General features: G+C 40.0%; 6 protein-coding genes across 11 annotated transcripts; all 6 read left to right on the top strand.

Moving 5' to 3' along the window:
- Positions 1–32369: 32369 nt before the first annotated feature.
- mgp (matrix Gla protein) lies at positions 32370–35250 on the top strand. Its single transcript, XM_086055845.1, has 5 exons — positions 32370–32497; positions 33743–33853; positions 33940–33969; positions 34504–34606; positions 34752–35250. The coding sequence occupies exons 2-5, from the start codon at positions 33763–33765 to the stop codon at positions 34909–34911; spliced, it is 384 nt and encodes a 127-aa protein (XP_085911971.1). The 5' UTR covers positions 32370–32497; positions 33743–33762; the 3' UTR covers positions 34912–35250.
- Positions 35251–36366: 1116 nt separating this feature from the next.
- Positions 36367–37888, top strand: bglap (bone gamma-carboxyglutamate (gla) protein). The gene is made up of 4 exons (XM_086056114.1): positions 36367–36564; positions 36810–37094; positions 37361–37442; positions 37564–37888. The coding sequence occupies exons 1-4, from the start codon at positions 36507–36509 to the stop codon at positions 37664–37666; spliced, it is 528 nt and encodes a 175-aa protein (XP_085912240.1). The 5' UTR covers positions 36367–36506; the 3' UTR covers positions 37667–37888.
- Positions 37889–39753: 1865 nt separating this feature from the next.
- Positions 39754–46051, top strand: wbp11 (WW domain binding protein 11). Its single transcript, XM_086056645.1, has 12 exons — positions 39754–39954; positions 40368–40453; positions 40557–40588; positions 40674–40767; positions 40890–41086; positions 41223–41356; positions 41782–41942; positions 42060–42248; positions 42541–42666; positions 42767–43039; positions 43319–43501; positions 44913–46051. The coding sequence occupies exons 2-12, from the start codon at positions 40390–40392 to the stop codon at positions 45557–45559; spliced, it is 2100 nt and encodes a 699-aa protein (XP_085912771.1). The 5' UTR covers positions 39754–39954; positions 40368–40389; the 3' UTR covers positions 45560–46051.
- Positions 46052–46815: 764 nt separating this feature from the next.
- Positions 46816–52399, top strand: ddx47 (DEAD (Asp-Glu-Ala-Asp) box polypeptide 47). Its single transcript, XM_086055710.1, has 12 exons — positions 46816–47011; positions 47203–47296; positions 48149–48337; positions 48416–48487; positions 49115–49233; positions 49337–49408; positions 49486–49602; positions 49712–49858; positions 50586–50723; positions 50801–50871; positions 51031–51160; positions 52039–52399. Exons 1-12 carry the CDS (start codon positions 46877–46879, stop codon positions 52204–52206), a joined length of 1452 nt encoding a protein of 483 aa, XP_085911836.1. The 5' UTR covers positions 46816–46876; the 3' UTR covers positions 52207–52399.
- A 2050-nt stretch (positions 52400–54449) lies between these two features.
- Positions 54450–107572, top strand: LOC147134916 (myosin-10). Of its 4 annotated transcripts, none has more exons than XM_086054721.1 (42): positions 54450–54631; positions 55768–56145; positions 62612–62768; positions 82931–82958; positions 87866–87968; positions 88268–88297; positions 90998–91090; positions 91395–91458; positions 91748–91846; positions 92906–93049; positions 93171–93266; positions 93733–93851; positions 93988–94140; positions 94227–94400; positions 94481–94654; positions 95648–95762; positions 97005–97198; positions 97595–97716; positions 97868–97937; positions 98021–98181; positions 98283–98391; positions 98523–98654; positions 98727–98933; positions 99381–99518; positions 99651–99774; positions 99862–100033; positions 101076–101288; positions 101354–101498; positions 101601–101807; positions 102146–102250; positions 102347–102499; positions 102581–102829; positions 102966–103178; positions 103263–103475; positions 103565–103726; positions 103803–103931; positions 104029–104117; positions 104797–104920; positions 104996–105204; positions 105285–105393; positions 105533–105705; positions 106968–107572. In XM_086054721.1, the coding sequence occupies exons 2-42, from the start codon at positions 55801–55803 to the stop codon at positions 107119–107121; spliced, it is 5970 nt and encodes a 1989-aa protein (XP_085910847.1). In that variant the 5' UTR covers positions 54450–54631; positions 55768–55800; the 3' UTR covers positions 107122–107572. The 4 variants fall into 4 exon arrangements, with proteins under 4 accessions (XP_085910847.1, XP_085910845.1, XP_085910844.1 ...); XM_086054719.1 differs by lacking the exon at positions 54450–54631 and adding an exon at positions 54654–54713; XM_086054718.1 differs by lacking the exon at positions 54450–54631 and adding an exon at positions 54658–54724.
- Positions 107573–109038: 1466 nt separating this feature from the next.
- On the top strand, positions 109039–112839 carry LOC147134915 (serotonin N-acetyltransferase-like). 3 transcript variants are annotated; one of them, XM_086056350.1, is made up of 4 exons: positions 109039–109144; positions 109798–110018; positions 111401–111555; positions 112281–112839. In XM_086056350.1, exons 2-4 carry the CDS (start codon positions 109865–109867, stop codon positions 112647–112649), a joined length of 678 nt encoding a protein of 225 aa, XP_085912476.1. In that variant the 5' UTR covers positions 109039–109144; positions 109798–109864; the 3' UTR covers positions 112650–112839. The 3 variants fall into 3 exon arrangements, with proteins under 3 accessions (XP_085912476.1, XP_085912477.1, XP_085912478.1); XM_086056351.1 differs by having other exon boundaries at positions 109055–109144; positions 109776–110018; XM_086056352.1 differs by having other exon boundaries at positions 109056–109144; positions 109755–110018.
- The last annotated feature ends 5759 nt before the right edge of the window (positions 112840–118598 follow it).

The raw sequence follows: 118598 nt of genomic DNA, 5'->3' as shown, positions 1-118598 counted from the left end.
AATGCTGTACACGTATGTGGCGATGAGAGGATAGCAAAAATGGAAGTTCGCATTTTATTAATCAATTGTCAACTCTTAATTTTACATTTTGGTTTTGTCATCTCTGCTTTTGTCATTGACAAAGGCAGTTTTGACCCTGCGGGGCTTGGTCTCAAAGGTCATATCTGTGACATGTGACATGTGTGCTTGTTAATCAGTAACCCCTTTTATATTTTCGGCCATTTTTCTGCCCTTTTCCAAGCTCTGTAATCATATATATGTATCGTTTCTTCACCCACCTGGGCGGTATCTCCTTCGGGATTGCGACATCTATCACCACTGCTGTTTTCTGATGTTTATCCACCACCACGATGTCAGGCTGGTTGGCTATATGTTTGTTCTGAACCGCCTTTGGAGATGTCTGCCATCTCGATTCTGGGATCTCAAATCCATATTTGGTACAGATGTTCCGGTACAATATTCTTGCTACTTGGTTATGCCGCTCCATGACCCGTTTGAAGACACATTTCTATTCTCTGGCCTTTGATCCGACTTTGGACTGACAAAATTTTCATCTGTTTTCCGGTGTCTATTGTATATAGTGTTTTGCGTTAAGTTATTGATTTCACTTGTTGTATTATGGCTATTTTGTTGTTGTATGTAAAGTGCTTTGTTGCAGCTGTAGCTGTTGTGAAATGCGCTATTTAAATAAAATTGCATTGTATTGTACTGTATAAATCTAATTAAAATACACAGATGTCACTCATAAAAGGAGCAACAAAATCAATAGGAATAAAAGTAATGATAAATAAATAAACCTCTCAATACTGTATATGTTGACAATTCATCTTTTTATATAAAAAATCTGAAGGCACATTACGTCAATACAAACATATGCAGTGTTGACGCCTCTATTGTAGGTCGATGGGTCAATCTTCAAGTGCAGCCACACAAACCCGCTAATTCTTTTAATTAGATTAAAAGGGGGGGGGGGGGGGACGCTGGGAACAGGAAAACAACACTATGACGTTAAGGCTGATGAGCATTAAGGCACGTTTGCCTCTCTTGAAAGGTCACGGGTTTGAGTGGCCTTCCTGTGCGACGTTTGCACGTTTTTTGGACTCTGGACTGGCTTCCTCCTACATTCTAAAAGCATGCATGTTAGGTTTATTGAAAATTCTAAATCAGAAGTATCAAACTTATTTCCGATGTGGGCCATATTGCAGCCACAGTTGCCCTCAGTGGGCCACTTCTTACTGTCAAACCATCACTAGGGGTGTAACAGGGTACCTTGGTTTTATGTTCAAAATTTGGCTCATATTCAGTGTTAGAATAATTGTACTTAAGTTATCCCATATTTACTCTTAGTGGTGTTGGACAGCATTTATTCATCAGGATAAACTTGTTTGTTAAGGTAGTCTGTGAGAAAATTAGAGCAGGCCTCGGGAAACAGCTACTGATAGGAAATTGTACCTTTAACTAAACTCTAAATTACTTTATTGTAGTAGTTTGTTTTGAAAATTTGCGTTTGTTATTTTCCAAGCATTTCAATCTCTGATTTATGATTCCCAGTTGTTGGAGCAAATGTCAATGTAACAAGAAAAAACCCACCCTTTTTCGTAAATAAAAGAGGCGGCGGACAGAGTGTGTGCAGAGCGGTCGGAGATTTGTGACCGTGCATGTCTCTCTCGTTCTCCCTCTCTTGTCTTCTTTCCTTGTGTAGTGTTTTTTTTTTTAATGTTTTAGGTCATCTAGAACCTGACAATCAGTAAGGTAAGGGAAGAAAATTACAAAACATTTGATTGAGTTATTGATTGATTGAATGGTACAAAAAACGAAGAAATTAAAAAACTACACTACATTACACTGGTCGGAATAGGAGTAGGAATAAGCTGAAACTTATTGAAATCCTTTACCAAACATCATATAGAACTGCTTATCTTTTAGAACATATTCAGAATGAATGATATGAAAACAATACAAACTGCCAGAAATCATTGGAAAATTCTCAAGTTAAAAAAAAGTCATCAAGTACAATAAAATAAAAAGAAGATATGTAATAATGTATATCATCTTAAATATGTCCCTTTTTTAGGAAAGTGCAACATCAATAGTCTATCTTCTTTTTCGGAAATGTGCGATTCAGACACGTGCAACACTAACAATTTGATCAGCCTCAATCATGAAGCTAACAAAACACCAATGGCATTAGTTCATGTTCTTTTAATTCAAAAGAGTTGACAGGTTTTTGACATACTGCCAAAAAGCATATTGCTAGCCATAGCATCTGCTAGCCAGACATTGCGCTGCACTGTTTGTTTTTTTCAGATTAGATGTTTTTCTTCTATACCCTATCAACTGTTTTCGTACAGACTCTGAAAACTGTACATATACTGTTACACGGTTACACCACCAATAATTTGGGGCTGCAACCCTTCTGACTAAGGTCGCCGTGCATACGCCTGCGTAGGTGTTATTTAAATAGGTGTCTTAAATCTGACAGCAGCTTGCACTGAAGTGTGTCGCACGTGTCACAGTCTGCTCATTTCCCAACAAGTACAGTATGTTCATTCAGGAAACTTCTGAATACTGGTGTGTGTGTGAATGTGTGTGCGTGGGTGTGAGTGTAAGCAAACATTTTATCTGTGGTATGCACCGTGGTTTCTGCTGCCCCCTTAAAAAGCCCAATGCGACCATGCCTGCCTTTTAATGGCATGCGAACACATTTTTGGTGCGCATTTTCGGTTCAGACGAGTGCGAACCGAAGTGAACGGCCATCTCAAATGCTGAGCTCTCATTTTATGGCACGCAAATATTTTGAAATTACTAACCTTTTTCGACAAGAAAGTCTTGGGTATTGCCACAAAACAACATTCGACCACAAGCACACATAATCTCGCAGTATTTATAGAATGATGGACTCTCAAACAGGCATCGCAGATTTATATTTCCCTTTATATGATATCAAGCTTATGATTATGTACGTATCTGCCGCCACTAATGATTCAGAACAACGTGTGAGCGATGCTGCAGAGTTACGTCATCTTTCTCTCCGCCCGCTTGAAACGTGCTTTGACAAACAAGAAGGTGGTCTTTGAGCCATCTGGAGCAAAGAGCTCAGACTGTCTGCCCTGAGCTAATAACTAAGAAGTATTGCTCCTGACACTTTCAGGGTTCATTCAGCATTTAAACATTGCCTGGCCTCCATTCAACATTCGCTGTTGCCATCTAGATGCTGACCTGTGACTTGAACTCACAACGAGAAGCAGTAGACATGCACAATCTCATATGATCCAATGTACTCTAAGAACCGAATCAACAAATTTTGCCTGAACACCAAAAACAAGCAACATACCATCAAACCTTAAACACAACTGAACAACTACATGTCAGGATACAAACAAAACATTAGGGTAGCTAAAATGGGTGAAAACAAACTTTATACTTATCATCACATACTCTGATGATGACGTTTATTCAAACTGGGCCACATGGCAGAAAACAATCAGAATGAAATCACTTGAAACATGTAGCATCCACTTTGTTAGTTTTGATTCCTTTTTTTTTTTCGAAAATGCTTTCTTTTACTTTAGTTGTTCTTCAGTATTTGTTTTATTTTAATTTTTTTTATATATATGGAGTATTTGCTAAGTGCACGATACGGTCACTTAGTATTGTGAAATAAAGAAAAGTAAACTAAAATTCAAAAACAACTGACCTTCCTTCGTCTGTAGCTACAGCAATACCAAAATAAATACATTTCAAATCAAAATGAACACCGAAAGCTCACGCAAGATGTTAATAGACAAAGACAAAAACAAAGGACATTTTTTCTATAATTATGGTCAGTTTTGTAAACGTAAGACTTTCAGTTTTCTTTTTTAATTTTTTTATTTTTTTATTTCATTCCGTTAATGAAAATGTTTCTTCAATTTTTGTTATTTTTGTTATTTTTTATTAACTAAAATAAGCTTGGTCGACTGGTTAGAGCACGTCCGCCTCACAGTTCAGAGTTTGCATGTTTGCATGTTCTCCCCGTGCCTGCGTGGGTTTTCTCCGGGTCCTCCGGTTTCCTCCCACATTCCAAAAACATGCATGGTAAGCTGATTGGACACTCTAAATTGCCCCTAGGTGTGATTGTGAGTGCGGATGTTTGTCTCTGTGTGCCCTGCGATTGGCTGGCAACCAATTCAGGGTGTCCCCCGCCTACTGTCCGAAGACAGCTGGGATAGGCTCCAGCACGCCCGCGACCCTTTTGAGGATAAGCGGATGGATGGATGGATGGATGGATGGATGAATAAAATAAGCTTGATTGCATCATGGGAAAACTTGCATAGACATTCAGATATGAACTGACTTAATGAGATCCAATTCATCATGGGAAGTCCGACAAACAAAGGTATATATAAATCATACATCTGTATTTTTATTATTGTGCTTGTACTTCACATTGCTCTTGTATTGGCTTTCGTTGTAATATGCAAGTGTACCTAATTTAAAAAAAAAAAAAAAAGTTGAATATCATAGTAAGTATCACATCGACCTTTCATATTACCACAGTACCAGGACCCTTTGTCTATTCTTATCTGTAATATTCCATGTTGTTCCCATTCCACACGTTAATATATTATTCATACACAGACCTTTGTTGTCTTTCCTTTCGCATATAAACTAGATATTAAAGTGACAACAAAATCCTTGCCTGGGGTCGTCACATAAAGCATTTGAATGTGTTCAGCTCATACACAGACCTCTGCTCACCTGTTGGGCTTTAAATTATTGAAATGCAACTAATGGGTTTTCTCATTGACAGCAAACAAATTCTGCTTTTGTTATCTGCTATGCGCCTGTACACTTAAAAGTGCACAATCTACTAACATTTCAGCTTGAAGCCGATAAGCGGTTTGGATAATGCACGAATGGACATTCAGTCATTACGTGTTTGTAAAGACTGTTTTTATTTGGACTCATCACATCAAATTCCAAATTTGCCAATATTCAGTTGATAAGGAAACATTCATTTCAGGATATCTGCGTCAGTACAGCACATTCATTTGCTGTGTGCTCCTTGCTGGAGTCACAACACCTTCTGTGTCAAATCACTTAATAAGATTTCTTTGACATTGTTACTGCTCAATTAGGTTTACTTTTGAAAGTGCTTCCAGGGATGTTGTGTTCTTTACTTTGTGTGTCAGGGTTATGTAAGAGTTTAAGAAGCCTGGCTGATAAACGAATTAAATGCCGGGATAGCCCCGAATCTTATTGCGAAGGCTTAGACCGCTTGTCGTCATGAGTCACTCGCCAAACATTTTCCAGAACTGTTAAACCCTCTCTTTGTCCTTTGTTGAGCTCGGAGTGCCTTTTTACCACCATGTGGCAAAACTAGCATTCCATTAATGGTTAAGATCCTCATATACAGTAGATACAGTGGATTAAGTAAATAAAGTAAAATCAGTACAATATTGCTTCGCGTGCAATTCATTACAAAGAGAACCAATACATTTTGTCTTTAAGATTAGTTCCTTTTGCATGGGAGTGAAAAATCCATGTTAGGTTATATGTTGCGTTTGCTGTGTATTATTAAATGCTATATTGTATTTTATTATACCTCTGCAAACTCATCCTTCTTCTCCTTAGTGAGTCTCAATAAATTATTACTGTGTGCAAATTCTAAGGTTTTGTTAAAGCCACACTAAAAACAGTTGGGTTAAAAATAGCACCATTTTTGGGGTCAAAAATGGATCGATCCACAAATTGGGTCAATTTCACCCATATTCTTGCATTGTTTTGCACAAAACAGCCCAATTTTGGGGGTTGTTTTGTACAAAACTATCCACTTTTTTGATTGTTTTTACAGAAAACAACCCAAAAAATGGGTCAAATTGACCCAAGTCATGGATCGGTCCATTTTCGAACCAAAATTGTGTTATTTTTAACCCAACTGTTTTTAGAGTGCACACTGTTAATTGGAGGAACTATCTTAGGTCGAAGTCTTAACTGCATCCAAGTGGAAAAATAAAATGAGAAATTTTCTCCAGGTCTGTTGGTCCTTTACTTTGCTGAGTTGGATTCTAAGCGAGGGTGTGAATATTTTTTTCTTAAATGCATATGTCATCCGCTGTTTGAATATATTCATGAACGGCTGCATTCATTACTGTGTTTCAGAGTACACAGGTTAGAAATCTTCTCGACTCTAGCATCCAGATGAAAAAGTCCAAATTAAAGATAAGGCAATGAAATATACCACAAGTGAACATAAAATAATTAAAATGTTCTGTGCAGTATATCCTTAGAAGACGCGTTGGCCTTTTAATTGTTGGTTGCTTCATCCACTCTTGAAATAGATGGTGGTTGTCACTAGGACGCTGTACTGTAGTCACGTTTTTACCAAGTGATGCGGATGGGTTTGGTTGCATGGGCGCCATAAATAGTGTGCCGTCATAGCAGCAGGAAAGCGTGTCAATCGCCGAAGAATTAAAAAAAAAAAAGGAAAACAAAAGAATTTTTTTAAATCCTGCCTGCCATCCGCTTCAGCATCTTAAAAAGCAGCTTTTGTTTTCCTACTATCCGGTTGCATCCTCAAGTAGCACAAAAAGTATTCAGTGTTATTTTTCAGCCAAACCAACTTGTAAGAGAGAAACTGAAAAGAACAAATAGCTTCATTAAAGACAAACAAACAAAAAGCTCATCAGGATGGCTGTGCTGCTAGTGCAAACTGCACGCAATTTTGCCAGTCATTTCTGTTTTGGTCATGATGTTCAGGCAGGAGCATCTATAATGTGTGGCACATTCAAATAAGTCACCTCCAATTGCACGATAATATTTAAAGGGAAAATCAACACAAACATAGTGTTTTCCAATCACTGCTCAGCTTCAGAAAACAGGTCAGCCGTGATTGGTCTTTACCTGATCCCTGAGCAGTTGTGATGTCATTTTCAGTCGCCAAAAGTGACAAAATGGCCTCCTTCAGAGATGGCTAAAAACGGGTGGATTAACTCTTGTTCCACAAATGCAATATTTATCAGAATGCCTTGTTTCAACTAGTGGGCCACCATAGAACATATTATTGAAAAAAAAAAATGTTTGGGTTGACTTCAACTTTAACAGGACGCTTTACTTTATTACACAACACTTAGTGCCTTTTTTTAAAATCTTGCACTCAACAAACCATCCATCTACAGTATTAAAAAAAACTAAAACTAATGCTAAAAGTAATAAAGCCCAACTTAAAATAAAGCATTTTTGAAAAATAAAAACTAACTGAATTTAAAAATGAAAAGTCAAAATGAGATAAGAATGAACCATGTTGAAAAATCCCAAACCATTTGAATCCTGATTTGTACAAATTGAGAGCTCCCGTGAAAAAGATGCCACTTCCAAATAAATGGTTGCATTTGAGTAAATACAGTCAACAGTGGTTTAGGGAAATAGGGTCAGAATTTCAAAAGTACAGCAAAATAAAACGAATACGTGTTTTTGTGCGGCTTTGAGTGTCATCCCTTACAGTTAATAGCTCAGTGAGGTTATATATTGTTGTACAGAAATATCAGCAAAAGCTTTATGGTGTAAAAAATCCTCCTCCATGATTTTAAACTCATAAATCCATCTGAAACACATTAGAGTTCCGTACAGGGTGCCAACAGCAATAGCTGTGCTGTACTCAAAGTGTGTTCTGAGACAACTGAAAAATAAAAAGCCGCTGACCTGATATGAACTTCACACTTGAGCCAGCAGCTCTAGTGATGCAGAGGGAACAAGCCTAGACTGTTAAAAAGTGAAATGTGTTTGAAGAGTGTTCAGATGGTAGTGTGTCTGAACTGTAATCTGGGTTTTGGCTCCCATTAGAATTAAGGAAGAACGGCGCTTATTAGATTGGAGTGGCGAGCGTTCTCATCTCAGAGGGGGAGACTAATTGGATACTCCTAAATCAGGGAGCATGACGCAGTCATGACAAAAAGCAGCGCTGCGGAGGAGGAAGATGCTTAAACTGGCATGAAAGCAATGGAAACACACTTTAGTGCAATTAGTGGAGACGTGGTGATGACATAACAAACAAGCCACAACATAATGACCAATTGCACAAAATAACCAATTTCCAATGTATGAGCCGCATCACATAATCTGCCTTTATTGAGATATGATGCTGAACAATATGTTTGTTATTGTGGTTGTGGTGCTTCATTCTGAGTTTATTAAAAAAAAAAATCATGCTCGCAGTAAACACTGAATTAAAGCAAAAAATTACAAAGGGTGAAACTACATGAAAAGAAAAGCAGTAATTAAAAATAGAAGTATTCATCCAATGACAGTGATATTCTACATTTACTGTATACACACCTCAATGGCTTAAAATAATAATAATAATAATAATAATAATAATAATAATGTGATATAAGTCTAGTCTATTCAATAATTATAGTCGTTTTATGCCAAAGGTCGGAAATCTTGACATATCTGTAAATACAACCATAATTGTGAAGTCTTTGCAGCCTGAAGTCTAGAGCCCATGGACATAATCAAATTCTGGGGTTCCACCCTGTAGATGTTTTGCCAGTGTGCACTAAATAAAACGGAATGGCTTGAAATCAAGCCACTAACTTGGCCATGGAAGATTATTCCATTTCTTCTTTCTTGCAAATGGTCGATGTAAAATGGCTCCATGGAACCTCTTAAAGGGAAGTAAACCCCAAAATTTACTTTACAATAATATGTTCATTTAGCTGTTATGCTGCACACAAAAGGAATAAGCTGCCAACAGAAGTGAAGTCAGCCCCGAGTGTAAATGCTTTCAAAGACAGGTTAAACACTTCGCTTCCCCCCCCGCATACCTTGATTAAGGCTGTCTAAACAATTTTTAAAAGTTTTTTCTTTTGTATATTTTAGAAACCCAATTGTATTTCTTTACTTTTAAATATTTTTAAAGTTTTCTGTTAATGTCTTTAAATGTTGTAAGGTACTTTTGTTTTCTCTGCTTTGCTTTTGAATGTTGTTAACTGTTGTGTCTGTAAATGCTTGTCGTTTTTTTCTCCACCTCGCCTAATTCCTGTAGTGAGATGAATTCTGAGACTCGGCACTGTTCTTTTGCTTTTTATTGATTTATGCATTTTAGTTTATTTGCCTAAGAAGCCTCACAAGTCGAAACCGGATATTCTGTTTAATATTGTGTTTGCAGAATACAAATTGAGCAACAAAATCCACCTGTTTTTAACCATCTCTGGTGGCGGCCATTTTGTCACTTTTCTGTCGCCTGAAAATGACATCACACTTGCTCAGAGCTCAGGTAACAACCAATCACGGCCCAGCTTCAGAAAACAGGTGAGCTGTGATTGGTCATTACCTGAGCCCTGAGCATCTGTGATGTCATTTTCAGTGGACAGCAAGTGACAAAATGGCCGACTGAGATGGATAAAAATAGGTGTATTTTTCTTCTTAACTGATACTCTACAAATGCAATTGTAATCAGAATGCTGTCTTTACACTAGTGGGGGCGCATACAACATATTGTCAAGAACATTTTGGGGTTGACTTCCCCTTTTAATCGAAAGTCTACACATAGTGATGTATAGAGCAGATGTGGACATTGTACAAAATTTTGTTGTTCCATCATTCGTCATCCATCAGCAGCCAGGGTACATCATTTGTCAGTTTAAAAGGTGTCCCGTCATTCGTCATTTGTCAGCAAAACGGGCATCCATCACTGACGGACTGATGGACCGACCCGTCAGTCAGTCAGACAGAATCCCACCTCTAGTATTCAGTAATGTCAAAATCCTAGAACCCGTCGTTCACCCATCTCTTTTTGACTGTACCCGTACATACTGAAGTGATTTACAAAAGCAGGAAACAGGATGTGATTGTTTCAGTATGGGGGCATGACAGTGACCTAGGGGTAAGCACATCTGCCTCATAGGTCTGCAGTTCTGGGTTCAAATCTCTGTTCATGGGTTAGGTTTGTAACTCAGTTTACTTTTGTATCATGCTTTTGTTACATGGAGTAAATAAAAATAGTTTGGCCTTTTATTAAATCAGAACAATAGAGAATTTTAAGAAATCAACTCTTTTTATAAAGTGCAATTACTGAAGTCCCAACAACTTTAAGGGGCCGGGCCTAGTGAGTGACATCTCTTTTATTTTCGTGTGTTTGACTGTTTCCACCTTTCGATAAATTGTGACTCAGCTTTTTTTTCAGTCAAAAAACTGGTAAATCTACACTCTAAAAACAATTGGGTTAAAAATAATACAATTTGGAGTAAAAACCACTAATCCACTAATTGGGTCAATTTGACCTACCTTCTTGCGTTTTTTTTTTTTTTTACCAAACTGGGCTGTTTTCTGCAAAAACAACCCAGAAATTTGGGTCAAATTGACTCAAGTTGTGGATAGGTCCATTTTTGACCCATAATTGTGTTGTTATTATTAACGCAACTGTTTTTAGATTAGCAGCCGAAGGGGAAAAGAAAAATGGGAGCAGTGCAGATAAAGAATGGATTAATGGTGCATGGAGGCAGTATAGAAAGAAACAGGGGATTAAAGAGAGAGAGGGAGTCGAGTTAGAAGGGAGAAGTGAGCAAGCAAAAGGTTATTCAGTGTGACAAGTGCTCGGAGGCTTTGCAAAGCAAACCACAGTCCCACTGAGGAAACTTGCTGATCTGGGGATGACTTTGAGCTTTCTTTTTGTAGTCTAACTCAAGATTCACGCTGCCTCTTTCCTTCTGCTGTTTTCAGCGCATCAATGCAGCAGCAGTATTTGTTTTGGTGTTTGGCGTGTGTGCGTGAGAGTTCCCATTAGTAGTAATGTACTCATTACTACTTAACAGAATCCCCAAGCAGCCAATAAAGCCCCAGAAGCCAATGATTGCTCATCTAATGTTGTGAGTAGTGGGGATAAACACCATATGCAGTATTTTGCAGTAGAGTGCACCACACAGCACGACACGGCAGGAGCTCATTTGTGAGGACTTTTGAACTGCAGGGCCACGGTTCACGTCCTGCTGCAGACAAATATGCAAAATGTTATAACTGTTATAACATCCTCCCCTATCATAAATAAAACTGAAACTTTAACACTGAAATATATGCAGCACTTGTCTTCTCCTTTTACTGCAAACTATCTCTAATGCTACCGGCTATCATGTTAAACCAAATTTACAGAAAATCTAACATTGTCTTTTTATGATGAATTTGCCCTTTCTAGCTACTGAAAAATAAGTCAGTGAGAACACACGCGGCCAAACGTTTTTCTTAGTCAAAGAAAACACTAAACACCAGGCAGTGAGACCCGATTTATTGCGGGTATTTACTTTGTATGTTCCAGACCCCAGTGAAAATCTGCAATATAGACAGTCCATATAAAAAACGAATAGTTTTACCTGCCGCACACAGTTTAACGTAAGTATACTTTAATGCCTCTTTTGCTGTCAAGAAATGGAAGACTATCATATAACACCGTTTTAAAGCAACACCATGTAAGTATTCGACCTTAATAAAATAGTTGCATTACTCTTCTGATGAAACATTGACTTACAACTGGTTGAATGGTACCTTTGTCATGGCCTGAGGGGGTCTGTATCGCCTTTACTGACGCTAGGCAACTTTGAGGAAGGAAACCACAAACCCTGCCACACCAAAAAAACTACAAATGTGCTGACTGCTTTACACCATATGTCACTTCCTCTCTTTCCTCAAACGTTACAAAGACAAAACATCATTACATGTATTGTTCGGACACAATTAGATTCACTACATCATCGCCATTCATTTTAAACACAGCCACTGGAAACAGAAATGCAATTCAGTCCAACATCAGGCGAGCGAGAACTCAGGATTACACGACAGTATACTATGCCGCTGGCGCTCATGGGAAATGTGGTTGCCTTCACTCCAAACACTACCTCTTTTGTCCACATGGCAACTGCCATAATTATCCATCATCCATTATCGATACCGCTTATCCTCACAAGGGTCGCGGGGCGTGCTGGAGCCTATCCCAGCAGTCTTCGGGCAGTAGGCGGGGGACATTCCGAATCGGTTGCCGGCCAATCGCAGGGCACACAGAGACAAACAATCACAATCACACCTAGGGGCAATTTAGAGAGTCCAATCAACTTACCAAGCATATATTTGGAATGTGGGAGGAAACCGGAGTACCCGGAGAAAACCCACGCAGGCACGGGGAGAACATGCAAACTTCACACAGGGAGGCCGGAGCCGGGATCGAACCCACGACCTCTGAACTGTGAGGCGGACGTGCTAACCAGTCGACCACCGTGCCGCCCCTGCCATAATCAATGAAAACCAAAGGTTACACAGTGTTGCTTTAAGAAACAAAGAAGACTCGATCATTCGTAAAGTTCTCCACAAGAGCTAGAGCGCGCTTGCTTTGAGCTGCTTTTCACTTCCCTTTTATATTAACTGTAAATCAGACACAAAAAAAGCAAAATGCAATCAAATATTGTTTATTCAAACACCATTGTCTGGGATAAGAAGTACTGGATGTCATTGTTTTACTGTTGGGCTGGGCTTTTCATCTTGGTAACTGCGGAAAAAGGCTCAGTTCTGTTAGTGTTGAACTGCGGAAACGCACAGTTCCATTATTGTGTTTTACTCTAAGTTGAATTTTAGTGATTAAAGCAGTTTTTTCAAAACATGGACAGACATACATGGATTACTAACAAACTGGATAAATTACAGCATAAGACATGACTCACAGCAAACTGCATTAACAACCATACAATTTTGTCCGATGAAAGTCTGCTAGCTAATGTGGCGAGCCATGAGCTTTGAATTTACGGTAATTATAATCCTTCAAACAACTGCTACTTTAACACAATTACTATTAAATTGGCCAAACGTGGAACTATATTGCACTGAAGGGACGATATCCAATTTGAACGACAAAAACAACTTGGCACAACATGGTACTGATGGCGAGCATCTCTAAATTGAGATTTTCCTGCGTAGCTACTGTAAAAACGCTTAAAAAATGGCCGCTTAAAATCAGTCATATAACATTTGTGCAAATGAAGAATTGCTATATAGTGGGGGCTCACTATGATCTTTGGTAATAATTACGTCAATCGTAATGTTACTATATTAATAGTAGTTGTGTGATGTTTATTTACCTGTTGGCCATCAATTTTTGTGGTGTTGTTTGTTCTGTGTTGTGTCACCCTGCCTGTTTTCCACAAGTGATATGCTCGTTTCGAGTGCGCTGCTGTTGCTCAATGAAAGAGCCTCTTTCATAAGCTAGCTTGAAGCGCACCGACTTTTCCTTTTGCGACTCAGTGGCGCCACAATATATATGCGGCCATGGCACTCCCAGTCACTTTCTACCGATAACAAAGCTACTTTTAGCTCCTCCCCTAAATGCAAAGATCTCCTAACAAGGTGTCCTACTTCCTTGACATTGATAACCTCTCACTTAAATGTTTATTAGCAATGGAACTTGATTTTGGGGGTGGAGGAGTGCACATGTTGTGCCATAGAAATGCTTCCCTGTGCGGCCACACATATCGCACACGCCACAAACCACCTCAAATGCCCGTTTTGTGTGACTTTAGAAACATCGTTCCTGCAAAATTTGCTGAAATTCTGAATTGTCCAATTGGGGCCACTAACTTTAGAGGTTCCGCTGTATCTTTTCTACACAAGGTAGTGAGGATAGCAGGTCATGCCAGGATTTTTGGAAAGAAAAAGAGTCAAGGTACTAGCTGTGTGCACGTGGCACCAAGCTGCAATTTCACTCGTCCCACTCCCATGCTGTAATTTAAAGCAACACAGCAGCCACGCAGGTTGTTGTGAGAGGGTGAGGGAAAAAAAAGAGGAAGATTGGAGAAAAAGAAAGATACCATAAAACCTAAAGAAAGAGGGGGAAGAAGTGCGGGAAAGACAGAAGAGACACGGCAGCTGTCTTGAAGAGAAATGGGAATTCGATCTTTACAAGTCAGGAGAGAAAAGCCCAATGGAAGATGAGGTAATAGCACTTTCCACTCCTCCCCACTTTGCCCTGTCAGAGCAAATATCTCATTACTAGTCACGGCTGGCAGATCTCAGGCAGTCAGCGAGAGGTCAGGAAAGCTCCAGAGAGAAACACAAGTGAGAGTCTCAACCACACACACAGCGCAGAGAGTGGAGAAAAGACTCTCCAAAAAGCATCCATGAAGAGCTTGCTTTTGTGGAGATTGGTGGAATGTTCAACGGTGACATTTATGTACTCAGTGTTTTATAGTGTAAAAAAATGACTGTAAATGTATATTTTTTGGTTTTCTCTATGCTGAAAGGAAGAAATGGAGGATTTTATTTGACAAGGATTAAAAAAATTCATTTGTGACATGATACAATTAATATACAGTAGTGCCCTGAGATTACAGCTGAAAGGTTTTTAAAAATCTAATTTAACATTAACATTAACAATGTTGACCTCAACATTGTGTGTTTAGGGCTGTCAAATGATGAAACATTTTAATCGAGTTAACCATGCTTGAAATTTTTTTTTAATCATAATTAAATTAATTAATTAAAATTTAATCTATCTCCAAAATATGCCATATTTTTCTATATATATATATATATATATATATATATATATATATATATATATATTTATATATATAAATGTTATATGTATGTATGTATGTATACAATTTACAGTCTTCAGTCGTCAGCGACTCCCGACAGGAAGGCCATTGCAGAGATTCAAATGAAACGTGAGCAGAGGTTCCAAATCCAAGTCCAGAAAGTAAAAACCCTGCCACAGTTTCACTTTAGCCACAGATGCTTCTTCTAAATCGGCAGGCAAAAGAGCTGCCCTTGAAAGACCTCCAATTCAATGTGTATTTCTTTGGTAGCACCAGCAGGGGGCAGATTAGCGTCACTTTATTGTGGCCTTGTAAATGCACGCTTTCCTAGTCCAGTTTCTAAGTCCAAGTCTGTGGCGGTGGGGGCGAAAGAGGACACATCAGTGGGGTTCCACGCTGCCATGCACTTGATGACACTTGAGCATTGTGCAAACATTGTGCCGCAGGCAGCTTGGAATATAGTAGGTGGTTTTGGGGGCCGATGGTGTGGACTTCAACTTGTCTGCGCCACTTTATATGAGCTTTGAATTCGCAGAAGTCGGCTTTACTGGTAAAACACGAGCCAACTACATAATATGCAGGTTTGTGCACAACGTATGTGTGCTGCGATAGCAATTTAAAAGGCAACAAACAAAAATTATATGAGGAAAGAAAAATTATGCAATAGATCCTTGTGATTTCTCCCAGCCAGTGACTGAAAACAGCTAACGATAATTATGGAGAAGTTATTATGAAATACTGTACTCTATACGTTGTCTATCCATCCATTTTCCCCAGAGCTTGTGCTCATTGGGTTTGCAGGTGCGCTTGAGCCTTTCCTAACTGATGTTGGTCAAAAGGCTGGGTACACCCTAGACCTCTCACCAGCCAATCGCAGGGCACATAAGGATCAACCGTTCAACACACATTCACCCCTATGGAAGATTTGGAGTCTTCAGTTCACGGGGAACCTGGTTCACACGGCAGGATAATCGGCCCGATTTCAGCCCCGAATCTCCCGTCCTGACAATGGTACGGCGGGGCCGACTCCAAAGATAATCTTATCAGATCATCCTTCCGTGTGTGGTGTGCTCAGCCTGATCTCGGCCGCTCTGAAGGATGCCCTACCTCAAATGGGTGATATTCAACATTTTGGATTTTTTGGGGCCCGACTTCGCGCTGTGTGCTGTGCCCCGAGGACAAAGCCGCACACAGCCGGTTTACAGTGACGTACAGCCAATCAGAAAGTGAGGTGCGGGGCGGCGAAGAAGCGCGGTGGGAATCCAAAATGAAAACATGGCGCAACAGAGACCAACGTCTTTTCTTTTTGTGTCACTCTTTGTTTTCACTAAAGTTAATTCGCAAAATAGCACCACCGTCAAGCCACGACCTGAGACCCCCGCTGCCTCTTCATCCGCCATGTTTGTTCACTCCAAAGTCTCGTTTAATCTCTAGTGGTTTTGTGAGATTTTCCGTCTGACATGAGAATATTTTTGAATGAATATGGTTTGTGTGTGACGTGTTAATTTTGCCGTGTTGCTGCACACCACACATCCAAAACTGTAATGATTATTTCTAGTCACATGTGGGGCCTCTCAGAGTCTGGACAATTTTAAAATCCTGTCATATGAACCATGCAGGCTTAACATGCATCATGTATGTTTTTGGAAACTGGGAGTAAGCCTACACAAGCACGAGAGAACATGCAAATGCCACACAGCCAAAGGGCTACTGCTGTTTCTATTGTATTTGTAGTGCTCTGAAAATAACTCATGCAAATATTTCTTTACTCAACCCTGGACCAGGTGACGCCGAATTTACTCATCGCTACTTGTATTTTTCAATCCAAATCAAATATCCAGGCACACAATCAAATTCAGTGGCCTGGTCCCTGTAGTGTAAATCACTTTATTTTAGTTCAAATGCTCAGTTTAGACTGGTTTAGAACAAGAAAAGCCATCTAAAACCCCCGCACCTCTCCACACTCCCAAAACCACTCATTTTATTCATAGCTGTCTGGTATGCATGGTTGAGGGTTAGCTGGCATTTTGCAAGCGGCGGTTTGGGTAAGTCCTCAGCACATGAACGGGCGGTTCTTTTAAGAGTGGTAAAGCGAGCGTGCGTTAGGTTATGTGCGCAGAGGATTAAAAGCATTGTCAGGTGTCGGGCCCCGTGTCGCCGAATGCCTGCGTGTCATCGGTCAGCTGCAGACGGCGTGCAGGTTGACAGCTCTGCCTGTTGTGTTAGTGGCCAGCAGGCTTGTGATTACGCCGACCGCTTGTGACAACCACAAAGGGAGAGAGACAGGCCGAGGGAGGAAAAAAAACAACTTAAAACGATAGTTAAGAGGAAAGCAATAGACTTAATGATCCCGATCGAGAACAAGTCATCAAAATGCGAGTGACAACTTGAAATTTGAGCGGCAGAGGACAAACTGTATCGTAAGACCAGAATTACAAGTTGAGTTTGGCTTATGTTGCTTCAAATGCGGTCCTTTTACACTCAAACATACGACTATATTCCTTATCTGGCTGTGCACAGTCAGCTCAAACTCCCACTGTAGGTTTAAGTTTAGATTACCAAAAGCATGTAAAGTGGAGTCCAAGATGTTGGATAATGAGCAGTAATGCATAGCCAAGACAAAAAGAGTGCAGCAACTGCATCGTTTTGTTTGCAGATTTGGGATAAGCAAACAATAAGATTATAGAAAGATGGGGGGGGGGGGGTGAACGAAGCAGTAAATGACCAACTGTCAGTGTGCCTGTGTTCCCTGCTGTGATAGGGAAGTCCTCCAAAGTGGATTGCAAAGCACAGCCGATATTCATAGTGTAACACGCCTCAGTATAACATAAAACGCAGCCGCATGCAACGGACAACGCTTGGGATTATGAAGGAACGTACAAGAAAAAAATATTGAAACACAACTTTCATCCATTAATTGATAAACGCAAATCCAAACAGCTCATTTTTGGTGAATTCAGTAAAGAAATCTGGTTTGCAGGTTAAAGCTATTGATTTTTATTTGTGGTATTCTAGATGAATAAAAATAAGGAATTAAGAGGCTTATTTGGAAGAAATTCAATCTCTTGAACTACAGTCTCTTGAAGTAAGCCTTTCTCTTAATTTAAAACAGAAGTTATATCAAAAGTTTTCTTAGCGATAACAAGTTTTACAGTATGTGCCCCCACTAGTCGAAACACTGTATTCTAATTAATAATCCATTAGTCACTAATCTCGCCACATCCTGCAACTGCAATTCACATTTTGAATTTTGAAAAGCAGTTGCCGACTCTCGGTGAAATCTTGTGGCAAAACCACACACACTGTGCGAGTTCCATTCCCTCAGTGTGCGGTGGCCCTAACACTAATCTCACCGATGGAATGTTCCACACACTTAACCACATGCAATGCAATTGAAAGTTATTGTGTTTTCCGCTCACTTTCCAAGCTATTGTAGCAGTGAGTTAACATAAAATCAAGGGCGCAGAAGTGTTTGTGAAGATAAAGAATATATACCTGTGAGTATGGCTATTTTATCTGTTTACATGTGTTGCTCCACCATTTGTGTTCAAATATCCTTTGCTTAAAGCATTATAACCCTGCGACATAGATGCTATGCATTAGTATTCATTATGGCATTTCCCATCATGGGCCCTATTTTGGTAGTTTACGACAATAAAAAACTTGAAGCTTCTTTTTCACAAATTGTTCCCTAGTTCTATCTGCCAAGCTGCTGCATCAGAAAAACCTCCTTGGGTCCTCCAGTCAATGTTGTAAGACTTTTTTTAAAAACCTTTAAATGTGTCATGCATAAAAAGTACCTGATGGTGTAAAGGTACACTCACGTGTCGTCCGCCTGTCGCCCAAAATCTGCTGGGATAGGCTCACTGGTGGAGCTGGGGGGGCGGGGGATGGGGGGGGGCATACAGGCCCCCCCAACTTATGCTTGTACCGCCCAAGTGCAAGACCAGATAATTGTCTTTTGGGAATTTTCAGATTTTTTTTTTCCCAGGAATTTCTTTCCACATTTCTCCCCGTCCCCCGTAGGGAACATAATAATGAATTTTTAACAATGTTTTTGGAAGAATTATTGGGGTTTGTAAAAATATTCGTGCGATCCCCCTGAGATATCCTTGTCCCCCCCAAGGAAAAAATCCTAGCTCCGCCAGTGGGTAGGCTCCAGCTCCCTGTGATAAGCGGTATAGAGAATGGATGGATGGATGTTACACAGATAATTGTTTCTCAATTGAATACATGCCAACTATAGCTCTTGTCGCCATGACGATTCGGGCCAAATCTATTTGTTAACCCATGACTCCAAGAGACTAAGCACGCACATAATTATCATAGATTGTATTTTCACCCGAGAAGGCCATAATTCATTACCAAGCCATAAATGACACTTTACGCTGAATTTATGTAGCGGATCCGTGCATGTGGCGCATGCAGCGGACATATCACCAAACACAAATGCCACCAATCGCCTTTAGCGCCGTCGTTCACTTTGCCCCTCTGTGTGCACGCTACGGCAGCCTCGTCTCGCCCTCCCTCTCTGTGGTTCCTTGAATGACCTCAGCTCATCACCACCTCCATCTCTACTCTATGACCATTTTTTTTAAAACTCAAAATTATGGATCCATCAACTACCCGTACATTTGTTCAGCTTGGTGTGCACCCTGGACTGATCATCTTCAATCAGAGGGTGCTTGTGCTTGCTGCATAAAAGTCAGCTACTGGACTACCAATGGCCCTCTAACAACCATTTGTTTACTAATTGTGTAATAGGCCCAAAAATATTGCGCCCCCTTCCCTAGTGGCACCTCTGCCGCAGTCTGTAGCAGTTTGCTTTGCTTATGAATGCTATCTGATGTTGTGCTTTGTGAATGTTTGCAAGTGTGTGTAACATTCCGGACCGGGTAATGTGGGTGCTGCTCGCGTATTCTGCAGCTCACTTTGTTAGAGTTGGCTGCGCAGAAGAGAAGCGAGGCACCAAGGTAAATAGGACGTACCACCAAAAAAAAAAAAGAAAAGAAAAGAAAACTTGGATGGTACTGTTATGAGAACTAGAAGCTGAGTTATGCAGCAACAGGACAGCAAACATTCTCACATACATGCATGCATGTCCCGCCGCCCATGTTGTCTTCAAAAGGGTCACGGGTGAGCTGGAGCCGATCCATGCCGACTTCACCAAGATGCGGTGTACACCCTGGGCTGGTCACCGGCCAATTGCTGGCCTGCACATGCATGCACAATAAAATGTACTTTAGTAAATAACCCTAGTCAACTGTAAATTTTAATAAGAGATGGCTTTATATGTTCCTAAATGTATTTCTGACACTGTTTTCAAAGATGTATTTTTTTTTTCCATCAAGTTTTTCAGACTTTCATCTGTTTTTAAGTTTGACCCATAAAAGTGCAATACAGATTTTACCATGCGCTGTAATTTACTGGTATAATTTGTCCCCAAAAAATCCACCTGTTGCTGAATGTAACCCTTAATCCTTAAATATTACCAAATGTGTTACTTTATTACATATTCAATTATTGTTATGTTATGTTATTATTATTACTATGAAAACCTGATGTGCTAAAAAAAAATTCAATCGGCGCAAACAATTCAGCTAGAAAAGTTTAATTGCAGCACTGACTAAAAAAAATACAGTAGACGTGTTGACTTATACAAAAATATGTAAATTTTTTTTGTTGTCTTTATTTCTGCACTCCATGTGACAAAGAAATATTGCTGGGAAAAAAATATTGCATTGCGATGTATCGTGATACTTTTTATACCGATACCAAGTATCGATACATTGATGAAGTATTGATACTTTCGATACCTTATGTTATGTTTTGCATGTTCTATAAGATGCTTTTGGAACATTTCAGTTCCATAAAGTTGATCTTTGTGAATTGAGTTTTATTTATCAGGAACAGTTGCTAGAACAGTTTATGCACTTTTCAATTGTGACACTTGAATAAATGTCAAATGGCGCTTAAGTTAAAACTTTGAAAACACATGCCTCAGTTTTTTTGTTAAATATATATTTTTATAATATTTAAGTATGGATATAATAATACGTGATTTCCTGATTCGTTAAATGAAATTTATTTTGAACGTGCAGTCATAAATACACCAAAGTAACAAAAACAAAACAAAAATCTACAACATAAACAACCCAAATTGAAACATGTACTGTCAGTTTGAAAATAAGTAGTCAAACTTATTTAGATCCAACCCATTCACCTTTACCTAAGACAAACTCAAAACATAAAATTGTAGACCAGAATGCATATACTGTACCCCCTCATACCCAATTGTTGTACACACTGTACGTCTATCCCCGCTTCCTAACATATCCTTAAACATATTTTTGAATACATTCTTTTCAAGTGGTTTAAGATTGCTTTAATAGTATCTCAGTCATACTGTTTCACACCACAAATTGACAAACAAAACCTTTTTGTGATTGTGTTTAATATTTTTAAATTGTGTTGACCCCTTAAATGATGATCATATCACCTGAATACAAAACTTGTTCGAGTGAGTGTGGATGTCAGCGCTAACGTTAGCGTCAACAATTCTAACATAGGCAATGATGGTTTGTCTCAGTAAATGGCTAAAAGGGGAGAGAAATAGACTTTCAGCATAATGAGGTTAGCAGGTGACCCTGAAATGTTGATCAAATTCTATCTTTCCTACGCTATAATAGGGATTGTTGATCATAATACTGCATAGGATAGACTGAGGTCGGACGAGCAACTTTTTCTTTTTCCTCACCATTTTAGATGTTAAACAATGTTCTTTGTGTTAAACTCTCGGTCTGTTTACTTTTGTCTAAGGATATTTTGGGGTTTCCGCTGTCCTGGAATGTCCTCGGAAGTAAAACAAAAACAAATATGTTTTCGAAACATAGAAAGTGTTTGAGTATGCAAAAAGTCAGCTATAGCCAACTTGAATTTATGAATTTAAAGCCCTGTGTGTATTTTCAAAATGCAGCTTGAAATCCTATTGTTTTGCACTTTCTGGGAAATAAACTTTTTGATACAATTTATGACTGAGGTTTGTTGCATTTGGCGCCTATTTGTCCACCAAAAAATATTGGAATAAAAAAAAAAAAAACATCTTATTTTATTTAATATTTGTATTCATTTAAATTGGTATTAACTGAATTAGTTCATTGTAAAGCTTCTAATTGTTTTTTTTGTTTTGTTTTTTTATTGAGCTCCACCATAGAATGTGTAAATTCACACACATGCAGTAGGTTTCGCTGCATTTTTGTGTAATGTGTCCTCAAATAACTTTGATTACTGACACGTTGAACGCATGTTAAATGGCCTGGGTAAGAGCTTCAAATTAAGAATGTCAAAGCAAAGTGTTGAAAGAACAATCTAGTGGTTGTGGCGTTGTGGATTCGTGCACAAGGAAGTCAATAATAAACAACACTCACTTCCAAGTCACACAATGGGAAAATTTTGGGGTTATATGTTGTACATCCATCTGGATCCCACACACTCAATCTTGTGAAACCTCACTAAAGAATAACCCCACATTCATCCTTATGCTATTCTTTGGTCTGAGTGCGATCTATTTCCTAACTGGGATTATATGTTTTTATGTGATGGCCTATTTCTGCAACAGGTTGGCTGCAGGAGTTTGTTTACAAGGCTGGAAGCGACAGGGAAGCATCCAAGCAGCTGCCTCTTCTTTCCCCACCAGCACTCTAGTTGACAATTTGAGAGATTTGTGACTACGAGGTGTTAGACAACCTCAGTACGCATCTTTGGCAATGTCAAGTGGAACACAAAGTCTGCAAATTGGGATGGTGATCGTGGTGTTGTGGAGCATAAATATTTTAAATCATTTGTGACAATACAGGGTCCTCCTTGTTTTCCCACGTAAAATAGCATAACTTAAATACGATGGATGAGTAAATACTGTAGATCACATTATCAATTCAGTCGTATGGGAAGATTTATCTTGGGAACCATTCAAACAATAGACCATTACGCCCCATTTTAGAGGCGCATAAATTCCCCCATGAGCAAGCTCTTGGCAATATTAGTGATGAAAAACTCCCTTTTTCAAATAGAAAGCTGCTTTGAGCAAGGCCAAACTCACACATCTGTCTTAGTTAATTGGCTTCAATTTCAGGAGGAGTCATTGAGTCAACACACATTATGAAAACTAATGCCTGACGTCTCAATGAAGCCTGCAGCTCAAGACTGTTAATAAATGATGTGAAATCATGTCTGAATACTGAGAGAAATAAGAAATGAATGTAGCGCTAGCTAATACAGCACACAAATGCCAGTATTCCCTCGAGGCTGTGCGTAATATATTGACGATCTCAGAGCAATCAGATTGGGTGCTGAGGAAGTGTGTTGAGGTGATGCCCTGGCACATTATTGCTCTGTGTCCACAATCATGGCTGGTCTGGTTTGGTGTGTAGGTATCATAACAATAGCTATGGCTGCTACATAAATACAGAGTGGTTAAAAATTACCTTCCAATTTTGAAATATAAAGTGTAGCGTGATGTGATAACAGCGCAGTACTGTGTAATTTGCCAATATACTTAATGAAGAATCGAATTATTAAAAGCTACAGTGCTTTGGGATGACAATTTCTGAAAAGAAACAGAATTGAAATATCTCTTGTTTTTGACGGCAGGAATGGCTAGTCTAGAGCAATGATTCCCAGCATTTCATGAGCCAAGGGCATCCATTTTATGTTGGTAAAATCTCACGTGACACCGCCAAACACAAATGTCACAAAACGTATCAATACTGATGATTTTATCTCACTTTACTCACAAATATACCTAGTCAGCATGATACGTAGGCCTATTTAGTTAAACACAAAATTGATATACTCTCCCGAACTTATTCTGTATGAATGGCAACAGGTTTATTGTCCCTTCTGCCATCTAACGGAACAGCATTTAAAGGGGAAGTCAACCCAAACATATTTTTTTCAAGAATATGTTCTATGCAAGCCCACTAGTTGAAACAAGGCATTCTGATAAATATTGCATTTGTAGAATAAGAGTTAATCCACCCATTTTTTGCCATCTCTGGTGCGGCCATTTTGTCACTTCTGTCAACTGAAAATGACATCACAACTGCTTTGTGTTTTTATTTTCAGTCGACAGAAGTGACAAAATGGCCCGCAAAAATTTTGCTGCTTCACTCATATTCCACAAACGCAATATTAATCAGAATGCCGTGTTTCAACTAGTGGGCCTGCTGGGAACTTATTCTTAAAAAAATGTGTTTAGGTTGATATCCTCTTTAATTGTTCTGCCTTTGACTACATTTTGCTAGCATTGATAAATGAATAAAGAGAGAGTTGCAATTAAAAAAAAAAAGAACTTGCTTTATGTGCACTTTCTGAAAGAAAGAACCAACGAGTCTGAAATCAAAGATATTTATAAACGATATAAAAATAAACTTACAAATATAATAAGAAATTGTGAAAAACAGCATTACAACGCCTTACTGCAAAAACATAAAGACAATATCAAAGTCCTATGGAATACCATTAACACCGTGATAATAAAGCGACCTAATACTTTCATACCAAATACATTTGTAAATAACGGTAGAACAATAGAAAATATGAAAGACATAGTAAATGAATTTAATGCATATTTTATAAATATAGGTCCAAAGTTAGCCTCAACAATAACCACCTCTGGTTTAGAACCCGTGTGCAATAATGTTCCTACAAACCAAAACTCCTTATCACTCAAAGCAACTAATGAAAAATAAATTATTCTTGTGGTGAACAAATGCTCGAACAAAAAATCCATGGACTGTGATGACCTCGACATAGCTATAATAAAACAGGTGATTGATGTAATTGCAAAACCACTATCTCATATTTTTAATCTATCTCTTACAACTGGAAGCTTTCCAAAACAAATGAAAATAGCAAAAGTTATTCCCATCCATAAAAATGGGCCAAAGGATCAATTTACAAATTATAGACCAATATCAATTCTGCCACAATTCTCCAAAGTATTACAAAAGCTTTATACAAACAGACTAGATGAATTTATTGAAGCACATAACATACTAGATAATAGCCAACATGGGTTTAGGAAAAACAGATCACCTCTACTTGCTCTAATGGAACTCATAGAGGAAATCACCTACAATATTGATAGTAAAAGGTTTTCAGTTGGAATTTTTATCGACTTAAAGAAAGCCTTCGATACTATGGATCATGATGTTCTAGTAAAAAACATACAACAATATGGGATCAGAGGTGCCACTTTTAACCGGATGGAGTCTTATCTGTCAAACAGGAAACAATATGTCCAGTTGGGACAGCACAGGTCCATACGTGAAAATATAGTATGTGGAGTTCCCCAGGGATCTGTGCTGGGTCCAAAGCTGTTCCTTCTTTACATCAATGACTTGTATTTGGTTGCAGAAAAATTACAACTTGTCCTCTTTGCAAATGATACAACAATTCTATGCTCAGGTGATAACTACGAAATATTGATGGAAGACATTGCTATTGAGATGTGTAAGTTGAAAGACTGGTTAGCAGAAAATAAATGATCCCTAAACATCCCAAAAACAAAAATTATGTTCTTTGGAAAACGAGATATCAACCCACAAATTCCAATTTTAATCGATAATGTCGAAATAGAAAGAGTCTGCGAATACACATTTCTCAGAGTAACTCTTGATCAGAACATTAGCTGGAAACCACACATTTCAAAAATCAAAACCAAACTGACAAAAATCGTGGCTTGGATGAATAGATCAAAACATCTCCTTGGCAAAAAATCCTTGTACACTATATACTGTGCTCTTATTCTGCCTCAGGACCCATTCGCAGATATGACACGGATGTTGAAGAGTACAAAGTCTTTATCAAGAAAAATTCAAAGTAACAACAGAGATCATGACTGGAAGAGAGTTTGCCTCCTCACTCCAAGAAGGTTTGACGTACTGACAATGTGTCAGTGTGTAACTCAAAGATTTAAACTGTAAGACTTCAAGCCTATATGACATCTTAAAGGACAAAGCATAAAAGGACCATAGCAACTGCAGAGCAACTGATACATCAGGTAAACAACCAGTTATATCAGTAAAACAAAACCTAAAAAGCATTTGTATTAGATGATGATATTAAAGACTGTAAGAATCCAGGGCAATTTAAAAAGCGATACAAATGCTACATTATGCAGAAATATGCAGAGGAACTAAAATAGGTAACACCTGAGCATAAAAAAAAAAGAAAAAAAGAAATGTACTTCACGTCGCTGTAGAGCTTGCATTAAAAGCGCATCAACAATCAAAACAGTGTTCGCTACTTCGTTCAATTGTGTTTATTTTATACAATTAGAAACAACTCAAACTGTGCTGCTCATTTTTAAACGATTATTTTTGCGATTTTTCTCATGACATGCCATCATGACTTTTGTTTTCAATATCCTTAAATTATACGACTATAAATGTGATATTGTTCTCAGTTATCCTTATATTGTACGGCCATGCAAGAGTACGTTATGACTTTGTTTCAGTTATTCTTATACTGTACAACCATAAACTAGTACACAAAATGAGATATCTGTGTGGTTCTGTGTAAAACAAGGGGTAGGACTGTTACAAGTTCATGAACCTCTACCTGTTTTTTTATGTTACTCAAATAAATTTCTGAAAAAAAAAAAAAAATAGATGCTGTAAAGTGAATTTAGAGGGTTTTTTTCTAAACACATTATACATGTTTGAAGATAATTGCTAAAAATGTGCAAAAACTGAAAGCTATGTAGTACTGAAGTGTGGAGATACCACGTTAAAACATTCTTTACCATTTTAGTTTGGCTGATTTTTTGCCCACGGCTAAAACGAGGCCCAGTGTTGCACTTGAGTCCATGGCATCAGTCGCCCCTCCCCAGGGACGTAAGAATTGCATCACACATATAGCTGTACAGCTATGCCTACACCCCAAAAATGCCTCTTTAACTTCAGAAAGTCTGCTGGCATGGACGCTTTAGAGTGCCTCGTTGTTGGTCGTGAGTGTGTGCATTTTATAGAGACAAAGGTGAAAATAGCAAGATGGGGTGAAATGTATTTTTAAAATGTCCGACCTGAGAGTCAAGGTGTGGACTGAGTGGTTAGCACACCCGCCTCACCGTTCAGAAGTCATGGGTTCGAGTCCGAGCTCCGGCTATCCTATGTGGAGTTTGCATGTTTTGCCCGTGCTTGTGTGGTTTTTTTCCAGGTACACAGGTCTCCTCCCATATTCGATCCTCTAAATTGTTCGTTAGTGCAAACGGAAGCATCTCTATGAATAAATGAATGACTAAATAACTCATATACATCTTTTTTTTTATAGCCCTCTGGCAAAAATTTCACCAGCTGCCACTGCCTGTATCCCTGCAACGAGAAATAATAAAACATCAACCAATGCTGAAGATCGACTTCCTAAAATCACTGCTGGAACTATTGTTTTAATTCCCTGTGCATCTATGAAAAGATTGATTTGGAGCTATATAAAATACTGTATATATAAAATAGCATTGCATGAAACGGAAATAACTTGTCCCTGCTTGACATGCCATGCAACGTAAACACAACACATGTTGACATTCAGACAGCAATATTTACAGTCATGAGACGACACAACCACCAAAAGGCTCCGAAAGGCGGACAGTGGTGCGTAACGTCTGTCCGTCATCCAGTCTGGCCCGGAACTTCCATCATGCCATGAACTGGCACGCTCAGGGAACATGATTACATCACCAGTTATTTTCATCGGCTATCTGAGTCACTCACTGTTTTTGAATACTTTTTTTAAGTGAATACCTGCAAAGAACATTAAAAAAAATAAGTAGTAAAAATAGCAGGACTTAGTCTCTAGCTGAGGACCATATATAGCAAATGTTGTGTAATTTGCGTGTCAGCCTGAACCACACAACACCCTTAGGTTCACCTGCTTGGCCACCTGGGGAAACAAACCAGCCCAGACAGGTTGGATTATGCCTGTTTTTACAGACATTAGCAAAATATTTACTCAATTGAGGTCATGTCCTCATGTGTAAATCCTCCAAATTTGTTTCATTAGTCCAATAATTTAATCACATTTCTTCAAATGTTCTTCTTTTTTGCATGTCTGGGCCAAACCAATTTCTACGATGCTGGATTGTTGTATCCGGGAATCTATTCCCTCTTTGCCCAAACAGAGGCCCGGACATGGGTGGCCAGTTCAAACCCATTTTCACGTTGCCCACCTATAACCCACAAAGGACCCACACATGGACCAGCTCTAACCCATGCCCGCTTACCACTTATACAAACCTTATAGTTCCCAGACATGGATGACCAGTTTTAACCAGAGCTGGACATTTAACTCAAATTTCCTGGTCCGTTTATCGTCTTCCGCCTGCAGCCGGGGTACCCTTCCACCGTCCGTCTATCCGCCATTTTGTCCAGCCGGAACAATTCACTTATAGGCCGGTCTGCCTATCATTTGAAACGGGCTTCCCTGTTCGCGTTATGTCTACAAACTTCAACCAACAGTAACGGAACCTGTGATTTAAACAATTAGCAAAATCTAAGAAGAAAAGTGTGAAAGCATTAGTGTGAATGCTTGCTCGATTCTGTGGGAACACAATAAAATTGTCCAGCTCGCGTAAAAATGGAAAGTGCAGACAAAAGAGTTTACCAGTCTAGTCAACCTCGGACTAGACAGGAGTGATGGCAGAAGATTAGAGGGAACGCTCGGATGGGCAGCCTGTAAACGGAGCAGATAAGTGCCTTTAGCGAGAGCATCCCAGCCAGTGACAGTGATAAAGAAATTTTTGGAAAGCAGCCTGTGATTCAACAGTCCAACTCTGTAGGATGACTGCGAGGTGGCAATGATGCTCTAAAACAGTGAAGACTGAGGCGGCTTTGAAGGCGAGACGAGGCAGTGGGCGCAGAGCGATGGCCAGACTGTTTGCAAGGAAAGAGCAGGATCGGAAACGTCTGAGGAACACATTTGAAACTGACTGCTCTGCTCTGAATCTGGCGAGAGACCAGGTGTGAGGCCTTCAGGGGGTGCAACCCCGAGGCTTGCTGTCTTGAAATCAATGGCCTGTTTTAGGGCTCCATCATGCCACAAAACAGAATGAATTTTTTTTTTTTTAAAGCGCATTTTTTTAAGAATATGTTCTATGTAGGCCCACTAGTTGAACCACAGCATTCTGATTAATATTGTGTTAGTGGAATATGAGTTAAGCAACAAAATCCACCCGTTTTTAGCCATCTGTGGGGGCGGCCATTTTGTCACTTCTGTCAACTGAAAATGACATCACACATCCTCAGGGCTTAGGTAAGGACCAATCATAGCTCAGCTTCAGAAAACAGGTGAGCCGTGATTGGTCATTACCTGAGCCCAGAGCAGTTGTGATTTTCATTTTCAGTCAACAGAAGTGACAAATGGCCGCCCACTGAGATGGCTAAAAACGGGTGGATTTTGCTGCTTAACTCATATTTCATATTAATCATTTTGTCTTGTTTAAACTGAGCCTGCATTGAGCATATTCTTGAAAAAAATGTGCTTGGGTTGCCTTTCTCTTTAAATACGGAGAAAAAGCGGCATATGCATGGGTTTTCTATACTGCTCATCTTGTTCGAGGTCCTGGGCTGGAGCCCGTCGCAGATGACTGCTGACAAAAGGCAGACAACACCCCAGACTGATTGCCAATCAATCAAAGGGTGATTGCGAGTGGGCATTGAGTAGAAATTGATCAAATGGATGTCAGGTACTCAATGTGAAACACTACCAATGGCCCTACATGAGGCACGTGATATCAGAATTAGTGTTGGCACTCAGTAGAGTGCAAAACTCAATCAAGCCCAGCGTATGTTTGAATGTTGTCATCAAGATCAATGGTGATCACTCAATTCACTGAAGAATTAAGAAAAAACAAGCGTGTTTGTTGTTGTTTTTGCATAATCCAACTAAATAACAAGATGCAATGAAAACAGAGACAGAAACCGCAGCAACAAACACCAAAGCACCATCAAATTCCCAAAAAAGCAGTCAATAAAGTCAAGGACAAAGTCCATAATTCATAATAACACTCAATAAAGACTAATGTGTTTGTTTGTTTTTTACATACGTATATGTACTGTTAGTCATGCATTAGTGTGATGACCACCTCCCATTACTTCCTGGTTTTTTTCATTTCTCGTTAATCTGGATGTCAGTTGGCTGTAAACTCACTCCCATGCTTTTAAATCACAATAACGAGCACAATTTTAATTGAATTAAATGGGTGTGGCCTTTGATATGGAATGGGGAACTTAGACATTTGAGAGGATTTGGCCCTTTTTCAGGTTTAAACATCAGGGAAAAAAAACATTACTAGCTAATTTCTTTGGTATACTTTTAAATAGGGATGCAAAGTTTAATTGTCTTGGCAACATAAAGATAGTGCTGACGCCACTATGTCGTGCTTGTGGGTATGGGCATCTTCTTCTAGACACTTGTATCAGGTGTCAACATTTTCTTAAAATCCAGACCCTGGCGAATTTTGCACACACAAAAATCAGATCTCCAATAAACATTTTGGTCTGGTCTGATAAATTTGGTCAACAGCAAATTTTAATTACAGACGGCTATGTGTCCCTATACATTTTTTATGCTGATTTTGAAAATGTCTTTACTTTTTTCTTGCCCATCAGGTTTTTGAGATATTTGAATTTTATATTTTTTAAGTGTGAGTCTTAAAAGTTTATGTAATACAGATTTTACCATGCATTTTACATATCATTTATAGCTATGAGGTTTCAGGAAAAAAAATCCACCTGATGCTGAACCTAACTCTTAATTCATAAATATTAGAAAATAGATAACTATTTTACATATAATATTATTGTTATTATTATTATCATTGAAAACCTGATGTGCTAGAGGAAAAAAAATTGGGCTGATTCTGAATCAGCGCAAAAATAAAAATCTAGAAAAGTTTACTTGTGTCTCTGATTAAAGATGAAGTAAACCCCCCAAAAATCTTTACAAAATATGTTCAATGAGCCTCCACTAGTAAAACATGGCATTCAGATTAATATTGTGTTTGTGGAATGTGAGTTAACGCGGAAGTCAACCCAAACATATTTTTTTTCATGAATATGCTCTATGCAAGCCCGCTAGTTGAAACAAGGCATTCTGATAAATATTGCATTTGTGGAATAAGAGTTAATCCACCCCATTTTTAGCCATCTATGTGGCATTCTGTCACTTATGTCGACTGAAAATGACATCACAACTGCTCAGGACTCAGGTAACGACCAATCATGGCTGACCTGTTTTCCGAATCTGAGCCGTGATTGGTCGTTACCTGAGTCCTGAGCAGTCATGATGTAATTTTCAGTCGACAGGAGTGACAAAATGGCCACCCCATGAGATGGCTAAAAAGGGGTGGATTTTGCTGCTTAACTCATATTCCAAAAACGGTACGTTTTTTGGTCGTGATCTGAGCCTTGAGCAACTGTGATGTCATTTTCAGTCGACAAAAATGAAAAATGGCTGCCCCTGACATGGACAAAACCGGGTGGATTTTACTGCTTAACTCATATTCCACAAGAGCAATATCAATGAGAATGTCGTGTTTAGACTAGGGGAGGTGCATAGAACATATTATTGTAAAGAACATTTTTTGGTTGACTTCATCTTTAAAAACAAAACAAAAATATGCTGACAGTGTTTTCTGCATTTAATGTGGAATTTATGCAGGGTTTCGTTGGACTGATTCCCAGAGTCATTGCACTTTCCCGCTCAGAACTGTTGAATTTATACATTTAATATTTTCAATGGGCAATACATATGCTCGATCGTTCCAGAGTCAACAGCAACAACACGACTGAATGTGAGTGTGCAAAACACACACACACACACACACACACACGCTGAAGCGTTACAGACACAAAATCATGTGCAATTGGAGCCCATCTCCTCCTCATGAAGTCTGCAGCCTTTATCTCCATCCTAATGTTGATCTGACTGTCTGCATGGACTGGCCTCCTATTCTCGTTTGTTTTCTGTTGGCAAAGCTCGGCTCTCACTCAGCTATTCCGCTTGAGCCAAAAGTGATTTGGCGTTACATAACTCTCAGATATACACCATAATCTTACTCCTGCAATCGACCTCAGTATAATTGGACCACTGAGACATTGGTTGGTTGACTTGGCTGTGAAGCCACCACAAAAGCGCTTTTACACCTCAGACATGTTCACAGATAAGCAATAAATCAGAGTGATCACTTGTATTTTGTTTCAAAATAAAGCCTTGCTTTGTTTGCACCTTACAGATTTGCTTTCTATTGACAATCGCAGACATCAGTGGCCATATGAGAACACGTCCTCCTTTCATGAACGTGAAGGAACATTTCCAAAATGCCCCCCTAACCCTCCCCAAGTATATCCCTGGTGGCTTGCTCTCTGAATCACTCCATCATCAAGAATTGCTGCCCATGCCTTCCCACATCTGAATTATGGGGCCTAAAAGTGGAGTGCTTCCACTCACTGACTGGAGAGATGGATGGTGGTGAGTGTGTTTCATATAATTTGCTGTCGTGCTGTCAAATGGCAGTGAATATTATCATGTACCTGCTATGAGCCAGGTTCAATGTCCCTGTGCCAGCCTTCATTCCGCCTGCTTCTGTTTTTCCCCCCTGTGTGTTTTGCCTTGCCTCCCCAACTGTACTGGTGAATCATGGGAGTTGGGGAGAGAGTGAGCTAATACTCTGGTTTGAATAAATGGTGGAAAAAAAAAGAGGGTTGATACATGTGAGAAGGGAGGAGAGAGGGCAATTGGGGAGGGAGTCGGTGGGTGAAATGAAAGGGTGGAGGGAGGAGAGGTAAGTATAAAAGACTTGCTCTGAGGAATTAGGAAATATTCCTCAGGAAAAATAGACTGACTGATATTACCAACACTTCTCACTCCCTACTTAGCTAAAGGTGAGTACATTATGGAATTTTTTTTTTTTTTTATTAATTGCTGGTCTTATTTTTTTATTAACACTCACATTTTCAGTTTTTTTTTGCTGTTCAGACATTTATTTGTTTGTTTTATTTTTCTTTTTTTATACAAAGAAAAATGCATCATGTATTTTAAATATTCCCTTTTTGGTACACATTTTGCAATATTGCAAAATTAACCTTGATATTTTAGCTTAATACTAAGTAGTCTTTGTCATGTAAGTAACTTTTTCCATTGAGGTGGTCACATTCTAACTTCACGGGTCTTGTGGGCCATAAACACACCTGTGAAGAATTAAATGACTATTAAATTCTGCAGACACTGTAGTCAGCAATTGCAAACACACACGCATGTGGCTTCTTTTTGAACTTTGGTCTGCAAACTTGCTGTTTCTGTGCCCACTGCTGTGGGTTTTTAAGTGGGGCCAAGATATGCCTGAGGGCTTGGTGTTATAAAAATTCTGAGAGTGTGTAAGCATGTGTCAGAGTGTCCCATGGGTGGGTGGGTGTGCTCACTGTTTAATGAAAGCATCTATTGACAGTGAAAAAGGGGAGGCAGCTAGACCTGAATCTTATCCAAATCCCACAAACGGAAGGGAGGGATGAAAGCTCCACTGCAGCGCAAGCATGCAAAGTCAGCATGTGTGCATGAGAGTAATGTGAAAAAAAGTGTTAAAAGCAACAGGTAATTGTGTTTGCACAGGTGCTGCACATTCGACAGTGGATCTTTGATGACTTTACTTGTACCAATTCCGCGCCTGTTTGTCTATGTGTGTGTGTGTGTGTGTGTGTGTGTGTGTGTGTGTGCGCACTTCTTTATAACCATGATCTATTTCTCCTTCAGTTGGTAGTGCTGCGTTAAACACCAAGTGCTCTTTTATGGTTCTTCCTCACAAATAGAATTTTGAACTGCAGAGCCCTTCTTGTGGATTGGCTCTGGGTTTGAGGGTTTTCAATGCTGGTTTTATAAATACAACTTAAGTTAAATTTGTCCCATTTAGACATTTATACTGCGTGGGAACGAAGTTTATATATAATAACTATTTTATACTCAAATGCACAGGCACATACTTTATAGGAACACTCTAAGGTCATTCAAATCTGGTTATGATTTAAAAAAGGTCATAAAAAAAGCAATTCAAAATGGCCAATAAACTCTTTATATTAGATTCTCCCCAATGTCAAAGGTATGGACCACGTAAATATTTGTTTCCTGTGTTCCAGGCAAAGAAAGCGGACCAAAGATGAAGAGCCGTCTTCAACTTCTTGCACTCTGTGCTGTGCTCTCAATGTGCATCTGCCTTGGCAGAGGTAGAGCTACCCGGTCAAATTCAGGTACCCTACCGATGAGAGCCTTTGACTGTGACTGTATATCCAGATAAGCATTTATGAATAACCCTTTTCCGTGTGTTTCCCTATAGATTCCAATGAAAGCACAGAATCCAGTGAAGGTAAATCAATGTTCAGTCTTAACCTTTCACTTAAGTCGGTTCTCCAGACAAACTTTTTTTTTTTTTTTTTTTTTTACAAGAGCACATGCAGTAGCCTCTTACCTGAAATTTTAGGGGCACGTATAGAAGATTTAGGGGTACACTGTAAATTGGTTTGCTAAGTAAATATTCATCGCAATCCTTTTCACTGTTTTACTGATAAATGGAGCAGAAGTTTGTCCGTAACAGAAAAAACAATTCAAGAATTGTAATTATCGGTATATATACATAGAGAGAGAGAGAGAGGGAGAGAGAGAGAGAGAGAGAGATTTTTTTTTTAAACAGCAAATTTACTGGTTGCACTGGTGGAAATAGATGAAAATTGTAGTTTCACTGTCTCAAATTTGAGGGGCAAAATGCTACCATTTAGGAGCAGTCTGGAGCCCTTAAGTTAATGTTATAAATCAGCTGTATGGCACTGGCGCTAAATAAGATTTTGTGCTACTTTGTGCGAAATGGGTGTTTTTGTTAAATGGAAAAACTTTGTGGTTTCAGATGTGTTTGTGGCCCCAAGGCGAGCCAATTCCTTCATCATGCCACAGAGACACACTGCATACAACCTTCCCAGAGGAAACGGCTACAACAGTTACTTTATGAGGTAAAATGCACTTCTATACACATCTTATCAATTTGTGCATGTTCAAAAGCACACAATTCCACCACACTGAATAAAATCAATGGCAATTAAAGCAGGAAAGAAAGAAATACCAAAACAGACACACCTCTCTCCTTTCCAAACTCAGTCGGAGGGTAAAGTCTCCAGCAGAGAGACGTGCAGAGACCTGCGAGGATTACTCTCCATGCCGCTTCTTCGCCTATCGCCATGGCTACCAGGTGGCCTACCGGAGATACTTTGGGACCAGCACTCCACAGAGGAGACCATCTGCAGCTCGTCGATATTAAACATCCGGATATATGTTTGCAACGGACACATTTCACCAACAGGAACTTATGACATCGCTTAATGGTGGCCTCTTCTGGATGTGATCTTTCTTTTTTTTTTTTAATGATGAAATTACATGACCACCCATCATTATTAACATACACATTCATGCTCCATCATTTGTATAAGCACAGGATAACTGCTTTATCTGATGATCACATCTTCCAATCATTTATAAGTATATGTGTTTTGTTTGCTCCCTATATATTAACCATTTGCTCTTCTAACCACACTTCATTATTATCCACGATCCACCCGCAGCTCTGCTGTCAGTGAGAAAATAAAAAACTTTTATTTTGTGTTTGTCTTAATCCTCTTATTACCTTTTCATTGGGAGTGTTCGCAAACCATGGCAGATGTTCAAATCTTCTCTTGTGTGCAATCATCAGGGGAATCTATGCACCCTATAAAAGTGGGAGCTTTACCGCTGCAGACTATTGCTCTAACACACTGCCACACAGCAGATTTGAAAGCCTAAAAAGCTTGAATGATTTCGTTTTCTGTGCTCCCGCATGCCCACAAATGACCCAATCAAGATGTCCCGAAATGGAAGTGAGAGGCCGTTGAAGTCATTCACCAAAATACAGCCTAGGCCCAACATTGACCCAGACGGTAAAATTACATCCTGTGCGATTCCAGCAAGAGCAATCCAGAATCTAATCCAAATAGGGGAAAAAGAAACAAGAAGAGCAGGAGAAAATAAGAAATTTGAGTTTTTCCATAAGAGATTATACAGTAAATAGTCGTGTAATACTAATAAGTAATAATACAGTATACTGTATCACATTGCAGCTCATATCAACTTTAACAATAAAGGACTTCTACTGATACTAATGCTAAAAGCATCCGTCACATTTTTTATTTTGGGCCAAATGTGAGTTATAATAAATTACAAAGTATCAAAATGAAACAATTATGTAAGAAAATGGTTTTTGTATGTGTCAAATGGCCCTTGATGTGATCTCTATGTACAGTATGGCAAGTGACAGGGGGGAGTCTGTCTGATATCACCAGGCTGCATCACTACGCTGACACGTCATCAAACTCACATTGAAATTAGATGCAAATCCCTCTGAAAATTTTTATTCGAATTCTCCAACAATCTCACTTTACATCTTTTGCTTGACAAAAAAAACAACCTCTTTAACATAAAAAAAATCCATCAAGCTTTGTAGGACCAAGAAATAAGCAATACACTATTTGTTACTCAAAAAAGGCAAAATAAGCTAAAAATTTCCTTTTTTTTACAAAAACTAATATCAGTAATTAATTCAGTTTGATTTCACATCAACTTTAATTTAGATCAACTTTTGAAAATCTTTGAAAGTTCATGTGAAAGGTTTTTTTTTTTCTTCTTGGAGTTTGTGTGTGCGTGTGTGTGTGTGTGTGTGTGTGTGTGTGGGTGTGTGTGTGTGTATGTGCGTGATACATGATTCCCTAACCAATCATATCGAGAGAGCCACGTCTATAAATCTGAGATGGTATATAGAATTTCAGAGAGAAGAACAACAGAGCCATTCCCATCTTCAAGCCTCGTGGTTGCCTGACACTCAAGATGAAGACTTTGGCCATCCTCCTTTTTGCCTCCCTGGCTGTTGTCTGTCTGTCTTCAGGTAAGAAATCTAGAAAAATATTGGCTTGCTTTTTAATTATACAGCAGGGGAAAGTATTTTGATTTTATTGAAACATTTTTCTTAAAAAGAAATCAGCCTGGATAAAGTCATTTAAGACCAAGTATATCAATTAACAAAGCTTTTTTTTTATTCTTATGTTGTCTCAATTATCTGTCACTTCCTACTTGGTTTCTTTCTTTCTTTTTGAACGTGACTGACTTTTTTGTGTGTGTCATACTTTACAGACTCCATGGATTCCAATGGTGATGATGATGACCGCCATGACCGTGGTGACTCCCGCCGCAACTACAATGACCGCTACAATGGCAACGGCGACCGCTACAATGGCAACGGCGACCGCTACAATGGCAACGGCGACCGCTACAATGGCAATGGCGAGCGCTACAACGGCAACGGCGAGCGCTACAACGGCAACGGCGAACGCTACAACGGCAACGGCGAACGCTACAACGGCAATGGCGAGCGCTACAACGACAACGGCGAACGCTACAACAATCATCGCCATCATGGTAAGGTCACGAGTTCATATTTCAGCACAGTAGTTGTGTGTCTATGAATCAAAGATTGTCTTAACAGTGTTTTCTATAGGAAAAATAAAACTGATAACATTTTGTTTTACGAACACAACAAATTAAACATTTCTACTGTAATCAATGTGTGCTACTATCATTTGGTTTTGGTTTGTTTGATCAGTACGGTAGGATGCCTTGAAGTCATTTTTTCCTATGTAGACAAAGAATTATGGTGATGTTTAAATGTGCTTGGCGTGCCGCAGTGTTTGTGGAGAGGTCACAGGCCGCTGCAGTGGTGCCACCCAGGACACCAACTGTAGAGCTGTCCTTGGGTCAGATGGAGAGGTATGGTACTTGCTACTCACCAACTTGCATCGGTGGCTGAGAGCAGTCACATCTAATCACCTCCAGTATCTTTTATGAATAACTTTGGCCAATAATATATATCTTCTATATCTTCAATCAGCCTAAGAGAAGTCTGCGAGTCCAACGTGGCTTGTGATCACATGATGGACACAGATGGAGTTGTCGCTGCCTACAACGCCTACTACGGACCTGTTCCTTATTAGGTGCCAAACTACAACAGTTGACTCCCCATCATGACATAAAAAGCTTTATATTGCATTTTATTATCACCTTCCTCTTTAAATTGAAACCCCTTTTCTATCTAAATAACATGAGAAAACAATTCAAAAAGTGTGGGAGCAGTGCTGGGAGAATAGCACTTAGCATGTGAATTTATTTTTAATTCTGTACTGACCAGCCAATTTGTCTCTATGATTCTATCACCTCTTTCAGCCTGTAGAGTAGTGTGATGAACAAGTAAAAATAATGAAAATCAAGTGTGTCTTGTGTCATTATTCCTCACATCATGTGATAAATAAAGTTTACAGATTACAGTGCTCAAGTCCAGTCCTCAAGAGCCCCTATCCGGAATGTTTTCCAATGCTCACTGCCTACAACACACCTGATTCAAATGATTCATCAGCAAGCTTTGGCCAAGCCTGATAACGATTGTGCTAATTTGAATCATTTGCTTATGGAATAATTTATAGCCACATAATGTCAACTAGGAGATATTTTCATTTAACATATGATGGGTTAAATTAGCACTACAAAATATCTCTGAGACTGCATTAATCTCCCAATTGCTGGACTGTGAAGCCTAAAAAAAACAATTTCTGACACACTATATACAGCAGTCTATAGAGTTATAAATTCAGCAAATATTTTTTGTTTTTGTTGTAGTTTAAAGTGAGTTAGTGGTGCATTAACACCTTTGTAAATTAGTCTATGACCAGTTTATCACAAATGTTGTGTTGCTTTTTGTTTATTAGTGTGATATACTACTATATGTATATATATATATATATATATATATATATATATATATATATATATATATATATATATATATATATATATATATATATATATATATATGTATATATGTATATATATATATATGTATATATATATATATATATATATATATATATATATATATATATATATATTTACCTTACATACCTTTCATAACGGGTCCGCTGATAGTGTAGTGGTACACACGCCCGAGTTGTGTGCGGGCAGCGTGGGATCGATTCCCGCTCAGTGACAGTGTCTATGTGTGCCCTGCGACTGGCTGGCGACCAGTCCGGGGTGTAGTCTGCCTTCGCCCGTTGACGGCTGGGATAGGCTCCAGCAACTCCCCGCGACCCTGTATAGGATAAGCGGTTTGGAAAATCACATGACATGACATGACCTTTCATAACCTGAAATTTCTTTTGTGACAAGAGGCAATATTTTCCTGCTGAGGCGTTTCGTAACATGAACATTTCGCATGAAGATGCGGTCGTAAGTAGAGGTACCGCTGTACATAAAAAGAACAGTATATTGAATGTATATATCCGTCTTGTGTCTTTTACCTTTCCATTCCAACAACATATATATATAGAGAGAGAGAGAGACAGAGAGAGAGAGTGAAATGTCGCCCTCTTCTGTGCACTTCCTTCACGTTCTTCAAGCGCTTCCTACGTCACTTGCGCAACAACAAATACATTCAGACTTTATTTACAGAAATAAATATATATATATATATATATATATATATATATATATATATATATATATATATATATATATATATATAGTAATCGTAGAAAATTGTGACATGCAAGTATTATTCATTTATGTTCAGGGATTTTGGGGGGCGTGGAACATCTATCTGTTGAAAGAAAATGTACTGAACATTTTGGTACAGGCTGTCTGACAAAATGAAAATAAATCAATTTAAAAAGAAATATGAAGTTCAATACAGGTACACACTTTATTTGCTTGAGTGGGCCAGGTCTTGACACCTACAGGGCAATTAAACATAAAAATCATAGCAACATGTAGGTTGATTTACAACATATAAAATATACAAATAAAAATGAAGCAGCAGTAAAACAGTGTAACAAAATGTATTTTGTCGTTTTTCTACACCTTGGTTCGCAACGCTTTTATGTATGTATGTATGTATGTATGTATGTATGTATGTATGTATGTATGTATGTATGTATGTATGTATGTATGTATGTATGTATGTATGTATGTATGTATGTATGTATTTATTTATTAAAGTTTAGGCACGGCTGTCCTATTTTTATGACGTCAGAAGATCTACTTCCGGTCTTGTGCGCGGCTGCCCGTGCTAACATGGCGAGCGGCTAACTAATAAGAGTGGTTGTGTTTCATTCAATCATGGGAGTTTTTAGTTTCTGTTGTATGGCTTGAGCAAAATATCGCGTTTGAACCTTGATACCCAGAGTTATATTCGCAGGGTATTACCCCTTCTACTTGTTTTCTTCTTTATAAGGTAATGTGTGAGCATTCTCTGATGTAGAAGCTAACGCGGCCCTAGCTACAAGTGCAGGCTAAAACAGCTTTTCGGCTAATTCACAGCATCGTTTTCGTGAGCTGGCTTGTTTTTAAATTAGTCTTTATATGCTCTGTTTCCTTTTATCTTAGCACATTATGCTTTATAGATAACGTTAAAATATCAATTAGTTCGTTGATCGCGAAGTTTGGGTAAATGCCCACAGTAACGTGTCTAATTTTAATACAATAATTATTACCTATCTGCACTACACCATGGATTAATTTGTTAATGTCCTTCCATGAGATTTGTGATTTACTGCTGTTTGGAATACATCTGTAATGGAAACACGTTGTCTGCGTGTATAGTTTTTGTTTCATATGTCACCATTGACGGATTTTATGTCTCTTAAGGTAAAAGTAGCACAGCATCACAATGGGACGACGTTCAACTTCGTCCACCAAGAGTGGGAAATTCATGAACCCCACGGATCAGGCCAGTAAGTACTTGCCAGCAGAATCTATTATTGCAAATAAATAAATTGTCTGCTGTGACCGGATTAGCATAATAATGCACACGTTTTACTTTTTTTTTAATAACAGGAAAAGAAGCCAGGAAAAGGGAGTTAAAAAAGGTAATATTATTTTTATTGTATTTTTTAAATAATTTCCAAGGCAATTCTCTTGCCAGTTGAGTGTGTATACTACTTTTATTTACAGAATAAAAAACAGAGAATGATGGTGAGAGCGGCAGTGCTTAAAATGAAGGACCCCAGACAGATAATCAGGGACATGGAGAAATTGGATGAGATGGGTAAGAGACTGAATTTGTACTATTAATCGTGCTAAGTTTTGTAAGACTAATATGGGTCTTTTAGAACTAGCACATTCACAACATTCATTCGATCTGAAGGTATTATTTAATCTCTGCAATAGAGTTCAACCCAGTCCAGCAGCCCTTGCTGAATGAGAAGGTGTTGAGGGACAAGCGGAAGAAGCTACGGGAGACATTTGAACGTATTGTTCGTCTGTATGAGCGGGAGAATCCTGAAACCTACAAGGACCTGCGCAAACTGGAACTAGAATATGAGAGCAAAAGGGGCCAGCTGGCACTCTATTTTGATTCAGTCAAGGTTTGTATTTTTTTTCTTGTAGCCCTACTAGGTCAACAAGTTGTCAAACTTCATAAGAGTGAATTTAAAAGTGACAATTGAAGGTTGTGTTATCTTATTGTTTACAGCAACACTGCTAATGTTTTTTTTCTTCCAGAATGCAGAATCTGTGGAGGTTGACAGTATTCCTTTACCAGATATGCCACATGCACCATCCAATATCCACATCCAGGACATCCCTCTACCAGGAGCTCAGCCTCCTTCTATACTGAAGAAGGGCTCCTTTTTTGGGTAGGCTCTAAACTTTTAATAATTTATCCGTATTTCCTTGTCTGTATTTTTGGGGGGGAGTCAAGATACATACACATGTGGTCTTTGGTTGTTTGAATGTCTTAACCCTGGATCAAGAACATGCACTGTTGACCTATGTGGAGAAGGAACTCCCCTCTGTTATTGAGGCTTCATGTATTTTTACATCTGAAGGTTCAAAAATCCACCCGATATATGTACCGGTACTAAAAAACATATGTGACTCTACTGGCTTCTAGCTATATGTTGTCGAATCACTGTACATTACATCTGAAGTTACCTGAGATAACACAATCTTCTTACAAAAAAAAACCAGAATGTTGAATTGTGCTTATTGACATTGGCACCCTGAGGCAAACGATCAAGATTGCTAAAACTGTCACTATTCATTTTTGTGTGTCCCACAGGAAAGCACCTCTATCGTCTGGCCCAATATTGCCAACATTGCCACCTGTGCCACGTTTACCCCCTGGGAAGAAACCCCCCGGGCCTCCACCTGGGCCCCCGCCACCACAAGTCTTGGCATTGTATGGTATTCCTTCACGGCGGCCTTATGGTACTGACTTTGGTAAGACATAAATTATAATTTTGTTTTTATAAGTGGCTTTTGTTTTGATCTTTTGGATGATGGTTTACTTTATTTTACTAATTAGATTGTTCTTTCTGCTTTTTTCTGCTTGAATAGAACCCTCAATTCCTGGCTTAGAGAAGGACTCAACAGACTTGGGAAGAGATCAGGACAGCGACAGTGGGAGCGACAGGGACGATTTGGACGACGATGACAGCGACTCTGAGGAAGACAGTGACGACGAAAGGGATGAAGATGGGGACTCGAGAAAGGGAGACAGACATGATAAGAGAGCTGAGGATAAAGGTGAAAGACAGGCTTTGAGAGTTTCAGATTTTGGTTTGTTGTAACTGCTTTATTATATATATCTATGTCATTAAATGAAAAGTCTATTTATAAAATGGACGCATATTCGACATAACTCTTGTCTACAAAATTGTCAGCTTTGATTGAGTTATCGAAACGAAATTAACTTTACCTAAAGTAAATAAGTCTCCTACGATATTTTTTCATTATTTTTCTGGATGATTTGCAATTGTTGTTCGTAAGTTTGTGTCCTGATACTAATGTATTATGTTGATTTTCTACTGTAAATTAGGTCGCAGTGTACGCTTTGCAGACATGCCTTCGGATGCATCCCATGATGGAACGAAAAAGAAAAAGAAGTCTGGGAAGAAGTCCAAGGCCATCACGCCTCTGCAGGCGATGATGTTAAGGATGGCAGGTTTGTACCTGTATTTTGAACTCGTGGCGATGTTCTTTCCTCAAATGTACTGACGTTAGCTCTGTAAATAATGTGACACGGAGTTATTCTCTCTGTTCAGGTCAGTCTATTCCTGAAGAGGACGAAGAAGAAGTTGAGGAAGAGTACACCGATGAATCGGATAGTTCTGACGACGCTGAAGACAAGGGGCCACCGGGGGAGCCGTCCCAACTGATTGCCAGTCAGCATCTCCCCCCTCCAAGTGGGCCAGTGGGACAGCCCCCACCCTTGCAGGGTCCACCAATGACTGGTCCTCCACCTATGGGTCCTCCGCCAGCTCCACCAATGAGGCCTCCTGGACCACCGTCTTGTCCACCTCCTGGCCCTCCACCAGGTCAGATTAGGATCCTATTCATTGTCACGTCTGCTTGTGTACCCTGAACTCACTGCAATCTCCAGAGCAAACACTTATCAATGTCCCGTCATCGCTCTTATTAGTAAAGAGAGTCAAATCGAGGGTAAATGCATCTTTAACCATGTTTCAACAGCTGCACTTTAGCATAAACATTATCCAGAACTTGGAAATACACTGCAACTCTTACCTATTTAGATTTTGTTTGAAATCTTGCCCTAGCTCATTAGATATCATAATGTGTATTATGTGCATCTTCAGGTGCTCCTCCGTTTTTAAGGCCGTTGGGTATTCCTGGCATGAGGGGTCCAATACCTCGTCTTCTACCCCCTGGACCTCCGCCTGGTCGCCCGCCTGGCCCGCCACCTGGTCCCCCTCCCGGTCTTCCTCCAGGCCCCCCACCACGTGGACCACCTCCACGGCTACCGCCCCCAGCACCACCTGGTAAGCTTTATGGGGGCAGACAGAGTAAAGTCAGGCCAATTGATGACATTCATTTGTTGATTTGATTTAAAAAAATGTTAAAGTGTTTTGACACAGCTTGCCATGTTTGATATCTGTTTGAAACAATCAAGTGAAATTACAATTTCAAACAGTATTTTACATGCTGTAAAACACAGGGCAGACAGTCTGCTGACAAAATTATACAATACAATACAATTTTAATAAAAAAGCGCGTTTCATAACAGATACTTTATAATCATATTTTTAACAGATAGAGCTGTAACAAAGCACTTTACAAAACAAATAAACAATAAAAAGTCTATAATACACAAGTGTTAATCAATAGATTACATAAATTAAATCAACATACGTCAAGGACTGCAAGCTGTACTTTTTAGTATAGGACAGGGCTCCTTTTTTTACTGGGAGCATAGTCGCTCCCAACTTGAAATTTTAGGGACACAAGCAGAACATTTAGTCGCACACTATGAATATTCACATTTCCTCTTATGCACTGTACTTTTGATAATACGCAACGACTCTAAACAGAATTTTATGCCTTTTTTCAGTATCTCCATTTGATTGATTTTCTGTTTTTTCCCTTTCCACACAAAGAAAAATCAAATGACAATGATATTAAAAACTTTGATATGGCCTATGAAACACAACCCCTAATACATTTAAATACAGCATTTCAAATGCTTAACAATGCATCAAACATACAACCCATGGGATTAATATATAACAATTAAATTCACCGAACATAACGTAAATGGAAGGTACTACTTCCCCCAAAAAAAAAAAACGTTTTTCCCTGAAAATATCAACAAAATTATGCAAAGTGTGGTTACCACCCCCGCGTGCATGCCAGGTAGGTTGCATAGTTTTAATTAATGACAATTATTTTTTGACAAGTAAAATAAGACAACATGAGGCTTTATATTGGATGCCCTATCACAATGTCTCACCCCCTGCAAAGCATTGTAGATGTGATACTTACAGATAGACAGCTAAGTCTGCTATAATTAACTCATTCACTGCCAAAGACAAATTTATTTGTCTTTTCACAGTCCAGCCATTCAATGCCAATGCCATTTTTTTCAAAAATAAGGGTAGGAGAGGGTCTGAAAATGCAGTGAATGAGAATGTTTAAACTTCAGGAATGCGCTCTTGTTGTGACGTTTACTCCACTGGTCATGTAAAATGTGATGTACTGTCACTTCCAAATAAAACATGTAAAGTGTACTTCCGAGTACAAATGGAATGAAGCATTAAAAAGAATGTTTGATTTAGGATATATATAAATGTCCCCAAATGTATATGTGGTTAGTTAAACACTATCTATTGGATGGCCAAGAGATCAGTCATGTGCTTAAAAGCTCATCAATATATATTGTGCTTTTCCTTCCAGGTATCCCACCTCCTCCCCCAAGAGCAGGAGGGCCCCCCCGTCCCTTGGCGCCACCCCTTGCCCTCTTTCCACCACCTCTCAGCGGCAATGTGCTTAGTGCTCCTCCCAGCCTTGTCCAGCGACAAAAAGGCCCAGGATCCGGCCAGGATGGCTCACAAGGCAGCATGCCTCCACCATCAATGTCCATGCGCTCCAGTGTCATGCAAATGCCACCTCCCCCAGGAACTGCTGCAGCCTCTGCTGTCAGCCACCTCCACGCGGCCACCATTGAAAAACGGGCCAACCTCACCTCTGTCGCTGGTGCGGGTGGCCTGGCAGCCGGCTCTGGGGCCACCATCTCTGCCAAACCACAAATTATCAATCCCAAAGCAGAGGTCACACGGTTTGTGCCCACTGCACTGAGAGTGCGAAGGGACAAAAGTGGTGCCGCACCGGGGCCGGCGGTTGGTCCGTTGGACAAAAGTGGTGTCGGAGGAAGGAGGGGAGATGACGGTATGGGAAGTGGCCATGGTCACAAACATCACTCTTCTGCTGCTTCCATGAGCATGTCTCACCCAGCTCAGATTGGGGCTGTGGCTCAGCCCAGCATGAAGACCAAGGACCAGGTGTATGAAGCCTTTATGAGAGAGATGGAGGGACTCCTCTGATACGCACCATGGTCCAACTGAAGCATTGTTGTTTTTGTCTCTTTCTAAGTGCAGCATAATAGAGGTAGAGTGTTCTTTAAGGCTATCCTGGATCTGTTGCTCTTGTTAAGAACCCAAGACTGCTACATTCTAAGAAATGGTCTCAACTGTTCATTTCATTTAATCCGGAATATTACAATGGTAAAACAAAATTAATCTGTTAAACAAAATATACAGTGGTATGAATAATTGGAAACAATTAGGTCTAACTGAGTGGTTGCTATTCTTCCACCACCATTTTTTTCTTCTCCAAGAAGTCATTATGTGAGTTTGTCTTTGTTGTTGATGTCTTCTGTATTCTGCTGTCTGGAATGACACAGAAAGTCACTTTCGTTGTGTTTAGTTTTATCAAGCTCCAACATCTTGGGCATGACTTTTATTTTTTTTTAAATTTCACTGGCAAAGTTGGCTCAAACTGTTTGTTCTACATCATAATAAATACTTAAGAACTCATGGTCTGTGTCATCTGTGATATAACTAACAAAAAAAACTGCAGACTTTGTTTGAATTTGATGTTATTGACCTCTAAATCAGGTGAGCGGTGTAGGTAAATGGTTTTTCACTGTTACACCTACCGGCACCAAAAGTGTTTCACACTACTGACTTCTCATTCACCAACTGATGACAGCACCAGGAGCTACTGGTTCAGTAGCTTGTTCAAGGACACTTTGACAAGACCATGTGTATGTGCCTCCCACTTCTTAAGGGATCAAAAATAATGCGACTATTATTCCCTAGCCTGGTGGGCATGTACGGCTGCCAATCGAACTGGTCTTGTTGTATTTACTGGTGATGTGAGGGCTGAAAAAAATGTGTTTCAAAACTTTCAGGCAAAATCTGATCATATTCAGCCAAATGCTTGAATGGCACTTCACACTGCAGATGGATATTGGACAATGACCCGAAGCATACTGTGAAAGCAAACATACAAATCTTTTTAGGCAAAGAAGCAGAATCTTATGCAATGGTAGAGTCACTCACACCCAATGTTTGCAATGCAATTTATTGCAATATATTGCAAATACATCTTGTCCAGCCAGACTAATACATTTTGGGCAGTTCAAATACAGATTCAATACATTATTAGATCAATAATATGTGTCTCGTTTTCTTAATGATAATGAAAGTGAAAAATGTAATAACATTTTTAAAAAGTTTGAAGCGACGCATTTGCTAAAAACCCCAATTCCCAGGAAGCTTTGCTGTTTGGTCTTGAACGTATTTCCGCATCTGCGTGCTGCGGCGCACGAAGGCACGTTGGTTGTTGGTGCTAAAAGCATGGCGGACGTCAGTGAGGGAAGCTCGAAGCTAAACACAGACGTAGAAAATCACGAAGGCTCGAGTAGTGACGATGATAACATAAACGACAACAGTGGCGAAAATCAGGAGGTGGTAAAGACCTTCCGAGACTTGGTAAGCGGATTCAAAGACAGAGCAATTTGTGTCCTAGATCACGGCAACATAGCCGTGTTGAGGATAGCTAATAGTAAGCCATGAATATACCAATAGGAGTTCTACTCTAAAGTGTGTGTCTAATAAAGTTAGGCAGCTATTACCAAATGTAACTCTAACAGTTTGCACTTTTAATTAACTTTTTTCGATAGGGCGTCACCGATGTACTGTGCGAAGCTTGTGATCTGCTGGGGTGGAAGAGTCCAACAAAGATTCAGATCGAAGCTATACCAGTGGCACTGCAAGGTAAGGCATCCCAAATAGTAGTACAGTATTCGATTTTGTTGTTGTTTTTGTCTTTTTCCTAACTCTAAAATCAGCACCGGGTTACGTTATTATAAATACTGCTGTGTTTTTATTTTATGCGTATTGATTTTTTCATGTTTAGTCTTGCCTGAAGATTGACAGTTGCCCTTTCCTGTCGTGCATTTAAATCTATATCGTGTAAAGCAGCAGGTAGGTATGTGTGTCAATATGATGGTATCATTGCATTCTACATGAAATCAACCAAGAACTTTCCCTTCACCTCTCAGATGAACAGTCTGTATGATTGTGAATAAGATTTAAAATGATACTAGAACCAGTTTCCTAGGTGGTGTAATTTCTGAGATAGTTATTATCCTTTCTCTAATTATCTAAAAGATATTTAGCCTCTGTGTAATTAAGAAAATTAGAACAAAAATATTTTGTGTTCCTTCCATTTCCAACTATGCCTCAAACTTTTATATAAACCTTGGGGTGAATGGAAATTTTTTGGGGGGCTTTATACAGAATGAACAAATGTGCATATTATTATTAGCATATGGGTTTATTCATAGCTTCATTATTATTTTTCATCCAGTGTAATGTTGCCTGAAAGTTGTTGCCAGAACCTTTTGGTTATTGTTCACATACGGTTTAATACGTGATAACATTCCTCACTAATAAGCAAGATCACTGTTATTACAGTGGGATCGTTATAGGGGGAAGTTAGGTGCTCTTTATGGATTTGTGTTTATTAGTGAATCGTTATTTTTCACAATGCCATGAAATACTTGTTGTATCGTATTGATATTTAAAAAAAATACTAATAATAATCCTCTTGTTGTTGTTGTGAAGGCAAGGATGTCATTGGCTTGGCTGAGACTGGTTCAGGAAAAACGGGTGCGTTTGCTGTGCCCATCCTCCAGTCACTGCTGGCCTCACCCCAAAGGCTTCATACCCTCGTCCTCACTCCCACTAGAGAATTGGCCTTTCAGATCTCTGAGCAGTTTGAGGCCCTGGGTTCAAGCATCGGTGTTAAGTGTGGTAGGTGTCCTGTAAAAGACGGATGGTGCTCAACGGCATAGACGATGACTGTGTCTTAAAATAATGCTTTTGTTGCAGCTGTCGTAGTTGGAGGAATTGACATGATGTCTCAGTCTTTGGTGTTGGCCAAGAAACCACACATTGTCATTGGTAAGACCTTAACGTTCTTGTGAAATAGTGCTGTCAAACTGTATTTCATTGAAAATCGATGAATTGATTTAACTTTTATTTATCCAGCTCAGGCAATTGAGAACATATTCTCATTTGCAATGCCTGCTGCAGACAGAAGTCAAACAAAAAAGAAAAGAAGGAATCAGATTGATAAACAATGTTGATAATGAACTCGGATATTGCTAAATTCTTATTATTTCCCTCCCTGCCATAATAACTGCTAAAATCATATATTAATTTGTAATGCAATAGTACTTGTATTTGATGGATTTCAAGTTCAACTTGGAATCGGAAGTCATGGAAAGTAGTGTCAACCAAATATTTAAGTATGCAACTATTCAATTTATGTCAAAGTATTTGGTAAAAATCATGCTTGTAATCCCTCTAAAAAGTGAAGTAAATTAGCAATTTGGGTACATGTTTTATATAAAAATAAAAAGAATGAATCCATCTAGCAAGGAACATGAGGAAAACTCAATTCATTTGCTTTTGTGGGCCACAAAAAATGGGACTGGAACTGGACCCGCAGTCTTTGAGTTTGACACCCATCTTGTAATAGTATTCATTATTACGTCCGTGGCATGTCTAATACACATATTTTTGCAGCTACACCCGGTCGATTGATGGATCACTTGGAGAACACAAAAGGCTTCAACTTGAGGGCGTTGAAGTTCCTTGTCATGGATGAAGCAGACCGAATCCTCAACATGGACTTTGAGACCGAGGTGGGTCGCTCAACAGCAAGACAAATACAGCTCTTCTTCATGTTTCAGTTGAAGTATTTCATCTAGAGGCCCGCAATGAATTGAATATACTTATTCTAACCAGGTTGATAAAATCTTGAAAGTGATTCCCAGGGAGCGGCGCACCTTCCTTTTCTCTGCAACCATGACCAAAAAGGTAATTGCACGTTTGTGGTCATTGTTGGCCAGTGTTACGCAGCAATTCACATTGACCATCCTTTTGCTTGTCTACAGGTCCAGAAACTACAGAGGGCCGCACTGAAAGATCCAGTCAAGTGTGCTGTTTCAACCAAATATTCCACAGTAGATAAACTGCAGCAGTATTACATCTTCATACCATCCAAGTACAAGGTAGCACACTTTCTTTGCCCATGCTGGTTTTCTGTCACTCCTCATCAAACATCTAAAGGTGGAATTTAAAGGTGTCTTTACAACATACATTGTGCTGTGTGTGTGGCAGGACTGTTATCTTGTGTCTATCCTGAACGAGCTGGCAGGCAACTCCTTCATTATTTTCTGCAGCACCTGCAACTGTGCACAGCGAGTGGCGCTGTTGTTGAGGAACCTTGGCATCACTGCCATCCCTCTTCATGGTCAGATGAGTCAGGTAGACTGTCAAAGCTTTTCAAAACCTTAGTCTACATGTGTTTGTAATTACAGTCATTTAAAAAAAAAAAGTGTCATTTGCTTAGATAGTTGTGGGGTTTTACCAACTTACTTTCTTCGAATCAATGCACTTGCTTATGGGGTCTCTTTGTGTCTTAGTTCAGAAATACCAAGAAGTAGGACTGTTAAAATACTGATCTTCACACTGAATAGTTGGACGTGTGGAGAGAAAAAAAGCATAGAGAAGGTCAAATTAAGGTAACCTATGTGCATTTTAGGTCCATCCTGAAATGTCACCCGAAAGCTCAATATCCCAAATAATTTGTAAGCGATGTATTTTTACTGAATTCCATCATGATTAATTGGCGACTAAACAGTTGTGATAGACCGATCATAATGAGTGATAGGTGAAAGGTAAACATTTCAAATAGTATATGATTATTTAGTAAAACTTAATTTACTGTTGCAAACTTCATGCAGCTATTTATTTGTTGACATTTCCATTTAACTTTAAAAGGCATCCTATTTATCCTGCAAGCGCCCTGCACTTTTTGTTAGTTTTTTTACAAAGATGTCCATTCACTTAAGATTGGGGGGGGAAAAAAAAACACTAACATTTTGCAAATCAGAATTGCTCGTTAATAATTATGTGTTTAAAGGCATAGTTTCATGTCATCTTATGTTCTTTTGCAGTATTTTTAATCCCTCACTTTTTTCCCATTGTTCAGAATAAACGTCTCGGATCGTTAAATAAATTCAAAGCCAAGTCGCGGTCAGTGCTGCTGGCAACTGATGTGGCGTCCCGAGGGCTCGACATTCCACACGTTGATTGTGTCATCAACTACGACATCCCCACACACTCCAAGGTAACGTGGTGCTCTCAGTCTCCTCGCCGCTTGAGTTCAAGATGCCATTATGCAGATTTTTGCTGATTCCTACGCAGGACTACATCCACAGAGTCGGGAGGACAGCCAGAGCAGGACGATCGGGGAAGTCAATCACATTTGTCACCCAGTAAGCACTTCCTGTTTGTCTCACCTGCAGCCCTCTTCAACCATAATCATTTTCTGATTGAAACTTGTTCTTGATGCAAATTGTCAATTTGTCTCTAACCTGTAATGTGTTCATAAAAGGCAATTTCGCTCCAGTTAACTGACCTTTTTTCCTCTGTAGGTATGATGTGGAGCTTTTCCAGAGAATTGAAAGCCTGATAGGAAAGAAACTTCCTGCCTTCCCCACCCACGAGGAGGAGGTGATGATGTTGGTGGAGAGGGTCAGCGAGGCCCAGCGATTTGCCAGGCTGGTGAGTCAGCATTGTTGCATAATCTTTAAATGTGTGCATAGAGCATGTTTTAAATACAGTGTGATGAATATGTTGCCCCATGTAGCTGAAGAAGGTATCCAAATATTGGAAACACCTGTGTGTCATGCAGTGCAGTTAAACAGCGTGAACTACACTTGTAGCCACCATGTTTGCAATTGTTTCAAGATTTTATTCCGAACGAGAGAGGTAGTTTATGTCGATTGTTAATCCAATCGGCGCGTATCAAAACACTTATTCAGACATTTTGAAACAAACAGTCTTTACCGCGCATGTCCGTGATGTCAGTATTCGCGTTTCTGTTATTCCGGGAAGCTAGTAGAAGCAGAGCGAGTGTTGTATTTTTTTGTTCTTTGTTTCACTAAAGCTTGAAAGGGAAAAAAAAAAAGAAACAGAGCGAGCGAAAGACATGGCGGTAAACTGGTACATTTGCAGCTCCGTTAGGAAGTGTTAAATCGACGTAACCGCGCAAACAGGAAAAATATGCAAAATAACACTAACATTTAAAGTACAAATGGACGGAGCGATGTTATGTTGACACGGAAGTTACTACGGGGCTACTTCTTCGTCTACTACTATTTCCGGTATATTTGGTCCCCATGTCAAAATAATTTGTTCCGTACTAAAGTGGGATGCATGAACACGCTAGTCCTAATTGGATCAATATATTTAGTGTCCATGAAAACAGTGCACCTAATCATAATTTTAATCTGAACTCATCTGATCTGATGAAATAAATGATGTCCATGTAAACGTAGCCAATGTTAAATGAATTCCCCCCCGACTCTCTTTCCATCTCTCTTCCTCTCTCAATGAAGTAAAGGAATTTAAAATGGGACACTTTGATTGTATTCCTTCAGGAAATGAAGGAACAAAGTGAGAAAAGGAAAAGACCCAAAGATCGAGCTGGCGACGAGGATGACACAGAGCAAGCAAGTGGCGTGAGGAAGAAGGTGAAAGGAGGCTCGGGAGCAGGACGAGGAGGCGGGAAGAAGAGGGGCGGAGCTGCCTGGAGAGGCGGACGCTGAGGCCTTTGACTTAACTGTAGACTGTACATAACCACAACGTTAAATATCTTGTTTTTCATGCCAAAACTGGATTATGACAACAACATGTTTTCCTGCCTTTATCTTGGGGAGAGTACATGACTATTTAATTCCGTAGAAACATGTCTTTTTGTCATTGCATTTTTCCAGTTATAGTAAAATTCTTCCAGTTGAAGCTTTGATCAAGAAATGTCTTTTTTTCCAGACTCAAGAGTGAGATTTTTCTCTCAATCATCAGTTCATTACAGGGGGTCCTCGGTTTACAAAATGCCGAGGTCACAAATGGATGTGGCACAAGAAGGCACGCTAAGTTACCGCTGTACTGTTTTGTATCTGGTTTATATTTATAGATTGGGGAAGTTTTTGTTTTCCTACAAATATTTATAGTTATGAACAGCGTATAAACTAGTTTCAGTTATTTCTAATAAATAATATTCTGACCAATTTAGTGAATTTGGACATTTACCTGCTCTGCCTTTTGTACCGTTATTTGTAGTGAATTACCATTTTTGGCCCCCTTGAGTGCAATTGAATCATTTCCGAGAGCACTCTTGAACTATCATGTTAAACTATTTTAATGAGAGAGATTCAACTTTAAAACCACATTTTTCATCTTGATCTATGTGGTAGACACCATTATGATAGGAGGTTCTAAAAGTAATGTTTTAGCCAACCGAAGATGATCACGCACGGACTTTGGTGATTTGTGCCTCCCATCCTATAATTGATTGGTTGTGGGTCTGAATATGGGCTCATTTAGTTTCATACAGCAGTGATGTCCAACCACTGTGCCACGACACCTTACCGCTACTCTCCTGCAATTGGTCCCAAAATTATGTACAGTACTTAGAACAAATCCGTCCTCATCTATCAATTCCAGTGATGTATAGTGACAGGCAGAACAAATAAATGCTCTTCCACTAGATGGCAGGAGACACAATTAAACTTGTCATTCACACAACTCCATTTTATTTATGAAGGACTTAAAGAACAGCTACAGTTGAAGGAATGTGCTGTACATAAATACTAAAATACAAATCGAACATGAGACAATTTTACGTAACATAATTCCTAAACAATAACAATGAATTAAAACAAAGATAAGACACTAAAACAAGGAAAGAGTCTGAGCAAAATAATGGCTTTGTGTCGGACTTAAAAGTCCAGTTTTACGCTGTGTAAATTGTAATGAGATCATTATTTCAGTGTATAAACGATTTGTGTCACTTTTGTTTGGTGGTGCACCATGACAGTTTTCTTAAGTAAAATAGAACTCATTTACTTAAAAAGTAAAAACGCTTAGGCTGAAATGCACATACGTAGGAAAGAAAATGTGTGTTTTTTTTACTGTTAATACAACACTTGTTTTGTAAAATATAGTTTTCTTTTTATTAAGTTGCAACATTAGCTAATACATACTGAAAGCAAAAATACACCTTACCCTTCCATTTTTCTTTTCAGATGATTTTTTTTAATGTCAGAAGCTTGTGCTTTTTAAATCACAACAATTAAGACACGTTGCATTTGCTACAAATCATTATGGAGCTGTTAATATCAAACAATTCTCTTAATCAGCCGGCCAATCAATCAAAACCTTTATTTAACTGTAAAATAAAACTCATTGAGACCGATGTCTCTTTTTCAATGGTGATCTGGCCAAGAAAGTCGAGCACAATTCACATCATAACGATACAATTTATGCATCTGAACACAGTATACATAAAGGTGGAACACGAAGTATACAATCAATCAATAAACCAAAATCTGAACTGCTGTTGACTTTACCACTTCTATTTTATCTTTTCATAGATAGATAGATAGAAAGATAGCTAGATAGACAAAGTAAGCAGTAGGAAGTTCGAATGTGGGGAGTGAGTAAAAAGTTGTCAGAAAAGTACTCAAGTCAACAGAAAACCACTGTTGTGATGTATTTGTACCTCGTTACCTCCCACAACTGGTATTTGTTTTATTTTATGTATTCTTTTTTAAAAAATTTATTTAAGTACAGGAGTTGAATTGGTACTTATACTTGTACCACAGTCTTTTTGTATCTGTACAGTTTAAGTACCTTTACCACCTCTGCAAACTAGCTATACTTCTTGAGAGTAAAAGCAGTATTGGCCAGCCAAACCTATAGTGACGCGCTCCTCTGAAGAAGGGGTGCATACTAGTGAGCTGGGTGTCGGTTGTAGGCGGGGGCTGGGGCGGTCAAGTGAGTAAAGTGTAGGGTCGAGGAGGGGCCCCAGTGTCGAGGCAGCAGCCCTGCCTCTGTGGTGCATACCAGAGCCCCAACACATGCCCGCATCTCCATTGTGTGCGTGGAGCAGAACGTTACACAGAGGCTGCGCATCAGTGGCACAGCGGACTGCGTGGGGAACCGGAATCGAGCTTCTCGGAACGACATCAGGTGAGTTTCGGAGCTCACTGGCCGGATATGGATGATGATGTGCGGATGGCTGTTTTGGGAGCCGGTGTTTTGGAGATGCGGGGTGTGTTCAAGGTGCTTTCCCAAACTTAGTTGGACTTGGCCCATTATTCACGTGACGTGATTTCAGAGGGATTTGAATACTTGTTTGTTTTCTGTTTTTTCCCTCCCAGACTCTTGTTAATCAGATGAACTCGAATTAGACGACACTGCCTGCGCTATAATTAGCACTTTAAGCTAGCAGCAGGAGTGCACTTTGGGTGAAACCAAACAAACAGGTAGCACCGTTATCACCCAATTAGGTGGTTCATTTTACAGCTAAATGTTGTACACGACCACGCAGTACCATTAATTATCCGTTTAGTTAACTTATAATGTTGCACATATTTGTTTGAATGGGTCGATAAGTTTTCTGTCGCATGGTTTGCCAATGTAGTCATTTTCTCACATAAGCCGTAAATGTAAAGATGACAAACCAACCAGTATGTGTTAATATCGATTTATGTGTATTACAAATTGCGATGGTTTGGTCGATGGGGATTTTTATAAAGTCCTCGTGTCCCGTTGTTGTGCGCAGAGCGGCGCAGTTACGCACAATGCGCATTATCAGGACACACATTTAGCCACACTGCACAATGCGGCTTATGCACTCTCTCCACTGAACTCTGTTGTTGACAGCTTTTAACTTATCTCTTAATTGCCGAAGAGCGTTGTTTTACCAGAAATTATCAATCAGATGCAACTGGACAGAACATAACATACACTGGCACAAACTAATGACAGTTATCGAATACAATAAGCTGTTGTATAGTGATTTTTGTATAGTGTTCAGAGTAGTGGTCATAGTTGAGCGGTTCTGGTTCAAATCTCGACCCAAGTTCTCGTATGCGACATTTGCATGTTCCTCCAGTACTTAGGTGGGTTTTCACTGGGTTAAAAGGTTAAACATTTTCAAAACCTTATTTGGTAGTACTGTTTTATAGTCATAAAGTCCTCAAAAATGGCATACAGAAAAATTGGGTTACAAGAGAAAGTCAATAGATAACCCAATGACTGTGAGTGTGCATTGTTCACGTTTTGATGTTTACTACATTCAAAATTCTACTTGTCTCTTCTAGGTACCCATATTGCTCTCATCAACCCAACATAAAATGTCGCATCGAAGTGGTCAAGAGGACCCAGAGCGGTACCTGTTTGTGGATCGTGCCGTGGTTTACAACCCGGCCACGCAGGCTGACTGGACAGCCAAGAAGCTGGTTTGGGTCCCCTCAGAGCGCCATGGTTTTGAGGGGGCCAGTATCCGCGAGGAGCGCGGTGAGGAGGTTGTGGTGGAGCTGGCCGAGAATGGCAAAAAGGTGGTGATTAACAAGGATGACATCCAGAAGATGAACCCTCCCAAGTTTAGCAAGGTGGAGGACATGGCCGAGCTCACCTGTCTGAATGAGGCATCTGTGCTGCACAACCTGAAAGACCGCTACTACTCTGGACTCATATATGTGAGTAACCTAGTTCTCTCTCAGTGTTTTTGCATAACTACATATTTTCCTCAGGGTGACGATTAACCTTCAAACTCACCTCATATTCAGTGTTTCTCGCACACCACAGTTAACCTTTGGCCGTTCATTATGCAATAGCTACATCTAATATTTATCAGTCTGTGTTTTGGACAGGATGGGACATTGAACTTCCTGACCACACATTGCACATGCATAATAAGTCTGTGTTGATGTTAAACTCTCTCTCTCTCTCTGTCTCTTCTCCTGGAATTCTTCTTCTTGGTGCCCATGGGTGAAATTCAGACTATATTGATGTACTTTATACAGTTCAAATACTGTAATATACATTCTAAACTAACTTTAACTGGAACAGTTTTCTCATGTTCCAGATTTCTCTGATTGTGACCCATTTGATGGTTTTCAGGAATAGAATGTGGGTTGATTGTCACCTGAGGGACTATCATTCAGGGACTACGAGGAATGGTGAAAAAAAAAAAACAACAGTTTATTTTACCAGAAGTGGAAGGCTAGTTTCAGATGAAGAACAACAGTAAAATTTTATTGTGTCCAAGTGGCTGTTTGTCAAACATGCTGTATTCATATATGGTATTAGTATACGACGACCACGCACACGCCATACGTGATATCTGAGTCATGGTTCTATATAAATGGCACCAATGCAGAATGAGGGACTAAGTAGACCTTGCAATTTTCCACATTCGGAGGTAGTATCAGAGTCATAACAGAGGCGAGAAGAAACCTCTGTGTAAGTAAAAGTCGCAATGCTGGCGATTTGGTGCCTTGCTCATGGCCATAACGCCAGTGCTCAATAACTTTTAAGTTTTTATCTGAGTCAAATGCAAACTTAAATGTGCCTTGCCACCCAATTGTCGGACATTATCTCGGGAAATTGCTATTAATTTGAACACAATGCACTTGCTTATTTTGCCACATGAAAAATAATTACTTCTTTCATTAGACAATAAAATTTTTATTTCTTTAGGTACCTGTTAAGTATCACAATAATGTCAATATATATAATATAATATCGCTATAGTCCACATCCACATCACACATCGCATCTTTTTCCAATATCTACTCTACTATTTTATTATTTTTATTTTTATTTTTATTTTTTTTTAATCGGTCGATTAATCAGTCATCAGAATTTTATTTTACCAAATACTGGAGTCAGCATGGTCCTTGAAAAATCCTCATCGGCCGGGCCAAAGTCTTACTGTGCTGCGCTTCAAATTGCAAGCACAATAATAAAATAATGTAAATTAGTACCTCTACAACAATGTCAGTCTAAACTGAATATCATAACCTTTGTAAAGATAGAATATTTGGTCCAGCCTTAGAATTGGATAATAATGTTGTGTTTGTGTTTTCTTCTAATTCTCAAGTATTGTGCCTTTTTGTCAACGTTTAATAAAAGACACTCTGGGATTTAGTACAATATGTATTTGTACTTTCTAGTCATATGGATCTGGATACTTCCTCCAGCATTGGTGTGCAAAGCTTAGTGCACAGTCATTTCACATCTATTTTGAATCCCAGTTCCCTTGTGGATTCCTATTTTTTTTTTCTTTTGTCCCAATACCAAGGTGGTTCAGTCTGTGCTTTTTCATGGCTCATGTTCATCTTGGGATCTTGTTAATTTGTATTTTGGCTAAAACAAATTGAAAACATGTGTTCTCATTAAGTGGAATTTTTTTTTGACGGGAAGAAAATTTTCTTGCTCAGTTGTTTGACTTACCTCCTCAGAGTTGAACGATCCAGTGCAGACATGCTGGAACGCCCCCTAACCCTTCCTCATGCTGAGGACTTACAATTTAGGTGATGGCTTCTATATTTGAGTCATAGCGCCGACATTTGACGCACACCATCATTGAAGTGCTGGTCATGGTCGTAGCATCTAGACTGAATGACCGCACACTTGATTGGAAGGATTTATTGCAACGAGGTGGTGCGTCACAGGCTAATCAGAGCTCCACGTTGGGCTTGACCACAGTAGCTTGGAAACAAGCAGGCCTTTGTATCGTGAGATAAGCCTCAGCTGTCAGAAAGCATCAGCATTCCATCCATGGCAAAAAGATTGTCATAGTGTCCATCTGACTTCTGATGTGCCTTTCTTCTGCTGTCCACTTTAGCTTGTCCACCTCATTTCATTTTCCCGTACTCTCAGCCTTGTGACCATCTTTCTTCTTCTCTTCCGTTGTAGATAAGCTTTCAGACAAAAGACTTTTTCAAACAAAAAGTGCCTTCTATTCAGCATGTTTTACATGGTGTTTCATGCTGTCTGATAAGATAACAATTGCTTTACATCTTGTTCCTGCCCTTGAATGCAAAGCGTAATAATCAGGAAGCAGAAGACGCCCCTCGTCAATGTGATTTGATTCCATGTATAAAACGTACTGATCATTATCTCAAAGGCTGCTCTGTTTTGTCTTTTGCCTTGCTACAACATGTACACATGAGAGTGCTCTTCTGTACGAGATCTTCTGTGTGCCACTCAGACTAGTGGCGTGAAGACACCAGTCTGGTGTACGCGACAGAGTGCCCTCTCCTCTACAATGGAGACTGGCATATCCATGTCCTGTCCAGAGATGGCAGTTGGGGTCGGCTGTCGTGTCCGCTGTTGCCTGTGTGTTGCTCAGCTGTTACCAGGCCACAGGATCTCCTGCCCTGGATCTCATTTCACAGTTGAAATATCACCTTCCCTTTCCTGGATGGGGCTGGGCATGATGTAGAGTTTTCATGGTCTGCTGCTGCTAGTGATAATGAAGGTTTGCCATTATTATTTTGTAGAGATAGACCGATATGTTTTTTCAGTGCCGATACTGATACTTATTATTAGTATTCAAGGAGGGCGATAACCAATATTTGGACCTGGTATTCATTTTTAGTTAAAAAGAAAATATTGGCATCAAAATCTTAAAAAAAAAAAAAAAATTCTTAACTTTATGGAAACGTCTTTGAGCTCATGCTTATTGAACAATTGTTCAGATTTGTATAATGTCATAATGTTTTTTTTATTATTATTACTGTAAATGTTTGACATTATACATCTTTGTTATGCAATTCTCACAAAAATTTGAGGTAGCTCCCAGGGTATTCAGCACGTCTTCAAAAGTTCAATAAAAACTTGGAAAACTAGCTCCATATAATTTTCAACAGTAAATGAAGCCCTCCAAAATTTCAAAATGACACAAATGTTAAACTTTCACATATCTTTGTTTTGATTTCAACACAGTTTTGAATTGATTCATTATCAGCCATTAGATTTTTTTTTTTTTTTATTTTATTTTAAAAGGCTGAGGCTGATAATGGGCCCGGCCGATAATCGGTCTATCCCTAGTATTTTGGTGATGCAAGATTTATATCATTTTTATCACTCCTGTAAAAGACACAGCAGCTATATAATACAAGGAGGTTTGATGTATTTTCAAAATACATGAAGGAACTTAACCTGCAACTCCGCGGCGTAGAGAGGAAGAGGGAGCAATTGCTCCTGTACACGCTTTCGACCATCTCCATATCCATGAGTCACTGTCTGTCGTAATACATGTGACATCTGGAAAAGGTTCAAGGACATTTCTTGACTCCAACTGACATTTTTATTGTATGTACAATATCTGTATGTAAATAGACCTAGTGATGCACCATGTGAGTAACAAACATGATTCGGGTTGTCACATGATACGCTACCTCTGACTTGTTGCCTGCACATTTCCAAACACAAGCGAGAAATAGAGTGTCCGTAAAGGGTCAAAAAGGCTCAATATTAAACTAATTGACCCTGAGAGTTGGCGGTCTATAGGTGAGGGGGCACAAATACTTGACTTGAATTTCATGGTCATTCAACTGTTTGGCCATGACTGGTTAACTCATCGTTATTATTTTACCTGAATGTCCAGCCTCTCAAAAAAGCTGCACTAATACTCTACATGTGTCAGGATGTAGGAACAGAGTTTCATCTGGGCCTCTTGTTGTGGGGAGCAAGTTGTACTCAAAGGCTGCACCATGTTACACCTCTACTGAACTGGACCTTTGGAAAAGCCATCAGGCTCATGTCTTCATTTCTTCCAGCCTTTCTATGCTTCGTCAACCTCTTTCTGAAACGTTCTTTTTTTTCGTCTGCATTTGTACAGAACATCCACTTGTTTTTGGTCTTGGGGCGCCATCCTGAGCTATTATATAACGATTCCAGTCTGCTGTCTGGTTCCTCTGTGCCTGCTCCTGAAGTCCTGTCACAGTGGACTATAATTATGATAGGCATGTCAGCATGTGTGACATTGTGACGGTTTGTTGGGTAATGAACGGCTGGCTGCAGCCTACTCTTGCGAATAAATGGCAGGGTGTCTACATGTAGGAAGTAAAAAATGAAAGCCTTCAAAATAGGCTGGCAATCACCAAAGACATTTTTCCGGAGACTTTTTAGTTAGATTGTAACAGCTTTCACAGCTTATGCTTCCTTTTCTCCTTTACTATATGGTTCCAGATGGGGACAGACCAAATAACAAAGGTAAACTTGCATTCACTTTGATTGATGCTAAATATGAAGTGTTACATATAAAAAAAAAAAACACTTAACCCATAACTTAACAGTAATTACTACTATACACTTATTACATGTTGTATATGGGTATCTAGTAAGGCTGAACGATTTTGCGTTTTCCAATCGAAATCCTGATTTTAGACAACATGATTGCCAAAGCTCCAGTTTTGTTTTTTCAGTGCTTTTGCCCCCGAGCTCACCAATCAGAACTGGCATGCTACTCGTGGACAGGTCATATAAACCAGTCAGCTCCGAGCAGCTTTAAAAAAAACAATGGCATGTCCACATTGCACAGTCATTTGAGTCCTTGAGTTCTTGCTTTCCCTGCCGCTTATAAACTGCGGGGAATTGTAGGTGTAAAGCTAACTCGCTCCGCACCAGCTATAAACCGCGCTTGCTACCTGGCATGGATAAACATTGTCCTTCTGCGGTGCAGATTCTCTCCTTTTAAGTAACTAAATAATTAAATCGTTACCGCTGACATCAGATGCAGACAGACATGTACGATCGGGATGGAAGGCAGACTCAAAATGCTCACGTCACAGATCTGTGATCTCTCTGGCCAACTTCAAATCATTCCGCCATGAAGGTCTGCTTGCTGTTCCCTAAAAACATACTTTGCTTGCTTCGAACTTTCACCGGTCTCAGGCAAATCAGTTCCTCCTTCCGCCATTTTAACGGACTGGGCGCCTCTCGCGCAGTCGCTTTTATTGGTGGTGAATCAAGTCGGCTGTGTTCACACCCACAACGGTGGAAAACGGCCTTTTTAAAATGCACTAAGATGCGTGCATCTGCGAAAATACCAAAACTAAGACTAGCCCACCCCTGTGCAGATTTACACTTCTCCTCGTGTCAGACTTGCACTTGTTGTGAAAATAAAGCAACGCTGTCTCTTCTATAGCCTACAGCATCTTGAGAAAATAGAAGCAATGCGCCACCAGGGCCTCTCACTCATTTCTGTCTTTCTCCTCTCCGGTCGATTAAGACTAGAGCTGAAAGGCTCTCATACCACACGCATCCCTGAGGGCAAATCACTGGGCTAATTACACAGTCAAATGCAACAGCATAGCAAGGAAGTTGATTCATTGTTGCTTTCATTACATCTATCTTTCATGTCTATTCACAAAGAAGTATTTTTAAGTTTGCTGTATTCTTTGGAATGTGTCTGCTCCGTCTTCACTGGCACCGCCACCAAGTTGTGTCTGCAGTCACACCGATCATGCTGGAGTTAGAAATCTTCAAGTTAATATCATTTATTATTCCATGGCATACGGTTTAGTATATAGTAACATACAATAACACCAACTACAAAAGACATACTGTGCATTTTGCAGTTGTTGCAGTGTTTTATCATAACAGACTACGGTGTAAAGTTGTGTGTCTACAATAGTAGTATAAAGAATTATTATGAACTGAGTAATGTAACAGATTACTGGAGTACCGGTACATCAAACAGTTATCTAATAATGTCCCGAATAGATAAGGATTGGGTAAATAATATAAGATTGACAACTGAGTACTCATGTAATAAATAGTGCAGCATGGACTATATGTGATCATTTAAAAATGTAGCCAGATTAATAAAGTGTCAATTCGGAATGGCATTTGTCTAAATTGCTGTAATCGATTATTAGGGAAATTAATGTTCATTTAATAAATTAAGTGTTGTTGTTTTCCAAAGGATTTTTATAGTCTTCTCAATGGGAAAAGACAATCTCTCTGAATATTCAGAACTCATATTTCAACGTCAGTGTTGTATCAAGCAGAGTAAGGCTGCCAAGAGGAGTCGTGCTGTTGTGGGAGACGCTCAACAGAACAAAAGGACGTTGACTGGCATTTGTTGGATCTTATAAAAGAACCTCCCTCGTGAGTTGAATTGTTTTGTTTCACATTTGATCTTTGCAGACATATTCTGGCCTGTTCTGTGTGGTCATCAACCCCTACAAGAACTTGCCCATCTATTCCGAGAACATCATTGAGATGTACCGGGGCAAGAAGAGGCACGAGATGCCACCTCACATCTACGCCATCTCGGAGTCCGCATACCGCTGCATGCTTCAAGGTACGACTTTTGTGTATTGTCACTGACGGACGTGTTAAGACCCTCTTGCTTCTGTCAGTGTTAGTGACATTTTTAGAACTGGACGTAGTTGCCGTGCATTGCTATACTCTGGCAATTTGATTTATTGCTTTGCTAAGAATATGTGAACACTATTTCTTGGAAGCAGATAAAAAGAAGTGTTTTTAGGCAAGAGTGATTTCAGATATGTGGTCACTTCTGTGCAAGACTTTAGCTCACTTGCAGGCAACATTGGGTTTACTGCATATTCCAGGGGATTAGTGTGTGGAGAAAGTGTTTAAAGTGTGTGAAAGGTTCACAAGGTCAGAAAGGATGTGACATTATTGATTATATCTGAGAAGTGCCGCGCATCAAGGGATCATCAACCTGATATGTTTTTAGCTCATTGCCATTGTGTCATTGATAATTGCTCTCAAAGAATTGAGATGGCTGGAGTAAGGCATGATAACTCTGAATTGAGGTAACAAAGTCTCTGTGTCAGTGTACAGTACACCTGATAAATACAACATTAAACGTGTTATGGGAAATGTTTGCAAATGTACTGGTATTCAAATAAAAAACTAAAAACACCTCTGCCACTCTGTTTACCACCTGGTTCCAGTCCTTCTCTGCCCCCTGGGCCCAGTGGCTTTTAAAACACATTTTCATCCCAATTGCAAGTCATATCAGCATTATCAAATATTGGTACTTTGTATTCGAGTTCTCAAATGTATTTTTAGTATTTTTACTCATACTCAGTCTCACCTGTCTTTGGACAATTTTGTCCGTTTATCTTTGCACACCTCTTAAGCTCCATCAGGTTGAATGGGAAGTGTTGGTGCACAGCCAGTTTTCGATCTCACCAGACCAGGGGGGTACAGGTGGCTTCAAGTCTGGGCTCTGGCTGACCCATTCAAGAACATTCACAGAGTTGCGCCGAAACCATTATTTCATTGTCCTGCTGAAAAATGAACTATTTCCAAAGTCTGCTTTCAAGAGTGCTGTGGAGCAGATTTTCATCCAGGATGTATCTGTATATTGCTGCATTCATCTTTCCCTCAGTCCTTTACCAGGTGGTGAGGGGTGTGTCATTTCTTCAAAATATGGCGTCTGGCATTCATGCCAAAGAGTTCAGACTTTGTCTCATCAGACCAGAGAATTTTGACTCTTATGGGCTGAGAGAACTTCAGGCCCCTTTGGGCAAACTCCAGGCAGGCTACTCTGTACGTTTTACTTAAGAGTGGCTTATGTCGGGCCACTCTGCCATACAGGTGTGATTGGCGGTTTGCTGCAGAGATGGTTGTCCTTTTGAATGGTTCTGCTGTTTTCATAGAGTAACACTGAAGCACTGAGTGAGTGATTATTTGGTTCTAGGCACCTCCCTGACTGGTTTCTTAGTTTTCTGTTTAGAATAAATTCGCTTTTTGACATTGTCAATATGGGGTGTTAGGTGTGGAATTTTCAAAGGAGAAAAAAAAGTTTTGTAAATACCTTGCCAATGCACTCTACCATCATATTATGCACGTTTCAAACACTGGCTCGTGTGTGTGTGTGGGTGTGGGTGTGGGTGTGTAGCACAAGTTCTGTAGTGGAGAGGTTTCTAGAGGAAGTGAGCGAGGTTTAGCCAACATCATTCTTCAGACTTTGCACTCCAAACTCACAGTTGATCAACAGCTTGTAGTTGTTGTCCATCAGTTTCAAACGTTTCCCCTTAATGAAAGTGACAGTGGTCAAACAGTCCACACCCCCCTGTTGAAATGCCATATTTTTCTGATGGGGAAAAAAATGGGACCAAGATGAATCTTTTCATCACTTTAACATGGGCACAGGACATACTTGGTTTGGCCAGAACTCGCCAGTATTTTGCAGCTCCTTTAATGTTGCTGTAGGCCCCATCGCAGCTTCTTGATCCATTTTCTTTTTGTCTTTTCTTCAATTTTGGAGGGCCACGCAGTTGTCCTCATCAAACACTCTTCTCACTTACCTTTTCATAATGAGATGCCTCTCATGATTTGGGAGCTGCCTTTGGACAATGGCTGTAGCTGTATGATGCATTTCGGAAAAAGGATATTTCATCAATTTTTATCACAGACGACCTTTTTGCGTTTGTGAGAACCACAGCTTTGAAACGTTTTCATGTTTTAAAATGTTGTTGCGTAAATGAACAGCCAAGACAAAGAAGGATTTTTGTGTTTTCAATTCAATGTGGTACAAACCCCCCTTAAAAATGGCACCATTTTCTTTTTGATACTGGACCACTATAGTCATTAGATATGCTATTCATTTACATACCCTGCAACAACCGCCAATGTGAAGTTAAATAATCATAATCAAGTAGAAGCTGAAGAAAATGAATACCTTTTGGACAAGTTAAATTTTTTTCAGTATTTGAGCAGCTTTAGGTTCTTCACTGTGTGACTCTATTCTCAATCTGTAGAAAAACAGTGAGAGTCTCTCCCCCTTTTGTTTGAATGACACCATCACTTGGAGTCATATGCACACTAAAAAGGTTTTCAGTTTCCATTTTGTTTATTGTTGTCTGCATTTCACAGCTGCAGAAGTTGTGTGTGCGGCTGAAGAGCCGTCAGCTCCCTGTCATTACAGTCCTCATACTGATTTCTGGTGCCTGCAGGATGTCCAAACAGCTGAGACCATAACTTGTGGGCCTGGATTGACCATGGCCAGTACATGAACCACAGTGCAGCACTTTCTCTTGTGCTGTGTACTTCTGGGAAAGTACTTTTTTTTTTTTTTTTAAACTTACAGCTGTGTTCATTTCCTGATATAACACTTGCTGGACACGCGATAGTCGAGCGAGTCGAAAACAAGAACATTTAGTGGGAATCTTTATTGCTCTAGCTTTGCAGCCCTTTTCTGCTGTCGCAGGTGTATGGTTTGCTCACTCAATAAAAACACTCGACCCACGTTATACATGTTGCAAGATGTTTACCTTATTATGGGACAACTCCTGTGCCACCATTCTTCTATGACCCGTTTTTTCCCTGCAGGAGGTTTCATTCTTTTGAGCCCCTGGCCCACACAGGGGGAGGGACACAGTAGCCTGTGGAATGAGGTCATTACTGTCCCCTCGATAAATACCCCGCTGAGCTAAATTCTACACGCTGAGTCACGGTCAAGTTGTCTCTGGAGCAGTCCATTACCCACTACAGGACTCCTTTGGGGAGGAGTGCATCACCATGGATACTGTGTGTGCGTGCATGTTGCGCGTGTTCCACCAAAATAACCATTCCGAGGAAACTCAGATAGAGGTGTCATTTGCTGTGTGACAGTGTTTTAGCAAGGCATGAAAAAGGGGCTTTTGTGTTACGGAATCTCCTTACACTATGTTGAATACAGCCAACACTCAGTCTAGTCTAGTTGATGAGGAAAAAAACTTGAGCCTTTTTTTTTTCCCCTCAATTAAATCTCATTTCTAAATGCGACTTTACCCCCTTTTGTGACTAAACAGCTGGTCCTTCTCTCGACCGGCCTTCTGTCCTCTTCACTCAAGAATCGTTTCATTCCTCGTTTATTCTTTTTCCTACAACAAAATCATCTGGCTTGGAAGAGAGGAATTTCCCACATCCTTGAAGGCATGTTGGTCCCCCCTCGCTTGACATGAAAAATACAACCACAGATCTGCTGGACCTGTTAGTTGCTCTGTCCTCTTTCGTCTTTATTTTCTACCCTTTTTTTTTTTACAAGAAAACATAGCAGGCGTAGCCTGGAATGTCCGCCTCGTCCCTTTTAGGGTATGGCCAGTGTTGCCGTGGTTAGGCCCCTTTGTTGCTGACAATGTCGCATATTGAGGTGAACAATGGCTCATTGCCATTCTCATATAAATCTGATGGTGTAGTTGGCGATGAAGGAGATTATTTTTCCATTTCTGCTACCATTGCATGCATTTTGCAACCCTCTTTAAATTGCCAACGAAGGATGGATACATGTTCATAACTAAATTACATTTCATTCCGAAGAATTAGAATTAGATGTACACTTTTGTCCCAATTAAGCATATTGGTGTAGGTTGGTGGGTGTTCGTAGTGTCATCATTGTTTGTGTAATTGCTTCTATTATAATGTGGGATCTCTTCATAGTTCTGGATGAAATATCAAGTTCAGATGCTACTGAGACACTCAAGAGCATAAATTGACATTTGCTTAAGCTGCATCTGATTTAAAGTCAGTTTTAATAGTTAAGTGAAATCATGGAAACTGTTTAACATAGCTTTTTTCCCCCATTCTGTTTTCATTTAGTAACCATCTTGAATTTTTAGCTGAAATCCAAAAATATGTTGACTGTGCGTTGAGCTTTCAATGTCATCACTATTAAGCAGTGAAGAGAATCTGAATGAGGACAAGAAATGTGCATTTATTTCTTAAATATTAAATGAAATCAATAATAAATACTGTTGTTTATAAATAAGAAAATAATTTGCACATTCTGATTTGAATTTTGAGTATTTGAAATATCTTGCATAACAGATCAATTAAAAATTAAATATATTATGGATTTCATATTACCGGTACTTTCATTTCATTCCCAAAGTACTTTGAAAACTTAAATATTATTTTGTTTTGGAATTTAGTCATCTTTGATTAATTTAGTGAGACAGAATCATAAATTAGTGTTCACATTCCATTTTGCAGAACATCAAAGAAGAGCACCCGTGTATATATATATTTTTTTTCAGAGTGACAGTAGGAGCAAATGTCTTCAAACATGAGAGGAAGAAAGAGGAATGAGCAGAAATGTTAAGGAACGTTAATCATCACGCACATTAGTGGAAACCCCATTATGAGTAGTTTTGGTCGCAAGATGAAACTATTTGGTGGAGAAGGAGGATACTGGAAGGTGACTGAAAAGCACAGAACAAGAGAGCAGGAGTTATGCAAAAGCAAGAGAGGGTAGAGTTATGGGGGAAAGAGAGCAGAGGGTAGATGGGCAATTCAGAGGGGGCAGCCAGCATTGTGCAGCACAATGCTGGCTTTGTGCAGTCCGAAGGGGGCTGGGACCTGTGTGCTCTGTGGGTGCTGATGCACACGGGGACTCCTGAAATCTCCCCTTGGAAACGAGGCCTTCCTCTGGGGCAATGAGGGCGAGCAGATCCACATATCGTCTGAGTGACAAAACAGGTGCGCTGTGTCGGACAGAGCATGTGCGTGCGCAAGTGTGTGTGTGTGTGTGTGTGCGTGTTTGTGTGTGCGCGCTTAAGGAAGGGGTATCCTAATCTTCAAAAGGTCTGTCTGTACACTGAGCATTTTCAGGAGATGACTTTCAGACAAATGTGAGGCCTGTTTAAACAGTCTGTTGCTCACGCACGCACGCACACACGCACATGCAACCACCCCCCCCCCAACACACACAATACATCTTGGCAAATACATCTTTTAAGAGCAGACAGCTGTTTAAGCCATACAGGATACGGTTATATTTCTGCTGTGATTTTATAGTTTAGTCCTTAGTTATAGATACATTACTCAGCATATGCATACGCCTCAGTGTTTCCCCAATCATCGCACACAAACATTTCTGAAATGGGCATTCCCTGCTTTACCAGTGGGCAGCGCATACTGTATTAATTGAAAGTAATTTTTAATTGCTGCTGCGCAAAGTATGAAATAATGTGTTCTGCTGAACTGGGTAAAAAGCAATGTTTTTTTTGACAGATATGCTGCTTTTGATATCGTGACATGACAACAACGATATTGTGGCAATTTTCATATCGCAATATGAGTCCATATCATCTACTCCTAAGGGTCATGTTTGGCGAATGAGACGTCTTAAGTTAATCAAAGAGACCTTCAAAAGGTCTTTAAAAGTGTTTTGGCTTCATTAAAGCTGCACACACCCTGTTGATATTCCAGGATAGAGTTTCCGCATCCATTTCAGTGATCATTTAAAAAATTTTAGTTAAGAGTTCATCTGATCAGTCTTCCACTGTCAAACAGTTTGACACAGTAATACACTCCCATTTGTGATTGGGTCCTCACTCCACTGTGTGTGTCTGGATTCCTGTGGAGCTGCAGAGTTTAGCACTCTGATACTAGAGGTGGCTGCATAAACACACATGCCCAGGCATACACATGAAAACAGCCTTGTTCTGTTGGATTATGGCAGGCCCAGCCATCACAAAGACCTTCTGTGGAATGACAAGCCACCCAACGGTTGCCATCTGCAATCGATTACTTTGCCAAACGCTTTCAGCCATATTTCCTGCAACAACTTTCACTCTCCTCACATTGTCTTAAAGGTGAAACCCAAACACCTACAGAAAAACAAAGCATGACTTCTTTAACATAGGGTACTATTAGAAATACAGAATAAAACATTAACCATTAAATCAAGTCAGATTAGGGCTGCTCGATAATGGGGGAAAAAAAATGTTAAGCACGATTATTTTGGTAATAATTGAAAACACGATTATTTAAACGATTATTTATTTTTCGCTACAAACCAAGAACATGTTTAAACATGAAAAAAATATTAAGACAAAATTCTTTGAAACGCTATAATAATTTAAGTTCGTTTTGGACCCAACAAAATGTATTAAATTAATTATTTAAAAAAAAAATTAAAGTGCAAATGTATAAATTAAAGTATGGTTTCCTTGTATAAACAAACGAGTTAACTTGCTATGCACTTATAAATTGCCAAAGTAGTAAACTGCTTGGAGTAAAATGCCAATTTTGACAGAATAACAGACATGCTATTCATCTATACATTTAGACCTTTGTCTGGAGCCTTTTTTGTTTTGTTTTTAAAGTAATATTTACATATAGTAAACAAAGTTAAAGTAATTTGCTTCTGATGAATTATACATTTAATATGCTGATTGGGTCAAACTAATTTAAACGTTGACTGTTACATACTAGTACGTAATCTATACAATAATTCTAAATTACAGTAGGCCATATATAAACTGTATTACAATATAATGACCAATAATATGTTTGCAAATCGCATTTGAAGCAATTTGACACAAAAATGAACCTCAAAAAATTTGACTTCATATTATAGACTACACAAGAAATGTAACTTAAGTCACAGTAATAATGTTTAGCATGGTTTCTATTTTTGTGCTAGTAAAAGTAGTGTATATTTGCATAACATATGTTCTTTAAAATACATTAATGAAATTTACCGATTAGTGCAACCGATTAATTGCACAGCCCTAAGTCAGATGGATAGTTTCATCGTTTTATCTATTTTTGCTCCTTTTAGCTACGAATGTTAAAGAAGAAGTCAACCCAAACATATTTTTTTCGAGAATATGTTCCCAGCAGGCCCACTAGTTGAAACACAGCATTGTGATTAATTTTGCATTTGTGGAATATAAGTTAAGCAGCAAAATGCACTCATTTATAGCCATCTCTCGGGGTGGCAATTTTGTCTTCTGTCGACCAAAAATGACATCACAACTGCGCACAACGACCAATCGCGGCTGACCTGTTTTCTGAATCTGAGTGATTGTTCGTTGTGAGCAGTTGTGATGTCATTTTCAGTCGACAGAAGACAAAATGGCCACCCCCAGAAATGACTAAAAATGATTGGATGAACACTTACTCCACAAATGCAATATTTGTCAGAATGCCCTGTTTCAACTAGTGGGCTTGCCTAGAACATATTCTTGAAAAAACAAATGTTTGCGTTGACTTCCCTCTTTAAAGCGCGCAGATGTGTAGCCAGGAACAACACAATCAACAGTCCAGACTGGAGTGTGACATCATTACGTCTGGTTCCACTCTTGCCCCCACTCAACAGATGTTATCAACCCAAATGCCGAGACTTGTGACAAGAAAGTGCAGCCATGTATTTCTCATCTCTCATTGTAATACTAAATACTTAAATTATGTGTTTGTGCCATATTGCCAAGGCTTCGTGAGTCTTCATGAGTCAGAGTGAAATATAGACATTACATCAAAGAATTTATTTCTTAGCCCAATGATGTTTTCCACACCATATGAGCACCTCACCATGAGAAACATGTGGGGCCTGGATTTCTTGATCGCAGTCTCCTCTTTTTCCTTCACAAACTTTTCTTATTGGTCTTCCTTAAGAGCATTTAAGAAATATGCTTTGTTGAAAAATTGAAAAAGAAAAAAAATCTGGCTGAATCATGTCTGAACTCTGGATAGTCTAAGAAAAGCTGAAAGGCCAACCATATGTCCGCAAGACATGGAGCTGAATGTTTCAATTTTAGAATGCACTGACCACATTAAGTGTTCTTCATTCATGTTTTACAACAACTATTATTTTTCCAAATATAGGCTTGCAATTGAAATATCCAATATGTCAGCCAGAAGTACTGATAATGTGCCATCTTTTTGACACATTATAAATGATTATCCTTGGATGTCGAATGTTTTTCTCTCTGTGTGCAATTAAGATGGTGCACAGTGTGCCGAGTAATAAGGAGGAGGTGAAACAAATTTAGAATTCACAAATTCCTCTTTGTGAAACAAACCTCCAGCGCATCTGTTTTCAATGTGTTTGCATGGGCCTTGTTACAAACCTACCTTTCTTAATAAGAGTCTATCTTTTTGATTTATTTACTTGAACGTTCAAAGCATTTCATTGTGGTTAAGTAAATTTTTTATGGCTTGGTGTGACTATTATTATAGTGCATTTTTTCCGTGCTTTAAATTTTGAGTCTACTCACTAAATAATCACGTCTTATACTGGCTCCCTCAATGCTACATTCCTTGGTGAATTTTTACACTGCTCATAAAAAAAAAAAGGGCACACATAATCATAATGATGTAACTGCAGGTCATTCACAAGTCAGACAAGGATGTCAACCTGTTCAGGAAATCAATAGCAAACTTAAAAAAAAAAAAAAATGGACCAAGAATACTCAGAAGCCCATTTTTTTCTGTCTATGTAACTGTCTACCGTCTATGGCCGCGGTGAGGCTTTTTGATAGCTTCAGCATATGGGTCCTCAAAGGAGACTTATTTAGTCCGGCCGCGGTGAGGCTTCCATGCCACGTTGAGTCTTTCGTTTCAAATTTTGCGGGGTGCTCAAATTGGTAGACAGAAACGGTAATGGAAGCCCGTTTAAAATGATAGTCGGACTGTCCTATAGGCGATTACTATTTGGTCCGGCTTGACAAAAAGGCGGACAGACGGACGGACGGATACCCATGCTGCAGACGGAAAGCGATAAACGGACTGGAAAATTTTAGTAAAATGCCCAGATCTGCGAACAAATTCCAATATGTAATCAATTAGGGCTGGGATGATACCCTTTTGTCCCAATCCGATACTGATCCCGATACTTGGGTTGTGATCCGATACGTATTGCGATACTTAAATATGAGGAAAATATTTTTTCCCCAGCCCTATAATCAATGAAGATTTTCAGTTGAAATTGTTCACCTTAATGTGGAATTTGTGAATTAATTGAGCACTTTCAATTTTACTAATTATATTTTAGAACCTAGAACCAAGGCTAAGAAGTCAATGGTTTTTTTTTTCTTTTCTGGACAGTAAACAAGAACTGCACAGTGAAGAATCCGAGGCTAGGTACCTCATTAAGCTGTTACATGAGCAGCATGTAATTGTACAGCCTATGTGTAAATGACTATGGCTTCCTCTCTTCCCTCCCTGTCGGCGTGTGTGTAGAGGCCTTCACACAGGGGGTTCCTAACTCACTGTGCTAATTTCCACAAGGGCGTGGACATTCACCAACCCCTGATGACAAACTATTTTGGTCTGTGATCTCAGCTGCCATCTGCCGTCAGTAGTCCCAACGTGAATCAACAGAAACAACCATAGGATTACATCCGCAAGCATGTCAGCGTGTGACACGGATCTATGTATAGCAAATTTACATTATGTGCATTCTGCCTCGCGCCGGGCCTCCAATGAGCCACTTTCTTACTGCTAATCTGTCTTTCCAGCTGTTCATACTCCTATCTGGTCTGTTCCCACCACACCGGTTGTTTGGTCTCTGGTCCGTCACCTCTTGAAAGAGTGCCACATTCCTCCTGTTGTTGGAAATTTCATGCTCATGTCTTCCCTTTTGTTCATTAGTTCATCAAGTGGAAATGAGGCAGCTCCGCTGTCGACATCGTCACGCATAGCATTTTTGTGTTACGGATTGGCACAGGGAAAAAAAAATGCTTTATTATGAGAGGCAACAAGTTGTTGATTAAACACCAATGCTAAAAGCCATAAAAACGGACTAAATGGTCAACATTTTGTTTTCTACACACCTGAGTCTCATTTCCCCTAAACATCACAACTTGCCTAAAATGACGCCCACTCTGCACCCCAGTGGCCCCGGTGCTGATAGGGACCGCTGAATTCCAGCACACACGCACAGATTGGTCCACACAAATGGCCAGTCAACTCTGTGGGGTTGTCTGGCTCGCTCTTCATTGACTCGTGCATGCCTTTGAATGCCAAACTGGCAGCTGGTCCAACAGCATGGAAATGACTAATGATTCGTCATTCAGCGGTTACAAAAAGCCACAGTGAATGTACCGAAACATGCATAGTTTTACTTCAAAAGTGTTTTATCTTTAAGCCAGAGGTCTGCAAATATCCAATATAGTCATTAACTACAGCCATTTTATGATGTAATTTGTAGCTCTTCTACTGTTTGCAGTGGTTACAAACAGAACGGTTCTACAGTAACTGTGGTTAACTATAGTTACATGGTATGCCCTTTGAAAAGGGGTCATGTACTGAACCATTCATTAATTTCAATGAATTGACAAAAATAGTGAATTATCCACTTAGCACAGTTTAAGAGAAGCTCTAAAAAGATTAATAATACATATATATATATATATATATATATATATATATATATATATATATATATATATATATATATATATATATATATATATATATATATATATTCAAAAATTGATTCGGAGCATACAAGTAGGACAATGTTCATACAATTGCATTGCATTTGGGTTCCGTATTTTACAGACCATTATGCGCAATATTAATGAACGGGTCTATTAAAAAAAATAAAAATAAAAAATCATACAAAATACGCATCGGGGCAAAAGGCGCATTATTTTTGTGCAGCATTGTATGTGAAATAGTTTACGTATGTATTCTAATTGTACCGTATGTTTATTTGATAGATTTAGCACTATTATGCCATGTTCATACCAGCTGAAAACATCGGGTAGCGCCGCGTGTCTCGCTTGCTTTCATTCACTGTATAGTTTACACTGGCTGAGGAGGAGATACTTTGACAGATGAAAAAAGTATGAACATCAGTAGTCAATCTGGTGACCGGTGGTTGTGTTATTACTTTGGCTAAATGCTAAATGATATCATGGTTAACAGTTCAAGAGCTGTAAATAAGTCAATACACTCACCATTATCTCATGTTTTTTGCTTGGTCTCGGCAGCTATTGGAAGCTGGCTATTTTGTTTACCTTGCGCTGTTCCAGTCCCACATTGTAACGTTGGAAATACCAGGGCTGGGCATCGCCTAACTGTCACGAAGTTCCCGTCTGCATATTTAGCCGACCTATGTGGTCCAAGTCGGTCCGAGTCAACCAAACGATGTAGGGAATGGACTTAACCGGTACCACGTCACACGCAGGTGCCGCACTCCTGACACAAGGCCAAATGAAGAAAAAAGAAAAAAAGAGTTGTATACCTTTCGCTCCCACAGACGCAATGACATTTGCCCCATATTGTTTTTATTCCACCGATCACCATGCTGTGCGTGTGTGTATGTGTCTGTTAATTTTATTTTATATCTTTGCTTTATTTGGCGGCGTCTCCGCTTGTGCAGTGCCTGCGTGTGATGAGTACATTAGTACAGACACCGACGAGGGAAAGACTAGGACCACGTGGGTCGGCTAAAGATGCAGACGGGAACTTCGTGACGCTTAGGCAATTCCCAACTCGGGGAAATGTATACCAGGGACCACAGCGTTGTGCTTGTAGGACTACATTTCCCATGAGTCTCATACACTACAGGAGGAAGTAGCTCTAGTTCCGGTATGACGGAAACAGATACCCATGAATGTGAAAGTAAATGGGAAGGAATTTCACTTGACGTTTACTTCTTGGTCCCACAGAACACAATGATATTATCCCACATTATAACATAACGCAGAGACAGAAACGCTCGGCTGACTGCAACATTAGGCAAGGAGGACTACAATTCCCATCATTCTAATAGACCAAAACGACGTTGGCCAACAGTGACAGACGCTTACCCCATGTGGCGTCCGGCCGGCTGTCGACAGACAGCGACGCTAACCATTAAAGTAACTTCTGCGCATGCATAAGATGTAATAATCTTCCATACCATCGGTGGCGGTAGTCACTATTTCTCATTGTTAGAAAAATCCAACTGGAAAGCTGTTGGCCGGGGGCGGATTATAAAAACGTAAACAGTGCATTCAACTATATTCTTCGCTCACGATGAACTCCCACACGAAGTAAACCCTCACATTCTTGACACGGTATTGTGAAATACTTAAATCGTCAACCCTCGCTCTTGTACTTGTAAGAAGATTAAGGCAGCGAAGGCGTGCTCACTGTTTATCCGCATTTGTCACTTCCCGCTGGTGCTCTGAGTGCTGATTTGCTAGCTAACAGCCAATCAGAGTGACCAATGTCACGACTGGCGACGCCGATTCTACATGCGTAAACACCCCACAGACGCTTACTGATGATTTACGACACTACGACGGTGGCCACTACACCAGACGGCGCAATAAGACGCCACGGCACCCCACGACCTCCGACGTCGGTTTGGTCTATTGAAGGGATATGGTTTTTTTCTGTTTAAGATGCTGATAGCTAAAAATTATATCATCATGCTAGTGGCTTGGTTTGTGCTTAAACAATAATGCTGTCTTGTAATAAAGATGAAGTAAAGTGAAGAGGAGGTGTGAAAATGTACTGCTTGCGAGCTTCCTGTAGAGTGCAGATGCAGGTTACAAGGAACATCAGTTGGAAATAACCGTCGCTACGAAACAGTTCTGCAAAACCACAAGTCTACCACCTTCAACCGAGGCCATGGCAACGACCATCATTCTGCATGACAACAAGGACGTCAGTGGACTCTGGACCAACCAGACAAAGACATCTTTACACTTTCACTTTTGATGCATTGTATAAAGGCTGGGTCTAGAAATGAAATTGTGTCGTTCCGGTCTACACCATCTCTGCTAAGGCTAAGATAGGCGTAGTGGGTGACCAGAGCTCTGAAGTATGTATAGACTCCTCTGTCAGGAATAAATTGGTTGGCTTTTAACACGTCGTCGCGATCGTAGTCCTTTCTCAGAAACGAACACATGTGGAACCTTGAGATTAAACAGATGATTCAAAACACAGGTTCCCTTTACTATCTAGGCCTATAGACACCTGCTAGCCATTACATGCGCATGAGAATGACAACGCAAATGTAATATGAAGGAAATAAAGACCACAAAGCTGACATTCGCCCATACATACCGCGCACCGCATTACAAGGCACGCTGTTGATTTTTGAGAAAATTGAAGGATTTTTAGTAAGCCTCATGGTCCGAACAATACGGCACTTCATATTCTCTCTTTAGCCTTGGGAAATTTCAATTTTCTGACATTTTGAAAATGATTTCTTGTTGGGGGATTTATAGCTACCCTTGTGAGGAGAAGCGGTATAGATATGGATGGATTGATTTATCGCTTTTTAGTCGTACCGTAGTTTTAGTTAGACTTAATCAAAACTACTACAATGTGTAACTCTGGGTAACTCACCTCCAAATGTATTGGGGCATTCAGGCCAATTTCTTTACTTATTATGTAGACTGAAAATACAGTATTTGGGCTTGACAACAAAAGGGGAATACGAGACAAGGACATTTAAACTTTTATTTCCTGATATTTACATCTGGATCACATACACAACTTATTAGATAGCACCTTTTTGTCTGAACTGGTCGATTTTCTAATAAATCCTCAGTAATGCAACATGATTATGATGATTCGTGTCATTTCTTTCTCAGGTGTATCCAATTACATTGATTGTTGGAATAGTAAATTGTAGAAGTAACTGTCTCTGTTCAGGTTAAGATTTGGGATTTTGCCTGTGAAGACTACATTGATACTCGTTAGAAATGTAACCAGCATGAAAACCAGAGATCTATTAGTGTAAAACATTGTGAAGATTGAAAAATCAATCTTGGCCAGTACATAAACATGACCCATTGCAAATACAACCATTTGAATGTTTTGGAATGTCCTGAAGAGAAAAAAAAACAAAAAAAACTTCAGTGTACTAAATAACAGACTACACCTCAGAAGGCTATGGACACATTTTGTTTTACATTTTAAATAAATGCCACACAATTGATTCAGAAATTGTTCATTAAGAAGCAAAAATCATGACCCCTGGATTGCCAAAACAAAGAAGTTCACCAGGGCGCAAGAAGTGTTTTTGACTGGTCAAGATTTTCTTCAGACTTAAACCCTATACAGCATGCATTTTACATGCTTAAAAGAAGACTGGACGGAATAAACCTCCAAAGAAAATAACAACTGAAAGAGACTGTGGTGAAAGACTTAAGAATTAAGTCACTTCAATCAATTTTATCTTCAGTCTCTTTCATTGTATTTTCACAAAAAAATGTGTTTTACTTACATATCATTGCTGTCATGTGAAAAACACTAATCTCCTTTTTTTTCCCCCCATTTTTTATTTTTACCTGCGTTACAGAAATCGCATTAAAGTGAAAATTAAAAAACTTTCCAAAATTGGAGATAAGTGTTTTTCATAGGACAGCGACGATATAATAATTTTATTTCCTATTTTAAATTGCGCATCACATCCACAAGAACTGACCTACTGATTTTGCTCTCATATGAAAATTATTGGAGTAAAAGAAAAATAAAGGAATTCGCCTCATTGTGGAAATACTTTCGTAGGAGAGCAGACAGGATACATTAATCTTGTTTTGCTTTAAAAATGGATACAAGAGTGCCGCCGAGTGTGCAGCTGTGGGTGAATGTCACCGAATCTAATAGAGACGAGTAGCTCGAGTGCTCAGGATTTCTGATGCGTGTGAAGTGGTTACCACGGTAATAGACCTTTCACTGCATTCAACTGCATTTTACGACTTCTTTTATCAAGCAAATTGTGAGCTTGAGCAGCAGCCTGGAAGAAATGTTTTACCAGTTACAAGGACAACAAAGGGTCAAAAAACCAATTGTTTAGAAATTGACAATTTTCCCTTGTTTACCTGCAGAGTACTTGCACAAAGTGTTGATTTGTTCAAAAAGTTCATGCAAATATACTGTATATGCAAATATGAAATAACGTAGAAATTGGAAGTTGAGCTACAGTTCCCTGCTGCCTATTATTGAGAAAGAAAAATTGGTAAATGGACCTAATACAGGCCTGAGAGTATTGTAGTATTGACTTTAACATTTTTGTGCCAAAACGTAACACTTGTTTGTTTGTTTACTTACAGATTTTTGTTGAAGCTGTGATGTAAGAGTGGTTCTGCAGATGCACATTGTTACGCAAGCTTATTAAAAGGAAGTAATGGAAATCATTTGGACTTTGGTTGAGGTGGAGGAAGAGTGGGAATGTTCTGGAATGTGAAGAATTAAGGTTTGCTTAATCCTCTTTGGGGATAAATAATTAGCGGCAAAAGGAACCCCGCCGCCCAAGACACACTGTGAACAGAAGTGACATTCATATTGAATACGGGTGAATATTTTACACCCACGATACAATATGTGATGTGCTTAATTCACAAGACTCCATGCGCTGTGTGAATGAAGTGCTTTCAATTATACATTCCTTGATCACTTTAATGCATTCTTACAGTGTTGAGCATTTAGTTGGCATTGGGCTATTCTCCCTCCAGTGTGGTAAGACACTAAAGAAATATGATCTTCCCACAGTATTCACTTACAACTTGAATGATAAATGACTATGCTGTCTTATTTCCATAATTTCCACTATGCTTTTGCATAACTTCCTTCGCATTGAAGCCAGTGGCTGTGACATGTTACAGTGCAGCTCCAGGTTCTGATGAGGTAATAAAATTATAAACAGCTTTCCTTTGGCGATCATGTTTTTTTTTGGGTGCTCCGTGAGGTTTGAGTGATCTGCCTTTGCATCGTACTTGCGGATATATTGGGGGAGAAGTGAGGTGAAGGAAGACGGAAAAGAAAGCCACAGCGAGACTGATAACACCATGGGGAAAAAAGATTTAGTGAGGAAGTTCGGAGCTTCTGGAAGGAAAGAAAATGTTTAGTTTGATTGACCCAGGTTTTTCCAGCGTAGCATCCTGGGAAAATATGACCTAACGAAGAGCTGCCAAGTGGGCCAAGGTGACCAGGTTGACTTTCTTGCACTGTTAAACTAGTTTGAAAGTTAATGTAGGCATTAGAACACATTAACAGCTAATTGAAAGGATATTCAGTTATTGCCAGACACTCTCATCTGTTAATTCTCTTATGCAAGAAGAGCGTGTAGCCAAATGCTGTTAGAAGAACAAATTAGGTACGGAATAGTAGATATGTGTTTTACTGAAATATCCTAGATTTGTTCATCCATTTTTCTGCTTGTATTGCTTTCTAGTTTAGGGATCATGGGTTGATGAAAGCAATAACTTTCAGAAAACCACAAGAGATGTGGGATGAAAGGAATGATAATCTCACTGGAAGATGATGGATGTCCACGGGAGAACAAGGTCAAATGAAAGTGAATAAGAACATGAGCAAGAGAGATTAAAGAGGAAGTCAACCCAAACATATTTATTTCAAGAATATGATCCCAGCAGGCCCACTAGTTGAAACTGATTAATTTTGCGTTTGTGGAATATAAATTAAGCAGTAAAATGCACTCGTTTCTAGCCATCTCTGAAGGCGGACATTTTGTTGACTGAAAATGACATCACAACTGTTCACGACGACCAATCACGACTGACCTGTTTTCTGAATCTGAGCCGTGATTGGACGTTGTGAGCATTTGTGATGTCATTTTCAGTCGACAGAAGACAAAATGGCTGCCCCCTTAGATGGCTAAAAATGAGTGGATTAACACTTATTCCACAAACGCAAAATTAATTAGAATGCCGTGTTTTAACTAGTGGGCCTGCTGGGAACATATTTTTGAAAAAAATATGTTTGGGTTGGGGCGGCACGGTGGTCGACTGGTTAGCACGTCCGCCTCACAGTTCAGAGGTCGTGGGTTCGAGCCCGGCTCTGGCCTCCCTGTGTGGAGTTTGCATGTTCTCCCCGTGCCTGCGTGGGTTTTCTCCGGGTACTCCGGTTTCCTCCCACATTCCAAAAACATGCATGGTAAGTTGATTGGATACTCTAAATTGCCCCTAGGTGTGATTGTGAGTGCGGATGTTTGTCTCTGTGTGCCCTGCGATTGGCTGGCAACCAATTCAGGGTGTCCCCCGCCTACTGCCCAAAGACAGCTGGGATAGGCTCCAGCACGCCCCGCGACCCTTGTGAGGATAAGCGGTACAGATAATGGATGGATGGATGGATGTTTGGGTTGACTTCCGCTTTAAGAGGAGAAATAGCTGGAGAGTAGGAAGTGACTGCAGAGCTCATGGACCTACACAGATGTGTTTGCTTCATTTTTTTTTTTGTTAAATTCATGTTTGCGCCATGACTGGTGGGTGGCCTTTGTAATTAGCAGTCGCTTGCAATGTTTATACTCACCTTTTATTGACTATTTTTTACCCTGCCCCTGCCCAAGGAAGTTCTTTGGAGAGGATTTTTATCCCAGAAAATACTTTACTGTCTCATGGGGTTCATTAAGGTACTTGTGTAACTGGAAGTGACTTTGACCACACTAGAAATAATTCCACTGGTACTCAGGGTGTAAATGTAAATTCAAAACAGATTTCTTTGTCATTGTGTGCCGATTGCAGAAATGATCGGGTATTGCTTTGCTAGCCATGATGTCATTCATGCAAACTAGCTCCTGTCTTAATCATTCAAAGCTGGTTGATGTCACTGTTTTGTGAGTGTGCTTGGTTTGGGTCCTACATTGCGTGCCTGAGTTAAGGGGATTGAGCAGGACTGGTACAGGGCCATGTTGGTGCAACTGCTAACCATCAAGTTTGTGTCGATTTGGCTATGGAAAGCAAACGGGAAGATTTTTCTAATTAAACTTGTGGGAAATGTGACCAAACACAGCAAGCAGCTTATTGGTCTTTCCCAACATCCAACACAACATTGATTGTATTTGTTTTATGTGTTCACATTTGCATCTGCTGTTCTAGTTTGCCTGCATCAGATTATATATACAGATGAGCTCACGCTTAAGCGTGAGGACAAAAGAACATTTCTTTGGTGAAAGATAGCACCTAGACAATCGTTTGAGCTGCGTGTAAAAAGTGATACATGTGAACAAGGTGTGAGTTGACAAGCTACGCGCAGCCCTCCTCTTCATCCCATGCTGGTTTTAAACAGAATAAATGATGACCTCAAAGACAACTCCAGTTTTCCAAATGCCTATTCAGCAAGGATGACCTCATTCGTAAACTTGATTCAAGTTTGTAAATCCTCCAAATAGCCACAGCAGCAGCAGCGTCTTAGATGGTGTAAGATGATGAACGTGATGGCTTTGCCAGCATTTGGTTGAAAGTATGGAGAGGTGTTTCTGAATTTATCTTCCAGGAAATGAAAAAGCTTCTCACTCCCTGCCACAAGAATTCCAGCAGACATTGAAGGGAGCAGGAAGAAAAAGAAACACTCTAAACCCCCTAGACTCTTTAGAGAGAAATTAAGCTTATAACCTCAACTGGCACCTTTATGACAGATACAGTTTAATAACCCCTCGAGGGAAATGAAGTAATTATAGTAGAAGGGCAGTTCCTTTTTACGCAAAGCAATGTTCAACTTCACAACTTTGTTGAAGAAAAAATGGTTATAATGCTATGTTTGGAAAGTCCAAAGACGAAGTAAGCTAGTCGGTGATTAAGACTCTCACGTCAGCCTGCATAGCAAGACTGTCAGTATTACCCAATAATTAAGGTTTTAAGTGTCACATACCAAACCACAGTCGGGTTACAAGTTTATATTGGAACCAAGAGGAGACTGGCTCCATTTTGGTGCCTATTATGTGCTGATGGAGATAAATCTATGGGACTCTGTCTTCCCCCCTCTTTCGAAGAAAAACAACTGCTTTAATGTAATCATTGGGCAAAAAAAAAAAACATTGAAAAATTTTTGGCTGATGCAAAGTAGACTATTAGATCACAGACAAACTGTTTAACCTTTGATTGTACATTGTCACAATAGCCTATTAAGTTGAAAACATAAGAATATTAAAACGTGCACCACGTTCAGTGGATATAATTTTGTTGATGGAATGTGCTTTTTCACAGAGCACAGAAGCAGACCGACTGTACTGCGAACATGGTGACTGCAGTCCTTGACAGCTGTCATTGTATTACATGAGGCTTTTAATCATCTGGTTCAGTTTTGGGGCAGGAAAAAGGCGGGAAGTGGGTTTGGTGAGCACTTGTGTGGTTTGCGGTTGTGGATATGATGAAGGCACTTACTTTATAGAGGGATCGGATTAGATTAAAATGTATTGGCGATTTTTTTTTGTTTTGTTTTGTTTTTTTTCTAGCTCAATAAGTGTGTTATCTCATAAGATAAATAGTGCTGCAGTGTTGACATGTCAGTAATACGTTAATAGTATAATACTTTAACAGCCCAATAATTAACTTGTTCTGTTCAAGAAACGTAACTTGTTGTCTCTAAGAGTTAAACTACCTAGAGTACAACATGTGCTGTATATTGTTCAAATGAACAGCATAATTTCTAGTTCAACTGTGACTTATTCAAAGTATGACAACATATTTAGATTACGGCGTTGTCTGCAAATGTTTTATTTGCCACCGGGTTCTGGCAGGAAACTTTAGTGAATGCACACCTCAGTGAGCAAAGTTAATCCTTTCATCGGTATTTTGATCTGTATTATACTGTAATGAAAGGTGAAAGACCTTGACTCACTGGTCTGCGTGCCAGTTAGTGGTTGTTACACTGCAAGACTTTGCTGGAGACTGACCTGTAGCATTTTTACTGTTTGATCTTATGTCACTTTGTTGTCTGGATGTGTTTGGGACAATTTCCAATTTGTTTTTGCATTCAACAACTCATGAAAAATAGAGAGATGGTGACCATTTTCTTTTCTCATCTCAACAGATCGTGAGGACCAATCAATCCTTTGCACGTGAGTATTGTGACTCTTTTTATGACAGATCTTCATATAGATAGATTGCTGGCATCAGGCCAACAGTCACTTTTCAGGAAACATCCAAAATGGCAAATTTGTTCAACCATTATCATTGCATCTTGAAAGAGAGCAAGCCATTTTCAACATTTCAGATTGTTTAATAATACTTATAAATAACACCCACGTAGGGCTGCTTGATTAAGCGATTTTGAACCGTAACTGAATTTTCTGGATAAAACGAAGTTCAAATCGGCACGTTCGAATTTGTTATTTTTGGTGTATCTAAGCCACCATAGTTTCCTCTGCATTTCCGCTTCCTCCCACGAGCGCGCATTCCGAAACAACGACAACATCCATGGCTATACCGGCGATTCTGCTATTTGCTCAGGCAAGTGAGCGTTTAGTTAATAAACCGGGCAAATATAGATCTGTAGTGTAGTGTGTGCCCCGCATGTACAATACAACCCGTGAGCAAGTAACTCAACGTCTGAAAGTCGTCCCTTTTTTTCCTTCTACAACGGACGTCTGGTCCAGTCGGACTATGCATCCGTACTTAAGCTTGACAGTGCATTGTATTATTTATTGAGTGACAGTTTTGCACTAATCATTGATTTATGTTTAAGTAAGACCAGGGAGAAAGGTGAAAGGCTAGTCTATAGCTGGTTGGCAAAATGACTTGCTGACAGACTGTTTGGTTTACAGACTTGACTGTCTACCTTCTCTCATGTTGATGATTTCGTTTCAGATGGTATATGCACTTTCCCCTTTCATTATTGCATTATTGGTTTAATCAAGAACAGATCTGAAATCTATTGTGTAAGTAAAATGATGTTAATCCCAATGAATTGAATTGTTCTGTGTGTATTAAGTTAAATTGACTGGCATTTTGAGTTCAAAAAAAGAAAAATTAAGTTTAAATAAAAGACATTGAAAATACTTCATTTTTCATTATTTTTTACTTTACAAAGAAATCGTAAAATCTCTCTCTCTCTCTCTCTTTGTCTCTCTCTCTCTTTATCTCTCTCTCTGTTCTCTGTCCCTCTCTCTGTCCCGCTCTCGCTCTCGCTCTCGCTCTCTCTCTCTCTCTCTCTCTCTCTCTGTGTACATATAATTAATTACCATTAATTAATTGCAAAAAATGAATGCATTGAAATAAATTAAAAAATAACAATACCACATTTTAATCTATGTTTTTGTTCCAAACAATGGGGAACCTCTGTCTGTTCTCAGTCCACCCTTTTACATGGACACACGTTCAGCTAACGGCTTCCAAAACAGATAAAACTGCACTGCCAGGACAAAAAGAGTAATAGAAATAAAATAATAAATAAATAAAACTTGACGTAAGTCTTGATAAAAGTGTGGTTTTGTGCAAAAATGAGTTTGCATACCATCCAAGCGCTTCAATCCGTGAGCGGCGTGCCTTCATGAAAACCAAAATAACAAGGATGCCTGCTGTATATGCTTGCACACAACACTGTACAATCACAATAGGGGAACTGGAAAGCTATCATAAGTAAAACATGTTTTTGCCCCCTTGGACTGCAGACCACCGTTAGTGGTAGAAGATAAAAGGCTTAGAAATGTGCTAAGATCAATGTAAATTAACACTATTCTCCTTTAAAGGTAAAAAGCATTTCATGTTCATTTTCGTATAAACCATTGTCTGCTGTTGTGCTCTCACTCTCGCCGTGTCAAGTGCCTCTCGCAGCTGTTCAGGCTGCTCCAATGGCCCGCAGTGGACGCAAGGACAAGAAAACACAATAACAGATCCAGCCGCGACTGTCACGCTTGCCTGCCCTTTATTTATTTTTTGTTCACATTTCCCACAAATATCATGTCACTTTACACCAGGGGTGGGCAATTAATTTTGCAAAGGGGCCACATGAGAAACTGGAATGCTTGCCGAGGGCCAAGCCAACATGCTAACCTCAACTTTGAGTTTGTATTGAGAAAAGACAGATTGCCTTGTTTAAATGACTTGCTGCGTGTATAGATATATGTATTGCTACAATTAAGAAATACACATTTTAAACCAAATCATAAGGCCATTAAAATGACATTATTACACTTTACTTCCAACTCATAATAGCCGTTCCTAGTCAGGACTCCCAAACTTATGGATAAGTTTGACGGTGATGCGTAATGATACAGTGATGCCGTAAAATACACCCAATAAAGTAAGTAAGTAAAGCAGTGATGGGCCGCACTGTGACCAACATTAAGTTTGTTCAGTGTTAATTCACTTAAAAACGCCAATAAAAAGATGTGTTTTTGTTGTTCTAGCAGCAGGCATTCGCCGTAGCATCCGCCGGCTCGTCGTCACGCGGGTGACATTCCTGTGTTCAAGTCTCCAATCTTTGTCAGCTCCGCTTTGCAGTAATGTATAAAACCATACTTTTCTCCCTTCTAAGTCTAAAGCGACCACTAACTTTAGGCATATTCATCATCATGCACATCTGTTGACGGAAGAGAGCGTCCACAACTACAAATGTCCGTGCATTAACATGAAAGTGGCCAAAAATTGGTTTCGGGTGCTGCAATTAAAATGATATTAATTGAGATTAATTACAAAGCCCCCTAATTAATTAAATTGTTTTCACCAAATCCCAACCCTATTCTATTCACAATATTTTATCAACAATGTATCAACAATCATAAGAATGTTACATTGTTGTTAACTGATGAAGTCATTTAACAAAATGTATTCAAACTGAATATGTTTGAGTTCCATATTGCTGTATTTATACACAGTACTGTATTTAAAAACTGTGGGCACATCTTAGAACACCTTTATTTATTAAAAATGTTGGTTTTTTTACATCTATAAATATGATAATATACAAAGTATAAATTCTGTGTCGTTCGGTAGGTTCAAAACTGTTAACTTAAGGAAAAAAATCATGGAGTGTGGCACTGGTTATTGTTTGTCTGTTTATCTGGTAGTTAGCAGACAACTTCCTGGTTTAGGATGACAAACAGATGGCTAGAGAGTGCCATTGTGGTTGTGGAGCAGATGCTTCCTTTATCCCCTTGACACTGTCTGTTAAAGCCTGGATTTTCCAACTTTGTCTGTGTTGCATAAACAGCACTGACACGGATTGGGTAGATGAAAATGACCATTATTCAGTGGTATCAGAGCCATAACAGAGGTGAGATGGCGACTGTGTGAAAAGGAATTCACTCACTTCTCCCACCCCGTTGTGTAGAAAGCTATGTCACAGTGCGCCCATCTACAGCATGTGCTGTTCAGCGTTACAGGGAAACTGGAGTCTATCCTATCCTATCCAGACTGTGGGTGAAAGGCAAACTAGATACTAGAAGGAGTTTATACGTCATAGTCATTGCAGGTGCAAACATAACCACACGTCTAATTATCTATGTTGTTGTGTAAAAGCACGCATAGTTGCAATAAAACATCCCACATGAAAAGGCAAAGGCAGTCTATAAATGCTCTTGCAGCTATTTTGCAGGATTTCTGCATAAAAGAGGCTACAGGCGGCATAGTGACTCTAACACTGAAAAAATGTAGCGTTGTGGGAATTGTATTGGATGTTTGGCATAATCCTGCTAAACGTCTGTCCTACATTTTGCTGTTTTACTATGTCGTAATGACTGCTGTGGAAACGGGTAATTAAAACAACAAAACTCCCGGTGGGGGTAGCCTTTTGATCTGGACTGTTTGATCAATGTGAGACTTTAATTTTGGCATTTTGCACAAAAAGTATTCAGTCATTCATCATTTTGCTGAAAACACTTCAAAGTTACCCACAGATTGCCCTGCAGTTGGCTCTCGACCAGTCCAGGCTGGACCCCTCTTCTTGTGCAAAGTCAGCTGGGATAGGCTCCAGCACGCTGGCAACCCTGATGAGGATAAGCGGTACAGGAAATGGATGGATGGAAAGTTACCCACAGATATCAACCCACAAAATCCCCTTTTAATTGAACAAATGTGTTAGTGTTCCTTATTTGCAATTATTTGGCATGTAAATTAAGCACCGACGTAGTCTACCGTCCTTTGATTTGATAAGGATGTTGATAATCATAGTCACATACAGCAGTTAAAGGGAAGATTTGTCAAACATTACAAATGGCAATAAATCCAAGTTTCAGCTTCCCAGCCACTGAGATGCTTGATTTACAGCCCAGATGGTTGTCTTATACAAAATAGAAACACATTAAAAATGTGTCGCATGCTTCCTTGTGTCTATTTGCTGCCTATTCGAAACATGACAACGGGGGAGCGGCTCTTGAAATGAAGAACCTGTCGAATTTCTCACTTAGAAGTTATGGATGTCAGTCAACAGTTTTACAATGTAATCTTCCGCGTAAAAAAAAAAAAAAAAAAGCCTGGTAAGGATGGTGGTTATTTCCAGAAAAGTAATCCAACATGATATTTTCTCACTCGTGCATAACTATGAAAACAAGCAGGCAAATGGGATTTGCTGACCTACATTGCCATTTCTGTATTCTGCCTTTGAGAACTCACCCCTTGCATCTAAGTGCAGAGAAGCTAATAATCATCTTGACTAAAGCCACGGGTATGTTGCCGCATGTAGAACCGCTGGACTGCCTTCTGTCCTGGTCATGGTTTTCCAGGCTCTGGGAAGTGTGGATGGTCCTCTCTCAACACAGCTATCATTAGAAACTCGCCTGAAAACAGAGCCTGGAAACGCTGGAGACTGGCCCACAAAACCACATGGTGGGCCGTGAAACCATTTTGGTAGATGGGTGATTATATAGAAAACAACAGCACATGCCTGCTGATGTTCACCCTCTCCCCTTTTGTTTCTTCATCTTTCATTGATCTTTTTCAGGTTCAAGTCACATGTTTTTGTGTCTGTACCAACCCAAACTGACGTGTTTACACCATATGTCCACAATTTTAACCTCTTTATTTTCAGAGGTGAATCAGGCGCTGGGAAGACGGAGAACACAAAGAAAGTGATCCAGTACCTGGCCCACGTTGCCTCCTCACACAAAGGACGCAAAGACCACAACATTCCAGTAAGAGCCCCACTCTGACTTGAGGTTTAGCCAAGCTTTCTTCCTCTATCATCTATCTCCTCTCTTTAACCTCAAAATTGAATGGTGATGTTGACTGTATTATTACACGATAGTGAAAAGTTAAGTCAATAACCTAGTTTGCATATTTTGCCGACTAGGAGTCCCACGCTAATCAACAGCTAACTGAATAGATTTGTGTGTAGCTTGTTCCCGCTTCATGCCATGCAATGGCAGTGTCCATGGGGGGGCTCGGCTTGTGTCTGACATAACACTTGCATTTGTTTATCCATAACAAACAGCCAGAATCTCCCAAAGCATTCAAGCTTCAGGCAAGTGCATCTCCCGCTATCTCAATATATGTTATCATTTGTGCGTGTGTGTTTGCATGCCCTTATCTTCTATATCCACCGCTTCCAAAATGACTTTGCATGATTAATCGAAGCTTCTTTCTTCATGAGGTATTTGTTTGTGCTGGCTCAGCTTCCCCTCGGGATTATTTGAAGCCACTAAATCTGCCATGAAATCAACAGGCGGATGAAATTAAAGGCCAGAATAGAGTTTTAGTAGAAACACATGTCAAATGTGCTTGGATAAATCTCGCACGACCCATTGCATTGAGTACTGTTTGTCATTTCTGTGTATTTGATATCTGTATCATTTGAAGCTACTGCGCACAATGATCATAGTGACTATAATGTCACATTGCAACAAGTGATGCAGTGTCCTGAAATCTGACACCGGAGTGCAAATTATCGACGGGGTATTCTCTTTTGATGATTTTTAACAGGGGTCACCAACCTTTTTGAAATATTATATTTTATATATATATATATATATATATATATATATATATATATATATATATATATATATATATATATATATATATATATAAAATATAATATTTCAAAAAGGTATATATATATATATATATATATATATATATATATATATATATATATATATATATATAAAATATAATATTTCAAAAAGGTTGGTGACCCCCCTGTTATAAATCATTAAAAGAGAATAAGTATATATATATATATGTATATATATATATATATATATATATATATATATATATATATATATATATATATATATATATATATATATATATATATATATATATATATATATATATATTTTTTTTTTTAAACAATGTTCCTAGGAAATGCATGTGTTTAGCATAGCATAACAAAACTGTTAACATTTATTTCCACATATACGATATTCATATTATTTCTCCATCGACAACAAATGAAAAATGGGAATTGGATGGTATAACCCACAACTGGGTTTTTTATTTTCTTTGATGACAGTCCGGAAATCTCCCTGCATGCCATACTACTTGTAATGTTGTCTTAATGATACCATTTTCTAAATTCCAGCTAACCCGAAAGCAATACTAAATACATTTGTCTGTTGCAAATATAAAATAGTATAAGCAAAGGGTCCCTTGTCTGTTGCTTTAAGGTCCTACCAACAAGGCAAATGATCGTTTAATATGCTGCGATTCAGTCACTGTGAGCAAGTAACTGTAAACCTTGGGCCCCAGTAGTCCCCCTGCCATCAGTCTGACCTCCATCATACCGTTCTCCTTCTGCAGCACATTATGGCTGCCTCTGAGCAAAAGCCAGAGGAATGTGGACACAGCGATTGAGAGAGTGCATGGTAGGGAGAGAAAACATGAGGTAGTGGAGAAACACACCAATTCACTTGGGAATGTCTGTCTATTCTGAAGTTGTACATGTGCCGATTTCTGAGTTATTATTTGTAATTGTCAGCTTCAAAAGACACTGAGTAATAGCTGCACGAAAGACTAATATTCGGTATGCATGTTGCTGAATTATGCTCCGCATCATTTTTCCACTTCTAAGCAACAAGGACTATTTTCACTGTCTTTTGAAGTTGAGTTGGTACTATGCTGCACAGACTATGGCCACACCCAAATGTATCTTTTCATTCCCTTTAGTTCTCATCCTCATTAGTGTCGCAGGTGAATTGGAGCCTGTCCCAGCTGACTTTGGGAGTGAGACGGGGTACACCCTGGACTGGTCTCCACTCTTTCGCTGGGCACATATAGGCAGACAACCATTCCAACTTTAGAGTCTTCAATTTACCGTCCATGCATGAAGCACCTGGATAAAACCCAAATAAAGATGTGGACAACATGCAAACTCCACTCCACAGTAGCCAAGATTCAAATCTAGTACCTCTAAATTGTGAGGCAGACTTGCTAACCACTACTCACCAAACTGCCGCTATTCAAAAGTACTTATTTATCATTTCAAATTATGAAAGGATCCAACAGGTGGAATGACCTGGATTGATTGTCCACCAGTGTTTTTTATGCCCAGAGCACAGGTCACGTTATATTGGGGGCAATACCGTTAGCTGTAACCATCTTTTATTGGAAGACAAGAGTCAAACTCTGTACTGAAATACATTCTCTGTGCTGTTTAGTGGCTTCACAATGTGGCTTTAGATGTCTTGCCCTCTTAACTTGTTGAGTTCCCTTGACAAAAATCACATCGTGCTGACTAAAGGAAAGAAAGCATAGCCAGAAGCTGCTCTGTTACAATCAACATATTTTGCAATATCAGCAGAATACATTTGGTAGTGTTTAATTTATTTGCAGCTGTAGTGTCCTTGCACTTGAACTTCAGACTACTTGTAGCCTCGATGACCTCCCAACCACATAAGAAGCTCATGGCGGTCTTGGATCTAATGTCTAGCTGCAATGTCCATTTCATTGATTGTAATAGCTTTTATCGCTATTTAAAGTTACCTTAACATGTTAGTGTTTTTGATGTTGCATGTGTTTTGTGTAAATGCACACATTTAACCCTCTATAGTATTTCAACCCGATGCGCATACCTTGATGTTTACAAATGCAATGCTCCATTTAATTGTTTTTGCTCATGATTTTATCACCACTTTACATTTCTTTTTCATTATTTGGTGAAGGCATTGCACTTGTTGGCCAGCTAGATGACATCTGACCTTGTTTTCTCTCTCCACAGGGAGAGTTGGAACGCCAGCTCCTTCAGGCTAACCCTATCCTGGAATCGTTTGGCAATGCCAAGACAGTGAAAAATGACAACTCCTCCCGCTTTGTGAGTTCACCCTTATGCAGAGACCATCTTTATTTTGACTGAAGCGCATGTTTGTTTACAATTCAATGAAAAGATTTACGCCACCTTGGCATTATCCATCAGTGTGGTAGTTTACATTTGCTCCAACAGTTTACCATGGAACGCACAACATCCGTACTATCGAATTGACATATTTTTATCCCCAATTTTTCCAAGGATATTTTTCAGTGTGAGCATGTGTTAAGGATGCAAATGCAGCACAAATTGAAGAGTTTTTCAATTCAAATGTGATTTTAACATGAATTTTGATCTTTCTTCCCTGCAGGGCAAGTTCATCCGAATCAATTTTGATGTTGCAGGCTACATTGTTGGGGCCAATATTGAAACCTGTATCCTTATTATTACTGAAAGAGGGAATGAAGTTGAATGCTGGTTGAAATCCAGTTTGTTTTTCCTTGACAATAATAAATGTCGCCAGGGCTGAAAGTGTCTGGTTGCATGATTAAATAACAAAATGATTGGCTGCAAGATTTTTGTGAAAGTACATAAACAACTCCCATTCTTCAGTTGCAAGCCATATTCAGTGTAATGCCATCTAATAGTTGCTACAGCACTGACCAAGTGAGTATCTTGAGTCCTGTTGTACTTCCACTGTCAGTTCTTAACATTTGCTGTCAGACCTTCTGGAGAAGTCGCGGGCAATCAGACAGGCCAAAGATGAGAGAACTTTCCATATTTTCTACCGCTTGCTGGCAGGAGCCGGAGAGCATCTCAAAAGTGAGTTTATTTTGTAGCCAGCATCACAGTCAATGCAATTTATTTACTTCCAGCCAGAATGAGAGACTTTAGAAAGCTGGTTTGAAATACCGGTAACTTTTAATATGTGTGTCCTCTTTTGATAGTGTGTCGATTTGTTTGTTTTTTTCCTTATTATTTTCAAAGAAATGTCTGTCCCAATATACTTTGGAAACAAGAGGACTAGAACAAGATTACTATCCTGTTTTATTTATACCAGAGGTTCTTTTGATAGTGTGTAGATTGTTTTTTTTATTATTATTATTTTTAAAGAAATGTCTGTCCTAGTATACTTTCGAAACAAGAGGACTAGAACAAGAGTACTATCCTGTTTTATTTATACCAGAGGTTCTAAAGAGGAAGTCAACCCAAAAATTTGCTTTACAAGAATATGTCGTATGTAGGCCCACTAGTCAAAACATAACATTCTGATTAATTTTACGTTTGTGGAATAGAAGTTAAGCAGTAAAATCGACCTGTTTTTTTAAGGCGCATGGAGCATACTATTGCAAAGAATTTTTGGGGATTGACTTCCCTTTTAACGTGTGAGATGTCTTCAGGGGAAAGCCTCGAAACTTGGGCAACTACAACAAAATGGATACATTTTGAGTTCCTATTGTGAGAGAGGAGCATGCCACGGGCCAAAGTTACACAACATAGGTCATAAGTTAATAATAATCAGATTGTTAACAACTTGTTATATTAAACAGATTTACGGGGATGTTTTTTTAAAATTTATTTATTACAGTTTTCGTTAAAATGTTAAATCGGGATTTATTACCCCACAGTTTAAAATAAAATTAAGTGTGAATTTGGGGTAAATGTTGGGTTGTGGCTAATATAGCATTGTTGTTTTAGTTGTTGTCGTCATTTTTACCCAAAATCAATTGTGAATGAGATGAGATGAGATTTATTCATTTCATCCATTTAATAAGTCCCTCGGAATGGATTTATGCCTTAATGCAAAAGTTTGAAAGATGTGATTTTTTTTTCATATCTCAAAAGTAAAAGGACAATCGCAATCTTTCTCTCCCGTTACAGCGGACCTGCTCCTCGAAGGCTTTAACAACTACCGATTCCTGTCAAATGGTAACATTCCCATCCCTGGCCAGCAAGACAAAGACAATTTCCAGGAGACTCTGGAGGCCATGCACATCATGAGCTTCTCCCACGATGAGATTGTCTGTAAGTATTAGTTGCACACATATTGCTGTACTCCACTCTCCTTCTCTCAATTTTGCTGACAACAATTTAGCTTATGTTTCTTCACTCTAAGATCAGTGAATCTTTGTCTTGTTCTTGTCAGGCATGTTGAAGGTAGTCTCAGCGGTGCTGCAATTTGGCAACATTGTCTTCAAGAAAGAGAGGAATACCGATCAGGCCTCCATGCCTGAGAACACTGGTGAGCTTTCAATAAACACACACACACTCGCGTACATCAACACTCATGTAGTTAATGACCCGCCAATCTCGAAAATAAGATGACCGTGTACGCTCAGCTTTCACCACAACAGATGTTCGAAACCATCTTGCTCATATCCACAAAATGTGCGCTTAAACAAGAAGTCAGATTGTCTTCTTGGTATTTGATAGTGTGACGTTCTGATCAATCCTTCGTGTCGACAGGACACATGTTGGAGTGTCAGCGTGGTCCAATATCCCTGCAGAATTCAGCCTCATAATACTCAATGAATAGACCGACAGAGAATAATTTGAGCCGTTACGCATTTTGACCACATCATCATGTTCTCTTTTCTTTATCCTTGTAATATTGTTATCAAATAATTTAATTTATAGTTATGCAAATGTTAAATGTGCAATTACATCGTACAATATGTTAAAGCTTCCGTTTTTTTGTGCTCTTTCAGCTGCACAGAAGCTTTGCCATCTGCTCGGAATGAACGTTATGGAGTTCACAAGAGCTATCCTCACTCCGAGGATAAAAGTAGGACGTGACTATGTACAGAAAGCGCAGACCAAGGAACAGGCATGTTACTATTGAACTCGACTCATGAGGAATGTGTTGCAAATTGAAAATCATTAATATCGCTACACCTTAAGATGTAATCATTTATGCAAATTGTCATGGCTCATTTGTAACTTTACTGGCTTTCGTTACACAGGCTGACTTTGCTGTAGAAGCTCTGGCCAAAGCTACATATGAGCGACTGTTTCGCTGGCTGGTCCATCGCATCAACAAGGCCCTTGACAGGACTAAGCGTCAGGGCGCATCTTTTATTGGCATTCTCGATATCGCTGGCTTTGAGATTTTTGAGGTAGAAATTAATCTCTTATGTGCACGGCCATCTTGCACTTGTGACATCCTAACTAACATGACTTCTGCCTCGCGCCTCATTTTAAGCTGAACTCATTCGAGCAGTTGTGCATCAACTACACCAACGAGAAGCTGCAGCAGCTCTTCAACCACACCATGTTCATCCTGGAGCAAGAGGAATACCAGAGGGAGGGCATCGAGTGGAGCTTCATCGACTTCGGCCTTGACCTTCAGCCTTGCATCGAACTCATCGAGAGGCCGGTTGGTGCTCCTCGTTTGTATGCATGAAAAGTTCAGGCTGTGTCATGTTTATTTGTTTTAAACGAGCTCTGTCTCCTCAGAATAACCCTCCTGGTATTCTGGCTCTGCTGGATGAAGAATGCTGGTTTCCCAAAGCCACAGACAAGACCTTTGTGGACAAAGTGCTGCAGGAGCAAGGCACCCACACCAAATTCCAAAAACCACGTCAGCTTAAGGACAAAGCTGACTTCTGCATCATCCACTATGCAGGGAGGGTATGTCATTCTGTTTAACTAGAGCGCAGCTTCATGGAAGTTAGATGCATGGAATGTTATTCTACTATAGGTAAGAGGAGGAAAATAGTATCCTATGAGTACTACTTCAAAATAGATGTCACATTTATTCATGCCCTTATGCCTGGCTAATATTTTAAGGCACGGACTTCGCTGAGTTACATCATTGGCTTCATACAATAGCCCAGTTGTTGTACTGCCGCCTCTGCTGCTGCCGCTGCTGGAGGATTCTCACATCTGGTTCATATTGATGTGAGACTGACGGCTTCATGCAGTAATAGTTATATAACTGAGGTTTGCAGTTTTCACCTTTGCGTGGTGCATTGTCATCTGTAAAGAGAAAACCATGGCTGAAAGTATGGCATTCCCATGTGGAAGCTTGTCAGTCAGAGCTGTTGATTTTAGAACCTCTAGAGTTTTAATTGGACTGAAATGCCTTGTTTTTGCCGTCTTGTTCTTCAGTGATGAGTATCAGTCCAACAAGTGAAGCTTGCCATGCCAAGCAGAAGAGACTTCATCCAGTATTCAGTCCGCGAGGCAGCATTTCATTTCAACTTGTTCAAATAAATCCTCTGAGACAGAGTAGTACTGAAGAGAAAATATGTGCAAACAGTGTGAGTTTGCTTTTCCGGGATTCTGATGAATCCCAGATGGGGAAACGGCATTCCTCATCTCAGGTTCCTCACCGTGTCAATTACTTGGGATGTCGTGCTGTGATCCAGCACTCTTGTTAGTGTCTCAGGCATCATGGTGTTACAGGCTAATCCAATTAACATAGCGCGACCAAACACGAGGTCCCTGATGGACACAGTGACCTGTCAGTCAAATGAAAAGAGTAGACTGGAACAAATTTGGTAATACATATTGATGCTGTGCGGCATTTAGGTACCCAGTTGAAAGCATACTGTTTTAGTGCCACATGTGGATGAGGTTTGCATTTGTGGTCCAAATAACACAGGAATGCTGTTTCCTCAGGTGGACTATAAAGCTGATGAATGGCTCATGAAGAACATGGATCCTCTGAATGACAATGTGGCCACACTGCTGCATCAGTCCACTGACAAGTTTGTGGCTGAACTCTGGAAAGATGGTGAGTTGTTTCCACAACACCTCTTTTGCTTCGTTTTGGAGATGAAATAATCATACGGAGGAAAGAACCCATAAAACATGACAAAGGATTGAAAAGGAAGGTGATAGGGAAAAATGAATGAAAGAGAAAATTGGGAGCAAGGAAGAAAGAGCGAAAGGGGAAATTAAAGTATTGAGAAACAGGGAAAGTGGAAGAAAGAAAACATTGTCAATATCAAATGCGTGCTTGTGATGTTTGCTAATGAGCTAAGCATGCTTACACTGTCATGGTCAATGTGACAGACTAAATGTTTATATTATTTTTTGGACTAATCCTCTCCCTGTGCATAATAAGGTTTATCAATCATTTAAAATTAACACTACTAGTGTGTTATCTCACTTTATTGTGCCTGATTTGACTTTAAACACAGAAATCAGTGCAAGTGGAGATGAGTATGAATATGGCAACTGGCAAGAGGTGTTTGTAGATGTTATCTCCCTTTTGTTAACTCACTCCACTGTCGTCTATGTGTGTGTTTGTGGGTGTGTGTTTGTGGGTGTGTGTGCGTGCGCGTGTGTGTGTGTTGTCGTTGTTGTAGACATTCAGACGTTTCAAAGAGCCTCTTTCTATGACAATGTGTCTGTGCTCCACAAGGCTCAAGGTGAACGATAACATAACTCCTAGCTATTGAGCATTCTCCATTTTGGATCACGGATTCCCCATTTTGTCAATGGCTGATACGCGCCCGCTTAAAATTATGTTTGGCTTCGCATGGCTTATTCTCTTTTTTATATCACTGGGTAGTATTTTGTCATCCTTCCATCATGACTGGTGACTTCTTCAATGACTTTTTCAAATATTGGATTTCTTTTTGCAAATCCAATTTTCTGACAATGAGTAAGATATAATGGACATTGTGAGTGACTATTTTTCAGGTAATTTTTGGCTTTGACAACAGTGAAACAGTTCATAGACCTTTAAAAAAATCTGCAGATGTTTCCAAGGGAAAAAGTAGATAAAATTCGTGTGTTTGCAGAGTATTAGCTGATATTATGACAGCTTTGAAGTCAAACCGTGTGGTGTGTGTTGTGGTCCCACTTGGTGGTTTTCACTGCTGCTGCAACACTGGAAAAGAGTTGCGCACATGAATACTTCATGTCATCTTCATTATACAATATCCTGCATTTATAGTTTGAAACGGCTTCACGAAAGTGCCCAATTTTCTGTATGAATTACTGACAATGTCACATTTGTCATCACCAGTGGACCGAATCGTTGGCTTGGACCAAGTTGCTGGCATGAACGAGACAGCATTCGGTGCCGCATACAAAACTAAGAAGGGCATGTTCCGCACAGTGGGTCAGCTGTACAAGGAGCAGCTGTCTAAGCTGATGGCCACATTGAGGAACACTAACCCTAATTTTGTCCGCTGCATCATCCCCAACCATGAGAAAAGAGTGAGTCACAAGCTGGTCACAGTCTCCATCACCCTGTTAAATGGCTCTAATTGCAATTTCTTAGAGTACATACTACAAACAGTCAAAGTAGGTAAACATGCATCTAGTATGAGATAATGAACTGTATACAAAAGGTAATCTTACTCCAAAATAGTAATGCACAGTTTCGACTGAGACTGCCAGATATCAGGTATTAAGTTAACAAAATGTGTATTGTGGGTGTACTTAGTAGAAAATGTACAGTAACTCTAATCTGGCTAATGCTGGCCATAGCATGTACAATATATGGTACAGGTACTATGTCACACTGTAATCAAAGTTACAGTCTTCATCATGCCAGGTTGTCAAGCTGCATTCCTTTTTATTTGCTGGTTGGGGTTTGTCTGCCTCCTCCAGGCTGGTAAACTAGATCCTCACCTGGTTCTGGACCAGCTAAGATGCAATGGTGTCCTGGAAGGGATCCGTATCTGCAGACAAGGCTTCCCCAACCGTATTGTCTTCCAAGAGTTCAGACAGAGGTACTTCACTTTCAGTTTCTTGGCTTATGTTCCGTAATTGGCTAATTCTATAAAAACTCACTTTTGGTAAACGGTAGCTCAATTCTGATTGCTCATACACAACTTTCACCATTAATGCCCTCCGTCCAACCATTTATCCCTCTGTGTCCAGGTATGAGATTCTCACTCCCAACGCCATCCCCAAAGGCTTTATGGATGGAAAGCAGGCCTGTGAGAGAATGGTCAGCAAACAGGCAATTACAAACTTGTCATTAGCCATTAATTATGGTCTCATTGTTGTTTCAAATATTTCCCACTTTGCTAGATCAAATCCCTGGAGCTTGACAGCAACCTGTTTCGCATCGGCCAGAGTAAAATCTTCTTCAGGGCGGGAGTGCTTGCCCATTTGGAAGAAGAGAGGGACCTGAAGATCACTGACATAATTATTTACTTCCAGGCGGCTTGTCGCGGCTATCTGGCACGCAAGTAACTGGCTGCTTTCTGCATGATTCATCTATATAAAGGTTGATTTTTGTGGCAACCGCATACCCCATGTTGCATTTTTTTTTTCTCTCGTGTTGCTTCAGAGCCTTTGCCAAGAAGCAGCAACAGCTCAGTGCACTAAAGGTTCTCCAAAGAAACTGTGCTGCATACTTGAAGCTGCGTCACTGGCAGTGGTGGAGACTCTTCACTAAGGTGTGTTTTTCTGTGACCGCTTGACAGCAGAACTGGTTGGATTTCCACATCATTCCTTAGCTATTGCCACTGAGATCCAAAAACAAATTCCCCTGAGCATATGACAACTGCTTGTTCCACTCCGAATACAGGTGAAGCCTTTGCTGCAGGTAACCAGACAGGAGGAAGAGATGCTGGCTAAAGATGAGGAGTTGGTCAAAGTGAAGGAGAAACATTCAAAGGTGGAGGGACAGTTGGTAGAGATGGAACGAAAACACCAGCAGGTCAGATCTGTAAATAAATAATGCTAAAAGCAGCGATATCTGTGATGCTCAATCAGTGTTGTTTCTATCTAGTTGGCGGAGGAGAAAAACATCCTAGCAGAGCAGCTGCAGGCAGAGACCGAGCTGTTTGCAGAAGCTGAGGAGATGAGAGCTCGGCTGGCTACCAAGAAACAAGAGCTGGAGGAGATCCTTCACGACCTTGAGTCCAGACTGGAGGAAGAAGAGGAGAGGGCCCAGGGCATGGTAAATGAGAAGAAGAAGATGCAGACCCACATCCAGGTAAGCCCTGAAGATGTTGAAATAAGAAATAGGCAGAATTGCATCATTTAAAATGGGAATATCAGTGTCACTACATTCCCTTGGCAAACTAAATTCAAGAGGCTTCATTTTGAAAAATAAAAACAATTATTTATTTTTAAAAATTCTAAAAACGTATTTATAGAGTTTAAAACCAATTTCATAAAACTTCACAAATGTTTAATACACGCACATATTTATAGAGTTTAAAACCAATTTCACAAAACTTCACAAATGTTTAATACACGCACCGCCTGTGACACGATGCACATTTTTAGTTATGTATTCCTCTTTGAATTTTGTCATGCCAAAATCTGCTTTACAGTTGGTGTATTTTTTTATTTACTCCAAAAGGCATCCTGCACAGTATGTAAATACATACTGTATGTTACACACGACTTTCCTGAAATAAATGGTGTGTGTTGGTAGGACCTGGAGGAACAACTGGATGAGGAGGAGGGTGCCAGGCAGAAGCTGCAACTTGAGAAAGTGACAGCTGAGGCCAAAATGAAGAAATATGAAGAGGATATTTTGCTGCTAGAGGACCAAAACACCAAGTTTCTCAAGGTGAGAGGCAGCAAAATGCTCAAAATCGTACCAAATGATTTTTGCTCAGTCCATTGGAAAGGTCATGTATATGGTACTAAAACAAAGTGACGAGCACACAAGCGATCTAAGAGTTATATATGCGCCCTTTAGGAAAAAAAGTCACTGGATGATCGTATCAGTGAGATGACCATTTTCCTTGCTGAGGAGGAAGAGAAGGCTAAGAACCTGGGAAAGGTCAAGAACAAGCAAGAGATCCTGATGGTTGACTTGGAGGGTAAATGGAGATACACATTTGTCATGTGAAAAAAGACCATCACTTCTACCTCTCTACACCTCTAACACTGTCCAATTTTTAATCCAGAGAGGCTTAAAAAGGAAGAAAAGACCCGACAGGAGCTTGAGAAAGCTAAGAGGAAGCTGGATGGGGAAACATCTGACTATCAGGACCAGATCACCGAGCTCCAGGCCCAGATAGAGGAGTTTAAAATCCAAATTGGCAAGAAAGAGGATGAGCAGCAGTTACTTCAGACAAGGTAGGGGATCCGTCACACGGGAAGCTAGAAAGAGGTTCACCAACACTATATTGTCTACCTGAGCCAGAGCTGAATAAGGTTTTTAATATTGAGTCAGTGAGAACTTCTAGCATGATAAGAGTGACATGGATGTTTCCATCGCCACATATAACACCGACACAACATGGAGTCTCACCACCTTTTATGTGCTGCATGTTATTGGACTGACGGCGTACAGACAAATATACAGATCGAGTCTCATAACCTGGGTCTGACCCAACAAAGTATTTATTGTCCTATTCTTACTGTTTTGGAATGTGTCATTGTGTGATTGATTGGTGGCCCTGTCATCAGTATAATATGCCTTGCACGAATGTGGCGATGGAAGTAGGCAACTACTAAAAAGTGCTGTTAACAAAAGACCAGACAGGGAAAAAAAATGTGTTACACGGGATACAAATCCAACTGCGCAGTTTTGAAGTTGTCAATGTGACTCAGCCATTCACCGCAAATGACTGCTAAAGTGGATTTGGGTGATAATTGTCACCCAGAAGTCAGAAGGCATTTGGAGCAAACTTCTCATCATAAAAGAATGCAAATGTGGCCATTGTACGACAGTAACTTTGTCTCTGCTGCCATCCAGTGGCGAGGTGTCAGACCAGGCTTCTTTTAATAAAAAAAAATAATGTCATAATCTCACTTTGCCACAGTTTAATTTATTGTTATAATTGGCAGCACATCAGCCTCATAGGTCTGTGGGGAAGTCTGCATGTTCTCTCTGTGATTTTGTGGGCTCCCTCTCACATTAAAAAGACATGTTTGTTCGGGTCGCGGAAGACTTAAAAAAACTTGCCCAATTTTGTTAATGTGTGTATGAATGATTGTTTGTCTATATATGCCCTGTGTACCACCCAAAGTCTGAAAGGATAGCCTCAAGCTCACCTAATGAGCACAAGCACTGTAGCAAATGCATGGATACCATTATTTGGAGCATCCCAGTCTAATATTAACAACTATCACAAGTGATTTGATATTTAAAATGTTGTTGCTTGATGTTTCGCAGGGGTGAAGATGAGGTCAACCAGAAGAACAATGCTCTGAAACAAGTGCGAGAGCTTCAAGCCCAGCTGTCTGAGCTGCAGGAGGACATGGAGTTGGAGAAACAGGCCAGGAACAAGGCTGAGAAGCTTAAGAGAGATTTGAGTGAAGAACTGGAGGCTCTAAAGACAGAACTGGAGGACACCCTTGACACAACTGCTGCCCAGCAGGAGCTAAGGTAAACATTTCTGGATTTGGCCCACTGTCAAGTATCAGAATTCAGTACTTTTCTGTACTTTTTAGGACTAAGCGAGAGCAAGAAGTTGCAGAGCTGAAGAAGGCCATTGAGGAAGAGACTAAAAACCATGAGGCTCAGATACAGGATATGCGACAGAGGCATGCCACTGCTTTAGAAGAGCTCTCTGAGCAGCTTGAACAGGCCAAGAGGGTGAGATGCCTTCCCAGAACACATATCCATTCCACGTGAAAAAAAAGAAAAAAAAAGCTACTCGAGGTGTGAACACTAACGTTGCCCACAACCTCTCTCTAGTTCAAAGCTAATCTGGAGAAGACCAAGCAGAGCCAGGAGAGTGCCAACAAGGAAATGGCTTGTGAAGTCAAGAGCCTTCAACAGGCGAAGACGGAGTCCGAGCACAAGAGGAAGAAACTGGAAGCGCAGCTGCAGGAGGTCACTGCTAGAAACACTGAAGGCGAGCGGAGCAAGGGCGAGCTGACTGAACGTGCGCACAAACTGCAGGTGACGTGCATTTGCAAGAATGTGGTCCGTCACCACGAAATAGCAGCTAATGTTTTATATCAAGTCATCCGAGCAAACGGGGTGGTCAGAGATAGATGACTCAATGTGATGCGCAAAAATAGATTTCTTTTAAAAGTACTTGAAATTGAAAATCAGTAAACATGTTGGTGTATGCCTTGGTGAGTTTGCATTTATTAAAATAGACATAATCAAGTGCTGCAAGGGTAACACACAAAATGAGTGGCTCGCCGTGTACTTTTCTATAGCTATTTCACAGTTTTTCTTATAAATACTGTATGTTCCAAGATACTCAGTCAACTGATCGTTTCTCCATGCAGACTGAGCTAGACAATGTATCCGCCTTGCTAGAAGATGCAGAGAGAAAAGGCATCAAGATGACAAAGGATGTCGCTGGACTGGAAAGTCAGCTCCAAGACACACAGGTGCTCCCATCTTCACACTATCTTTCAGTATTAATCACAAACGTGGTAAACATTTGTTGTTCAGCTAACTTGAAAATGGATGTTATTTTCACATAGGAGCTGCTCCAAGAGGAGACCCGTCAGAAACTGAACCTCAGCAGCCGCATGCGGCAGTTAGAGGAAGAGAAGAATGCCCTCCAGGAGCAACAAGAGGAGGATGAAGTGGCCCGCAAAAATGTGGAGAAACAGTTGCTGACCTTGCAGGCTCAGGTAGGTCAGATCATCTCTGATATCGCAGGTGTCTTTTGGGTGATTATCAATTGGACTCCCGCTTTGTGTTTCTGTTTGTAGCTGTCCGACAGCAAGAAGAAGCTTGAGGACGATGTGGGGACAATAGACGGCCTGGAGGAAGCAAAGAAGAAGCTGCAAAAGGACTTGGAGATGTCAGGCCAGCGTCTAGAGGAGAAGACCATCGCTTTTGAGAAGATGGAGAAGACAAAGACTCGTCTGCAGCAGGAGCTGGATGATCTCACCGTTGACTTGGATCACCAGAGGCAGAGTGTCTCCAACCTGGAGAAGAAACAGAAGAAGTTTGACCAGGTGAGATGTTAAGCGGAAAGCAACTTTTGATCTTGCTAGTTTTGTACCTTGTCAAAAATGTCGAAATATCGCCACCAACAGGCAAGTCGCAAATAGGCTGTTTCTATTTTGACCGTGGTGTATTATTTCTCTGTAGTTATTAGCCGAGGAGAAGAGCATTTCAGCCCGCTACGCTGAAGAGCGTGACCGGGCGGAAGCTGAGGCCAGGGAGAAGGAGACCAAAGCTCTGTCCATGACCAGAGCGCTGGATGAAGCTCTGGAGGCCAAAGAGGAGCTGGAAAGGGTCAACAAGCAGCTCCGTGCCGAAATGGAAGATCTGATGAACTCAAAGGACGACGTGGGCAAGAATGTGAGCCTTATCGGAGCAGTAAATCCTCTTTGGTGCACAAACTGAAGCCATCGTTTATCTTCACTGCTCTCTTCTTGGCTGAAGGTTCACGAGCTGGAGAAATCCAAGCGCACTCTGGAGCAGCAGGTGGAGGAGATGAAGACTCAACTTGAGGAGCTGGAGGACGAGCTGCAGGCCACCGAAGACGCCAAGCTGCGCCTGGAGGTCAACATGCAGGCCATGAAAGCTCAGTATGAGCGTGATCTTCAGGGCCGTGACGACCAGAACGACGAGAAGAAGAGAGCGCTCGTTAAGCAGGTGCGGCATCCAGCTTGGATTTGAGGCTTGAGCATAACGCCCTTACATGTAAAAGCGGCCCACTGTATTGGCCTGACTCCTCCTTTCAGGTCCGAGAGATGGAGGCAGAGCTGGAGGATGAGAGGAAGCAGAAAGCTTTGGCCGTTGCTGCTAAAAAGAAACTGGAAATGGATTTGAAGGACGTGGAGGGTCAGATAGAAGGTGCCAGCAAGGCTCGAGATGAAGCCATCAAACAACTGCGGAAGTTACAGGTGCACGTTTGGATCAGATCGCTGTTTTCCTTTCACAATCGTGCTTACCACCTAAACGCCAACGTTTCATCTTCAGGCCCAAATGAAGGACTACCAGAGGGAACTGGAAGATGCCAGAGCTTCCAGAGATGATATTTTTGCATTATCCAAGGAAAATGAGAAGAAACTGAAGAGTCTGGAGGCTGAGATTTTGCAGCTGCATGAGGTACACGGCTGTTTTTAGAATGGAATTTTCCCTCACAAACCTCAGACTTGGGTAGCATGAAGGTAGTTTTGGTTTTCACAACCTTTTTTCTCGGTAGGACCTGGCGGCGTCGGAGAGAGGACGACGCCACGCTGAGCAAGAAAGAGATGAGTTGCAAGATGAAATCTCCAACAGCACATCTGGAAAGTAAGTTCTTTTACCTCATCTTGTTCTACACCGGGAATGCCCAATCAGTCAATCGTGGTCCACTGGTAGGCCACAGACTCCAGTCGGGTTGGACGGGGAGCAGCTGCCATTTTCAGATCCCTTCAGAAATACAATAAGAATCAATTCTAGGCTCTAGCTGGGCCGCTGACAAAAAAATATATATATATTTTTTTCCATTTTGGAACAAGGCTCTCAAATTCTCACGATGCACTGTATTTTGTGAAGATGAAGAATTCAGATTGGGGAGGACCAAAGGGGCATTTACCGGGATACTTATAGGTTCATATTCCGGTTTCCTCCCACATTCCAAAAACATGCATGGTAAGTTGATTGGACTCTCTAAATTGCCCCTAGGTGTGATTGTGAGTGCGGATGTTTGTCTCTGTGTGCCCTGCAATTGGCTGGCAACCAATTCAGGGTGTCCCCCGCCTGCTGCCCAAAGACAGCTGGGATAGGCTCCAGCACGCCCATGACCCTTGTGAGGATAAGCGATATCGATAATGGATGGATACTTATGGGTTCAACAATACTGCATGTGTATAATGTATTAAATGTTCTTCTGTCTAGAGAACCATACATTTCTTTCCACACCACATTGATAGCCAAGTGTAAATTTGCTCCTCTCACCCATCACATTCTCTCTCTGCTTGTGTCAAAGGACTGCTCTGATGGACGAGAAGAGGAGGCTGGAGGCCCGTATTGCTCAGCTAGAGGAAGAGCTAGAAGAAGAGCAGGGCAATATGGAGCTACTGAACGACCGCTTCCGAAAGACCACTATGCAGGTGCGGCATTATTTTTGAGTTTTGCAAGTGTTCCGATGATGAGAATTGCATTAGTTCTCTCTTTCGCCTCCACAGGTGGACACGATGACCACAGAGTTGAGTGCGGAGCGGAGCGCCTCGCAGAAGAGCGAAAACGCCCGGCAGCAGTTGGAGCGTCAAAACAAGGAGCTACGGGCCAAGCTGGGCGAACTGGAAGGTTCTGTGAAGAGCCGCTTCAAGGCCTCCATCACGGCGCTGGAGGCTAAGATAGCACAGCTGGAGGAACAGCTGGAGCAGGAGGCCAAGTAAGACGTACAACACTCTGCTGGACTCAATTCGCCGTGACAGGAAGGTGTCAAAGCTCTCATCATAACCTTCTTTACAGAGAGCGAGGAGCAGCTAACAAGTTAGTGAGGAGGACTGAGAAGAAGCTGAAAGAAATTTGCATGCAGGTGGAGGATGAACGCCGCCATGCGGACCAGTTTAAAGAACAAGTATGTTTCCTGGAATTTCAACTTGAACCACTTGCTTTTCATTGACCACACGTAAACGTGCGCTATCACTTTTCCACGTTTTTCTAAAACTTTTTTTGCTGTTTTTTTTTTTTTTTTTGTTGTTGCTGGATGTGTGAAGGTGGAAAAGGCAAACTCTCGTATGAAGCAGCTCAAGCGTCAGCTGGAGGAGGCAGAAGAGGAGGCCACGAGGGCCAATGCGTCACGAAGGAAGCTGCAGAGAGAGCTGGATGACGCCACAGAGGCCAGCGAGGGTCTCAGCCGGGAGGTCCACACGCTGAAGAACCGCCTCCGGTACTCTTGCTTTTCACTCCAAGTTGTAATCGCAACATGGCGTTTCAGCATTTCAAGAAAGTTGTTTAAACATACCAAGGAGGATTGCACAGAGGTGTCTTGTATAAATATGTACTGTACAGTATGTAATATGTGGAAAAATGTTAGCTATAATTGGACACTGTAATCAACGCTTACACAAGTTGCTGGTAGGTGCTGTTTGTATGAAGTTAAGTATTGTAGGATATACTGTAAGTAGTGTGGCAGCTTTGGCTGGTAGGTTGTGTGGGGAGGCAAGTAGGCAGGTACAATAGATAGTAGGCAGGTACTGTAGATACTGCAGATATGTAGTTAGGCAGGTACTGTGTGTACTTTTGGTATGGGAGTAATATTGGTTGGTAGATACCTACTCCACGTCAGTAGGTACTGCGAATAGGTATTGTGGTAAGCTAGGTATAGTTGATAAATGTGTAAGTAGACAGATAAATGGACTACAAGTATTGTGTGTGTGTGGGTAGGTGCTAGTGGTATATAGGTAGGTGTGTGCTATTGATATATTGTGGGAAGGCCGGTAGTGCTCTCAGCAGGTACTCTCGGCAGATGTGGTATGGACTGTTAGTAGATGTACGGTAAGTAGAGGAATTTGCAAGTGCAAAAAGGTGCAAAAATGCATGAACTGATGAATTCAGTCTTTGCTTGAGTTCATAATGTATGCAGAACATAAGCAATCGAATGAGTCGTGTTAATGGCAAAACATGATTTATACATGATGCCCCTTTATTGTTCAATCACATTTCTTCTGCTCCATTTATGACTTGAAAATAAAAAACAGAGATGCCTTTCTTACTTGTCAAAACACGTCACCTTTAACAGATTTGCATTTGAATGATGTACAAAGTTCAACTTAGATGGGAGCAAATTATAAAACCAATGCACACGAAACATGAATTTAAACCTTTTCTGCATATAAACTTCGAGACATTGCATTTTAATGGGCATACGAGGGGATGGAGGATGTAATTCACAGAATAACATTGTCGGTCAAGTATGTCCTTTACGTCTTCCCATACTTGCAGAACAGCATTTACTGTTTCATGAGAAAGACTATCTGTGTTCCATTGGCAAAACTCAGGCCTATTATGATTGTTTTGAAAAGGTACTAGGTACTACCTAATTACGCACACACAATATTTACCCACTGTTCTTTGGTTGCTACATTGCGGCATGAGAATGGAAAATAAAAGAGTTTAATTTCCGAACCTCTGCTCCTGTTGCTGTTGCAGACGCGGTGGACCCATCAGTTTTTCCTCCAGTCGCTCAGGCAGACGTCAGTTGCCGGTCGAGGGATCGTCTTTGGACCTCCTGTCCGATGACGAGCTGGAAAACAAGGCCACAGACAACAACGCCAATGAGACACCGACCCCCCAGCAGGAATAAATGGCAACATGCCGTAACCTCCGGTTTCAACAAGGAACTCTATCAGCTTCTTGTGTACGAAGGCCTTTTCCTATCACATGCATCTTAGCATGTCGCATAAAGACACCAGCGGTTGGAACATCCTCTTTTCCCAACAAACATTGCCTTTTTGGTCCTGTAGAGCATCATTAAGTCCTGACTGCATTCATCTCATCCTTAATTCCTAGTGCGTACATTTCAGATACATAAGTTATTTTAGATGAGTAGTATTTTTCCAGCCCTGTACGAGAATGCTTTGCTTGTGTATGAAAGTAGAGAGTGAACACAGTCCGTCTCCAATTTATTGCAATTAGCTTGCGTTCATCTTTCGTGCCTTGTTCCACTCCCTTCAAATCCATATATGCCACCTGTACTGTTCATATATGCATCATTTTGTGAAGATGTATTTTAATAAAACATCCATGTAATGATATTTTAGAGAAAAGCTGGTGTTGTTTGTCTTTGCTGCTCCATGAATAATTCAAATTGCTGCTACAATTGGTTCTTATTGAGAAGGTTTAGACCTACTGTGTAAGACTTCAAGACGTGTCAACATCAGCCATATTTGCTAACCTGCTTTTGTATAACCGCAATTCCCATCCACTGTGATGTGGCACATTGAACGTTTGAACCATTGAACCTTCTGTCGGTCACTGACAACCCCACTAAGCCAGTCATGTCAAATATAAAAACATTTCTCTAGTGAGGGGAGGAGCTTCATTTATTCAGGCCATAAGCCTTGTCTGTTAGGGAAAAATGTGTTGCTGTCATATTGTGGCATCTATAGGCAATCACAACCGAGGTTGCACTTTACTGTATATCAGCTTTGTGTTCAACTGAACAGGCAGGTCCAGATTTCACACTGAGTTAATTGAGATGATATAAGGTCTTTCTGTGACATTTTTGTTCAATAATGTGATGTGAGATTTGCATTGGCTCAACAAAGGTTTGGAAATGTTGTATATCGTCGCTGTCATGTGAAAAACACATGTCCATTTTTTTGTCCATTTTCTTATTTTTATGTGAATGGTGTTTCCGCGTGACAGGCATCGAAATTACGTAAAAATTATTTGTTGTTCCAAAATTGGACATAAGTGTTTTTCACAGGACAGCGACGATATATTAAAGTGCCAAAAATACTGATATGAAAGTATGCATAGTTCTAATAAGTTGTAAAGGTAAATTTTCTGAAAAGAAAAAAAAAACAGGCACCATTAAAGGTGAAATCAAGCTCAAAATGTTCTTTCCAATAATATCTGCTATGCAGCCTCACTAGTCTAAACTTGATAGTCTGATTGATGTTGTGTTTGTGGAACATGAATTAAAGAGCAAAATCCACCTGTTTTTATCCATTTCAGGGGGCGGCCATTTTGTCACTTGCTATCAACTGAAAATGACATCATAGTAGCTCAGGGTTCAGGTAACAACCAATCATGGCTCAGCTTCAGAAAACAAATGAGTCGTGATTGCTCACCTGATTGTCACCTGAGCTCTGAGTAACTGTGATGATGATGTTTTCAGTCGACAGCAAGTAAGAAAATGGCCGCCCCCTGAGATGGCTAAAAACAAATGGATTTTGCTTCTTAACTCATATTTCACAAACACAATTGTCAGTCGTGTTTAGACCAGTGAAGGCACAAAGAACATATCATTGTAAGGAAAATGTTTGGATTGACTTCCCCTTTAAACCTGAATAAATATAAAGATAGCCACCATCATCAATTTGAGTGACTTAAACCTCCCAAGGTTTATTATTAAACCCAATAAACATTTTGGACACCCTATTGTTCAATTTACTAGGGCTTGTCAACATGTCCTGTTGCAGAGGAGATAACGCGTCTGTTAATGCATTGAGTTGTGGAAACAACTTCTGTAATCCTCCATCATGTGACGCATAGTAATAATCACTCCATAATGACGAGTGACGTGCGTGTGTGCTGGTAGAGCGGCGGGCAGACAGACAAGAAGAACTTCTCCACCCAAAGATCCAAAACAAACCTCACAAGTAAGTGACCACATCACCCATTAGTACCTCCACCAGTGAGGTCTTATTTTGATTTACTACCATCCATTATTGTTGTTTTAACGATAGTTCCTATTTTGGAAAGTAAGAGTTTGTAAGAAAAATAAATACTAATGTAAAGTACAGCTACCTGAATAATCAACTTAAGAGTAATGAACTATTTGTCCCCTAGAACTTGAAATTTCTAAATGATAGCACAGGATACTAACTGAAAGAGACTATAGAAGGGAGGTAACGTCAAATCAATCACGCTAAACATGATCGCAAACATTTTTTCTCTGATAAAACTCACTGAGCTCAAGATGTTGCAAGATTGAAAAGAATTCTCCACAATTTTGAGAATAAAATGATGCTTTACTCTTATGTAGTCCATATTGAGCGCCCTTAAATTCCAAACCATAAACAGTTGCTTTTAGTGGCACATGTAAACCTGTAATGAATATGCCGGAGGAGGAGATTGATAATTATATGCCTTGCACAGACAAAACCCAAATGGCATCCATGTGAGTGCAAAAAAATTACGGGCCACAAGCAGCTGAGGCCTTCGACCCGGTGTCCAATATTCAAATGCAAATGAGACCATGACTCACAGGCGTCCTTTAAAAACTCAAAGGACGCCTGCTCCGTCCACGCAGGGCCCACCACAGCTACTCCTGCAGAAGATCTATTGAAGGGGGGGGCGAACGGGTGTTCAAGCGTGTGATGTCCTCAGCGGTCGCTCAGGCCTCCGTCGAACAGACGCAGCCGTTGCCCTCGGTGTCACCCGGCATCCAGAGGAGACACACGCTTCCCGCCAGCGAAGTCAGACCTCTCAACACGCAGGATGCCATCAGTGTGTTTGAGATTGAGCGAGAAGGTAAGACGTCACCGTCATGTCCTTCCGACTCATCTCCTATTGATTGGCTTGAAAAAAAAAAAATCATTCCACATTTTGGGTGTACTCCTTTGTATGACTGCTGTCACTGGCTTTTGTGCTCCAAATTGGGATTTTTATAAATCAATCAGATAATGATAATAGGTTATCAAGTATATTATATTAATTAAACTACTCAAAATTTGCTCCTCTTATAAATCTTCTTCAGACCACTCATAGAATGACCCAAAAATCTAAACTTTTAACGCCAGACAATTATTGCTGCTCTTTCCAGTCTTTCCGGTCACTATTGTATGGTCTACTATATAAATCATTATAGATATCGCTTACAGCATGGGTGTCAATCATACGGGCTGTGGGCCAAAACCAGACCGTCAGGGGGTCCAATCTGGCCCGTGAGGACATAACACAAACTGCAGCGTTTCATTGAAATGAACTGCTATTGTTAATTTTGTCCACATTCTGAAATGAAACTCAGGATTTAATGCGAAAATCTTAAGATCATATTTGTTAAGAAATTTCATATAAGTTTCATATCCAGTAACAAAATAAAAAAATGGAAATGTTTTGAGAATGTACTAGTAATTATTTGCACAAAAAAAATCTTTTCATCTGTTGTTATTTATAGATTATCAGGCCACGGACATAAGCTACTAGTTTGGCCCACTTGAGATCAAATTTAGGTGAAAGTGGCCCTAGAAAAAAAACAAAAGTTTTAGACACCCCTGCCTATATAATACAAAATATCAGAATATTTTTTATCGATTGGCTTGTTGTACTATATTGTGACTTGAAGTTACCAAAAATAGAATTACTTGTCCCCTAAAGGGCTATGTGCACTCTCACCCAGTCAGCAGGGGTTGGTTCCAGTTCACCCATGAACCGAATAACTAAAACACAATAGAAAAGGCACAACTCCCAAATTCCAAATACAAAATACTGTCATTTAGATCATTTTTTTTCTTTCGGAAAAGGGAAAAATCATCAAAATACGAACAATGTCCAGTATTTTTAGGGAGGACTCATTTATTTCCATCACGGCATATGCCACAATCATTTTCTTGGATTATCATTCAGCATAATAGATTTGTGAGATAACGCATTCAATTTAAAAATTCTTTAATGTCCTTCAATACACTTTATTACTGAATTACAAAACGTTTGTAGTCATGAATAACCTTTTTATGAACTATTTATAACCCCTTAATAGGTTTACCCTTGCTGTAAAATGGTTTCAAATGATAATAATGAAAAAATAGACCATTGCATACAATGACAGGCAATGTAAAGCTTTACAATGAACTGCATTAAAAATTTGTGTGCATGAATGTGTGTGTGTGTGTGCGTGTGTGTTGTCACTCCAGCCTTCATCTCTGTGTCAGGCGAGTGCCCACTGCACCTGGATGAGGTGCGTCACTTCCTCACTCTGTGTCCAGAATTTTCCATGGGCTGGTTCGAAGAGGGCCGGCTCGTGGCCTTCATCATTGGTTCACTGTGGGACCGCGACCGGCTCACCACTGTAAGTAACTGTGGATGAATGTCTAAGAATGTGGGTTGTGAGCAAAGGGTTGCAGATAAGTTCCGACTAGATATATTTGGGCTCGCCTCCACACACAGCTTGGGCTCTGGTACCAGTCCTCTTGAGAGGGGTTGGCCACTCTTCCGATCAGAAGTTGCCCAAGGTGAGAGGCGCTGAGCAGGTGTGGGTGTACTTATTACCGCCTGGCTTGGCGCCCGTACATTGGGGTTCACCCCGGTGGACAAGAGGGTAGCCTCCCTCCGCTTTCAGGTGGGGGGACGTGTCCTGACTGTTGTTTGTACCTATGCACAAACTTCATCGGGTTTGCGGCCATATGTTTTGGACACGTGGGTGAAGAGATGGGCGGAGCTGTCAACTGATCACCACCTGGTGGCGCGTTGGCTCCGATGGTGGGGGAAGATGCTGGTCCGACCTGGCAGGCCCAAACGTACTGTGAGGGTTCGCTGGGAACATCTGGCAGAATCCCGTGTCAGAAAGTTTCAACTCTCACCTCTGGCAAAACTTTGCCCGTGCAACTTCGGCGGTCGCTGAAGCCAAAACTCGGGCGTGGGAGGAGTTCGGCGAGGCTATGGAAAACAACTTCCGGCCTCGCCTCGGCGACCCGACCCCAGATAAGCGGATGGATGAACAAAAGTCTTACATTTGAACAAGGGTGTGTAGACTTTTTATAACCATGGTAAACATGTCAAGTCTATATTCCATAGGAGGCACTAACGCTCCACAAGCCACGCGGCTCCACTGCGCACATCCACGTGCTGGCGGTCCATCGTACCTTTCGACAGCAGGGCAAAGGTCCCATTCTGATGTGGCGCTACCTGCAGTACCTGCGCTGCCTGCCTACCGTGCGGCGAGCCGTGCTCATGTGCGAAGACTTCCTGGTCTCCTTCTACCGCAAGATGGGCTTCAAGTTGCTGGGCCGCTGCGCTATCACAGTGGGCAGCTTGACCTTTATGGAGATGTGCTACCCCATCAGCGGCCACGCCTACATGAGGCGGAACAGCGAGGCCATCCGCTTCCCCAACACTCCCTTGACTGTGCCACTTGCCCACACCGACCAGCATATGGACATATGACGTCAATATTTGACACCTAAATGTGCACAATATATTTATTTCATTAATATTGTAACCCTTGTAGATATTATCCGCATACTGCATGGGATGTGATTCATTTTGATTTTTTTTCAAGGTATATTATTTGATTTTACTTCGCAAATACAGTAAATATTAAACTATGATAATAAAAAAACAAAAGCAGTCTAAATAGACAATGTTTTCAATGTGGTTCTTGCATTTGATCTAGTGCAAGTGTACCTCATATGTAGTACGTAGAAACACATGAGTGTGAGTGAAGTTGTTTTTTGTGTCATGATAAGCCGTGGCGTGCGTCAGTAAACAGGCTTGAGCTGCTCAATCGCAGCTCCTTTGCACGCGTCAACAGAGGAGGGTTTAGCAAGCCACTGATTAGTTACTCTTGAGCCACTAAATGAACTAAACATATTCTCTTCTATAGTGCTGCTTGTCTGCATGTTATTTTCAAAATTCAAATAAAAGGATTGATATTGTTTACAGGAGCTAATTGCAGCTCTATGCAAATAATTGCAGTGTTTTATTCCCTTTTGTTTGTAATTATCACCTTTTTAAGATAATGGAATAAAATAGATTTGAAGGTGGAGTGCTATTGAAATTTTAAGAGCATGAATGAGTCACATGTGCGCCCACAGAAAGGTATCATTCCAGATGAAGATACGCCATTGTTTTGAGGCTGATAAAAGCCTTTCGCATTTTTACATACCAGCAGAGGAATGTCTGTCTGGGAAGTCTGAGATCTGAGATAGACTCCATTTACTTCCTTGTGAAAGCCTCCAATGCAAACAGGTTGAGGTAGTTTTTAAGTACAAGCATTCACTTTGCTAATAAAATGTTTCAATCCTCCTTTATGTGTACTTTAAGAAACACATTTAATTTCTCTGCAGACAAATAGGAAATGAATCAGTTCCTCGTCTTCCTCTGTGTTCTGCTGACTCAGTGGCAATAAGTCTAGGAAGATGGCAAATATTTTTCAGAAACAATTAAGACAAGCCTTAGAAGTATTTCTACAATAAACTAATCTTATCAACTATTGTGACATTAATCATACAACTGACTAGTTTGCATCCAAGCCCCACCCTAACTTTAATGCCCCACATCAATGTTTAAAGCTTGAAGTCAACTAACTGCCAACAAAAGCAACTGGCCCAGTAGTGCCAATGGGCCAGGTGAGTAGTGGGACATGAGGAGTACCACCCCTCACAACAGCCCAATTCCAATGAGGCAAAAATGATTACAAAATTATTTACAATTACTTGTTATTGTGTTTGTAATCATTGTGCTACACTCACAGCATGTAGTTGGAAAAATATAGAAAATACTATAGGTCAAACACACAACCAAGATTGCTTTGTTAAGAGGGAATTCATTATGAAACGCAAAATTGATGCCCCGCCCCCATTATACACTGTATATGTCAAAAAGTCAAGATTTTCATCCTTTGATAGTACACCAAGTTTGAAGTCAATCAGATGAAATGTCTATTACGTCTAAAGTATGCCCCCTGTAAATGTGACAAAATGAGATAAAATTCGACAATGTACATTCAAATACTCATAGCTCACTTCCCATACATTTTTGGGCATGCCTATTGGATATGCTATGGAGTCTTTTTTGTATGTCTCAGGGTACCTTCCAATGTTCATAACCCAAGGTCAAATGTACCTGGACAGGGCTCCGTTACATCCCTGCATTTTTCCACTCTAGGGCAACGCAACACGGCCCGTGCAGCACATTCACAATGAAGGGATTCGTCGACAATGTGTTGCACATTGCTAAGTGCAGTGTGAAAAGGGCTTTACCCTCAATGCTTGTTGTCTTGCTTTATAAATACGTTTAAAATGAAATGTGCCAAATAGGACTGACATCATGTGAGTCATTTGGGCAATAATCCGATCAGCGCGTAGGCACCACAATTTTCTGTGTTTGGCAGCACACAATGCTAAGGCAAAGGTGGTAGTGTGTTACAGTGAGGTCAGTACTATGTTATTGTTTTGGCATCATGCTGGATGATGACACAACCTTTGTGGAGCAGACACACAGTGCTGGGGCCAGACAGGCTCATATGGAATAATCCCAAATAATCTGTCAGACAGACGTCCCAGCATGCCATTGACACCATTTACTGTAACCAAGGCCACATTCTTTTGCACCACGTCCTTGTTGTCTCACTGTTGCATTACATTTTATGAGCATTTGTGGGTTGAATGTATAATGTACAACACAGGATTTCCTTTTACACGTACTACTGAAACACTCCCACATGTATGACTAAAATGCTGTCACACACAGTACTGAATTTTGTTTTCCTAACATACACCACTAAAATGCTGTTATATCCACTACTGAAAGGCAGACTTTATAAAATGATTTGAGCACATTTAGTATACAGTGGTGCCTTGATTTAAAAATGTAATTCCTTTGGTGATCATGCTCGAAACGCATCTCAAACCATTTTCCCCTAAAATGAATGGAAATTCATCCATCCAATACCCCAGGAACACCAACAAATGAAAAAATAAATATAATAATAATAATAATAATAATGACAATAATAATAATAATAATATTAATAATAATAATAACGCTGTGTTCAGTATTGTGCCTTGGCCACCAGGGGAGAGTATAACACATATAGATTTATTATAAAATCCCGTGAATAACACTTTTTTTGGCTGGGCAATTTTTTTTAAATCCCACATCGTTCGGGTGTAATTTACAGGGGGCTTTTGCAGATGATTTTGAAAATACTTTAAAAGACTTAATCATAAGTATGGGAAAAGAGCATAGTTTTTAACCTGTATTTAAAAGCATTTACATTTTATTGACTCTTTATTCATTCATATTTTTCACTGTTAACTCATTCGGTACAAGACATTTTTAGACCCTCTTTTACCCTATACAGTTGAAAAAAAATATACATAAATTCTTGGGATTGGATGGCTGCACTGTGAAAAGACATACAAATATATCTTTGGGATTTTAAGTAAGGGGAAAAAAACATGCTTTTAATGGTTTTGGGGGTGAGGGCGTGTTAAACACTATTGTGTGTTATTCATGGGTTTTTACGACACTACTCATAGATTTGCTAAAATATTATATTTTTTTCACAAGATTAAGTTCTTCAACTGGGTTTGGCAAAGTACAGCTTCAAACAAGATGAGGCACTGTTGCATTACCTGTAAGTAAGCGTATTGCAGTATTAAGTGTATAGGAGAGGATTTCAGTTGTGTGCGTGTGTGTGTGTGTTCGTGTATTCGTGCGTGTGCGTGCGGGGGGGGGGGGTCATCCTGATTTATGACCCTGTTGTCCCTTCATAGAAATGTTTCAGACTTTTTCAAGTAAAGGACTGCATGGTGGGCCGCATCAAGTGCTCATGAGGACCCAGCTCTGTTTTATGAGAGTATATTGCGGTTTGAAAATCTGCAACTGCTAATTATCATAAAACTGTCGCAAACACATTTTCAGCTCAGTTCAGTTGAAATGTGCATACTTAAAAACAACTGCTCCCAGTTGAGGGGGCCCTCCATGCCAATGTAATAACAAATATAACCTCAGAGGAAATGGTCTTTGAAAAAGCCCCAAATAATTATCCCACAATTATTTCAGTACTGCATAGCATATCTCACATTTGTTATGGTGCATCATATTTTTTCATAATAGTAGCATGGCCCTTGGACCACTTTTAAAAGCTACCGGTAAACAGGCCTTGATAGGAAAAAGGTTCCCCGCCCCTGTTGTAGAGTTTGACCTTGTAGTCTATGAGTCATATCTAATCTGTATCCTAAATCCATTCATCAAAGCGTATAACTCACTGGGGTTTAACACTTAAAGCATTTGCTATCACTGTGAGTGCAGTCAATTTGCTGTGAGATGTACATTCTAAAAGTGTTGAATGGAGCGTTTCAGCCTCGACTGACTGCTGAACTGATGAATGTGATAAGCACTTGCATTCGTTGGCTCCTGAGAGCTCATCAAACTGGTTGCTTCAGAGACACTTCACAGACTGGCACCAAAGCTGGATGCAAAGCTGAAACTTAAAGGAATTGACGGAAGGGCACCACCAGGAGTGGAGCCTGCGGCTTAATTTGACACAACACGGGAAACCTCACCCGGCCCGGACACGGACAGGATTGACAGATTGACAGCTTTTTCATAATAGATTCAAATAAGGCTTTTTTAATGCATTGGACAAGAGGTGGCAAAAGTACTCACACTCTCTACTTAGGTAAAATTTTGATTCACTAGTAAAAGTACTGATTCAACACCTTTACATAAAGCGGAAGTCAACCCAAACATATTTTTTTCAAGAATATGTTCCCAGCAGGCCCACTAGTTGAAACACGGCATTCTGATTAATTTTGCGTTTGTGGAATTAAAGTTAAGCAGCAAAATGCACTCGTTTTTAGCCATCTTTGGGGTCAGCCATTTTGTCTTCTGTCGACTGAAAATGACATCACAACTGCTCACAACGACCAAAATATGGTCGTAAAAATATGTTTGGGTTAACTTCCGCTTTAAGTAAAAATAGAAAAGTAAAGACTGAAATATACTTATGTACAAAAGTAAAAAAAAAATGAATGCTTACTGTGAGTTTTATATTCAACCTATTTACATGACTTGGCACAAGAAGAAAGACATTTTCTGTGCACAAAATAGCTTCTCCTCTTAACTTGCATAATGCTCATAAAGAGAATGGGTGGAAAAAAATCACTGGACACAGAATTACATTCAGACCGGTTGATCAGGAGTCAGGACTGAGCAAAACAGCATAACAAAACCTCTAGGTAGTTTTTCAGAGTAGACATTAGAAATTTTGAATGTTAGAAAATTGTGTGTTTTTTTTTTTTTAAGGCTGGCACAAAAAACACATTTGACGAATCTTTCCTGTTGCCAATTACATGAAACAATTTGCTTGCATCATGCGTCATGACTCATTCATGCTCCCTGGTTCACGGTCCTCCTTCACTCATTGCTGTCCCTGTTTTTCCGCCTTATGTACATGACGTTGGTTGCACATGATTAAAATGTGTTAAACGATTATTTTATTATTTTGAGGAAAAAACGGGGGAAAACTACATCAGTTTACGACATTTTAATCATGGCAATTGAAGCACTTTCCATGCGTGTTTCACATCAAAATTATTTGGTATTAGTCGACACCAGGCGCACTCCTCAAATATTTTGGAGCATCTTCTCTTACTAAAGGTATTCACCACCGCAGGTCACAGAAACCTTATCTTAACATTCCTGCGTCCTGCATGCGGGACAGTTGCTACTTGTAGAACAAAACCTGGGGATTACGTCAAAACCTGGAAATATGATCGGCATGTGATACACAGTTAAAAAAATGGAGTCCCTAGAGATTTGAATAATGTCCAACATTTTAAGATACAATCATGCCTGCAGCCTGAACGAGCACTTAAATCACACACTCGCAAACACACAAAAAATACGGAACTCACCACTTCAGCCCAGGGGCGGAGCTGTGGGTGAGCCTGGGTGTGCACAGGCCCACCCAGATTGACAGACTGCCCACCCACCTCGACCAACCCTCCAGTGAGATTCATGAAAAAAATGAATAAATAAATTATTAAATTATTTTTCAATTTGCACTTTGTTGTGTTTTTGTTTTATTGAATATTTAGAATGGCATAATTGTGGTTGTCTAAGGAAGATCTGAACTTCATATTCAGTTTGTCATTTTATTTGAATATACGATGTGTCGGGACAGGAGGATTGTGCTCAGTGAGAGAAATATTCAGGCCCACCCGGATTTTTCCAGGCCCACCCATTAGCTATGTTCTGGCTCCGCCCCTGCTTCAGCCTCATAAATTTCCAAGGCAATGTCATAATTTACGTCAAAATTACGTCAACATGGGTCCAGTAAAAGTATTCCAGTAAAATAGTCCACATTACATCCCATAAAGCCAT

Source organism: Filicampus tigris, chromosome 16, assembly GCF_054856515.1.
Source record: "Filicampus tigris isolate MCC_2025a chromosome 16, RoL_Ftig_1.0, whole genome shotgun sequence".
Taxonomy (NCBI): Eukaryota; Metazoa; Chordata; class Actinopteri; order Syngnathiformes; family Syngnathidae; genus Filicampus; species Filicampus tigris.
Note: the sequence above shows the minus strand (reverse complement) of the source record. Positions and strands in the feature narration are given on the sequence as shown.

Excerpts from the sequence above, each read along its gene's own strand:
- ddx47 (XM_086055710.1), top strand. The coding sequence starts at position 46,877 with ATGGCGGACGTCAGTGAGGGAAGCTCGAAGCTAAACACAGACGTAGAA. Across the intron at positions 47,012-47,202 it reads TAAAGACCTTCCGAGACTTG|GGCGTCACCGATGTACTGTG; the intron begins GTAAGCGGATTC and ends TTTTTTCGATAG. Across the intron at positions 49,859-50,585 it reads TTCATGGTCAGATGAGTCAG|AATAAACGTCTCGGATCGTT; the intron begins GTAGACTGTCAA and ends CCCATTGTTCAG.
- LOC147134915 (XM_086056350.1), top strand. The coding sequence starts at position 109,865 with ATGTCCTCAGCGGTCGCTCAGGCCTCCGTCGAACAGACGCAGCCGTTG. Across the intron at positions 110,019-111,400 it reads GTTTGAGATTGAGCGAGAAG|CCTTCATCTCTGTGTCAGGC; the intron begins GTAAGACGTCAC and ends TTGTCACTCCAG. Across the intron at positions 111,556-112,280 it reads ACCGCGACCGGCTCACCACT|GAGGCACTAACGCTCCACAA; the intron begins GTAAGTAACTGT and ends TATATTCCATAG.
- wbp11 (XM_086056645.1), top strand. The coding sequence starts at position 40,390 with ATGGGACGACGTTCAACTTCGTCCACCAAGAGTGGGAAATTCATGAAC. Across the intron at positions 40,454-40,556 it reads GAACCCCACGGATCAGGCCA|GAAAAGAAGCCAGGAAAAGG; the intron begins GTAAGTACTTGC and ends TTTTAATAACAG. Across the intron at positions 42,667-42,766 it reads GATGATGTTAAGGATGGCAG|GTCAGTCTATTCCTGAAGAG; the intron begins GTTTGTACCTGT and ends CTCTCTGTTCAG.
- mgp (XM_086055845.1), top strand. The coding sequence starts at position 33,763 with ATGAAGAGCCGTCTTCAACTTCTTGCACTCTGTGCTGTGCTCTCAATG. Across the intron at positions 33,970-34,503 it reads AAGCACAGAATCCAGTGAAG|ATGTGTTTGTGGCCCCAAGG; the intron begins GTAAATCAATGT and ends TTGTGGTTTCAG. Across the intron at positions 34,607-34,751 it reads TACAACAGTTACTTTATGAG|TCGGAGGGTAAAGTCTCCAG; the intron begins GTAAAATGCACT and ends TTCCAAACTCAG.
- bglap (XM_086056114.1), top strand. The coding sequence starts at position 36,507 with ATGAAGACTTTGGCCATCCTCCTTTTTGCCTCCCTGGCTGTTGTCTGT. Across the intron at positions 36,565-36,809 it reads TGTTGTCTGTCTGTCTTCAG|ACTCCATGGATTCCAATGGT; the intron begins GTAAGAAATCTA and ends CATACTTTACAG. Across the intron at positions 37,095-37,360 it reads CAACAATCATCGCCATCATG|TGTTTGTGGAGAGGTCACAG; the intron begins GTAAGGTCACGA and ends GGCGTGCCGCAG.
- LOC147134916 (XM_086054718.1), top strand. The coding sequence starts at position 54,659 with ATGGATGATGATGTGCGGATGGCTGTTTTGGGAGCCGGTGTTTTGGAG. Across the intron at positions 93,852-93,987 it reads AAGCGCAGACCAAGGAACAG|GCTGACTTTGCTGTAGAAGC; the intron begins GCATGTTACTAT and ends TTCGTTACACAG. Across the intron at positions 100,034-101,075 it reads CAGCAGTTACTTCAGACAAG|GGGTGAAGATGAGGTCAACC; the intron begins GTAGGGGATCCG and ends GATGTTTCGCAG.